Source organism: Cyprinodon tularosa, unplaced genomic scaffold, assembly GCF_016077235.1.
Source record: "Cyprinodon tularosa strain WSP-4 unplaced genomic scaffold, ASM1607723v1 ctg131, whole genome shotgun sequence".
NCBI lineage: Eukaryota > Metazoa > Chordata > Actinopteri > Cyprinodontiformes > Cyprinodontidae > Cyprinodon > Cyprinodon tularosa.
Genome location: NW_024038126.1, coordinates 379,686 through 523,864, shown reverse-complemented (window position 1 = coordinate 523,864; position 144,179 = coordinate 379,686). Strand labels below are relative to the sequence as shown.

At 38.3% G+C, this 144,179-nt stretch overlaps 2 protein-coding genes across 4 annotated transcripts in view; both read right to left on the bottom strand.

Moving 5' to 3' along the window:
* fscn2a (fascin actin-bundling protein 2a, retinal) overlaps positions 1-9,692 on the bottom strand; it is a 10,732-nt gene extending 1,040 nt beyond the window's left edge. Inside the window, exons 1-5 of the mRNA XM_038277427.1 lie at positions 8,595-9,692; positions 5,301-5,457; positions 4,936-5,057; positions 4,682-4,849; positions 1-1,052 (exon numbers count right to left, since the gene is read on the bottom strand). The exon at positions 1-1,052 is cut by the window's left edge and continues 1,040 nt beyond it. Coding sequence (XP_038133355.1) covers positions 847-1,052; positions 4,682-4,849; positions 4,936-5,057; positions 5,301-5,457; positions 8,595-9,417 — 1,476 coding nt within the window. The 5' untranslated portion in view covers positions 9,418-9,692 and the 3' untranslated portion in view covers positions 1-846. The remainder of the gene's footprint in view (positions 1,053-4,681; positions 4,850-4,935; positions 5,058-5,300; positions 5,458-8,594) is intronic.
* Positions 9,693-36,927: 27,235 nt separating this feature from the next.
* On the bottom strand, positions 36,928-126,062 carry LOC119778269 (BAH and coiled-coil domain-containing protein 1). 3 transcript variants are annotated; one of them, XM_038277425.1, is made up of 29 exons: positions 125,788-126,062; positions 122,897-123,224; positions 81,145-81,327; positions 68,567-68,689; positions 66,193-68,466; positions 64,043-64,154; positions 63,721-63,920; positions 63,361-63,522; positions 61,619-61,872; positions 61,189-61,534; positions 59,311-60,249; positions 56,980-57,149; positions 56,561-56,697; positions 56,262-56,375; positions 52,811-52,925; positions 52,273-52,504; positions 51,971-52,159; positions 50,384-50,557; positions 48,613-48,893; positions 48,299-48,367; positions 47,975-48,101; positions 46,738-46,852; positions 46,179-46,254; positions 43,633-43,741; positions 43,441-43,569; positions 42,050-42,211; positions 40,243-41,477; positions 39,900-40,136; positions 36,928-39,718 (listed from the first exon to the last, which is right to left on the bottom strand). In XM_038277425.1, the coding sequence occupies exons 2-29, from the start codon at positions 123,066-123,068 to the stop codon at positions 39,509-39,511; spliced, it is 8,646 nt and encodes a 2,881-aa protein (XP_038133353.1). In that variant the 5' UTR covers positions 123,069-123,224; positions 125,788-126,062; the 3' UTR covers positions 36,928-39,508. The 3 variants fall into 3 exon arrangements, with proteins under 3 accessions (XP_038133353.1, XP_038133352.1, XP_038133354.1); XM_038277424.1 differs by having other exon boundaries at positions 51,971-52,162; positions 125,788-126,061; XM_038277426.1 differs by having other exon boundaries at positions 43,441-43,554; positions 51,971-52,162; positions 125,788-126,061.
* Positions 126,063-144,179: the final 18,117 nt, after the last annotated feature.

The window sequence follows — 144,179 nt, the reverse complement described above, 5'->3', positions numbered from 1 at the left end:
TTTTAATTGTCTTTTACGTAAGCTGAAAATGATCCATTTGGATTAATCCAAGCAGCATTTATGCATCCATTTCCTCTTTCACTAAAACAGGGCTTCAGCTCAGGAAAATACAAGAGTAAAACTTATTTAAATGCTTAAATGGCAAATAAAACAGCAAAAAAACATTAATATACCCACCTAAAAGTACTAATCTTATCATAAATTGAAAACTTGCATTTTATATTTTGTTTATCAAACAGGTTTTTGGTAAAGAGAAGAGTTCCTTCTCTGCTTTAGGTTTGGTCTGCATTCTTTACACTATGAAATATATTTTGCTTTTGGCTAGTGGAAAGTAGCAGCAGTGCAAACAGACATGCTTTTTTTGCATTCATGCCCCTATTTTTTGTAAAGCTTAAGAAAAAAAACAATATGAAATTAGTTGTACAGAAACACATTGTCTCTAAAATCAATGAACAAATGTTGTTACTCATCAGTACATTAAATAAATATGGATGTGATAGATTTGGGATTTTCACTAATCTATTGTTGGTTATCAATGTACATATTTCAACAAAGCATGTTTCATGTGATGTTGGCATTTTACTTTTCAGTTCAAAGACAAAACATCTAAAATTCACAAGAAAATGATCCACACAGCTTTTCTAGAGTATCATATTCTTTCAAATTAAGAAAAAACAAAAAACAAAACAAAAGAACAAACAGAAACAAAGAAACATAAAATGCATGGAATAGGATACCTAGTATAAAAATAGGCAAGTTATGATGTCAGTCCATGTCATTTGACTTGATAAAAGTGGGTCTTGCACCTGAAAAAGAGGTCCTCATTTTGGACCTGGTGTGAATGGATTAGTATTCCCAAAGAGAAGATGCATCAACAGATGCACCATCACACATAAGAGTGCCTCCTTGGTCTCCACGAAGGTACTTGCCATTGGAGCCTTTAATGGCGACACGTCCGTGTTCTGGAAACTCAAGAAAAAAGTCCTCTGCCTTTTCACCATCTGAGCATACGAGGCCACTGCTTGAGACATACCAGAACTTCCCATTCACACCTGCATAGAGATAAAAATCCCAAAATCAGACGGTTTTTGAGAACATGAAACATACCGTAATAATCTTTATTGACACGGGGATGAAATGCACCACAAATTCCTCCCAGATCTTCCAGCAGAGTTTTCTGCAATTAAGTTCAGGCTTTCTTCTGTTTTTAGTGAAAGTCTATGTAGAGATAACCAAACAGAAATAAAACCATTTATTTGGACATTGAAATAACCAACAGAAAAAAGGACCTGCTCTAAGGCTTGAAGACTCTAAGAATCAAATGGTCACAGGTCCTAACAGTGTGTTTATATGACCATCCGTCAATTGGATTAATTGTAAACTGGGATTGTGGGATTTGTGTGTATGAGCTTGTGTTTTGGCATCAGAGTGAGGAACAATTATTCTGAAATCACCAACAAATGTTAATATATTCTTAAGCTTTCAGGGGTCCATGCATAACTTGGAACGGACAGGTTATGGCCCCAGGCATTTTCAAAGGGCACCCCATCCCAACCCACCTCCTGCTCTTCCCCATTGCCTCAGGACAGACTAGACCTGGAGTCAAGGACACCAGCACCATGCCTTCATATTTTGACCTGTGCCTGGCCAGGCACTACCTGTACCATGTTCAGCACAAAGTTCTGCCTTAGTCTCTGCTCAATCATTCTCCTCTACTGGTATCATTCTCCTCTAATTGTATCGGCTCCTGCATATTCCTCTTCCTTCTGCATAAGACGACAAGCAGTCCTTTTGCTCATTTTCTGGAGGGTCAAGCTGATTCCTCCGTTCCCTTTCCAGATGTCTGACAGACACTTCCATGTGTAGTCGATGGCTTCAGTCCTGCCTGCAGTTAACAGCACAGAGCAGCCCCCTTTTTTCTCCTGCTGTACTGGATTCTATTTTATCATCACCAGATGAATCAGCCTTGTAATCCAAAGTGTCTAGCTGAAATTGCATCATCTTCCTGATCCTGTGTTACCCTTCTTCTTTCCATTTCTTCTTCTAATAAGCCTCTCCATGGTTACTCCAGACCTGACGGTCAGCCTCTTTTCAAAGCACTCAATGAGTTCTCCACACCTCCTAGTGTGCATCTTCTTCTGTGGATTCTTCCATCTGCTGATGAGCCCTAGGACAAGGCTCTGCATAGGTTATTTCAGTCCCTTAATTTGTGCCTTCTCCAGTCAACCTCAAACCTAATCTCTGTTCGCCCCCCCCAAGGACCCCTTCACCCACCTTCCTCCAAGGCCTCTATGACACTCTGTTTCTCAGTATATTCCATAATGTTTTTAATTTAACGATAACTTAATTATGGTCTATTGCTGGTGTATTATAGTTCTCCTTCCTTAAGGTCATAGTTAATTTTTCTCATTGCTTAAGTCCTTGAGTCTTTGTCCAGCCGCTGTGTCAATTAGTCCCTTACCTTCTGCCTCAGCTGCTCCTCATTATCTTCTGATTATCAAACTGGCTTCCAATGTCATTCTCAACTATTCCCTAATTATTAAATTTCATAGTTTGCCATTGTTAACATTGTTGGTCTGGATCCTCTCGCTATGATTATTGAAATCAAATTTCCTTTGGTTGCATTTGTAAAGTTTTCCTTTTTTTATTATTAAATCTAGATTAAGCTATTTCCACAATCATGTCTGGATTTTGGATCCTAAAACAACCTTCACAGTATGATACACTAGGCATTGTGTAACATAAAGTGTGAATGTTAAAGCAGTTTTTTAACGAAATTATCATCAACCCTTCAAATGGTGAATTATCAAGGTATGTGTTCTATTAGGAGATGAAATAGAATAAAAATGAAATAGAATACAATTTAGAAACTAAAGAAATAATGTAAATATTAGGGGGGGGAATGTCACTGTGTCTGACATTCACTAATATTGTTAAAAACATCTCAGGAAATGTTTAAATGCATACTTCTTAATGTAACCTTAAGATTGTTGTTGTTCAGTTTTAATATCTGCCAAGGTTCCCTTAAGTTGTGGCCGTGTGTATGTGTAAACCACTACTTGGAGTTAGGATTTATGTTTATTATTAATAAAAAAGGATTTTATAATGCTGGAAATAACTAGATTATTCTCAAGGTTGATCTTAAGGTTAGGGGAAGATTATAGAGACATACCACCTAAATATATATATAACAGCCTATATTGTTAATATATATATAGATGACTCTTTTAAAGGATCTGGCTTGATCAAGTTACCGGTAACTCATGTCCAACTTAATTATATTAAACTTGTCTTGATTAAGAGTTCTTTACAATAGGATTATTTTTTATTAAATGTTATTTAAAGAGTGATCGCTCAATAAAGTAATTGGAATAATAAAGGTCTTCAGAGGGCAAAAGCCTACATTAAAGTGGCAAATAAGATTCATTCTGATTCTGTTTAAGACCTCTGGACCGATCCTCTTTGAAACAATGAGCTGTAAGCTTAGAAGAAGACCAAACTCAGCAAATAAACATAAAGCACATTCAAGCATTATACCGCCGGTCTTGATCAAGTGTTTCTTAAAAAATTATTTTTAATCATAGTGAGATCTTCCTGAATAAATAAAGGTTACATACATACACTGAGGTAGAAAGTGATTTTTTTTGGGTTGTTTTTTTTCCCTTCAAAATCTGGGGAGGATGTATTTAAAAAAAGTATAATAAACTACTCTAGTATAGGTATTTTCAACTAAAACATAGCCCAATTTATTAAAGAACTTAAATTTTGGCTTAAACTGGGTCAAACAGCAGGGAAATGATCCAAAGTATAGCAACACATTTGAAACAGATGGGTCAAAAATCAAGGGGATTAATGACCCATGAAAGATCCAGACCTCAGCCCAAATGTTAGATTGTGGTTGGGGTTTTAAAATATAAAAAGACGCCAACAAACCATGAAACTCCAAAGTTTGATGTGAAATAAGTATTCCATTAATGTAACTATATGTTTAGCACATAAAACAATTTAATCATGCTCTGCAAGTAACTGGCTTATAAGGTTAATCATTCCATTTACTACAGTAACATTCCTCTATATATTACTATTGACAAAATAATTAACAATATCAACAAAGAGATTTTGATTTAAGCCTGAAACTGTTCTTACATTTTGCCATCAAAATGTTTACATAGAGGTCACTGGATATTCTAAAATCTGATATCTGTTCTCCAGAGAAAAGCCAGATTTGTGTCAGAATGCAAATATTTTGATTTTTAAGTATATATTTAAATCTTACATATTAAATGCCCATCAGATCAGAAACTTATTGAAAAGCTCAGCACTATAGTGTAATGCCATTATCCTGCCACGTCCGTCAGGCAAGCTACATCTAGCTTACCTAAGTACTGATCTCGGACAAAAGCTTATAAAAAAATTTGAAGATGCTTCTCTCACTTATATGATCCTGCATGGATCATACCACTTGAAAGATGGTCAGGTGTGTGATCAGTTTGCTCTGAATTTGTTGACATATTTTTAAACATTCTAAATTCTACATCCTAACTACTGCTCTGCTCCTGAGTGTACCCCTGAAAGTTAATCTATTTTGCTAAGCTGGCATATTAACAGAATTGTTAATTAATGGTTCTGTCTATGCATTTTTTAAACAAACAAATAATATATCTATAATCGAAATACTAACTTTTAATGTGATAGGCTCCATTATTGAAGAGCAAATTGAAGATATCGTAGACCGATCGATTGGCATCCAGGGTGTTGGAGTTCTTGTGGTGACACACAAAGCCGTTCTCTCCACGAAGGATCAACATTGGGCGATTGATGAGTTTCATCAGAAGTAATTCATCATCGCCTGTAATAAATGACACATTTTGTTCATGTTGTGCGTCTTGGCCGTTTGTGGGGGGGCATTTCTGTAAGTAGTGCGAAAGCACTTACCTGCTGTATCGCTGACCGCAGAGAGCTGCCCGTTTTTCTTTGTGCACACGTATTTTCTATTACTTGCCTTGAGTGCTACCCTGTGTCCTCGCCATTCAATGTCAAACATTGTGTTGACCTCCCTGTAAGGAAAAAATGTGGAAGGGTGAGTGGAAAAGCAAAACTAAGACTTATGAAAAATGTGTAAAAAAAAAAAAGATTAAATTAAACAGCTTAATAGGTAAAAAAAAATAATCTTTTTTTGTTTTTTTTTAGTTGTCATTTACTTGCCCTACAGTTGGTAACTGGTGCAGAACCATTGTCAAGTAGTTAAAAGCCTATAAGGAAGCATTATTTTCAATGCTTTAATGACTACCGGTACTTACACCTCTGTGGCAGTGGACTGTATCTCTCCATGTGTCACTAAAGTCCAGTAAGACCCTCCATTGGTCCTAAACATTGGCTTTTTGCTCTCCTTATCTATCTCCATCTGGAAAGTCTCCATGTCAGTCTCCACATCCTGATTGGCTGACACGCTCACTCCTGTCGACAATAGAGAAGAAGACACCTCTGTTAACGGAATGTTTGTAGGATAATTTAAGACAGATATTCCTGCTGAATGCCATTTGAATTTCATCCTAATTAACAGTATATTTACACTTATACTTACGACAGTTTCCAAAATTATCATGTACTTCCATAAAGATGTATATTAAATGCTGAACTGTTAAATGCTTTAGGAGGATGGGCTCAAATTATAATCTTTCTGAAATATTATCGAAAAAATATTATTTTGTTGCCACCATTTAGTACAACCGGATCTAATTAAATTGGTAAATTATATAAATCTTTTAAGAAGAGCCACTAAACTAGACTAGAGTACATATTGCAAAATCATCAAAACGTTTTGTTCTGAATTACTTTAAAATATTACAACTCTACAGACAGGAATGAAAATATTAAAATAAAAAATAGTTTGTCACTTTGGACAACATTTTTTATTTTTTTTTTGCAAAATGAATTTTATTTTTATTTTTTTTACTTTTTTGTAAAGTTGTTTTAAAAGAAGAAAGGGCCGTAAAAAAAACGCTTGGATTTATGGTACTTAATTTGGAGGTCATTAGATAAGTCATAAGCCCAGACAATAATGTGAAAACCATGGTGCCTGACAAAATCATGCTTTGAGGATTTTTTTCCCCAACATGGGGAGCAAACAGGTCAACCTAACTGAAAAAAACAGCACTTTATAAGTATATATATATATATATATATATATATAGATTAACAGATCTATTGATATGAATTGATAGATAGATAGATAGATAGATAGATAGATAGATAGATAGATAGATAGATAGATAGATAGATAGATAGATAGATAGATAGATAGATAGATAGATAGATAGATAGATAGATAGATAGATAGATAGATAGATAGATAGATAGATAGATAGATAGATTCAATTGTGAAACAATTCTGGGGAAAAGGAAATATCTAAGGCACTCATACGCATTCATCTTCTGTCTTTTATCCTACATTTCCCCCTCAATTAATCTTTTATTCTACCGTAAATGAGCAAAGTCCTCTTTTAAAGCGTTTTGCTTTTAAAAAAGAATCTTAAAGAACAGTTTGGTGACATCTAGTGGTTTAAATAGATAATTTGGCGGTTCACTTGGAACATTTGGAAATAAGATAAGCATTCTTTTGGGAGGTAAATAATGTAAATGTACAGAGTCTAAATTTCCAACACAATGCTACACAATATTAATATGAAATGTTGATGTTTGATGAAGGAGCTCAGTCGCAGGAATTGCGTATGTGTTACAAAGAGAAAAGATGCAGGGGACAGTATTTTCTCATGGCTCTTTTGAACTTTGGATGTTTTGCCTTATATTTCCAACAATAAAAACATGAAATCATAGGAATCTAATTCTCATTTGAAATTGTAGACAAATAATTATTTGGAGGGAATAAGCCATGCATTATCTTTGATCTTCTTTTCTGAACCATAGCCCATAAGCAAAATTTTATGTCATCAGCTCACGAATTTCCATGTATGCTAAAGCAGTGATGCAAGAAAGCTAGATCAAATTTGCACCCGTCTTTCCTTTCAGTAGCTCCCATGTTTATTTTTACACAAATGCTTCACTTGCACCCAGCATAGTGTTGCCTACCTAATCTGCATGTATAAACTCTGGTTTCTGGGGTGTGTCAGGTCTTGTGAATGCACAGACACATAGCCTGTAATTGAACTGTGTCTGCTGGAGAATAAATTAGGTGCCAAAGAAATATCCTTCAACCTTTCTCTTAATCCTGTTACAAAGCTAATCCCCCTCAGTCTTCCCCTCCACCTCCTCCTGTTTAGTCGCATGCTGTAATTCCCTCAGTGGCGAAATGCAAATCTGCGCTGCAGGCCCCACTAAGCAGCTTTCAATGCCTTGTTCCCTACAAAACCAAGAGCTTCTACAAGGCCAAATACGTCAGTTTAAATTTTTGCTTTTTGTCCGGTTTAATGAAGATTGAGTGGCAGTTTGTTGAACTGCTCCTGCTAGCTTTTTTGTTTTATAATGTCTTCAAAAAAAGGATTGCCAACAACTTAACTTTGAGGCATATGCGTTAAAACTTTACAAATAGCAACAAAAAGCAAAATGTTCTATTTAAATTCAATGAGGTTTATGTCGTAATTGAATCTCAGAAGTTTGGAAACTGCAACAGACAAAATTACATTACAACCTTTTTTTCACTTCTTAAAAGCAATGAGAAGAACACATCACCTTGAGTATAAATTCCACCACTTTTTTGATCATATTAGTTGTCTTGGGATTCATTTAGTCAAGGAAGAATCATGCAGTGCCTTAGGAAGGCTTGTGTTGTGAACTGGTGATGTTTAAGTAAACTCATTTTGATTTATTAATGGCAAATAAATGACTGGCAACAGGACTTTTAGCCATTGCTAGTAACTGACACCCCTGTTGCTTAGATCCCTCAAAGAGTCATTTGCAAACCACTTAATCTTCATGGGACACACAGTGAAAATGACAAAGCCCATTACCACAGTGACCTCCACAATATGGCTGCCAAAACTCTGGATCCAACATTTACTAAACACCACATTAGCTTCCCACTAATAAGTGAAACTGCTTTGCTGTTTGTTTGCCACAACTATAAATAATACTTTACTAAACAAATAATACATCTGTAAACAAAACCAGCTATAAAGTTGCTTTATGAGGGTTTCAGCAAGCAAGTAACATTTGTAGAACGCAATGGTTCTTTTTGTAATACAAGGGTCTTAGCTACTTTACACACTCTTGAGATTTAGTTAAAAAGTTAAATCAAGAGAAAAGCATGGTACTAACCCAGAACATATCAACACAGTGAAAACATTTATGCAGTTTTCAAAAGCTTTTGTACAAAAAGTCACTCAACCATTAAAGCAATAGTAATAATTGATGTTAAAATCATCGCCGATGTTATTTTTAATTTTCGAAATTCTGCCATTATTATTATCTCAAAACTTAATTTTACCCAAATCATTTCAAATAAAAGCATTCTTTGTCAAACCCAGGTTTTTTTGTGGTTCTACCAGCAACAAGAATGACAAAAAGTGGCATTTAAGCACTTTCTCTAGATGTAAATGTTGAAAATATTTGACTTGGATGTATCAATGGTTGTTTACCTTGCTTCACTGAAACATATCGCTTATTGGCAGCTTGAAAGACTACTTGTGGATGACTCTCCTCCAAATCAAAGAGCTCATCTTTTCCAGGTTTGGAGCATCTGCCAGAACGTAGCGTGCCAGTGGGGCCCACTGGAGCAAGATATTTCCCGTCGCAATCCTTAAAGGCAAGCTTTCCAGACTTCAGTTCGAGCGTGAAGCTTGTTGCGTTGGAGTTCTCCTTCACAAGTTTGCCGTCATTACTGAGAAAGCGACTGTCGCAGGTCTTCAGACTGTATTTTCCGTCCTGGTATACCAAGGTGACCAGAGAGTCCACCCCCCAGGGAATATTGCTGTCAACTGAGATCTCTCCATCGGAAGCAGACAGATGGGCATAACGCTTTCGTGCCACACTGAGTAGGCTGGCCTGTGGGTGTAAAGCCAGATGAACAGCCCATAGCTCTTGTTCGCCAATAGCTTGAGCAAAGCAGGACAAATAGTCTGCTGACCCTCCAAAGTAACGTTGGTAAGGTTCTGATTGCAGTGCCCAGCGACCATCAGACTGCGGTACAATAAGGAAACGACATTCTGGGTCAGGCTTTTCTGCCCCACATATAATCTTTCCCGCTTTGTCGGAAGCAAGGTAGCGTCCTAAGTGGCTTCGGAGGAAGACAACTTGACCATCTTGCTCATCTTGTTCTAAAGTCCAGATTTGTTTTTTCTTCAGGCTGATTCCTGAGGCATTCACTTTGAAGCCAAAGGCCTCAGCAGTCAGGTAGCGGTTCTCATAATTAATCAGACCAAACTGCAGCTTGAGAGCCTTGTTAATCCCGTTGGTGGGCATGCTTGAACAGGCCACACGTTAACGCTGTGAGCAGAGAGGTTTAGGACAAGCAAGGAAAAAGTCGGATGAAATCAGTCATGAGACTAAAAATCAAAATGCTCGTTATCTTCTTTCTTCTGTTTCTCTCACTTCTGTTTCTCTCACAGTAACTCCACTTTCTTTCTTGATGACCTATTGTAAAATTCCTTCCTTCTCAAGTCACTTTCTATGTTTTCCCCAGAGAGCTTGCTCGGGTACTTGTTCTCAGTTCCTTAATGAGTTAGGATTAAAATCAGCAGGACACAGCACCTCAATCCAACAAGCTGCTGACGTCACATACCAGTGCACCAACCAAAGACTCCCCGCCTTTCTCTCCTTCACTATGGACACTCCGTCGATACTTTTTAAAGTCTTTCTCTTTTTTCCAGCTCTTCTGTTTTCCTTCCACTCCCTGCCCCTATTTTACCTATTTGACACATTCATTGTTCAACAGGCCATTAGCTGAGTGTTACCTACATTGAGGTTGACATCTTAATGGCAAGGCTAACCGGAGTAAGGATAATCCTTGTTTTGATCTACTGGTGCACCACAGTCTTAATGGAGAATGTCTCCAGAGTAAAGGTGCTGTTTCTTGCACCCTGCATGTTTTTTTTATTTTTAAGTGATTCCAATGTTATATCCTGTTTATTTGAAGGAAATAATGATGGTATAAACACATTTAGAGACACATGCTGCAAATGCTTTCACCTGTATTTAAGAACTGGTGACCCAAGTGAATCTCTTTTAAAGAGAACTGAATCTCAATTACATTTAACTGAATGGCTGGCTCAAAAGCATCTAAGAAGCTTGATCAAAGTTATGACAGAAAGGATTTTTCAAGTTTACTGGATTGCACGAGCTCCTGGGCGGGAGCCTAACATTTGCTTAAAGTTTCTTGAAATATTTAAATTAAATGTGGAGCCAAGAAGAATTTGAATAGAGCAAATTTGAATGCCGAAACACTTTTTTTTCCCTTCACTCTCACCTTCTCAGATTCCCACTCTTGTTCTTTCTGATTTTTCTAAACCGTCCACTTTTATACTGGTCGGTACGTAATAAAGTAAGATGCAGCTCTAATGTCCCACTATGACCTTTGTCACACTGCATGCCATGATCAAGCCTCGTAAGAGCATTACAGTCTTCTTTTACAGCTTCCTAAATATGGTGAAGCTAAAGCCCAGGAGAACTGTACACTTTAAATACAAGGTGGATATAAGTGGGAAGATCCAATAAGCTGGAATTCACCATGTACAATCTGTATTTTTCAAAGCATTTAGGAAAGTGATTGCAGTTCAGTTCCACATTAAGGTTTAAGACAATCTTTATCTAAGGAGAAAAGTTGATCTGTTGCAGATCAGGAAGCAGAGTCATAGTTTAACACACCTCTCTGCAGCTTCTCTGCGGTTACCCACCCATTACTTATCCAGACAGTGTCTTCCCAAAAGCGAATAAATATATAAAAAAATCTTGATAGAGCAAACCATTATATTCAAATTAAGATTAAAATGACTGTAATTGAGTTGCCCTGCGATGGACTGGCGACATGTCCAAGGTGTACCCTCCCTCTCGCCCATAGACAGCTGGAGATAGTTAATGGTTTGATCTGTGATAATCAAATTGATTTACTGTATGTGGTCTCACAGAAACCTAGATGCAGTAAGAAGATTAATTTAGCCTAAATGAGGCAACTCTCTTCAGCTTTTCAAATTTGCATATGCGTAGAAATTCTGGACAAGGAAGAGGAGTAGCAACAATCTTTCAGTCAGACTTATTCATTAGCCCAAAGTCAGTCCATAGTTTTCTTTATGAAAATTGTAAAGTAACAAAACATCTGTTGTTTGTAAATTTGTATCCTCCAACACATCCTTACTCTAATTTTAGTGATCTATCTAATTTTAGCGTCCATCTGATTTAGTGTTAAATACTGATGAAGTCATTATAGTGGAGAATGTTAACATTCATGCCTAGGTGACAGCTTACAGTAACTGCAGGATAATGCTATCTTGGAATCAATTGGCTTTATTCAAAATGTGTATAGTCCCATGCATTCTCATCTTCATATTCTGCACCTTGTGAACTGGCCGTGAAAAAATAACAGGATTTCCTGACACTCTGACCACTTTTTAGTAACCTTCAAACTTACTTTAACAGAGTTCTTCTCATCCAAAAAGGAAGTTTCACTTTAGCAACGCATTGTCAGGTTGTGCTGTAAAGTATTTTGAAGAATCTGTTCTATCTATGTCTTCTGTAACCATTTAATTTATTTATCTTCCCAAATTGATGACTTTATGTATGGGGTTACCTCATCTCTGTGCACTGTGCAACAACCTAGTCCTATTTTAAAAAGAAAAAAACTTTAATAATACTGGGAATTAAGAATAATCCTAGATTTTCTTTTTTATACAGTTGCTAAACTCACAAAGAACAACAGCTCTTTTGAACTGCCCCTTCCCCCTGCTCTTAACAGTAATGATTTCATGGGATTATTTATACATAAAATTGATTCAATATCAATTCAATATATGGTACCCATCTAACTGGTTCATCTCTAGTGGTGAGGTAGCATCTTGGGTAGCTGTTCAATCTAAGCTATGTTATAAATGTTTTGATCCAGTTGAGCTTACTGTACATGTTAACAAAATTATCTAAACCTTCTTGGTCTAACTTATATGTTAGTCCCAGTTCCACCCAAGTTATTAACGGAAGTATTCCCTCTGACTTCCGCCTCCATTTTAGATATGATTAATATACCCCTGTTACAGTATCACATGTACTACATGTACCATAGGCTTTCAAGGTAGCTGTAATTAAACCATAACTTAAGAAACATTCCACATACAACATTTATTTTCATTTTTTATACACAGAGTGTATACAAAACAAAATTTTGTTTTGTACAGCTCAAAGTGCAGCAGTGATCAAATGTAAACATTGTGGGAGAAATAACACGGTGCAAAAAACGCATTGATATGGTCAGTTTGATGCAGAATCTGTGACATGATTTAGAGTTTTTTCAACAGTTGTAAGCTGTCTGATGGCGATGTGGAAGAAGCTGTTTCGGAATCTGCTGGGCCTGCTTTGAATGCTGCGAAGCCTCTTCTCAGAGGGCCGCAGGAAGAACAGTCCATGGTGGGGTTGTGAGTGTTCATTGATAATGTTGTGGGCTTGGGACACACAGCTCTGGGATAAAATGTCTTTTATGGATGGAAGTTCTCAGTTCTCTGCAGTTCTCTCTATTCTTCTCACCTTCTTCCAACGTGCGGCACTGCAGCCCCCACAACACACAAAGAAAAAGCTGGTCAGAACACTCTCTATGTTGCTTATATACATGTTCCTTAAGATGGGTGGGGGCAGGTCGGTTCTCCTCATCCTCCGCAGGAAATATGCATTTGTGCCCTTTTGACCAGTGAGATGGTGATTTCAATATCCTGTCCAGGATGATGGTGAGAAACTAGTTGATGCATTTGTTACTTTAAGGCTGGAGTATTGTACTTCTTTAATATCAGGAAGTCCACAAACTTTAATCAAATGCCTTCAGCTGGTCCAAAATGCTGCAGCCAGAGTTCTGATGCAATTGAAAAAGAGAGATATTTCTTCTTTCTTAGTTTCTCTTCATTAGCTTGTTGAATCCAGAGTTTAAATTAAAATCCTCCTTATGTATAAATCCTAGCTCCATCTTATATCAGGGATCTGATTGTTCCTTATGGTCCTAACATATCACTAATTCTGCATGTTTACTTGTGGTTCCTAGAATTTCTAAATGAGAGTATAATGTGAGGTGGACCATAACTCTGTGCTTTTTCCCATCTTAGAGAAAAATATAATCTGGGATGATATCAGTAATTTTCGTTTTTAGATAAAAGAGTTGGGTCTGCTTTTCATTGTAGTCATGTTTTACTTCTAGACACAGATATTGACTTAACTTCCACTGTGACTACCGGTATGTGCTTTCTCTCATCCCTTGCCATAAAAACTGGCTTAGAGCTCATCTCCTTAACTGTTTCTGAAGGATGCTCACACTGAGCTGCTTCTGCTAGATGTATTTTTCCTGGCAAAAGGTATTTTTTTTACTTCCACCATCCCTTCATGGATGCTCAGTGTGAGGGATTGCTGGAGATTTAACAACAAAATGCAAGCAAATATCATCACTCCAAACATATCCAATGTCCAGGAAGTCAGTGCACTCAGCTGGTTTTTCTTCGACATAAACTTTTTACTGATCTGACTACATGATTTGATCAAATTGTGTCTGTAAAGTGCCTTAAGACGAAATGTGTTGTGAATCAGTACTATATAGATAAATGTAATTGGGCTGATGGTTTTCTTTAATATAGATCTATAGGAAATTAGTGTTGACATTCGAATAATGAAATGTACAAAAGCATAACATTTATATTTTATTTGTGAAAATAATGTCACATAATGGAAGGGGGCATATTTAGGACATTTAAGTATATACGTTTACGTATATATCTTTCAAAATCACATTGTTTAATATTTCAAGGCTGCCTTTTAAACTTCAAGACTTTTGTCAAATATTTTTTATGCTATTCTAAAGCATAGAATATTGTAAAATTAATTGTTTGTTTGCACAAACTTGGCAAATAAAGCTGATTCAATGTGACATTTTCCGTAGAATTCCTACTGCCTGAACTGGTGTCACCTCTTCAATTCTGCCCACAGACTGTTTATAAGACTGATCAGGACTTTTTGATGGCAGCCAAAAGAATTACATCCTGCCACTCATTTAGCTGTTCACTATAAGTACTCAGTATTAGCCAATATGAAGACACTTTTTTGGCTAAGTATCAAGTTTTGGGATTAAATCTTAGGATGTTGCTTTAATACTTTGACATATTTATTTTCCTTATGATATCATATAATAAAAGGTATTGTGCCTCAAAGTGCAGGGAATGTTCATTGGCATTTAAGCTCCAAAGGAACTAATATTCATTACCAACAAACATTTTGAATTTAAGATCACAGGGCAAGAGTGACCTCTGGCTTTTATTCTTTTGCTTTTGGATTAAGGAAGTAATGGCTCCCTCCTCACTGAGGGACCTCAGCTCATAAACATAGAGGACTAATTTCACTGTTGATCAGGACACTCTCCTAACTAGCTTTAACCTTCACAAGACATTTCCTTTGTGTTCAGTGGTTTATTTAATTCAGTTTTAAAATACTTTATTGATCCAAAGACGACATTAAATATTGTCTTCTTCCTGTTTTTCCTGAAATTTAAAAGCATACACAGATCATGCACTCCAAGAAAGCGAAACCCGGGGACACAGGCGTTCGTTTTGCTTGTTAATGTTTTGTAATCCTAGCTGATCTAAAATTGGAGTAATGTGGTTTTATTACAGTAAACAAAAAAAGTTAAATAAAATGATAATGCAAAATAAAGCAAACTGGATCACAAAATAACTCAACCAGTTCAGCATTTTAGAAATTCAAGGTATTCTATACTCTAATCAAGTCAGCCTTTTTGTTTTGTTCTCAGTCAGCAAAACCATGTTTTCTCTGCAGCAGTAAAAGATATTTGACATTCCCAATATGCATTAACTAATGAGTTCCACAGCTCTGCAAATCCAATGATCAGCTTTTGCTCCTTTGTGCACATTTCTGTGATAATAGTGTTAACAGCAAAGGGCTGGGCACGCAACTTTGGTGTGACCTATTGCACAGAATTATAAATGTCTTAAATTGGAGTTAGCTGTTTTATCTAAGTGCAGAGGTTCCAGAGCTTAGTGACAGTTTCCAGACTAGACAGGACAGCAGGATTCTATATGGAGCAAGATTTTAAGATTGTTAAATCAATATACAAGATGTTGATGTAAGTGTATTTATTTTTCCAGATGTGGGTGCCATACTTTATGGATTGTTTGGGTAAACTGGTGCAAAAAGAAATGCCAATAGACATGACTTACCTGACCTACCTCTAATTCATAGTAATGCTTAACAGTAGAGTGTTTCATTTAGGTACAATAGCATAAGGAATTATTTCAATAATGATAAAATAAAGAATTAGTGACCAAATACAGTTTAAATAGGTCAACAAATGCAAGTTTGTATGCATGTTAAGGTGAGATTTAAAAATGCATTCATCAGTTAACCCTAACATCTGACCTAAATATAATTATTTTTTTTTATAGTTGTGTTAATTTCCTAAAATGGGTGAGAACATCTACTTGTTTGATGTTTTTCCGGCTACTGAAAATAATTTGGGAGAAGGCAAAAACACTAGGATCATTGTGGTGGATTTGCTAATTACATTACTGATTGAGACCTTAAAAATGTCCGGCTTAGAGCACAGGACCCAGAGTCATCAGGATGTCCTAAGAATTTTCTCAGGTAAGGTTTACACTATGACTTTTTGAAAGACTAAAGACCAATGCCTTTAAAATAAACACATATGATTTTACAAAATGTCAGTGCAGACTTTCCTGAGTTTTACATTGAAGCATCCACAAATCAACAGATTTGGAGGAAGTAATAAAAAATCCTACCCAGCACATCTCTCAGTGTTGGTGTGATACTTGTTGTAAGTTAAAAAAAAAACAGAACTGCTAGACACAGCAGATTGATTCCACAGCTGGAAAGCTGCTGCTCATCCATAAAGCAAGCACCTTTCTGAAAGCATACTGACAGGTTTCCTCAAGAGACTTCAAATCCCTCAGTAATAACTAGACACCTACAGTTCCACACGCAGTCTTCAAAGCACCAACAAATGGAAAACTTAAAAAAGCCTTACAATTAGACTTACGCAGTAGACTCTTTACATTTTATTGTCTAACATTTAGCTTTAGTTATTTTCTTACAGTTAACAAGCAATAACAGAGACTTAATTCTATTTGCTATTACTTGTCATCTGAAAACGTGTGTATTTTTTTAAACTTTATGATGCCAAACTGAAGCACGTTTTTCATATTTTCTCTGTCATGCAGCCCTTTATTAAATTCACAACTAGCGGTGTGTCAATCGGTATAGTGTTTTTCATGCGACTTCAGCATCTGCTCACTAGGTGGTAGCATTGGTTTATACAGTGACTTTTGGTGGTGCATGCCAGAATGAATTTTTATATATATATATATATATATATATATATATATATATATATATATATATATATATATATATATATATATATATATATATATATATATATATATGATATATGTCATTAATTTTTGTTTAGAAATTATCTCAAATTCATAGTAATGTCTAACAGTAGAGTCTTTCATTTAGGTAAGATAATCTAAGAAATCATTTAGGGACCAAAGACAGTTTGAATAGCTTAACAAGTGTAAGTTTGTATGCATGTTAAGGTGAGATTTAAAAATGCATATCAAAAGTTTACCATAACATCTGACTTAAGTATAACTATTTTGTTTTGATTGTTGTGTTAATTTCCTAAAATGGGTGAGAAAATCTACTTGTTTGATTTTTTCCAACTACTGATTAATTAATCAGTAGCCGGACTAATTTGGGAGAAGGAAAAAAACATAAAAAGTAGAAACATTAAGCCTTCTCATTTAGGGACTTAGTGAAAATGCATCGTGAGAGTTTTAGATTTAATATAGTTGCTCTAATTAACAATTAATAAGTATTTTTTTTGTATCTGTCTTCTATCAATTGTCTTTAAGTCTAAACGGGCTATCTGACTAACTAACACACTAAGAAAAAGTTAATGTTTTTTTTTTTTTTTTGCTTTCTTAACAATTTACAACAAAGGAAATTTTATTAAGACATCATTTGCTCAATTTTAAAACCTTCCTCTCAATTGACATAACATAGGCCAATCCAAAGAGCATGTTTATCAGATTTATTCATTTAAACAAATTGAAAAAATATGTTATAGCAAAATCACACTGCAATTTTAAAATGCAATTAAAACCAGCCTGATTGATAGGATTATTGAATATTATGAGGCAACACTTTAAATGTGACAATTTACTGCATGATTTTCATTTTATTTTTCATAAACTTCCAATTAAGACACATAAAAGGTTTTGTGTTTGTTGCAATTTATTCCAAGCCAATAGAGGACAGCATTGTCTGCTAGCTGGAACTAAACATGACTTCTTTAAAGATGTGTGTGTGTTTAATTTTGTTGGAATTTGTAATAGAAGCAGCTTAGAAAAGGAACAGACAGGAAATAAAATAAAATAACACTTAACCCCATTCCAGTTAATCTGTACTGCTATAAATTACATGAGACATGTTTAAAGGTGTTTTTTTTAAATCAATGTTATTCATACGCAAGGTTATGAAATCTAATCTACTATGAAGCCTGTTTACTCTGTAATTTAACTTAGTGATAACTTAACAATAACAGTTACAATAAGAAAATATAGACAAAGACTAAAAAAAATTATTTAATTTAAAAGAATTATTTGTGGACAAATAGAGAAGAAATTAAGAAAATAAGAGTCCACCTTTCCTTTACATAGTTTTATTTTAATTTAAATCTGAAATTTCTGTCTTTGCCTAAATCCAATGACCAATAACTGATGAAATGTAGGTTGTTCAACATTCATATCAGAATCAACCTGTCCGTATAAAATACATTTCTCTTTCTTGTTTTCAAATGTAAGCAATGATTTCCCCTTTTTTGTTTTTATTTACAAGAATGCTAAACGTCCAAATTTACAGGGATGAGTCTGGGAATCCGGCTCCAAAAACTCATTAGAAGATGTGTTTTCAGACATATTCAAACAAACTCTTATAAACAAATCAAAAAGTGAGCACAGATCTACTGTTACAGGACATAAACATGAATGAAAATTCCTATCATTATTCCTATTATTATTTAATTAAATAATGTCCCAGACCTTTTAAGATGAGACCATTTTTCAGTTTTCCATCCATTGATACCTAGCCTCAATTTCTCTGCCTGTGTTCCATTTTAGGGGCCAGCAGTCGCTCTGTTTAGGTTTTATCATAAAGCATTTTCCTTGTGCAGTTGTGTTGGGGTAGATTGAGAAGAGCCATCGTGAGGAATTTTAAAGTGATTTTATTCAAATTGTCACAGGAGTTATGTAAATTTTCCTCTCTATCTGAAGACAGAGGAATTATGCAGAAGAATGAAGTGTTCAAGCCTTTTGGCAAAGCTGATTCTATGATGTTTCTTCTCTCAGAATATATTTAGCATAAACCGGTCACTTCGGCCCTATTTTGTCCTTGAAGCAGATGAGTGTTAAAAAAAATCGGAACAGTATAACAAACAGTCAAAGTGAACATGTCCTAAATAAGACCCAGGGATCCAAAAATGTAACTTATTTGCTCTCCTGCTCCCATTGGACCCTCTAAAACCAGCAGAGGATAACAGATGAACTATGAGACAAACCGGTTAAAGTAAAATGTAGAACGGCTTGCTTGACTGAGATTCTCCTTCCTCAGCAGACTGGCGCTCACTGACCCCATCAAACCAGCTGTTCATTCATCTACAGTGCGAACAAACCAAAGGCAGCTAGAGACAAACCTCCAGCCAAGTCTCTGCCTAGGGATTCCTGGTTTTACACTGTCTGCAAAAATATAAATTCTATTTAAATTTGTTGTTTTTTTTGCCCCCTTTTATTGACATCTAACATTAGTGAGAAAACAGCATAGTTAAGGCTAAGGAAAACATTAAGCAGGTCATAAAAAAAACAATAAAAAAACAATAAAAGAGAAAATAAAGCTATCAACCTCAAACAATCCATATTTTGGAAATGGAAACTGTTCTGCTACACTAAAATTTCAAAAAGTAGTCATCTACCTAATTTTAACAAACTAGGGAAGGAGATAATTAAATCAAAATAAAATCCGAGAGGCCCAGGGTAACCAGAGGAGCTGCAGAAATCCAAAACCTTACTAGTTCTGCATGGCACAATGCTGGCATTAATGAAAGAGGTTGCAAAACCAATGTAATTATTTAAATAGAATCATTTAAATTGAGCATTTTGCTACAACACATCTTATGAGATGAGACAATAAGTAACTTTTTGGCTTCCTATGCTGTGGTGGTAATGTGAAAAAATGGTGTGAAGATTTTTTGGAAGGCAATATGTATTTTCATAATAGGGACTTTAAATCAGTCCTTGATTGCCTGGTAAATTTCAGACTTTTAAAGGGCTGGATGTATTTTCTTGTTTGCTATTAGAGTGACCCAAACTTGTCTCAGAGGAGCAGATACAGAAGGCTGCTCATGCAGCAAGAGACAGGGGTGTAGCTCAACACGAGGTTATTGCTGTCAGTGTAATACATTATCGAAAAAGACACGCTATCTCTCAGGTGAAGCATCCTGTAAATAGGTAAGCAGTAAAAATGGCTGAGTTTCTTATTGATGAAGCTACAGTCTTGCGGATGGAACTCAGCTGCTCAGGCCTGGCTCTTGCCTCGACGTAGACAGGGTGGGCTTTGAGGGACAAGAGTTCTCACATTAGTGTCATTCTTGGTTCACTGACTCTGACATCAGGTCTAATATTTGGCCTCAGCTGCTGCCATTGCAACTATTCAATGTGTCTTTCATTTACAGACAGCGATCATGTGATCTAAAATGGCGCATGTGCTTGCTCTATGAGAGGGAGGCATTCAAAAACTCAGTTTTTTTGTTTATTCCTCGAAGTGCAAGCATATACATACATGGCCATTTTTGCACAAAAACTTGCGCTTTAGCATGCCCACATGCAGGTCTGTTCAGTCAGACATTTATATACAAGCAAAGCCTTTCAAAAGAGCCAGACAAGCATCAAACTCCTAATTTCTCCTTTCTGAATTTTTACTGCATTCCCACACAGAGAGACAGTAAATATGGAGTTCTCAATACGAGAGAAAAAATACTTTGAGCTTGAAATAAAGCTTCTTTGGTACACAGCGCTGACTCAAATGCTTTAAATTGCCTGAGGTTCTTTAGAGGGTCAAATGAGCATGTTTGTTTAGTGTCCCAGCCTTTTCTGTAAAGGGGGTTGTTTCTGTGCCACAGCCAAAGGGATAAGAGAAGGCAGCCAAAAACTATCTCAATTCAGAACAATGGAGATTCTCCTTGTTTTGTTGACCTAAATGATAAATCAGAATGTTGAGTAAAAAATATGGTTATGGTCACAAGCAACTGAGGAAAGCTTTAGAGATGATAATTCTAGAGAAAAGTGGACGGCCATATTAGCCTATTGATTGAAAATTAGTCAAATGAAAATGTACAACATCCTAAAGACGTTGGGTCTTGTCATACTTTGTGGCATCATGACAACATATTTAATTGTGCTCTCTTAGCAAAATTAGCTAGTAGATAATCTGCTTGTTGTCTTTATTATTGGGAAGTCTTTAGTTTTTACACCTTTAAACTGTTTCCTTTCTTTTCCTTCTAACATTAAACATGCTGCTCAAACCGCTAGAGAATGCTGTTCCAGCAGAATGATGCTGCCACCACTATGTTCTGACTCTTGAGCCCTATTTACACTATCCCTCTGAAAACGGTCCTTCCGAGTTCGGACCGAGCTTGGATCAGTTAACTGAGGCTTGGGACAAACTGAACAGGATCAACCTTTTTATTCAACTATTACTGTCTTTTTCCATAAACTTCCATAAAGACGGGTCAGATTTGGTCCTATTTACACCAAAAGTTTTCTTTTCACTTACTTTTACTTTTGAATCATATTTCTATCCTCAAAGCAATTTGAAATGCATGCAATTCACAAGTACACACTACTTTGCGTTCAATGCTCAGATACAATCAAAAAGAAATTCAGTTAAATTTGTGGCTGTAGGCTGAAAATTGAGAAGGTCAAAGGGAAAAATTACTTTTACCAGGCACTGTGTATTGAGCTCTTGTTTTTTAGTGCTCCAAGCGCTGGCTTTGGGTTCATCTTCAGTACACAGAGAAATGCCATTTGTCCCGACACACACACACTTACACACAAACACAGTTTCCTCAAACAGACTTTTGTAGCTTGTCTGACAAATTGAGCACATTTGTTCACGAGAGAAATTTTCATTGAGCAACTGGGTCTTTTCTGTGTCTCCGGTTGTTTCTCATTGAGAGGTTCCCTCCCCTCCTTCTCGGTCGGTGGGTAGATTGTTTACAGCAGGAAGTGTCTGGCATCCTCTTTCTTGGCATTGGGAGACGATGACTTGGCTGCCGCTGGTAGCCCGACATCATTCACAGTTCCCAGCGCCCGCTTCAGTGTAATTCATGTGCTTTTGGGAGGCATCCTTACCGGAATAGAAAGCGCTTCTGCTGATTATTCCGTCTGTTTTTGATTATGTCCTGGACGGCCACTGAGGACTAGTGGACAATTTAGCCATCATTCCTAGATAGGTAAATGGGGCCCAGGCTGTAAGGTTTATTCTAGGGTTCATAACAGTTGATTGGCTCAAATTTGCAGTTGTTGAGGCAATAATTACTGTTCAGAAATATTTGTTCCTTTTCCGTCATGTGTGAATATGATACTTTGGTGACAGTGCATATTTTTAGGGCTTGGTACTGAATCAGCATTAGGGAGGTAAATGTCAGTTGATTTGATCAAAGCAAAACTACAGATATCTAATAGATTTTCTGACTCAACCTTCTCAAGGTGGTGACTATTTGGGATATTTAAAGACATTGGACCACAATGAAGATCTGTAAATTCATTAGCCTCAACCATGAATAAAATGCCATCAATATCCATCAAGAAAATAATGTGTTAGCATTTATATAATAGATTTGCACATTTAAAGCAGTAACTCACGCTCAACGCTAAAAGTTTTCTCAGTTTTTATTGCAAACTAGTAAAAACCAATAACCAAACATATTTCAGTGATAGCCAATGCTATTTCAACCATTGCAATCATTCGGAAATACATAAATTCTATAGGGTTTTGTTTAAGTTAAGAAAAATGTTCTATTCTAATGTTTTTTTCTATACCATAATCGATTAATGCAACAAACAGCTGCTCACCTCCTTGCTGAGAAGGTATTTGTTGTGCAGATGGAATGAAGAAGGGGGAGCTGGCAGTCGGCTGCTCCTCTTTACTGGAACATGCATTCTCTTTTTCAACAGAGCATTTTGCTCAAGCTTGCCTTTATTGATCGAAGTCATTGAGTCATTCAGGGAGGTCATTGAGAAATGTTTCCAAAACAAATAAAATTATCATACAAATAAAATATTTTTTGGGTCCTGTCAATCATGGACTCCTAGAATTCTTCCCCTTTTCAGCACCCTTCACTGTAGCACAATTACAGCACCTTAATTTCAAGGTATTAATTTGTCCATTTTTAAAAACGTATTTGTTAATAAAGTGCAGACTTCATACATCCTTTCAGCTCACTTCAGTACAGTGATATATTTGCAATTGGTGCAAGAATTAAAACAATTTAAAACTTACAAAAAAAGTTTTAACGTTTTATCCTTGAAGTCTCTCACTTTGCCCCTATTTAACATAATGATTGATTTCCAAGGTTAAAAATAAAAAGGAAATAGATTTACTAATGCGTAACTTGGATATCTATCTATCTGACATAGAATTTTCTGCTGTTTGAAGATTAGGAGAATATCGTTGGCTTATGTGCTACTAGGCAGCCAGAACCATCTCTATTTGAATTGTCTTATAAAGTATCTCAATGGTGGAGGCAAAGTTGTCTCATAGCATGTTCACCAGAGCCGTGTTTTTTTTTTTATTGATAATGGAAATGAGGCTTGGGTTACACCATTAAATTCTACTCTGAATTCAAAGCATTTATGTAGAGAGATGAATTGCATTTAAGAATTTAATCGAGTGCACCCTGCGACAATGATGCTTCTTTTATGACTCACATTTTGCAGAATTGGTTCTCTGATTATTGTTGAGATAAAACTGTCTTAGGTTGGGTCATGTCCTTGAATCACAGGAGCATTCATAACATCAGAATGGTATAGCAAGGTAATATCAGTCTTGTAGTCTTCTTTCAGCAAGGAGATGCTTTTCCAACTTTAATTCGATTCAATTCAATCCATTTTAATTATATCACACCAATTCAAAATACATGTCATGTCAAGGCTCTTTACAGAGGCAGTTCAATCAAATCATACATAAAGCTTCCATCTAAGGAGAACCAGCCAATTGCATCAAACCATTGACTTTCAGGATACACTCCTTAATTGTGGCGACAATATTCTCTCATGTTTTGACTATAAAACAATCTGCCACACTGAGAATGCTTTCAGTGAAAGTGGAGAGGACAAACATCCTTATTGAAACACCTACACCTGCTAAGCTTATGTTAATTACACCAGGAAACTAGTAAAACGGAAGTGGTGCACGCAAAAACATAAGTTTATTTTCCCATTAAAAAATAAGGTGAATATAAACCAGAGAAGGCCTAAATTCATTTTTACATAAAGGGAAACATTTAACTTAACTGTCTTTATGTAGTATCTTAAATGGACACAGACGTAAGACCATAAAAACCATGAATGGAACCATATGTTAATATGTGAAATACATCATATTGCACTGTATCAAATTAAGACAAAAGTGGCCACTTTTAAGGTTTAAATAATATTTAATGTGCAATATTTAAAACATAGACTCTGGATGGTTGAATGCTTCTTTTTTATCCCAGCAAAGTGGGATGTTATCACAGCATGGTGAAAGGACTTCTGTAGTCAATTAGTTTCTAAACTTTGGAGATGCTGTTTTTATTCAGCTATACATTACAATTCATAGACTTCCTGTATGCATATGCCTTTTTGTACTTTCTGCCATTTTTCGCATAACTACCTCAAATTTTAGTATATATATTTCTAGATCACATTCTATTAGTATGGCTTTTAGCTGGACTTTATCTCTATTCCCTTGGCATGGCCTTTAGAGGTGTCACATCCAAAAAGTTATATTTTAACTGAGTAACTCTTTAGTTCTAATGCCATTATACCAAATAATGTAGTGTACAGTGAGTTATGTCTGTTTAGTGAAAGATACCACAGCAAATGCAGCTTTACTTACTCATAAAATACATCTATTTCAACATGTTCTAAAGTTCAATTCTTTTCAGATTCTTTACTTTGCCTTTTAAAGCAATATATTATAGCCATCTTTTTCTGTGAAATGAAATGATATAAGCCGATAGCTGAGTATAATTTTCATGTACTCTGTTGTGCCAGGACACAGAGGATGGAGCTATTAGATGACATAGGAAAGAAATGTTTCATCAGCATTCTCATTGATTTGGTTTAGAAGCTTCTTAGGTAGTGTATTACTGTAGAGGCTTTTAGATGTATGGAACCAATGTTTAAAGTTTGAAAAGCATAACAAAGCATAAAAGGAATCTCTGATGGCTGCTTGCATATCTTAGGATTATTTGTCTTACTTTGGCTGAGTACTTCGTCGTTGGATGTTTATTCCATCTCTATGGCCAGGTTGACAGTGCTCACATGTTGTTCCCTTGCAATGTCAAACACTCTCTAGAAAATAGGAAAACAATCACCTTCAAGCTGCAAACATAATTTGTTCTCTTTAACCCTTGAGATTGATACTGCATTGTCTCAGTGGTGCAAGACCAAGAAAACTCCAACTTGAGGCTTAAGTCTGCTGTAGCTTTTAGGCGAAGGGTGAAGACAATGGAGAAGTTATACCTCAACCATTGTCACAAGTTCCCCCATGTGTTGTTTGAAGTCTACGACAAAAATAGAGTGTGTGATCCATGATCAAAGATATCTTAGATGATGTAGTTTTAATCTCAAAGAATTGTATATTCTTATGTTAGTCCATTAGTGTGCATGTAACTTTCCCCGAGGGCAGCTACCTGATCCGGTTACGTCATCTTCCACACATCAATGGGTTAAAAGCTGTCTGGCTTTGTAGTCATTAAGCTTTCTCTTCACCACAGTAAATCACAGTCTGTCGACAACAGCTGCCCTGATCATCTATTAAAACTTCTATAATGTTCTGAGTGAAGACAGTGGGGCCTGTAAGCTGACACTGTCCTAGACCCTTAGTTTAAACCAGTGAGTCTCTGATCTGGTTCATATACAATCAGCATAAGTAGAACTAATGAAGGCAAGAGATGACAAAATAGCCTTGTAATGAAAGACAACTGCCTAAAAGCTTATAATGAGCCAGATGAGACGGTTATGACCATACCATAAATGAATTTATGTCTTAAAGCAATATAAGAAGTAAAGCTTTCACGACTGAAACTAATTTAGTGAAAGTCTTTAGTAAAATTACAGTGGAAGATTTTTGCAGGCTGATTATTATTACTCTGAAATCTTAGAAAATAGATTTAACAAGAGTGAATCTAAAAGAAAAATATGGATTTTTAAAGTAATAGTCCAGGGTTTCTAAAATAAACATATAATGGCTGCAACTTCTTATGGGGAAGTTTATAGATTCAGCTCCTAGGTTTAATAACAGTTAGCTGTTAGCGCTGCTGTCATGCAGCAAGAAGGACAGAGTCTTGCCAAGCCTCGGCTGCATGACCTTGCATTTTATATCACTGCATGCATAGGTTTTCTCTTGGCCCCCCCACCACCATTCCCAACAGCCCAAAAATCAGTATTTTAGTTGACCAGTTCTTACTGTCAGCATCTAAATGCAGGTTTTGTTTCTCTGCTATGTGCCTCTATTATACTATATGGATAACCTGAGCAGGATGTACTCCACCACTCATTAACCACAGGAGATAAGCTATAGTCCCCCTGAGACTAAGCAAGCATAGAAGATGAATGGATGGTTAAATTGGCTCATAACTTGTTTTTTTTATAGTTCTAATACATTACAAGCAGTTGTTCTCCTTACTGAAACCTGGAGACTTTACTTTGAACATTGCAATTCTTTAAGTCTAGTGTTTTATCCACATCCAGCATTCTGCTCAGGTCTCTCACATGAGGCTTCTAGATGAGTTGTCTTATAGTCCTATAAAAACAGGGAGTTAACTTGTTTTCAACAGCCTTTTTGTCCAGATCCAGTGCAGAGTTCAGGTTTTAACAGATCCCACCTTTAAACTCGAGTCATGTGACATTTACTGGTTGTTTAAAAACTCAGTAATTTTGCTACAAGAAGGGGAAGGAGTTGTATCATCAATGATTGAAATGGGGCAGTATTTAATGTTCTAACGGTTGACTACTTACTCCATGCTGCTTTTTGTGATGCCAGCATCTTAGATTTGTTATTTGATTTTTTATTAATTAAAGCAGTGATTGAATGAAATTTCAATATTCTTTGAGTGTCGTGGAAAAGCTTTGTGCCAACCTAACTTACCTGGAAGTAGGATTAAATTGCAGGTCTAATTCCAAATACTGCTGAAACAAAAGACAGATAGTGAAAAAGGAAATTAATGGGATTAATAAAGTGCTTTTAAAATACTATATCCTGATCATATTTTAAAAAGAACGCCACCACTTAAATCTGAAACTATCAAATCATTTTTGCAAATACAAAGCCAAGCATCAATTTGAAATAATCCCATTCATTTCTTGTTGCAGCAGGAGACTTTACCGCTCTTGCACTGATCTTGACTTAAAAACGGTGGAAATCAATAGGAGCACTAGCACACAGGAGTACTGTTAGTCTGTACCGTGACACACACTCATGACACTTTTCTCCAAGGAGACACAAACCGGACACAAGACCACCTTCGGGTGAATTCTCTGTGGGATTCCACCAGCTGAATTGGTCCTTTTTTAGTTTTCATTTTCTCCTCTGTCCACATCCTTATTTCTTCTTTTTCATTCACTTTCTCTCCCACTGTTCAGCTGCTGAACACTGGGTTCGACCTTCCTATCTCTTTCTTTGGTCTGCTCACTCTTTGCGTCTCACCCACTGTCAGGTTCCACAGTGAACATTCAACAGCAAATATAAGGTAAAATAGGGTCTCTATAACATCTGTCACATGCAATTCAAGGTGCAGACAGTGATTTGTCCCTGCTAACGCCGAAGAGCAGTTTGTCAGCTGATCTCATAGTGCTACCCATCCATGCTGTTCTTCTTTTCCTGTCTCTGGTAGCATGATATTTTCCTTTCTTCCGCATTTAAAGATGCTGATTGTATTTCCTCTCTAAATTACAGAGACTATATATGGAGATGTTTCTGTTTCTCACATCACAGGGTACATTTTGTGCTTTGAGTCTTAAAATAAGCACAGCAACCCCCACTGGATTTATTTGAAGGAAAATGAGACATGTCTCAAAAACATTCAATCAAAGCCTTGTTTTGTTGCCCAAGGCCTTCAACTTATGTTGATAAGATGTCCACGTGCCAGTCATGTAGTGTATGACTACCTAGTATCTAAGCCGAGTGCAAGACATAACTGAAGAGGAAAGCAAAGCAGAGCCATCCTGTGAGGAATTAGGATGTGTTTACCTGACGCTGGCAGCTGGGCAAAAATTCTTTTATCCTTCCTGTACTATAATTTCCTTACAAGTCATGGACAGGTTCACGCTCTGTTTCCTCACTACATCTGATACAAACTCTCCATCAGTTGAAGTGAGGAAACAGAGCAAGAATCTTCCTCTCTGTCTCTCATATATATATATATATATATATATATATATATATATATATATATATATATATATATATATATATATATATATATATATATATATGTGTGTGTGTATGTATGTATAAATGTTGGTGTATATAGCAGTACAACATGTGCTTGCACCAGCTTAAAAAGATGCACATATATGTCTTTGTGATCCAAAAAGGTCACACGGAAGCAGTGTATCATTTGCTTGGAGCATGCATATTCTGGGATAGAGACAAATTTCTCCTTTCCTTTTGTTTCATGCAGTTTTACCTTGTAGCTTATTCATTATATCAATATCAGGATGAAATTTTAAATGCATTACTATCTCAAGTGATATCCTGATTTCATTTAAATCCTCCATCTTTAATAAATAGGTTCTTATTTCAACCAAAACATGGACATATACAGGGTATGACATATAGAGTTCACATCATTCAAATCTGTAAAAAATGTTTTAATTGCTCTTTTAAATGGAAAAACAAATACATAAAAAATTAACTGCTACAAATAATGGAACCAGTATTGGAACACAAGCAATAATTTATTTCTTGCACTTATACTTTCTGTTGATGTATTATATAATGTAGATTTAGATTGACTAAATAAAAAGTGAAAGAAAGGGAATAACGTTTGACGTTTTTATCTCTAAGATATGATTGTTTCACAGCCAGATATCAGGCAGTTTTTTTACATAAAATTTAGCTCTTCTTAATCTTAATCTAAAAAATATTCAAAAATCTTCATATGTATTGGGAGTTGGTACAGTATGATTATATATTCAGATATCGTGTGTTTTCTGTAAATCCTTTAAACAGACACATACTGTTTGTTGTGGATGTGATGTTCTTTAGATCATACTGAATTGTTAACTGTTTGGGTATCTTGTGTAAATTATGTGTCTTATTGGGTTTCGTTCTTCTTATTGTCTTTCTGTTTATTATTGAACTGCCTTGGAAGTAGACATGGAAAATTAGCCCTTATGGTTAAATGTGGCATATTCACATTATAGCCTAATGTGATCATGTTAATTAATATGCATTGTCCAATTGCTAAACAAATAATGGTTTTCATTCATGGCATAATAAATTATACAAGATTTAATTGTGCAGTACATCTGTTCAGTAAAATCTGTAAAGCATTACTGTAGCCATACACAGTAACTGATTTCTATTGGTTTACTTTTAGTAGGTTGTTTAAACCAATTTCATTTTATCTTGAATAAACATTTCAACTATTTTGGCAGTGTTTTTATTTTGGTAAATTGGAAAATGTTTATTTGGTCTATTTAGGTTGATCCAATACACACACACACAACCTATTCCCGCTTATGTTTTACCACTCAGACACACATGAATAATGCTGGATTCACCATGATACGTTTGTATTTCACAAGCTGAAGACATCAGCCATTGTGTTGTGATAAATGGACTGTCTCCTGTCCCTGTAGCCAGAGGGCTTCACAGTGCTCCGAAGGGAGATTGCAGATGCTTGGTGGCCTCTGTCCTAGGTTTCCTGTCTCCTGATTCAGCACCAGCTGTGTAAAAGAGTAGGAAAAAAAAAATATATAAGTCTCAAGAGGTTTCATAGGGTAGGGTGACCTTAGATAGACATTAGTGTTCACTTTGCCTGCTGGCATCCAGGAAAAGGATGGGAGAGGAAGGAAAACCAAAGATTATATAATTTTGGAGGAGGACAGCATTTTCTTGATCTTCTATGGCTGTTGCTTATTTAGACTTGAATGGATCCCATAGTCGGTTGATCAAAATCTGAACTTGGCAAATTTGCCTTGTGGTTTGAGGACAGTCCCTGACAGTTTCCATGGCTGACTCTACCCAGAAGCCACTCTGGCACTGAAAGAGGCTGGGCTGTATGGCAACAATGGCAGGCGTTCCAGGGGAACCACAGCAGCGACCGTGGTGGGCTGTCAAAGAGTTGTGTGGCAGCACTGCTCGGCTGAAGCGCCCGCTCTCCCCATAATGGAACAGCTGTTTGGAGCATGGTGCGCCAGGGCAGTGGAGCACAGAGTAAACAGAGGAGAAGAGTAGTGTAAACAGAATGAGACGGGGGGGATGTCTGGATATCTGCTACAGTGAACGGGGTAAACACCCCAGAGAACTAAATGGAGGGGTTGTCAACATAGGAATGCACAAACACCACTACATAGGCAGCTTTGGGAAGAAAGCAGTGGGATGCATTGTGAAAGAAGCATCACTCCAACCACAGTTCACAAACAAACACACATGTTTTTTAGACACCAATTACAAGCTTATATCTCACTAAGCTGTAATTATTTATACATAACTTATTTTTATTTTGCATTCAACTGATTAGTTAAGCTTGTAGCTCCTCTAATGATTTAGAAAGGCAAAATTATATAATTATTAATATTAATGCTGTTAATGAGACAGAGTTCTGCCGGTCCTGCAATCACAAATAGATACTCCACATTTATGATAGGCTGGATTTTGGGTCTTTTAAGTTCTGAAGATATCTGGCAGTTAGAACAGTACTTGTATTGTTACAAATGAGGAAGGTGTAGACCCTCTTTGGGAGAGACAAGTAACAACCAGGCGCAATGAATTAACAAAATTACTGTTTCTGCAATTGCTTAAAAAAATGAAGAAAAAAATTCCACAATGTAACAATTCTAGTTTTAAGGTTTAAAACATTGTAACATATTCATATTTCCAATACTAAATACTTGATTATTTTAGGTCAAGCCTTGACTTTCCATAATGTTAATGTTTTTCATTCATTCATCTCTCATTATTTAGGTTTTAGTTATTTGTAGTTGTCTCTCTTTATGCAACATTAAGTGTCCCCCACCCTAACACCTACACAACACTGTTGTCAACTGCAACCATGTGTGGACTGAAGAAAGACATCTAAGTCTTTCTGTTCTGGCATAAAGGACATTTATGTCTGTTTGGAAATGACAAAAATACAGAAGGCCGTGATGAGAAAAGTAAAGCATTAGCTAATCTGAGTCTGTATAATGTCATTATCATTGACGTGTTATTTATTTATTTATTTTTGGTTAGTACGCTTAAAGCTATAATTGTCATAATCATGGCTCTAAGGTCTGGCTTAATTGCTCATTCCTTTCACCTGCCTAACTCTGCCCAGTTTCCAATTTCCACTCTTCTAACCCACCTGCTCCTGCTTCTTTATATAAAGCTCAGTCCCAGCTATAGGGGCCAGATTATTGTTGTTGATGCCCTTGTTCTAGTTCTCGCTTTCTGGGGCCAGTGGTGAGAGAGGTTTTTAGTGTTTCATAGTGTTCCTGATTTCCCTATTATTTTCTGCCTCTCAAGCACTGAGCTTACCTGTTCCTGTCACAATGTTTCAGCAAGAACTCTCTGATGGACTGTGGAACCCTGACACATCCTATTCCTGTTCGGATTGGAATCTCTTACTGGGCTACAGACTCCTGGATCTCTGAGCCTTGCAGTTCGGATCTGTTTCCCTGACCTGGCTCAGCTTCCATGATTGCCCTCCGGAAACTGCAGCATCGTGGACACTCTGGGCTGCGCTCGCCACATCTAGTTGGCAGCCCTCTGGCTGGATCCTACCTTGTTCTATGGAGATGGACTGAACTGATAAACCCTGTGCTTTTCTCCAACCATATTTTCCAGTGATGGGCGGGGCCCAGCCGTAGCCGCTGCAGATCCGCATGTGATTCTTAAATAAACGCTTTGAATAATCCCACTGTCTGTCTCGCCTTGACTAATGGGTCCTTCTGTCCTGCTTCATGACAATAATGGATAATAGTTTACTTATCTGTGTTAGACAAATGTCATTCCATCATGAACATGTTGGAAAGGAATTAAGTAATAATGGTTGTGGGAGCTACTCAGACAAATACCATCTAGATCAACTGACTTTAGGTGTTAAAGCTAAAAAAAAAATGTCATATTGGCGCCCAGTTGAACATCATCTATGTTGCTGTATAACTGATAGAACCTTCCATCTGTAATTATCTACCTGATACAAGAAAGTGATTAATCTACATCAACTTTACCAAGTATTTACAAAGTCCTTTAAAAACTCTCAAAGAAAACAAAGTACTGCAGAGTTCTAAAAAAAATCAGCCAATAAACCCTGATAAAGACAATGATAAAAACAACAACAAAATGAACAATTTGAAAAGGAAATGCATATAAAAGCAAATGTGTAACGGGATATCATTCGGCATTTGCTGCACCTAAAAACAAGCAAAGGCAGATTTGATATAACTTACAAAATGGGCATCAAATTAATCCAGCAAAGTAGAAACAAAAGTATGGAATACTGTTCAAAGAAATGTCCAAGAATAATGAGCCTTATTTAAGAAGAAATCACTTCATTTATTATCAAATTTAAGGTCATTATGAATTCAGATTCCTAAATTTGGAATAGTTGGCTTAAAAAAGTAATGAAGCAAATCTATATCCAGGCAAGTAATTTTATTACCAAAGTTTTATTTTCACCAGAGCCTCATTGCATAAGTCAATTAGTCTAATGAGGTCACGTCTTGTGGTGCTTTCAAATTTAAGGTCTCAAACTCCAACCATAAGGCTACTGTCTGCCATTTCAAAAGTTTTAAATGGCATGCTAAATCTTTGTAAGGCTTTAAGAACAGCAGCTGATTTAATTTATCCTTTCTTCTAAGCATTTCGAAATCGTTTTGGAAATTTTGCTTGTGGGTTAACAGGTTAAGTGATGAACTGAAGGAGTACCCTTACTGCTAACTAGGAATGTAAATCTGTCATCTGCAAAACAGTGGAAGTGTATATATTCTTCCAAAGAGGTAGGCAGGGGAGGATGAGGATCTACAAATGCTGAGATAAAATTGACACCCTGACAAAAAGACCTTGACCAAACCAGAGCCATGCCCCTGACACCCGCTGCTCCAAAGAGCTTCAGAAATCACTGTCCAATTTGTGAAATGTAGCAAAGGCAAGACAGAAAAAAATTATTTGTATCACACAATTCAATACAAAGACAATGCAAAGTGCTTTACATGATTAAAATATGGGAAAATAAAACAGAATCAAAGCAAGTACAAAAAATAAATAAATAAATAAATAACAAACAGCTGCTAAATCTAACAACACATGAATGACTCAGTGACCAGAATCAGTAGCTATGTACTATGAACTAGGTTAGATTTATCAAAGATATCATAGGGACACACTCAGAGCAAGAGGCCATACACTAGGCTTTATAGACGGTATGATAGAGGCCTTTATAACAGTTACTGTATTGATTACCAATAAAAACTTTTCAGATTCTCACTTCAACAAAATCTTAGCTGACCCTTTAAGGAGAAATAGAATGGCTCCTTTGTTAAGGCTGTAATTTAGAAATTCATAATGCAAAATATATTTTTTACACTGCAGATGCTGAATAAAAGTTGTAAAATAACAAACATTTAACCTACCTAAGCTGGCACGTAATAAGTAATTATAAGTAATTGATGTCCATTCATCATTAGGGAGAGTGCAAGTCTTAGAAAGGCCGTAAAAATCTGGAATTTTACTTGCTGAAATTAAAACTAAAAAGAAAATAATTAAATACTGAATAATCTCTTCTTTTACAGACCCATGCACATGATCTAAACTATTACTGGGAAAGTTATAATCTTAAAAACAAACTTCATTTTTGAAAACTGCAACTATATCATAATGCATTTTTTTTTACTAGTCTTTTTATGTTTATCTTGTTTACATTAGGAATTTGCTGATTCTTCTTCTCTGGACCCGACTTTGTTGAATTATTCATGGAAACATCAGACTTGTACCGCGGCAGAAGGAAAAAAAAACCCTAAAGACTTAAACCCTCTAGAAAAAGTTTGACTTGTTTAAAAGTGAGTCATAGTGTTATATTATGTTGTTGCAATTTCCACAAGCTAACAAAATTACATCAGAGTTTATATTTGACATATGTAGATAATTTACAGAATCTATACAAGCTAGTTAAAACAGAAATGGATCAGGTTGGGCATGTCTGTACAGTGGACACTACAACCATGTGCCTAGAGCAGCATGAAAGTTTGAGTCCGCCCCTAACATCTGTATACTTTACTTTCAATAAACCAGCAAGTCGAGTACATATATCTGAAGTACCTCTGATATTTTGTCTAAAAGCTTTCTTTGGGTTTCTCCATGTTTTTCTTTTCACGAATGCCTTGTACTTGTACTTGACCTTTGAAACAAGCTTCACATTGTTTAAAAGTTGCAAACATTTAAATTAAAAGAAGAAGAAAGTATCAGAACTAAAGGGTTTATCTATTCAATTCAATTCAATTCAGTTTATTTATATAGCGCCAAATTCACAACACATGTCATCTCAAGGCACTTTACAGTTCAACCAGATCATACAGTCAAATTGATACAAAGTTTTCTATCTAAGGAAAACCAGTTGATTGCATTGACTCATTGACTCAAATACAATCCCCCACACTAAGCATGCTTGTAGCGACAGTGGAGAGGAAAAACTCCCTTTTAACAGGAAGAAACCTCCAGCAGAACCAGGCTCAGTGTGAGCGGCCATCTGCCGAGGCCGACTGGGGTTCAAGGAGACAGAAGCAGAGATACAAAAAGCAGCTGTAAAAGTCGGCCCCGTCCAGGAAACACACAGCCAGGCAGACGAGCTCCAAGGCAGCTCCCATGCCAGAGGACGAAGAGAGCACATCCACTCAGTCACGGTCAGAGAAACAGGACCACACTGGAAAACAGGCCGATCTCCAACATCTATTAACAAGGGTGTTGATAGAAGCAGCACAGCTGATGTTTTTTTCAGGATGACGTCACAGCCAAACAGGAACAGACGAGGCAAAGCTACTCTGAGGAAAAGCAGAGAGAGCAGAAGGTTAGAGATTGAACTAACAGATTCTATCTAACAGATTTATCTCTAGGGCATAAGCAGTAGTTGAAAGTCAAGTCTTTATAAGAGGAAAAATGTATCATACTTTGTATTCAGCTGAGTCAAAGCTTTAAAAATCTATTTTAAAGGTAACGGTAAATGGACAAAAAGAGTTGATTTTCCACAGAATCCATGTTGTGACATGTATCCACCCTAAAAATGATGTATTCAGTAAATTAAATTCGGATGTCAAAGATTCTTCCTACTATAAATAAGGTTGCACTTTACATCACGCAAGAATAACGACATATCTGCTTCATTCAAAGATAAGTTTTGAGTAAACCATTACTACAAAACATATACTTATAATAAATTATAAAAGCATAACTTTAAAAAGAAGCAGTGTATTCCTTAGCAGTCTATTTCACTCTTTTCTCACAGCACCTTAAGAATTTAGAGCATACCTCAAACCTTCTGCTTCCCACTCAGACACACTCACAGGAAAAAATACATACACACTAGGCTGTCAGTCCCCTCCTCAACCCACTCACATTCAAAAGGCCAGACAGGGTCAACCAAAGGGTGAGACATTTATGAGGTGTAGATATTTGTGCAGGAAGGCATCCCTCCTGTTGACTCTGAGAAACAAAATCTCAATGCTGACCAAGCGGATGGTGAAAAGTTGAGGCAGGCAGACACGTCTGTCGAGTGATATGTAACGGATCCTGCATTAAATATTTTTCTAAAAGGTACTTCAAATGAATAAGGTCTGAATGCATTTCCTTGATTAACTTATCCTCCTCAATGCTTGTATTATGTGCCAGAATTACCTGATTAGACCCCTGATGAATATTATGCTTACCATGTAAAAGGTAATGAACCAGGACTATTTCAAAACACATTAACCTTAACGCTCAGACACTTTAACCTTTTCCTCAACTCAAACACTGTGAGGAGTGCCTCTTACCCTCATGCTGCTGATGCAGGAAAGGCCGAGGATCGGACACGGGGCAGCGACCACAGTCAATGCAAAATGTTGTAGTGGTAAACAGAACTGTTTGTGTTCACTGAGCCGCTGCTGGAGATGACTGATGTGCCCATTAGCCCCTGTTTGGGCATGTGGGGGATGGGTGGTTGTGATGCTCTAGTTGCATGCAGGACAAAAAAGACCCCTGGGTTTGGAGAGAAAGGTCAGTGACCCATATTGTCTCCTCAACTCCAGGCATAGCCAGTGGTTATTTTACTGATTCAGGTTAGGGAAATTTTCTTTGTCAAAGCTGATGAGCATGTACACAAGCGGACAGATGCTGTAGGTTATGGCCTTTGTGTGTGGATAGAGGAATATACCTGCTGCTCCAGGCCATAAAAGAGAGAAGGGCACATGTTGCCAAAAGCATTTTGTGCTCTGGTGAAAAAAAATGCAAGGAAGCCAAAAAAGTATTTTAATTTGGGTAAAAAGCTATTTCCAATAATCTAGAAAGCTTTATTTTGCACAGGAGAGTACTTCACTTTACCTTAGTAATTTGCATTTACAGTACCTGGAATTTCTCCATCTATTTTACATTAGATTATTGAATCAGTATTAGTTCGAAAAAGAGATTTTGTTGTATTTGTAAATGATAGGAGGAAGTAAAACAAAACAAAAAAGATTTTAATGTTACATTCAACCAAAAAATGCAGCTATTATTATTCATATCTAAACATGAAAAATAATTAGTCTTGCAAATATTTTTTATTTTATTTTATTCTACATCTTTCCCTGATACATCAGTCAAAATGAGAAAACAAGGATATTTATTTGATGTAAGTGACTTACCAAGGAAGCTTTATGCGTTGCTGCAACAAATATCTCTTTTTACAGCAGAGCATTAAGTTCATATTTAGCGTCTAGTGTAAATAATCCAACCGCTTGCAGTTTTTTTTCCAAAAATTTGCCATATTCAATCTAAATTTTTATTGTATATTATCGGAATTTCCTGTGAGAGATCAACACAAAGTATTTCTTAAGAATAAAGTAGAAAGGATAAATGGCTATAATGCGTATAAGTGTGCCATTTCTTGTCCCTTTACACCAATACCTACCAGAAAGATAAATAGAATCAGTAAATTCAGTTCAGTTGTTTTTATTAAAATAAAAAAAAGTCCAAAAAAATCCCAAAAAGGTCTTCAGCCATAACTAAAGAAAAAGATCTTTATTGACTTACAATGACCTGCAACACAATTGAGTTTCACACGCTCACACACGCACGTAGAGACATTTTGGAAATGCTCATTCATAAACCCTTTTTTCTTGGACCAGTAATAAATTAATTACTTCCTATATTATTTTCGTAGATATAAAACAATATATCCAGTAACAGCAAAAGGGGACATTTAATAGAAAAGGTTTGAACAGGGCTTCTTAAAAGCCCCAGTATTTTATTTTATATTGAAGGTACACCTCGGGTACAACAACAGCAACATATCTATCAGATAAAACTAAAAATATTGGATATTTTGCTGAAAAATGGTATTTGAATTATGGTATTTCTTTTACCTTTCAAATGCTAATCAATATAAAGAAGAATTACCAAATTACCTTCCACAAACCAAATATGATACGCTTCTCTTTAACCAAAAGGAAATTCCCCGTTCATCACAAGAGAAACAGCAATAATAATGCTTTATTACTGTCCAGTTAATTTTCCTTGTTTGTGCTGAAATTTTTTATTACTCATTAAAAAAAGTTTAAAACTAGCAAAGGCAAATTTAGGAGAACAAAACTGGGTTTGACCTCAATGTGGTGATATGAAAGGAAAATGGTGATTGTTAGATGAGAGATTTACTGCCAAAAAAAATAAATAAAAAAATAAAAATAAACAGAGATTTAAAAAAAGCCACAAACAATTAGTAAAGACTGTTTTGTGGATTAGAAGAATCCAGTGTTGCTTTATTTCTTTTCACTAGATGGCCTCCATAGGACCAGAATGCAAATGCGACAGCACGGCAAAAAAACAGAAACAACAAAAAACAAAAACAAAAAAACATTACATTCTCATAAAACTCTCTTGGCATAAACAAACAGCAAATTTGACAATAAATAAAATGTTGGCAAACAAAATAAAACTTTAAACAACAAGGAATACTTAAGCTTGCATATCAGACAAAAAAAAAAAACAGAAAAGAAAATGTACTTGGCACAGATCAAATAAAATTCTCAGACTGAGTGAACCTACTTCATCCATTGTTTTGTGAATCTGATTGTCCTTCACAGTTAGCACTGAGATTCTGTATGGGCTGTACAAAACAGACACAGATGGCAAAATAACGTAAAATAATTAATTTCAAACATACTTTCAATATTTACCTTTGCCAGTACTTTGACTTTTAATTGTCACATCCCTAGAGATGGCATTTATTGTGCATATATTTGCACAGAACAAATCTGCAGGTACGAGTGCAACAAACCATTGTCACATTGCAGAGCAAATATACTTTATATGCACACAGTGGAGGACAAGCCTACTTAAAAGTTACCAGTGATTTCTTATCTGAATTTTGCACAGGTGCTTCAGCAATAATTTACATAAAGGAAATAAATTCTCGAAAGACACTTTGGTATTCTGTAGGCCATAATGTGCTAAACTATGCTCTGATGAGTGCAACACCCATTAAACACATTTTCACCCATTTTTTTATTTATTCGTGTGGACATGATTATAGTGATGCCAGGACACTCATCTCACACAAATATACTCAGAACGGTACACTCATTTTTGACCAGTGATACCTGTCCAATGGAATTCGTCGTGGGATGATGATAGATTATACATAAACTTAAAAAAAGAAGCTGCAAAAACAAAGTAACACTTAAAAGTAAAACACTTTTTTTTCTAACAGGATGATTACTTTCTTTGAGAAAGTGAGTCTTCTCCTGTTACAGATTAAATCCTTCTGTCTCTGTCTGTGCTCTCTCCGTCTCGGTCTGTCTCAGCAGGGTTTATGCAGTGCAACACTAACCTCTTTAATCTTGACTCCCCAAAAGCAGAAGAAAAAAAATAAAAACACAATACAATGTAGTCTACACCCATATAAAAATAAATCAATTGCAAACATGGAAAGATACATCTCATATATACAATAAACTCCAATATAAAATAGCTTTTATATACATATAGACAAAAGACAACAAAACGATAACTGAACTGTACAATGTATACCTGAACAGTTAAGACAGGTGAGAGGTACTGAAGTGTATGGCTTGGTTGGGGAAGATTTCAAAATATTTACAGACATTTTCAATTTTACAGTCTTTTACCATGACATGTTTTCAGTTCTCCTGGAATGAAAAAGGCATGAAGAAGCTCCACATGCCATAAGGTTTCCTTCCAATCACTCAGACAAGGCCAGCCTTTAGTAACTAAACAGTGAACATTTGGGCCTCGTGTTAATTTGCACCATCCAGTGCAATCTCAGCTCGCATCCTGTAACAATGGATAAGAGCCAATAGAAGAAGTCTTAAACCAGTTTTTAGTCTAGAAATCTTTTTTCTAGAAAAAAAATAACGGTTCATTATGGAATTGTCACACCACTTGTTCAAGTTTGTGATCCCCAGGAAGACCCGGACTTTTATAGATGCCAGCATACTCCAGTGTAATCGCAGAAAGCCCTGCTTTGGCAATCAACATTTAGTTAGCGGACCTTTCAGGCTCACCCGTACTGTTTTCAATTTGAAAACCTTCCTCCTAAGAAGTTCTTCAGTAGTGTTCCTATCGCAGCTCAGCACATGATGGAAACCCCTTCTGCAGTGACCAGCTGACCGGTGGTGGGGTCATATGTCCCAGCCAGGTAATAGAGGTCTGGATAAATACTGTTCGGTTTCTGATTTTGAGTCAGACACTCGTACTCCTCCCTGCTCACAACCCGGCACTTATGAGAGATTGTCTGGACATCGTTCTCATCCTCGTGACACGACTGGTAAAGGGCGTACTGTGTAGGAATAAAACAGACAACGTATTAATATAAATCAATAAATTTATAACTGTTAAATATATATATATATATATATATATATATATATATATATATATATATATATATATATATATATATATATATATATATATATATATATACACTTAAAACTACAGCTTCTAAGATGATAACATACCTTGCCATCGCGATGCCTCTTGCCTAGTTTGGTCTCCTCAGGGTGGTAGAACCATTTAACTTTGACAACCATTTTTGAGGTCCAGGATTCCCAGAAATTCTCGATTTGGCCCACATATGGGAGGTTAGGACGTCCAGCGGAGAGGAAAACTGCACAATCACCAACTCTTACGGTATCTCTTCCTCGTACAATTGCCTTGTAGAAAAGCTTTCTGGCCTTGCCCTTTAAGCCACGTCTCTGCAAAAATTAGAAAAACGATTGATGGTGCATTCTACTGTGAATCACATATTTGCAATCAAGGAAACTTGGTCAGTGTAGTAGAAATTTGTATTATCCTTCCCACCTGTGTAGGATTTCCTGACCACCTCCACATCTGCCTGCCAGCCAGGAATGCAGATACCTTGGGTCTTGGAATAAATGATGGGTCGTCAGGAAGCATCCGTGGTTTCTTCATGCATTCCTTTGTTGGTTTAGAGATTCCAGTTATGCATTCTTTTTTCTTTAAGGACTTGCTGTTGGACAGTTGTTCAGATGAGCCTCCTTTGGCACTAGAAACAGCCACGGCTTTGGCGACAAAGGAGTGCTGTTGAGGCCTTGAAGAAGTAGAAGGTTCAGACGACGGCAGCATCCCCTGGTGAGAGGACAGGCAACTCTGCAGCATCAGTGCTGAACTTTCCTCATCATCTGAACTGTAAGATGAATCGTTGTCAGATGAACACACACTGGAACTGGAGAGCGAGCCTGAAGAAGAAGAACTTGAAGAACCAGAAGAGGAGGAGGAGACAGAAAGGCGTGAAAGAAAACGGCCAGGCATCCTGAGTCTTCCTGTAGCTGCAGCCATTGCAGTCCGCCTCCTCTCTTCCTCTTCCTCCTCATCATCCAGGTCAGAGTATGAAGGGTGACTATCTCTGTGAGAACTGAAACCCAACTCGCCGTATTTCTCTTGTCGTAGAGAAGGAGAGGGCTTTCTTTGTGAATTTGCTCCTTTTAAGAGAAGTTCCACTCTGGAGGAACCACCTTTCTTGTTATCTTTAACTAACAGGACTGGATGAGAGTATGCCTCTGTTTTAGGCATACTACCCCCGCTAGAATGTTCGCTTCTCAACAGCAATGCCTTGCTGTTCTTTGTTTTGGGAGATGTCACTCCTTCATGATCCAATTTGATGAGAAACTCCTGCCCAGACTTTCTGCTTCTTGGTGCACCCAAATCATCTTGCCTTCGCTTCTCATTGTATATGCCTGTCCTTGGAACCAAAGATAAACCAGGGCCAGAAGACTGATTACAGAAGGAGGAATACCCATTTGCAATACTTCTAAAAGAATCCACTTCAAAGGAGCTGCTACTGAAAAGACCTTTGGTTGGTTGGGAGGCCATTGGCTGCATCTGAGAAATAGGAAACAAGGCATCCTCCTTCCCTCTTAACGCTTTCCTGGGAGCACCATTGAACTGAAAGGGACTGTCAGCAGGTCTCTTCCGGGAGTTAGCCAGCGAACCCCAACCCAGGAATGATGGAGGATATTTGTTGGCATTTTCTGCCTGCTGCTGCTTTTGTTTCTTCCCTGAGCCTTTTGGTCTCCCTAAAATAATCAAGAAAAAGTTAATACCTTACTTTTAGGTAACAAGTTACAAATTATGACACAGTCACAATCACCTCTTGTTGGGTCTAACTGATAATAACCTACAGATTTACTTAGGCGTATAACCATGCTAGTGAATAGGCTCATCACTTTTCAGTAATATCATACTGCTAACTACAATGCTGGAAATTAATCAGCTGATAAAGCAGTTACAGTAATATTCCTTCTGTCAGTCTTTCTGTAAGGGCAGGTGTTTTATAAGCCAAAGCAACAATACACTGCAATTCTGCGTGCATATTTGCTGATACTATTTAATTTTAAGCAATATTATTCAGAATCTGCCTGAAGCCCCTCATTAAAAAAACTAAATACTTTTTCTTATTTTTTTGAGTTTGTGTTGAAATAGTGTAATCTATACTTACTCATCACTAGAGTACAAAGTAGTTTACAGGTATTTTGCTTAAAGAGTTACTGAATAAAAGATAAATGCAGCCTGATTTCTGAGTCCGTCAACAATAAGAGGGATTACAACGGTTGCAAGATATATTATGCTGCTCAGAATTATATCTTACCAGGTCTTCTTTTGATAACAGTGAGGCTTGGGGTGTTTGGTACATAACCGGATGAGCCGAGTCTGTCAGAAGGCCTATCACTGATCGGGGCTTGCTCCAGACTGGAACTTCTCTTGGTTGATGTGCCACTCGGTACCAGCAGGGCAGGAGATGATTCCTCACCTTAAAAAAGGATTATAAAGAATTATGAGCTTTTCCTACAAAAATAAATACATCCATTGCAGGTATAATGAATGTAACACTTTTAAAATGTTTGTGTTTTATATATAATTTATATAATCCCTGTTTAGGGGTGTGATTTATTTTTTATTCTCCATTATGGTATTATCTTTCATGAGTAATCACATAGCAGCGTCTAGGGTAGGGATTCATACACGTGAGGTTCCAACTTAACAAAAATATCAAAAGGGTCTATAGGCACAGAAAATAATCACAGTTTCCGCCATGCTGCATACAAAGCTGCAGATAAATATCAACGAAAGATAACCATGCACTGGAACATAACTGCAGACACAGATACAAAATACCATCACACAATGATTTTGTTTGTTTAAAAAAGTTTTGGCTTAGTTTTTTTAATATACAAGTTATATCTGATGGGGAAATGTAATTATAGCCTGCGTTATTCTAAACATTATTGCAAGTTCCAGTAAGTGACATGCAATTTATAGTGGTTAACATACAGATTTGAAATGTTTAGAATAGCCATCAAGCTATATTTATAATGTCTAATTCATGTAAAGCACTCTGAATTGTCCATGTAGTACTGAATTGTGCTATACAAACAAACTTGCCATGCTTTGCCTTACATTTGAAGCCTGATTTGACTTCTTATGAAGCCCATGACTTCTGAAGACGCTTTACTCAATATTTCAAAGAACGAATAATCTATAAACCTGAATACCACATAGTGAGGATGTTAAAATCTCAGCTTGATAGTCAAATAAGCACAGATTCTTACCAAATTCTAGTAGTGAGATATCATGGGTGGATTAATATAAGACTTTTTGAAAAACAATAATTTCCTGTGAACACAAACTTTTGAAAAATCAGAGTGATGGACTTAGGCGAGTGTCCAAGTTTGCATATAAATTAAACCACTTGTTAAATGTAGGAGCCTCGAAAAAAGTATTGAATTTGCACTCTGGGAAGAGTCACTTCTTTTTGCGTATGATCATGCAGAGAAAATCACATGTAAAGGTATGTGTCCTATCCTACACTGATTAGGATCTTTAACTGTCTGCCTCTCTTTAGAGCGAAGATCATTTATGTAGGAAGTCTACACAAATCTTTTAACATGAAGCCATTGTTCATTTCATGTTAAAATAGTACAAATATTTACTTTCTTTTTGCAAAGATTATAAAAACTTTATTCAAAAATGTCCACCAACATTGAATCTGATATCCTGGAGGAAGAAGTCGGATGTTTGGGAGGGAAATCTTTCCTCGATCTCCATCATCAAATTCGACCATCACTCCCGGTTTCCCCTCATCAAATGAACCACCTGCAAGAGACAAAGCTGGTATTTTATTGCTAAGTAATAACTGCATGAATGCAGTTTAATGTGTATTGGATGTCTTACCTCTTCGAACGTAGCCTGGGTACAAACAGCGCGATCGTTCACTCCAATAAGCACACACTCTGGTTCCATCAGTCAGCACTGCCTCAGACTCTGGACGTATATCTAAGACCTGAAAAACAGACCAAAAGCATAATTAAGATTCATTACAGATTGCAGACAATGTCCTCTAACAAAGATGTGAATGCATACACACTCACACATACAAACAGTGTAAGAATAAAGGAGCATTGTGAATGGACAGCCACTGTGCCACGTTTCCAAGCCATCCTTATCTCATGCCAACGTGCCAGTCAGAGCTGAAAAGAGCGGAAGCCATGATGCAGTAAATCCTGACTTGCTGAGTAATACTAAAGAGGTTCTGAATAGAGGGCCTGTGATTGCAGGTTGCCAGATCCTCCCTCCAACAATGCAGCCAGTCTCAGCATCCGCCGCTCACTGGGGGCCTTTTCAGGTTGCTTTCATTTACTGTTGCCATGGCAAGGGACCTTTTGACTGATGAGGTGTGGATGTTGGAGCGTGTATAGGAGGGAGGGGAGGTGCTGGTGAGGAGGGATCAGTGAAAATTACAGCATTGGTGTCAGAGTCAAATAAATGGCTTTTGGACACCATTTAAAATTGAAGTATGACATAATTAGAAACAGCTGCTGTGTGTTGAGTGCTTAGATTTGAGAATGGTTGCCAGACATGGTGCTAAAATGGCGGGAGAGTTAAAAGCAAAAGAAAAAAAAAAGTACTTTGATCATGCAAGCAAGTTGAATTTGGCAAGTAAATTTGTGGTAAAACTAAAAGTGAATTACTGTCCAGTTAGGAGGCGTCATTCTCAACAAAATTTGGAAATTTTTGGTCTTTCAAGACAGTAACAAAAAACAGAAAAAAATACAAAGCCAAAAAAAGAATAAGTTTTAACATGTGCAGAACATCATAACTACATGTTTACAACTTAAATAGGAATTAATCTAAATTACTGTGACCAAACTACATAGATAAGATAATGAAACTAAGCATTTGTATTGTTATTTTATTAACTTCAAGAGGATGACTATATTTTGATTTAATTTGAAGATATAAGATGCCTTGTTTCAGTAATGTAATTATTACCAAACATATGCATGTAAGTTAATATAGGACAGTCTCTGATCATGAACTTTTGTTAATCCTACAATTTTTCGAAAAATACATTGAAGATGAGAAGAAAACAATCTCTCAAAGCAACATATCTTCCAACTTTTAACTTTCAGAGAAATTGTATTCTGTTTTTATTATTACAGTAGCATTTTACGACTATCTACTTTAATACTGGGCATAAATTATTTGAAAACAGTTGTAGTCAATCTTTATTCATAAGGCACTTTTCATTCAAAGCAAGGACAACACAAAGTGTTTTGCATAAGTATAAAGCGAAAGGCATCAAAAAACATTCAATTACAAAATATTATCTGTAAAAGTTCACAGAGGAAATCCTAGTTTGACCAAAGTGTTTTCATGATAGTGACTAGACATAAAACTGCTACAGAAAAAGTGTATTGAAGCAAAGATTATACAGAAAAGGGACAGGGAAAGAGTAAAAAAAAAAACTAGGTAAAAAAATGAAATAACACATTCTACATTTCATGTAAATTACTTTTATAATGCATTAGCAAAAAATAAAACAGATTAGAGAAATGAATCATATACAGGTCAAATTACCCAGTAAAATTTTGTGTTATTTCAATAAATAAGAACAAATAATATTAGTACCTAAAGTGGTAAAAACTAACACTTTTAAAATATCACTGAAATATAATAATTGGCACAATAATTAACCCTGATTAAAATGGTAACATGATTAAAATAGAAAAAACAATATTTTGCTATTTAATCTCCTCTAGGGCTGAACTATCTTTAGATATTTGTATTACTGGAAGCAGATTTAGATAACAGGCAGGATCACCCTTGTACAGCTAGCGTGACCTTTGAGCAGTTTCCTCTATTCGGATTACAGAAAAAACAAGTGACTACAATGCAAACAAGCAGCTTAAACTCTGCCTTAACTTATAGGTCACTCAAGTTAGGACACTATATTGTAGACACACCTAACGCCCCCATCCTGTTTGGCAATGTTGAAATCATCACCAGTAAGAGGAGATGTGGCCATTGATTTTGTTGACCAAGTGCAAAGAGACCATTGTCTAATTAAACATTAGCTAAATATTTATTTGTGTTGTAAAATGCATTTGTAATTTAAACTGGTCAAAAAGGCGAGCTCATGTATTTAAAACGATGTAATGTTAACATTTCAGCTAGAAAACAAGAATATACCCAGGTGTTGTGGGGGATTATCCCACCCACAGCTTAGTTTAACGGACATTCACAGTCACTCACATGCATAAAACTATAAACCCTGGCCATCTGTCTGTGCTGTTATACTGATTCAGTGACTCACAGAAAGAGAAAAGGGGAAAGAAAGAGTTGTACTGCTGCGAAAAGACTAGGCTTTGTTAAGAGAAATGAATCTGAAATGACTAAACAAGAGATGCTCTTTTTTTTGTGCTGTGTGGTAAACTTACGGCTTCCTTCAGCAGCTGCTCCAGTGAATAGATTCTTGGTCGGTTTCCCCTTTCACCATCGATAGCAATGCTGAAACTAAATGACAAACAGCACAGTACAGAGAGAAAAATAGATATAGTTATTTTCATAGGCTTGTATTATGTTTGCCTGGCTCCCATGTCATATGTTACTCCCACTCCGCCTTTGTTATAGCATCTCTTTGCTGCCTGAGCTAAAGGAGTGATATTGATATTCAGAGCTTGGTAAGAGATAATGTTTTTTGTAAGGAGAAAAAACACAGAAGGGGATAAAAAAATTCTAATGCTTGTCTTCTCTAGCTAATTTTTTGTTTTGTGTAACTGGCCTTTAGAAACGTTGGCCTTAAGAACATGCTTAGTGAACAAATATATATATATATATATATATATATATATATATATATATATATATATATATATATATATATATATATATATATATATATATATATATATACTATATATATGCTTAAGTGTCAACTTAGATGACTTTGCCTTCATGAATTTTTAAAAAGCTGGTAGGATGCTCTGATCTACTTACATGTCTGGGATCTCTAGGGTGTGGACCCTGGCAGCATATAGAAGCTCATCCTCCTTGGAGATCAGGACCTTCAGTCCATCACATAGGTGTTCTTTGGTCAGGATGCAGCTAGGTACTGTAGATGTAAACATTACATATTTATTATCAACAAAACGCAGCTTCAAATTCTCTTAAGTTTAACTGAAACCAGACATATGTTGTATGCAAAATTACATAATTTTTTGGGGGGTTTTCTAAATACCTGAGATTAAATTAGATGAGAATTTACCTGGCACATTTATTCCTTATGTTCATAACAGAGTACTTCGCTTTCAAATTGCAGGTTTACTTATAGTTAAATAAATTTCTAAAATTTCTAAAATGACAGACAGATATTTTATATATCGGGCTCCTCTCCCGTGGAACCAGTTTTAGTTTGTGAGGCAGTTATCTCTATAGTTATGCTGCTATAGGCTTGTGCTGCTGGAGGACATGGGCACCACTTTTCATCATTCTGCTTGATGTATCTCAAACCTCAAACTCTGGAGTGTTAGTTAGTTTAACCCCTAGCATTATGATCTATATGCTTTTTCTTTTCATATTAGCTTAATCTGGTGTGGTTCTGTTTGGTTTTTATTTCATCCTGGATAGAAACATCAGCTTGGCTGCTATCATCTGCTGTCTTCATTTATAGATGATAGAGTTAGTCATACTTTTTGTGCGTGGCTCTGTATTAATGGGACTAACTCAATGTGCTCTCTTTCACCCCTTTTGGCATAAAAAAATGCTCACAGTGCATCTGCTTGATTGCTTCTCTCCTAAACATCCCTACCTATGGATGTAGTTTACAGTTACCTTATCTAACAAAACTGTACTTATGGATCAGTGCTTCTATGTTTCTTTGTATGTCTACTTCTGTCTCCTTGACACACAAATCAGCCTTAGCAGAAGGGCCCCTCGCACTGACTCTGTTTCTGCTGGATGCTCCATCCTGTTAAAACTGAGTTTTTCTCTCCGCTGTTACATTGTGCATGCTCAGTGTGAGGGATTGCTCCAGACTCAATAATACAGTCTAACCAAACTGTCATCAAATGCTCATCCAGGAAGAGAGAATCTTAAATATGAGTCATAATGGACAAAATAAGAGATCTACAAGACTGTGGTACAATTTAATTTAAACTGACCTAAAGATGTAATATAAAACTTTATTTTGTATGCAAAAATATATTGTTTCATCTATCAAATCTACGGTACTAACTTTTCAGGTTTCTCTTGTTTGGAACACTGCGGTCCTCCTCCTCCTCCGAGAAGCTGCTGCCATCTATCTGAAAGCCCTCATCAGCAACAAAGCTCTCCAGAAGACGACTTACAGCTCGTCCTTTCGACTGCAAATAAAAAAATGTAAAGATCAAAAATCAGCATAAGTTAAAGAATGGAAATACGTTTGAAATGTTCAAAAAAGTTGAACCTCTTTTGGTTAGTACTCATTATGCTTAGATACTTTAAATAAACTATAGGCAGACTGTTGGTATTAAGTTTACATGTTCTTTTTTCAATTTAGTGAATTATACATGGTTGTTACCTGTTGGTCCATGCTTTTTCCATCATCACCCTGTGTGGACAATGTTCCGACTGACCAGCAGCATCTCCTCTGATAAAATCAAATGAGATCTGATATTAAGATTTGTTCATGATGTCTGACATCGTTTTTTGCGTTGAAAAGGTAATTTTATAGGTGCACTTAAAATCTTTGTTAGGAGTTACGTTACTTCAAGGTTGGCTAAATATTGTGCATGCAAAAGAAGTGTCCATTTTTATCTATGTGTTTGCTTTTGACATGCCATTCCAATAACACAAGTTATACTGATAATGAAATAATAAAGGTAGCTATAATACCTTACTGATTGTTCCTCTCAACATTGTGCTCTTGCGTGTTGCCCTCTTCAGCCTTTCACTAGTTGTCGGGAATGTGGCCATTCCAAAAGCCTTCCTATAACGGCTGCCCCTGGTCCCTAGGCTCCCCCACCTGGATTCCTTCGATTTGGTTCCACATTGTTTCCTTCCTCCCTCAGGCCGCTGATGCTGGTGGTTTTTCACAGCAGGGACGATGCCCTGCCTATTTTTGGGTTTCTTCTTTACTTTGACTTCACCCTCTGCAATTGATAGAATCTGGGAGCCTATGTGGTTCAATAAGAGACTCAGATTCAGACAAAATTGACAAGAGATTCATAGGACACCAAAAGAATGATTGCAACAAGGACCTGGGGAATCTTTGTGAACTTAGTGCCTTGCAAAAAAAAGCATACCCCTAGAAATTTTTTATATATTGTAAAGGTACAGCCACACACTTGCTAAACTTGATGTTTATGCCAAAATGATTAGTCTTTTAAAGGTATTGCTTGTATCTGCCCACAGTTCCATCAACACTTAGCAGCTTCTATTGCTTAAGAGAAAGGATCCCCACACACTGAACTGGACAATTGGTTGATGTGTTCAAATGATGTGCACCACAACCTCTTAGGGGCCCCATCACTGACACCTGGTAGGCCCCCTACTTAATTGTAGACTAGGATGTCTCTTTGCAGATGTAATGGTGTGAAAAATTCCTCTTAAACCCACCTGATACTGAAGTGACTGACTGCAATGGACCGTATTTATACCGCAGTACATGCCAGATTTCAACAATATGGTGAGCCATTTAAAAACGGCACCAATAGCAAATCAAACAGTGGTACTTTTAATTACTATGTTAGTAACTGTGTATAGCTCATTATTGTATAATTAATTGTATCTTCTTGGCTGATTTATGGAACTGTCTCCGTATCCTGAACCTTTATCACGTGTTGTGCTTCATATGGGGCCCACCCAGATAATGTTGCTTACGGGCCTATTGTTGTGACGTTACGCCATTGGTTTTAATCCATTTATAGGTGTCAAAAAAAAAAAATCCAGGTATTAGTGATATACCCTAAATTGTATGACTCATAGCTGTCTTTTAACAAATTCCTCCACCTGGGGCATGAATGTTAACCTGACAACAGCCAGATGCATGTCTAGCTCCGCCTAGCTCCACTGACATACATCTGGGACACCGCTCATTGAAAGTGATTTCCCCAAACAAATTTATGGTCTGGCCAATCAGGACGCAGGGCGGGTGTTTCCTGAATGTGACGTAGTGGAGAAGCGAGCGTGAGATTCCAATAACAATGGCAGCTCGCATCGAGGAAGCAAGCGTTAGCATTGATGCTGCTATTTCTTCTGTGTTCTCCAATCTATCTGATATTGTTTCATTAAAAGAACATCAGAGAACGGCTTTGAAGGCTCTTCTCACAGCGTCACGGGTTAGCTTCGGTGTGAGTGGTTGAAATAGCACGTCGATAAAGATGACAGAGAAGTGGCTTATCCAATCATATGCAAGGAGTTTTGATAGGGCCCAGCCTTCAGTAAAGGCAATTCCTATGGCGGTGTCCCAGATGTATGTGAGTGGAGCTAGGCGGAGCTAGACATGCATCTGGCTGTTGTCAGGTTACATGAATGTATGCTGTTCCTTCAGTGTTTCTCTGATTTAAACTCTTTATATGTTCAAATTTGTGGTTGACAAAATTGTAAACAATCCAAGGTGAGTCATTTCTGTTGAAAGCTTGATAGATTCACAAGGAAAACTCACCATACATTTCCTGCCTCTGTTTTTTGTTCCTGGCTTTCTGATTTGCTTCCAGTTTCACAATAGATGAAGGACTGGGGCCCATCATGGAGGAGCTTGAAGTGATTTCTCTTGAAGGTTGGCTTCGGAAATCATGACCTTCATCTGTTTCATAACTGCCCTCTTCATCTTCGTCTTCTAATAATTAAAGCAAGGATTGTGTCACTTCCTTATAAACAAATTTATCATGCTCATTTATACCAAAATATGTAGTTTCCTTGCAGCTCTATAAAGCAAAGTCGGTCATTTCACACAGATACTCCATTTGTGTTTTGTACAAAGCTTATAAAGATGATGTATGAAGTGCTTGGCTTCAGTATTATTTCCTGGTGTGAACCAACACATTTGGCCTGTGTGTGTGTTATTGTCATGACAGCTCTTGACCCAGTCCGCGAGTCTCCAGGCCTGTCAAAGTCTCTCACAGCCAAGTGTCCACAGCTGTGGCAGCACGTCTAACCCAAAGCAGCCAACAAGGCCAATCAGAGAGGTGTTGGATATCCATAAACACTCCAGCCTGTTGCAATAGTCATCAACACCCTTTCTTACACTCATCCATTATTGGGTTTGAAGGGATTTAGGTATGTAGAAAATTGAGGCTCATTGTTCAGAAAATACTTAATCCTCCAATTGATGGGTATATAAGTTGGGATTTGATTATTTTTTTTTGCTTCTTTGATAGAAAAGTGCCGTTTATTCACAGCAGTGTTTATCCTTTCATGACTTTCTAGGGCTTTAAAGGTCACATTAATGCTAGTTCATCTCTAACTTAAATTGTAAAGTTAATACCAATAAAAACACAAAGACACTTTTGAGTATGGTCAAGTTTTTTTTACATCTTTAAAGGTAAAATCACAAAATAAGATGAGTAAAGATTATAACAAAACTGTGGCCAATTTGGATTTTCTGATCCGATCCAGGGTATGGTTTCAGATTCCCCAAGAAGGCATTTTATTTGATCAGTATTAGAACTCCTGTCCGGATATTGATGGTAAACTTCATTTCAAAAGCTGACCATTTACCCTTTAAACCCTGAGTTGAAAGGCCAGTTTCTAAAAAATCATACCCATTTTTGCTATTTTTTCAAAGCTGTATCATCGGTCATAAAATAAAATTTCCCAAAACTTTAAGTTATTTTCACGATGACATCAAACACTATAACATGGTACCAGGCTGTTACAAGCTGTCAAAACTGGGAGCAAACATATTGACTGAGCACCTCTGCAAATTGCACACAAACATGTTAGCAGAAGATGTAGCAGTCAAAACAAGGGCTGCTGTGTCCCAAAAATATTTGGAAAGTAAGTTTGATACTATTCCCTTACGAGTGTAAGTCATTGAAATGAAATGTAAAATTGTTTTCCACTGTACGCTGTTCCACTGTAAGCATGACCACTTATAAAGAACAGTCCTTGCATGGATTCTAATTAGGCTTGAAATCAGAAAAATACTGTATTCAAATAATTCTGCTAATAATCATAGAAAATACTTTCTTAACGGACAAACCTTGTTAAAAGGAATGATGTGCAATTAATACAATGTAATTATTCTCACCTTGGTCAGAGGAGTCACTTTCTGCTGAGGAGCTTTCTTCCTCCTTTCCTGCTTCCTGCCTCTGACCACGTGGAACCTTTGATCGGTTCTGGCTAAAATAGGAGGAACCCTGTGTCTGCATGGATGCTTTCTTACTTCCAAGCCTCCCCTGTCCTGACCAGCTTTCTTGGGTAGTACTGTCCATGCTGGCTGCTGTGCAGTACCAAAAAAAACAAAACAAAAAGGAATTTTGACATTATTGGCAAAATAAAGGTTATCCCAGCATGTAAAAGGACTATAAGTACATTAAACTAAACTAATACCTGTGTCACTTTGTCCTCCAGACTCTCGCCTGGATTCACTTTTGATTCCACCCTGACTTCTTTGTGCATGCTTGAGGTTTGAGCTGGAAGGTGAGCCTTCTTTGTCCCTTGAGCCTGTTCCTGAGAGACTCCTCTTAGCTGGGCCCTTCTGTTTGAGAGGAGCTACATCACCAGCCAGCTTGGAGCTGAGCACGCTGTGAACACTGCTTTTTCTGCAGCTCTGCACTTTTATCTGTTACAAAAGAGAGACATGAGAGAGACAGAGAAAGCCAGTTACACTCTCAGTTATAGAAGCCACAAAAGCTTCTGAATGTCAGACCCCTCATTTGCACATTTACAGAGAACAAAACAGCAGCAGAAGCCTTAAATGAAATAGACATTAATATGGAGAAGAGTGTGTTTGACTCCCGAGGGTAGCACCTAATTAGAAATAGTGTGCAACAAAGGAATATATCAAATGTAAAGTAACAAAGAGAGCAGCCTTTTTCATTTCTGGTTGGACACAGGACAAAAGGGAACAGGACAAGAGGACCCTGACCTGTGCACTGCTGAGCCGCTCAAAGCCTTGACCAGACAGCCTCTTCTTCTTTCTCTGGGTCTCTCCGCCCCCTCCTAGGTCATCAGGCGATGAGCTGAGCCCCACCCCCGCCGACCTGCCAGTCAAAACATAAGAAAGACATTTATCAGAGAGAGAGAGAATGGTGTTGGTTTGACAAAAAAAAAAATAGGATAAAATTCAATACAGATAAAAACACAGTTTGAATCACCTCTCTGTGGGATCTAATAACAGTCCCTGTCTATGTCTGGTTTAGAGAGGGACAAAAAAGGACAAGGAGGGCTCAGTGTCTGAGACACAGTTGACAAACTGTGCTCTGTTAGAGATTGTTGGAGGGTAGCAAGGAATACGAGGGAATAATGCTCATCAAGGGAAGGACTTGTATGACTTTTAGAAACAGCATCTCTTTAAAAGCTACAGTTTTTTTATCTTTTTTCTTTTAAATATCGATTAGGTACAAACTAAGGAGCATCACAGGTGAACCACTAATCGACTAATTACCAGTATCATGGTATTCTAGTGGTTTAAATAGTAATCACACTAAAAAAATCTTAAAAGATGTTATTCTGCCTTAAAATGAAAGAAATATCCAATTAATTAAATCTTCAGTAAGGAAAATTAGAGTCACCACGTTTATATGGACACAGGTCATCAGAATAAACGCCTGCTCAAAAAATATGTCAGGTAAACACAACTGTCGTAATATTCTGATTAGACTCGGGTGGAATGATGGATGATTATTGGAATGGAATTGCAATCTGACTGATAGAGTTGATTTATGCCCATGGACAATCTGAATGGCGTCCAAGTAAGACTTGTCAGAATCAACCTATTCTGAATGAAGCAAACTGACCTGAGTGTGCTGTCTCTCTGACAGTGTCAAAAGACACTGTCAAAAGATGCTTTTCATGTTACATTTTTTGTACGATCTACGGATCTATTCCAATTACTTCAGCCCAGGAGTCTCAGGTCTAGTTCTCAACATCTACTGTCCAATAGGATTTAGATGCATCCCTGCTCCAAAATAGCTGAATCAAAATGACTGGCTTGGTATCAGGTCTTTGTCAAACATGATGGTGCCAGTATGCATCTAAAACCTGCAGGATAGTAGATCTTAATGACCAGGATATGAGACCCCTTCTGTAGTCCATATAAATTGTACAATGCAATTGTTTTTTTGTTTTTTAATCCAAACAGATTTCCCCCAAAACTAATCTTTGCATGTAAACATACATATTAAAAGAAATAAGGTAGATGAGAAAGAAACTGTGGTCCCTTCATCTTAACGTAGTTTTGGAAACAGGGGGTGCAAAGAGAGCTGCAGATAAAATTAAAAAATTCATAGCGCTTTACTTTCAAGATATCCAAAATTTTATGTAAGAAAAGAAACACCCAACAGATCTTCTGTCCACACATTATTAAGATATTATTATCCGAATTATCAATGGGTAGCACATACAACGTCTTTGTAGAAAAATATAGAAAGCTACAACATATTCTTACGGTGGAGTTAATTATTTTTAAATACACTGAACTATAAATTCGAAGCTAAAAGTTCTGACTGTTATAGCAACTTTTTTTAAATTCTAAATCTTTCTAAAGCCTTTTTACCGAAATCAAAACAACAAAAATGAGTTACCATTACAGAAAGAAAAGAGATTCCCCCCTGAATGCTCAAAGACTATATCGTTACAAACAAGAGCACAAACAATTGATGCTTAGTTTCAGTTAGGTTTATAAAATTTACTACATTCAGCAAATTTGATTTGGTCTTGGTTTGCATATCCCTCCACATAAAACACATATTAAAATGTCTGTGTGAGCATTGCCTGTAAAAATCCCATAATTAGCTCGTATGAAAATGCACCTGCAATCCAAGAAAAAGAAAAAAAATGTGTGTGTGCCTGTTTTGTGGAAGTGGGTATTGTGGCAGTTGGACTGTCTTCTCTTCCTACTGACAGACTGAGTGACAGAGGAACCAGTGATGTGCGAGCTGTCCCTATGAGGCAGATCCTGGCTCTCCGTCGCTGACAAACACAATGAGACACAGTGACTCCTATCTTTGGGGGGGGGGCTTCGGGGCTGAGCATACAGTGGCTAATTAACAGAATTGATTAGTGCCAGCAAGTGGTAACATAACTCAACCCCTTAAAAAAATAATAACGAAAGAAGAAAATATATCAAAGCTTTACAACAAAGCACCCGCAGTGCTCACAGGAAGAGGGGATGTGTGGAAAAAAAGCTAACAATTCTGGCATAAATCCTCATACAGCTGTAACTACATATAATTGCACAGATCTCCATTCGGTGGAAGGGATGCTTCAGTGCAGCAAACAAAAGTGAACACAGCCTTCAGGGTTGCCTTGAAAAGAAAAAAAATGTGTTGTACACGTGAGCGACGATGAGGGGTTTACTGTATCCTGACCTGTACAAATAAGACTCCTGTCCTCTGTACTTCCCTACAGGGAAATGCTTCGTTACCTTTTCATCTTGGTGTCATTGTCACCCATCATCACTGTCCCCTATCTGATTACTGCTTGCATGGTGAGGGGCCAAAGGTGCACAGGTGGATGCAAAATGGAAGTGACATTCCGTAGGGACAGCTGGGAACGATGTGGACTGTTGCCCAGGAACAGACAAAAGATGGGGTGTAGATAGAGAAAAGGAAATGCCATAAGGTGGCATGTTGTGTCTGAATCCCATGACAAGGCTCATCAGAGCCTATTTGGAAATCTTTAGACTCTCAGCATCTTGGTTTAGCAGTTCCCTGGCAACTGCTGCCAAACATATATCTATTACAGAAAAAAAATGCTTTAGAGAATCTATCTCCTTTTTGCTCGGACATTAACAAATTTCTTCAAATAAGCATTCAAATATTAACTTGACTTTTGAACCCTGTGATGTCATGATAAAAATTATGTCTCACAAACCTGCAGCCACATACAAGTAAAAAGAAAGTTTATATAAACAGGCTGGTTGGTTAAAGATCAAATCATAAATTTTCTGTTTTATTACAGTTTACTTTCATAACAGTTGGTGCTCCTCCATATATTTACCATTTCTCACATTTGTCAAAGTTTATTAGTCACATAAGTTCGGTTAAGTTGTAAGTATGTTTAGCAAACTCTGAATATTTATGTTTGTGTTGACAGGACAGAAAGTATCACTGCTAAGGAACCATTCTTTGCTGCAGGTCTCCAAATGTTAAAATTAAAGCCTCCTGCTGTCAGGGCAGAAAACACATACAACATGCAATGCAAAGCACCCTTACGGTGCCATTGTTTATTTGATTAAAAAGGTTCAAGTAACGAAGGAAGGATCCTAAAGTTTTCCATATCCTGTTTATGCCAATGAGGGACTTCCCTGTTTGCTGCTGATTTCATTAAAGCTTTGATTACAGTTGGACAGTAGAGATGCACTGATTTACACCTACTTGACTTTTCTCTGGCCCTCATTTGAGGACACAGGACATGTGTTTGAGGTGGGTTTCCTCTTCCTTGGACGCCCAGGTCCTCGTCTTGCAGGGCTACGAGGTGTTTCCTCCTTCCTGTATACACCACAGATGTAAACACTCAAGAAAAAGAAAGAACATTCATGCATTCAATGCATACTTTTATTAGCTAAAGAGAATTGTGGAACCTTCTTTAACAGTGCAAGCATGTTAGTTTTAGTTAAAAACTGATTTAGATGTTTCTACTTGAAAGCTTTTGAAACTTGAGGGAAAGAACTCACTGATGATCGTGCTTCCTCTGAAGTTTGGCCAGCTCCTTTTGTTTCTCTTTGTAGCGCCGCTGTATCTCAGCCAATTTTACACGCATTGCAAGCTCAGGGCCATCCATTGTTTCCATGCTAACTTTAGCTGGGCATACCTTAAACATTAAGAGGGAATAAGCAAATATTTCAGGTAAAGCTTAACACAGACTTTGCAGCTGATTTATTAGTAGGACAAAAACATTCAGTGCAGATCTGATTGTGACAATCTGCAGGGTTGAATTATTTAGAAAACATCTCAAATTTATGACTAACGTTAACCTGAATTTATTGATTGATAATAAAATCAAATAGGAGAAGATTTGGACATTTGTTGTGAATGAATGCTTGAAAAATAACCGAATTGAAAGATCCAACTTCTTAATCAGTTTAAGTCTTACTGGTTCATTGCGAGGTGCCCAGCTGAACTTTCTCCGTAAATTGAAGATCCTACGAGCTGGAAAGTTTTGTTCTGGATCAGTTTTACTGCTTTTCTGGGATCCCGCCTCCAAGGCACGGGCTGTGGCCAGGGTGGCAAGGCTTTGAAGATCAAACATGAGCAGATCCTCCTCTGAGGAAAAAAAATATTAAAAATTAAAACTGCATATAAATCCGTGAAATACAGCTTAAAAAGCAGACAAGCGGCCATCAGAACTTCTCATACATAATTGTTGCCTTGGATCCCAAAATGAATAAATAAAAATCTTTTTTGCTTTCCTTTTTTTTTTTTGGTGAAGACCGTTTTTGTGTCTCTAAACTGATTTGAGCTGTCAACAGTATGGCATCATGAGAATGACGTTTATTGTAGTAGGGTCATATGATGTGTGTTTTAGAATCCTCATGAGGGAGCAGTTAAATGCATTATGACACTGTGGTGAAAACAAAACATTCTTTTGCATGAATAAAAAAATGCATGGTTCGTTGAACAGTGAGAACGTCTTTAAAGGCACTTTAGACAATAGGGTCTAAGTAGCGAGGCAGTGTTGTGTCTGAGAGAAATGGAAACAAACTGATGTGCCTCCTTTTTAATTAAACTGCGTGTGTGCGTGTGGATCAAACAACTGCCGAATGGTGAGACTGTGAGCTTCCTAGGCTGGACATGAGAGAGACTAGCAAGAAAGGGAGGTATACACCCTTTCCTCAGGGATCTGCAGTGCACTATGTTTTCTCCTTCCTCTCTTGAGGCTTTTTCATCTTTAAAACTAGCTTTTAGGACATAAAAAGTGCCTTTAACATGCAATAGAGAAGCAACACGGAGCAAGCATTAAATGAGCCTCTCTGGGGACATGTTAAAGTCCATCAAATGCTCATCAGACCAGCATGAATAGATGAATATCTGTGAGGAAGCTTGTAGGCCTGAAAGCCTGTCTCAGTGGAAAGAGAAAAAGAAAGAAGGGAAAGAGTGTGTTTTTCTGTGTATGTCAATGCCTGTCAATACAGCCCTTAGATTTTTGTATTTTTCAGTCGTCCATGTTTTACCCAAAAAAGTCTGTACTCTGTAAGAGTTTAGTAAAAAACACAGTTCTTGTAAGTATTTATATTCAGTCCCTCCGAACCTTTTCTGTGTGGTTCTAGCAGTGTTTTTCTAAACATCTCAAACTTACATACATTTGGATGGAGAGCATCTTTGTACCTCAGCTTTTAAATCTTGGCCCAGATTAACAACTGGACTTTGACTGGACCATCAAAACTCATGACTACTTTGCACTGCAGGTTATACCTGCCGGTATGCTTAGAGCTAACATCTAACTTGTGAACAGTATGCAGCCATAAAAATAACTCCATCTCTCTAACAGCTCTGACCAGCTTTATGCACATCAAAGAAAAACAACCCCACAGCACAATACTGCACACACCATGTTTCAACCTGGTGACAGTCTGCTAACATTTATGTGCAGTGTTAAGGCTGATTTATACTTCCAAAATAGGTCGGCTGCGTAGGTGTCGCTGCGCCTCTCCCAAAATGTAGACAGTGCCGCAGACAGTAGGCCGGCTTGTTTGGTTTTTATGACCGCAATTGCAGAAATTGACTCGTGAAGATGGACAAGCTAGACGGGTGAGGTGTGCAGGAACGCTAGGGCCCTTTTTCCACCTGGATCCCTGCTCTTTTTCGCCCTCATGTCCGTTTTCAGACAAACTTGCCCCCACTTCCTCACTGCCTCGGCCATATCTAGACCCACAACGAATTGAGCATAAATAAAAAATGTCTGCATCAAACTCACTGCGACACACTGCTGCGGGGAGTATAACCAGCCTTTTAGAGTTACATTTTACTCTTATCTGACCCGACAACCTTCTCCTTCATGTTTACTGTGCCCCATACATGGTTTATGGCACACAGCAAATTAATCAATTAATGAATGCCTAGCAGTGTAATTTAGTCAGATGAAAATCTCTTAACAAGATATAAAAATAACACTCATATTCAAACTCAGGTGTGCTATGTATGTGTGTATGTGTCTTTTGAAGGCCATTGGGTACACTTCATTCAAGCGTATCACAATAGATGGAGCTGAATCCAAATGCAATATTAAACCCTATTCGACTTTTGTAAAAATGAACAAATATATAAAATAAACAAGAAAAAGTATAATTTTCCTACCACTTTAAAGCCCAATAAAAAACAGTAAAGTTTGTGGTTCTAAAAGAATAAAAAAAAAGTACTTCAAGAGAGATAGCTGCATTTGCAAGGCAGAGTAGGTGTGAGTTATGGAGGACCTGCTTCTGCTCACCTGCGGTTTTCCCACAGACATGCTTCATCTGCTGAAGCTCCAGATCTGCCAGCTCACTTAGAAGCTCCATACCCTGGTTGGGAATGCTCTTTGACGGCACAGTTGATGGTGTGCTATGGGAATACAAGGGAAATGGGGGTACATCTGTGCAAAAAGCAGCAGCAATCAGTAGCTCCAGACTCCAGTAGCAGGGCACATAAGGTTTCTGGGGCACAGTAACAGTTTCTTCACTACAGGCAGAACCTGAGGCAGGTGAAGGACACAGACATTCCACTGATGCATCCTCTGGGGTCATCTTGTTCTCGTGCTCAATCTCCTTTGCTACCGCTGGCTCTGTGCATGACGACTCAATGGCAGCAGGGGACGCAGGGTCAAGCTCTATGATAGCAGGCAACACTGTTTCCTGCTCTGCTTTCAAGTTGACCTTTTGATCATGTACCACCTGACTCTCCTCACCCACTGGCTCATCATCATCTTCCTCCACTAAAGTAATGACAGCCTCTGGCCCAGTGGGTTGCTCTGTCGTGAGTGGACAGGGACAGGAAGCCATCTCAGACTCTGAACTCACAGCAGGGGGGGCAGTCACCACATCTGCCTCAGCTGAATCCGCTACATTTGCCCCCTCTTCTTCAGGCATATAGTTGGCTGATGTCATCACTGTGACATCCACCTCCTCCCTCAGTTCAAGAGTTCTTTCATTCACACTTTCCTCCTCTCCTGGCTCTACTTCCTTGAGTGGGAGTGGTTCTGCAAGGGACATAACTGGCACTTGACAGTCTAACTCCTCTCCTAGACTAGAAAGAGTCTGGGGACCATTTGCATCAGGTTCTGTCTGGACCGCTTCCAAATGGGCTGCCTCAGCCAGGCGAACGTTCTGTGGGGATGCTCCGTTCCTGTAGCCCAGGGTAATAGCTGGGTAAGTATATCCAGGAGGCAAATCTGAAAATTAAAAGAATGGTGAATGATAATTAAGCAAATTAGAAAAAGTTGTATGTTTTTGCACATATTTTGAAAAGTGTAAACAACTTGATGAAGATATTATACATTTGATGGATTAAAACCAATATCAACTTTATGTAAACAAGTATATTTATGGGGAGCAGAAGGTTATGGTGCTGATGAAGCCCAGATAGCTTTAATATACATTCCTAAGATGATCTATTATGTTATAGAGAATTAAAAATCCCTTAGAGACTCAGACCAAATAACTGGCCAGCCAATGATGGTGAGGTCTTGGCTGCTATAGTAAGCACTGGTACTATTGGCAGTGTGGACGAGGCTAGACTGACCCCCACAGAGGATATGGCTCGTCAAGTCTTTACTAACTGGAAAGTTCACTCTGGACCTCAGGCATTTTGGATTTTGTGTCTTCACTGTCTTACCCCAAAGTAGATATAGTCTGGGTAAGACAGATCTTTGGATAAATGGTGTAAAAGTCCAATCATCTTATCAATTCACTTTTGTGGAATCTAACAACAATCCCATTAGTCTTCCCAGTGATTAAAGCGCAATTACTTTTAGTTTGTGCAATAAGTGGGTGTGTTGCCGGTGGTTTTCAAGATTGTTGCTCAAAGTTGAGACATGCAAATCAGGATTTCATTCCTTCCATTACAAATGAGCAGATTGGATGTTCTAGTGGAATAAAATAAAGATAAGTCAAAGCCATGTAGTTGGAACTATTGAAAAAATATTAATGATAATAGGAAATATTTACAGTGCAGCTCACATCGGTAGTCTATCTCATAGTGCTACAAACAAAATAGGAAAAAAAAATACAACAACCAAAATTATAACCATAATTCATCTATGGAAAAAAATCCCTGATGTGCCCACTCACTTTCACCCCCCCATACATAAATTAATTTTTCCATTGCTTACCAGGTTCCAGAGACTCTGGGTAATCTTGAGGGGCCTGTCCCTCGATTCTCTTGTCTTGGGATTCAGGATCCTTGAGCATCTGAGGAGGTGCAGGACTAATTGCAGGGGAGTGAGGTGTCGCTGCCATCGGGCTGGGTGCTGGGCAGGGTGTAGAAGGAGTACTCCTGGGATGTTGGCGGAGTGAGGGGGACTGGTAACAAGGGGACAAGTGAGTGGCACAGGCCCCAGGGGGTGAGGTGCTTCTCTGTGGGGGGTTATAAGAGTAGCTCTTTGCAGGTTTGGATGATCTTGGCTCTGTTATCAGTTCTTCTAATTCATTTGATGGTTCTTCCGGTCTCTTGTGTATCTGACATATCAAAATGCTTAGTTTTATGTACATTTCACATGGTTTCGATATAATTATGTAAACTTATTCAGACTCAATACCCACCTGTTCATTGTGTGTGGCTTGATGCTGCATGTTGTGTGTAGCTCTGTGTTGCTGCTGAGGCTGAGACGGTAGTTGCAACTGCTGCGACTGGTGACTCTGGTGCTGATGCTGGAGCTGTTGGTGCTGCTGGAAGGCATATAGCTCCTGTTGCCGTAGAAACTGAGATCGGGAATACACAGCAGGATGTTGGATATGGGAGGTTGGTCCCCGTGCGCCATAGACAGGGGGCCACAGCCCTTGCTGCTCAATCACATCTAATGAGAGAAAGGGAGGAATGCAATGACTAGAAGCTTCAGTATGACAAAAACCTATACATGCAAATTTTTTCATCTCTATGTATGAAATTCTGTGATACACTGCAAATAACAATTAATTCATTTCTATCATTTTATACCTGTCAGAAAATTAACTTTTATATTCTTATTTTTAATTTAAAATTGATCCTTTCACAAAATTATTTTTTGACTTCCCTGTGTAACATCTCCCCAGGCAGCTGAAATCCCACACTCTTCCTCCTCTGTTTTAAAACAAAAAGCCCTTTCTTACAACATGCTCTGAGAATTTTGGCATGTAGGAGGAAGATCTCGACAATGAGACCAGGGGATTATTGTTGTAGGTTGATTAGAGGTCAACCTCCAGGCTAAAAAGCTGATATATATCCTTTGGTAGTATCCAGAGAGATCCGACCCGCTTAGCCAAACCATAATGAAAGGGGGATTTCAGAAATCCAAACTTAATTTTTTGGGGGGGTGTATTTTCTCTTATATTGCAAATGTCATATCATCAAATAAAAAAACAACAACATTAATTTTGAGTGACTGTCTTGCTTTTCCCTTTAAGAGATTTATACATTTTATTTATTTTTTGTAATATGCCAACAATTGAAAGATAACTTCTATGCAAATGCTTCCCCGCAGGGTAGTTACTGTAGATCCATTTCCTTCCCAGGTGTTAGTCTGTGTGTTCTGGTTGATATACAGTATTAGTTTTCCCAGCAAGAACTTTGGGGTTCCACTTTTAGCACACTTGTTTCCCCCGCTTGCTAGTAGCATTCCCTACAGGACTTACAACAATGTGCAGTTATTATATATTTCTTGAAGTTTGTTTGCTATACTTGAGCCCTGTCATGCACAACTTTGTGCTGATTTAGCACAAAAAATTGATTAAAATACATTAAGGCTTTAGTTGTAAATGGAAAATATGTGAAAACTATTTGAGAATGGAAGCTTTCAGTACATAAAGGATGGGCTGACAAAGTTTCCTCCAATGACAGATTATGGTAAATTGCCTGTACGTATATAGTGTTTTTTCAAGTCAGGAGACTTGACCAAAGTCCTTTACGCTACATTTAGTCATTCACGCACACACTCACTGTGGAAAACTACATTTTAGCCACAGCTGGCCTGACGCTCACTGACAGAAGTGAGGCATACACTGGTGCCACCGGGCCCTCTTACCACCATCAGTAGACAATATGGGTGAAGCGTCTTGCCCAAGGACACAACAACACCGAAAGCCGTAGCCAGGGCTTGAACCATCAACCTTTCGATTTCAGGGTTAAATTCCTACCTCCGACCCCACTGTTGCCCTTTTATTACCTCTAAGTCATTTAATTTCCTATGGTCACTTCTGAATACATTGAAGTTAATTTTGAAATATGGTGTTAAATAGCTTGCAGGATTAATATTCTTAAACTTGTTAAAACTCTTATTTGCTTTTAATTAAATCTTGTTTGGGCATACCCAGGTGATGTGGGGCCGGATGAGCTGTAGGCTCGGAGGGCAGGACCACTAACTGGGCTGAGGGGTCCTGTGGCAGAGGAAGGACTGGCTGCAGAGGACCTGGCATTGCTGAAGAAAAACCTGGAGGAAGGTTCTGATGCAAGGGAGCATGACCTATACCCGCTGTAGAGAAAGGATTACAATAGAGATTACACTCATTTTACAATATATGTTATCAATTTTAAAGTAAACCACAAGGATAAAAGAGCGAAAATGACCAATTTAAAGACGGAAAGTACAATTTGTGGAGGCAAGATAAGAAGGAAAATAGATTAAACTTCTTTGAACTTTGCAAATTTAAAGTGAGTTTGTTTTTTTTACCATAGGAGTGCCCGGACATCCAGAGGGATGAACTTCCAGTTCTTGGCATCCAATGATGGTGAGCAGAATGAGCAGCAGGGTCTCCTAACTGGCCAGACTGAAGGGGAGTCCCACCAGGGACCATGAGATGAGAGGTGAGGTCTCCATGACAGCTGCTGGACGGATGGATCCTCGCAAACTCCACACGTTCTTTATTATCCCTATGATAAAAAAACAAAAAAAACACAGGGGATTTATTTGATAAATCACCATATAAGTACAAGTAATTTACAATTTTTTTAAATCAGTTTTTGGTGCGGTTATGAGATTTACATTAACATACCTGATGTACGCATCTCTTTCTCTATCCAGGCAAGTGAGACCCATTTGCTCTTCATTAATCCTCTTCCTTTCTTCCTCATTGGGATCCAAGGGATACATGGAGCGGGGCAGCCCTATGAGACAAATATGAAATACTCCTAATTCTCATCTTGTTGAAAATTCATCCATTTTATATACTAATTTATTTGAAGTGTAATGTTTTTAAAAGCTCTACACAGAGATAAGCAAACTGAAATAATCAACTTTGAACTTAATGACATATACTAATGCTTATTTTTGCAATAATTCAGCATGTGAATAAAATGTTGCTTTCTTCTAAATGTACTTTTTTTTTTCGTAAATCGCATGCTAAAATTTAAAAATTAAAATTCTCAACAAATAATTTTCAAGTAAACAACAGAAAGTTGTGAAAAGAGAAAAGTGGAGTTGACTTTTAAAAAGCCAGCCATTTTAAAACTAAAATATGATATTTTGTAGGGTAGTGTGTTCTTGTGATTATATTCAGCATCAAAATAAATGTTTTTACCCTTTTTTGAGTAGCTAAATAAGATAATCTGCTGGTGGAATTAGTATTTTTACCCTTAAAATAGGATAACTACATATCATTCACCTAAAATAAGGAACTAGAAAATTGTCTTATTTGATTGGCAAAGTGCCTCACTTACCTGCTCAATTCAAGAAAAAGTGCACTTCTTTTCAGGAAACTGACTTACTTAATTTCAATGTTATGCAGTTAAGATTTTGTTATGCCATTAAGTAATTGTAAAGCATGAAAAGCTGCACCCTCATTTTTTTCCTACATTAGAAATGTTGGTAAAAAGGAAAAAAAAAACAACCAATACAATTAATGAGTATTAAGGGTTCAATTAAGAATTTTCTGTCTTTGCAAGACTCAACTTTTGATACAGGGTATAGCATTGAAAAAGTACTAGAATAAATAATCCCATTGGAATTTAACAATAAAAGACAATGTATTTATCAATTTGGGTTTCATTTGTGTTTCAATATATAATATATATATATATATTAGTGCTGTCAATCGATTAAATTTTTATAATCGCGATTAATCGCATCAATGCCTGAGTTAACTCGCGATTAATCGCATTTTAATCGCACATTTTTTTCCTGATTGAAAATAATTTAAATACTCTCGATGACATACAAAAAAATACATACAGGCTAGGTTTGTGCCAATGTTCTTTTTTTAAAATGAAAACAGGTCACAGATACTGATTTATGCCAAAAATAACAAATATGTAGCCAAAAAAAGGCCCTGAAAACAGGCTGATGTAAAAGACAGTCTTTACAGTTAATACAGTCTTTTGAACAAAGACAAGCATTTTACCCTACTGCTATAAAATGCAGTAGTTAACATTAGATGTTAATTAACCAAGGTAATAATGAACAATTTTCAATCAATACATCAAAATCAATAGACCGACATCACTAGATGGAGGTAGTCTTTTCAGCCTCTTAACAAAAATGAGAACACACACACACACACGATACTGACCTGTGGCGTACACAGACGGCAAGAGTGCCGTAGCAGATTCCATTTCACCTCAGTAATCTGTTTTCTCAGCGTATTTCAGGTTGCTACTAGTTACCAGACACTCAACTTGTTTGTTGGTGGTGGGGCTTAAAGAAAAGGCACTAGCGCTACCCAGTGTATGAGCGTCTTTTTCCCTTGAGGAGGTCCGCTCTCGGAGCCTATGAGAAATGCATAGACTGGGGGAAAATAGCCCCGCCTTCCCGCAGGCTGCAGCGGGATGTACTTGGAAAATTGTACCATAAAACCACAAAGCGTTAATCTCACGTTAAAAAAATTATCGCCGTTAAAATGGCCTCGCGTTAACGCGATAATAACGCGATAATTTTGACAGCACTAATATATATATATATATATATATATATATATATATATATATATATATATATATATATATATATATATATATATATATATATATATATATATATATACAATACAGTTTCTTTGGTTTTTAAAATCCGTATGACTATATTGTTTAAGAATATATGCATTCACTACAAAACATCCTTGTTTCAACAATGTTCAAATATGTACCTATACTACTTGATTTATGCTTCATCTCTTTTTTATTCAATATGTTTTGCATCACTCTATTTTACCTTTCACAGAGTTATGTACTCGTGCCTGACGGCTGTTGGGGTGACTGTCTCCTGAACGGCATGGAGGCTCCCTTTGTCGGGCCACTGCCACTGCAATTCCCACCGGTGGCTGGCGCACTTCATTTTCACCATGACCAGCCTCACCCATTTCTCGGCTCCGTCCACTGTAATCAGCACGCTCGCCATCAGCCTGGACCTTCCTGGAAGGGAGAGTCTGCTTGTTGCCCTGGAGGGCACAACTTCCTCCTGCTGGACCTGATTTGAGACTTCCCAGGCCTCCAAATGGGCTCTTCTGAGAGAGAAGTAATGGCTGTTGCTGGTTGCTGTATTTCAGCAGGCTCTTCATGGCACTGCTCTCACCCTGAGTTGGACCCTGGGGGTCCACCTGCTGTTGCGGCTGTTGCTGAGCATGAGTGGGTGCATTTGGGGGCTGTGGAGGAGGGAGGCCTAATCCTTGCTGCTGCTGCAATTGTTGGTGCTGCCCACCTGGGCCTCCTAACTCCATGTAGGACCTCCTCTGTTCCTCCTCAGGTTGTGATATATGATGGGGAGGCCTCATGCCCCAAGGAGGTACTGGAGGTTGTTGCTGATGGTGGTGTTGCCCACTACTGTTGTTATAACCATAAGGAGACATGTCCATCTTTCTTTTAAGCTCCTGACTGTTATTCTGATTCATCTCAGCTGGAGAGGGGGCGTCTGGGCCAGATCTCCCATGCTGCTGGTGACGAATCCTCGCTACCTTTTGGCCTTCTCTCTGTAAGGAGCAGCTGCCTCCAGAAGCATGAGCTGCTCCACCCCCTGCATGTTGTCCCATGTTTTTGTTTCCAAGTGGGGAAGAATTAGGTGGAGGTCCCTGATGGGAACAGTCTCTGTAAGGAGAGGAGTTGACAGAATGAGGGACAGAGTGCCCTGCTTTTGGTCCCTGGGAAAGTGTAGGTCTAAACACATCCATGTCCACCGAACTGTTAATACACTCTGCACTCCGGGATCGGACCACTTGGTGCTGTTGTTGAGACTGGGGTGTTTTTTGTTGTTGTTGCTGCTGCTGGGGTTGGAGAGAAATCTGTGAGGACTGAACATGTTGATGGTGAGACTGCATCCAATCTACAGGCTTCTCTGTCTTTCTGTATGGATGTTGTTGCTGTTTTCTCTGCCAGTTACTATGATGCCCACTACCATTCTTTTCTATTGTTTTGTCCTTGGAATTGGTACCTCCTCCGTTTCCAATTCCATGGCAGTCAGGGGTACCAAGCTGAAATGGTCCATTTGATTTGTCCCCTAGATCTGCCACAGGTGAAACAAACGTTGGCCCTGTAACCTTAGGCTCCCGTCCTATATTGATTGACCCCCTATCTTGAGAGGCAGAGTTGGCCAAAGGACCAGGTGGGGGTGGACAGAAAAAATCTGGATGGTGGTGCGTATGGTGGGAATGATGCGGATGGTGTGGATGGCTGGGGTGGAGTTGAAGGCAATGGAATCCCCCTGGATGAGGGTGTGAATGGGGGTGAGCGTGAGGGTGGGTATGACTGTGTGCTCCTCCAGTTGCAGAACCCATGTGCAAGGGTGGGGGTACCGAATAGGGCAGAGAGTGGTGAAGTGATGCCTGACCCCTTTCCAGACAATCAGAAGGCTGTTCACTAATCCTCATCTCACCACTTACTCCTTCTTTGGTGCAGCGCCCATTGCCATTGGACCCTATATGCCTCCCCTGGCTGTTACCCCCATCCCCCATTGATCGAAGGGTTGTGCCCTCTCCACCACAGCTTGGCAAGGAGACTTTTGACCCTGTTGTGGCTCCTGCATCTCCATTTGGCATCTTGCCATTATGTAAGCAAGCACTAAGGGGCTTGCTCATATTCTGATTGTGATCTTTAGTGTACTCCATTGTGAGCGATGCTTTGTGTCTCTCCAGGGCTCTACTATTGACCTCCTCTAAAGGCAGTGGATGCTGTGAATAGTGAGGCTGCTGCTGATGGGTGTGAGAATGATGGAGATGTGTGGTCTGGGGTGTCTGGTGGTTCTGGTGCTGCTGTTGTTGCTGTCGCTCTTTAGCATCTTGTTTACTGCTCGACCTTTCCTTGTCTTTGACAGGTACTACTCTCTCCATTGATCCCTCTTTAAGACCTTTAGGAATACCTGTCCCTATGCCTTGATCTCTGTCCCTGTTGCAGGACCCCTGAGAGTGTCCCGAACCTGTCCTAGACATTGATGGCAGGCTGTGGTTGGCTGAGATGAGAGATGGCTGGGATGGGAGACCCCGCAGGTAAAAGTTTTCTGGAAATGGATAAAAGAAAGATTAGCAAGAAAAACAGCATTATATGAATAATCTGTATTCTTTAAAATCACTGTATTAGCACTCTATTTTGTATCTTACCTTTTTGTGTATCATAAAAACGATGCTGCCCATAGAGAACACCACCATTGGCATGGTGATCTAAGTGGCTCATTGGAAGGAAAGTGTGGGCCAGACTCCCTGAAAACCGAGGATATCCTGGACCTAAGGGAGAAACGGAAAGAGACCGTTGATAACAAATGACAGCAGCTACCGTGATGGAGTTATATGCAGTAATCCTTTGGGCCCAGTGCAGCTGCTGGTGTTCATACGCAAATAAGTACTGGCTATGCTTCTAATGTTTGCTTTTCCTGCTTGAGTTAAGCAATTAGATAATGAAAGAAAAGCTCTGGGATTGTCGTAGTATGACATTTTTCTTTGAGACATATGGCTCATTCAGTGTTCTGCCGTGAGAACCAACAGGAGCATGTACACACATCTTAGTGTAGTGATAAGGGTGGATTTTAGGCTTGTGTTATCAGAGAGCTGGTTCTCTATAATTCTTAATAACCTAGTTTAGAGGTAAAATGGTGTCAGGATCTTGATTCTATAAGCCAGTACACCTGCACTCTTTAAATCAAGGCCATCTGGGGGATGATTAAACCAGCACCACAGAAAAACAATTATTTTCTAAATAAGACACTGGAGGGCACAAAGGACTTTGAGGGTGGAGAAGAGCGAGAATATGGACTGAGATGAAAGCTCATTCGCAATATTAAGACAGGCATCACTATGACAACACTGCTGTAACTGGGTAACTACGGCCTCTGAACACATCAATGCAAATTAAATTACCCTATTTACATGAGTGTATAAATAGGGATTTAAAAATAGATTTAAAAATATAATCTACAAACTGCTACAATAACAACGTGGGATCTGTTTAAAGTTTTGTTAACGTTTGATGGCAGATTTAAATAAAAACAAAAAAAATACCAATGAAGTTTTCAGGCGCTTTTGAAATGACAGTTAGTAAAACATTCACTCATCATTGGCATTAATGCACTACAATTTGGGGGCCTTTAATTATGCATTCAGCCATTCATCTTTGCATTGCAAACAACAAAGAACCTCAATCAATTCATCTAACATGAAGCTTGCACAAGTCTTTAATTACCATAGATTTTCTCTAACCCAAACTATCTATACAGGCTCAAATGTATGACTACACCCCGACTAATATTTAGATAAATTAAATAAAACACACAAAGTTGCACCTGAACCACTTCTAGCATAATTCTCTCTAAATATCTGCACTCTCATCTCAGCAATATTGGAAGAGCTGAATCTCAACCAATGTGTTTGCACAGAAAATATTTGTAAGCGTTTTCAAACATTTGCATTGAAGTCCTGAAGAGGACATAAGCTAAATGCTATTCAAAAAGAAGTTGAGATTAATATCAACGTTGTCTGAAAGGAATTTAGCCACCAATGATGCCAGTGTGAAAACAATCAATACTTCAAAGTAAATTAAAATATATATATGGACATTTTGACAAGTCGAAGCCATCTTTAAAATATTTCATGTTCATTTGGAGAAGATTAACAGAAGTCTGCAGCTAAATCTTGAGATGTTTGATGGAGACCAGGCAAAGTTTTCAAACACGAAAACACAATTCCAGCTTTTAAGCTTGGTGGTGGTAGTATCATGATGAGGTTCAGGTGCATTGCCAATAGTAGTGGTTAACTCCACCAGGTCAATGTAATGATGAAAGACTACCAACAAATGATTTACCTTTCACTTAACTCAAAATGTAGAGATTTGATTCACTTTGTCTTCCAAAGGACCAGTAATGCCAGTGTTGAGAGCTGGAGAAGTTCCACCTTTCTCCAGCAGAGTCCGCCGTGGATCCTTCTGAGTGAGCCTCCTGCACAGCTGCAGCCCATCAAGATCATCAGAGGATCCACTATATAAGCTGTCTTCAGACCTTGCCTCAACGCCGCAGTGTTGATCCAGTTGGTCAGCGCCTAAGCCTAGACTCTCAGTGAATCTTTGTTACTTTGAATCCAGCCTGGATTCTAACCGTTGTCTCTATCTTCCAGGAAACCAGTGTCTCCTCTGTGAAGCTCTGGAAGAGCTAACCTGCCGAGCCGACCCTCAGAGCCAAACCCGAAGAACCACAGTGAACTTCCATGCAGCTCAGGACTAAGAGCTGGAAAACCATAAGTCAAGGTCTGCTCAGTACTAGATGTAAGACGCTGAAGCAGCAAGCGGACTCTGCTGATCAACTCCTCTCCAGATCCAACAGTGACCCTCCCAAAGCTAACCTCAAGAACCCTCAAGGTACAATCAGTAATAATCAAGAAAGCAAGCTCCATCGTACAACGCTAACTGAACTGTCTCTCACGCAGACTCCGGTGAACCAGTATCCAGGCCCGAACCAGAACCAGTATTATCAGTGTGCTTGTGTTCAAATAAACTTGTTGAACTTTTATTCCTGTGTCCGTCAGTGGTGTTCTGCATAATTGGGTCACTCTTAGAGTACCCATCATGACAGCCAGACCACATTCAGAAAAAATTTTTATGCATAAAACCAGAGTCAAATTAGGCTTCTGGAATTAAAGGTTGCTGATAAACAATATGGTCAAATATCTTGGCAAAAGTATGCCAGAGGGTCACTAGTGGCAGCAAAAAGCATATATCTGTAGTCTGAGTTGCTGAGCGACATTAATTTAGATATAAGTTTTTGCATGCATTTTAATGTCTGCGTCAGAAGATTCTTTTTAATCTTCAAATTGTGCAATTAAAACCTGATCCTTGAACTGACAGCATTTACTTGTTTTATTATAAAACTAACCTAACAAAAGCTTTGCTCAAATGCATCAGTAACAACTAGACATGAATATCACATTCATATCCGTGATGACGGAGTGTAAACTTCAGACTTCAAGAGACCCACATAAGATATCACTTTTTCTGGCCTCTTTTTTATAAGGCAGAGTGAATGTACAGCGAGGAACAGAAACAGAATTAAATCTTTGTCAGTTAAATTAAGGACAGATCTCTTTCTTAACCTGCATGCAACCTCATTTAGAGAAGCAGTAATACAGTTCATGTGGCCTTGTCCCTAGCTGGGCAAAGCCTTTTTTCTCCTTAAATCCAGTCCTGGGTGTTGATTATCTTCCTATTTGACATAGGAACAATGCAGCTGGAGCTAAGAGCTGGCTCAGGAGAGGGAGGAGTGTTGTGGTCGGCTTAATGACCTTGCCTCATTGCAGCCCCTTGCTTCCTCCAATCTTAATTAATGAAATTCACAGAGAGTGCAAACAGCAGGACAATAACACAGGAGGTGCAGTTTTCTGTAGGGCTGGGTATTGTTAAAAAAATTTCGGTTCCGGTACCAATACCGATACCTTCACTTCGATACCGGTTCCTGAACGATACTTTTTTCGATACCAGTTTTATAATATCAATTCGAAAAAAAAGAAAATTACACAACATAAAAAAGTACAAATCTTGAGTTTTATTTTAAGCTCTGTTTTTCCATTTACATTTTTCCTCTACATTTTTCGATACTCTGTAGAACCGAAGCATTTCGGTCGGTACCATAAAAGTACCGAAGTTCGGTACCCAGCCCTAGTTTTCTGTGTAGGGTGATGGCCATAATTGTATACCGTCATCCTTTCTTTAATTCTTCCATTGCTTCAATGCCTTTTTTTCTACTACATACACTCTTTACCATCTTCCTTTGTGTTTTTTTTGGCTGTCATGATTAATAAGCATCCACATTTATCCCAATTCATCAACTGAGGTGGGGGAGGAAGGATCCTTTGTTTATGCAAGACATTTTCCTCTGATTTTCAAGGTAGGGAAAAGCAGAGCGCTGTTCGCCAGCCTTTATCCAAGCTAGGAGAGCGCCTTTTTTCTCCAGCCGCATGTTGTTTGTGAGCGTAACGATTGACAGCATAATCCCTTTTCACAGTGTGGTCTGGCTTTGCCCGATAATGCCAGCCTGCTCGGTTTCAACGTACCCTCCAATGGGACAGCAAGGGGGAGACTGTTGGGCATGGTGGAGCCCATTCAGCCCATTAATCTCCCTAGAACAAGAGAAGCTGCTGCTGCTGCTGCTGCAGGTGACTTGAGAAGGGTCTTAGTGCATTCTGCTGACTGCACAGCAGCCGGGAACTCTCCACATACACATGCGCAAACAGAAACATGTCAGCATCAGCAAGTAAATGACAGAGGGAGTTAACAGTGCATGCCTTTCATTCTGTGGAGGGAGCAGAGGCAAGAGAAGAGGCAAGCTGAATCCCTTTTAGTGAACATCTAAAAGATAAATCTTAAATTATGCTGGCAAAAAGGATAAAGAGAAAAGGTTAAGTTTAATTCAGTAATTTAATATGCATTTTTCCTATTTTTTTTTTTTATAAAATGTTTAAGATATACATAAACATTTCTAAACATATCTTAAAAGCATTGAGTCATTAGGTTCCGTTCAAAAATCTAATGGTTCCATCTCAGAAATCGGCTTCTAAAAACAAAGCATTATACTTTTTTATATAAAAGAGAAAAAGCACAGTTCACAAGTAAAAGAAAGAAAACTGCCCTAATTCTCTCAAGATAGACTTCAATGCATTGATTATTTAGTATCAGACATTTAGCAATTAATACCTATTAATTTCTAAAACACCAACAAAACATCTATGAAAAATTTGCATCTTGCTCTTTGTATATGGGAAGGAGTTTGCAGTGGCAGCAGGATAATTCAATATTTTTTTTTTTGTGCAATCTAATTTAATCGGTTATGGACAAAACTAACAAATAGAGATATTCTCATGTTTTATCTTAGCATTTTAATCTTCTGCTAAACTAGCCCATGATCAAGACTACGAGAGAGGTCCCCAATACAATTATAAGACAGACAAAATACTATGACAGTAATAAACTTAAAATCGCACCTATATATTCTAATTATATTATATTGGCACACCAAGTTATTTGTCATTTTTGGGTGCATTTTTCAATGCCCGCCCCCTCTCTATTGTCATGAAATGGTTTAGTCCACCTGCTTTGCCTCTGTTACAAAGCTGCAGACCACATTTTATAGACAACGAATGGGGGCAGAGATGACAAGATGCAGCAATCAGAGAACCAAAAGAAGGAGAGAGAAAATGCTCTGACAAGAGGAAAATGTAAAGGGTAGATGGTATGTCACCTAGTTCTATCACAGACAAGGTCAGTCTGTTAGTAGTTGATATAATAGGAAGTTCTGGAACATTAACCTGTTTTCTGTCCCTACCTTTGTCCGTAGTTTTTAAAATAGCTCACTTTTCTCTGCATACAGGCTCATATATGGAAAAAAAATAAATAAAAAAACCTCTGGATTTAAACATTTTACTCATTCTTTTGGCTAATTAATGTTGGACACATGTTCCAAACAGACACATCAACAGCAGGAACCACATCCTTCCCATACCCTACATTAATAGACTAAAGGAGGTGAGCAGCTTCATAGTGGAGGATGTTCTTTTTCAAGGTGGACCATCAAAATAAGTGGTCTCCTAATTGTCAATCATTCTAGTGATATGTTTACGTAAATTGCAAATCATCTTTTGGAAAGTAAGTTTGTGTGAATGATGCAAACAGAAACTTTTAAACAGAGCTAGCACAAGGAGAAATGGGCTTGTGCATGCTCTCACACACATTTAATTGGCGTTCCCTTTCGGCAGCAGGTACAGGATTGTGCTTGTGCATTTTTAATTTTTTTTTGTGTGGAGAGGGCAGATCTTTTCAAAAATTCACAAAAATCCACCATACCTTAAAATTAAGTGATTATATCGAAAAAAACAAATATTGTAATACTAAAAATGATCCTGAAATAATAAAAAAATTAGTATACCCTATATACTCATATATACAATATTTATTCGAAACTATTTTAAAGTTTCAAAAAAAAAAAAAAAATAGCTATCACTGAAATATTATGTTTGGTCAATAGTTTTGGACTCTTCCCTCTCCTTAAGATGAGAATTGGAGAATATTTCCAGTGTGTGCAGCGTGAGTGACGGCAATATATAAATATATACTACCCATTACCTGTGAGTCTATAGTTTGGAGAGAAATTCTTACTTTTGATGAGAAAGGCTGACCAAGGATTGTAAATGGGGTTGCAAGAGAAAGCAAAACATTTCTTATACGATATTGATATATTATTAAACAAGTTCTACCTTTAAAATGTGTTTATCTATATGATTTCCAGCTATGGTTTGGATATAAATTTCCACAGAGGTTCACTTGTGCCACTATTACATTCTGTTCTTACAGTTTAATATACAATCTGAAATCATGTATTTTTTTCAGTATTCCTTCTTATATGAAAGCCTGCTTAATTCTATTTATCATCTGCTGATGATGTTATCGATTATTACTGTTGTTAAGTTTATTTGTTATATTGTAAGCTTGTTGCCTGTTGGTAAATAGACAATAACATTATAATTACAATTTACTTTTTGCTGAGATGTTATGAATTTGTCCACACATTATCAAAAAAATTAATAGAAATGGTCGAATTGTATTTGTTTTGTATTTTCAGGTAAGTAATCTTGAGAGAATTTTATATTTAACTAAGTAAAATAATAGATGGTTTTTGGAGTATAGTGTATTGTTCTTGCAGCAATTTAAATGAATTTCATTGTACTTTCAGTGTTTTTCCTACCAGGTGAATGCCATTTTTGTCTTTCCACAAATATGGGAATCATAACCAAAAATAAGGATTAAAATGCATAGTTTTATGTAAACCGTATCAAAGTTTTCAGCCAGCCTAATGGCCAGCTAAGTGTTGTCCCAGTAAGACATATTTTCATGGCTTCCAAAATGAGGATTAACTAAATAAGACTACATACCAAAAACCAAGCAAAAGACCAAATGAAAACTGGTGTAACCAGCAGAGATGAAATGCAGAAATTAGACAGTCCCACCATTTCTCTGCTTTCAAAGGTCTTTAACATTTTTCAAACAATCTAATGTCATATATTGCTAACTGAAAGGCAGATTGCTGCAAAAATTAATTGATAGACAGTCCTCTTCTTCATCTAATTGATAGACAGTCCTCCTCTTCTCTTGGTCTGTGCCAGTGCAGACCAAGAGAAGAGGAGGAACAACCTGAGCTGCCTGTCAGAACTGCTAATTGAGAAAAAAATGACAGAACTATCAAGACAGAAAAAGGGAGGAGAAGAGGAAAGAAGAGAGGAAAGGAGACGAGAGATACTTGGTGGAGGAGGGGCAGTATAGTGATGTATCTCTTCAGGTTTGACTAATTGAAAGGAAGGGATGCAGGCTTGCAAAAGAGAGAGAGAAGAAAAGATGAAGACGTATGGTCGAGTGAGTTGCATAGTTAGTGTGTGTTGGGATGGTGGGAGTGTGGGTAGTGCTGCTTAAATCCTTCAAAAGAAAAACCAACAGGAAGGGCTCACAGAATGAAAAGATGGACAAGTGAAGATAGGCTTGGGAAGGCATATCAAACAGGAGTGGATTAGACAGGAGGCAGTGTGCAGGGGATCAATGCATTCATGTATGTCTATATGTGTAGAATGAGTTATGAGAGGGATTTCTTTGGGCACAAGGTAAGTCATTTGAACCAGAGCCAGCTGGCCCTAAGCCGGCCGCAGGTTCTGTTCAAACACTTTCTATTTTTAACTCAAGTTTCTAAAAGCCTGAGTGAAAAGGTTACAGTATGTACATTAGCTTAGCATTTAACATAAAGACCTTATCTAAACCTAAATAATCTGCTTATTAAACTAGCCTCTATATGATCTACCGTACACTATACGCCACCTCCCAAAACAGAACACAAGGCACAAGTCAGAAAACAAAAAATTTAATTTGAGTGAAAATCCAGGATGTAACCAATCAAATTTTAAGACTGTCTTTTACAAAAATATAAAGCTGAAAAAAGTAATTGTGAAAATGTTTTGCAAAGTACCTAAATAGTAAGGATTTCTAATGAGAAATATATTTGGCCACATATTTCGATTTGAAATGACAAGATAAACTTAAACATAAAAAAGCACACACACAAAACATCATCAGTATATGATTTGAGCACTTTCCTTAAGCATTTTACAAAACTTAGCTTGGAAATACATTTAGTTTGTTGGGCTCTTGACTGATTGCAAACTCCAAAATAGAGAAAAAACCTATCTAAGCCTTTTGTTAGAAATCAGAGTCAGCTTTAAAGGACAACTTTTTCTGAGGCATACAAGGAGTTTGGGTATGGTCGGATATTCCCAATTACCAACCATTCTACAGATCTAACTGTGCCTTGCAGTTTGAACCTCTCTTGTTTTGTATAAGCAAAATCTCATGATGTGCAGAAGACGACTAGCAGCTCCTGTGGAATTTCTGCAGGACATAGAGTCTCTGCTGGGCCGTTTTCTGAAGAGAGTTTATGCATGAGAACCACCATCCCCTCTAACACATTTAGCGAGTTTCACTCAAGGTGGTTCTGGGGACACCTATGGACTAGCTGGTCCACTTTATGTCTGTATGCCGAACCGTCATTGTCTTGGATCCTATCTATGCTACTGATTTCCTCTGCAAACTTAAAGAGATTCAAAGACAGCTGAGCTGAGTTGCAGTCATTTTTGCAAAAAGGGAAGAGGAATGGAGAGACAACACAACCCTGAGAAGAACATATTTTATAATATAATTGAACTTATTTTGAGCTCACATTAGAGAAATTTACCTCTGCATTTAACCCATCCCCTTGGGGAGCAGTGGGCTGCCATCGGGCAGCACCAGGGGAACAGTGTGGGGTTAAGAGTCTTGCTCAGAGACCCACAGTGGCAGTTTGTAGGAGTGGGGCTCGAACCCAGAACATCAGGATTCCAAGCCCTATGCCCTAACTAATAGACCACCATAGGTGTATGGCTGTTCTTCAAGAGAAGAAAAGACAAAGTCTACATCTGTAGAACTTTTAGAGCATTTTGCACGGCATGTGAATTCGCCCAGCGGGTATGATGGTCACTTTCTTCAGTACTTCAGCCAATCTGTGATCAGGTTCGGGGGCCCTGCTGTCCCACATTCGCGGATGAATTACCGGAAAACAGAGGTTTAGGTGCGACATCAGCTGAGCTGTTGGAAGAAGCTATTGGCTGATCATCTGCGCTGGAGGTAGAACAACAACACAGTCCTTCTTGGGCTAAATCAAAACCTTTTTTTTAAAGAAACCTTAAATCTTCTTAAGAGCATTCCCACTTTATCCTTTGTCAACATTATTTCTCTATCTTCCAATTTTGATAAAAAAAAAAAGCTTGTCTCTGTGTGCTCCTTCACTGTTGCCCATGGCCACATCTAGTCCCTGGCTGGATTTAGCGACACAAATGTAAACAAAAGTTGAGATCTTTCAACTGTAAATTTTGCTTAGCCTAATGATCGAGCTTTGCCAAATTCGCCAAACTTATGCCATTTCCCTCTTTCTCCTTGCTTTGCTCCAGATCCACCCTCTACGTAGAGAGAACATGGGAATACTTTGCTCCAGCTGCAACATTTAGTGTAAACATTCTTTTATACTGTTTGCAATGAGTTCCATACAGTCTTTTCTGACTGGTTCGAAATGAGAACCAGTCAGAAAAGAAGAGGAGGAACAATATTCACGTCAAAAATAAATATCAAATTCTAGACCACAGTTTGAAAATACATTCAGGGGATAAAAAAATATAGTATTTAAAATAAAGGTCTATTACAATTTGAGGGAAAAGGGGAAAGCTGGGTACAGTTCTTTCTGTAGAAGGAACTGGTATAATTCCCAGATGGCTTGGCATTATGAGGGAAAAGGCATCATGTAAAAATATTATCCAAGTAGTTTACCTTAAACATATTAGAAAACTAATTAAAAAGTGGCTTTAAAACAACAACATCGATGTTTTAGAGTGAAGTTTTTAAACCCCTGAGTTCTATTAAAGGTTTGTGGGCAGTGGGCAAATCTATTGGGAGGATTCCCAAAATGTTTGACAGAAATCAAATATTTTCAAATTCAATTCTACCAACAACCTAAATAACATAATTCTAAATAAAAAAAGGCAAACTGTTTGTCTTTTTTTATTTACCATATAGAAATATTTATTTCATCCCAAACTGACCTGAATCAAAAATAGTTATTCTGATTTACTTTCAGATAGTGAAAAAACATTGAAGTTCTTTATACATCAAATGAACCTAAAATATCTGAATCAGAGACTAGCTACTGACTATGAATTTGAACTGCTATTCTTCAATTAGCATGTTAGCAACCTGTTTAAAAACACACTCAGGGAGCAGATAAGAAAAAATATCTGTGCATATAAGGAAGACACTAATGCTGCAACACATGCAGAAGTCAGAGCCTGCTCTTCTGCCGGCGGGGGGCTGCTGACACCCAGAGAGAGGAGGCGAGAGTCTGGGGAATTGTGCCGCTCATTTTGATGACTTGCTTTTTATGCAAAACAGGAAAAAGACAATGTTTAATTATGTCGAGAAGGGAACAGCTGAATGTGGTTGATGAACAGTCTGGATTCAATCATGCTCTTAGTGCGTTATATGCAATTAAACTGCAATAGAGATAATGGCCTCCATTGCCAACTGAGTAATAATCCCAGTCATAATCACCTCCATTACTTTTATTAGGCTTGGCATTGCCATCATCATTTCTAATATTATTTTTCTTTTCCACAAAAGAAAATGTTTGACGATGAAATCTTAAGAGCGTAAGGTAAGACAAACAGGGATGCTTCAGGAAATGAGCCTGGAGAGAGAATGTTTCTGGGTGAGCTGATGTTGAAGTTGATATCTCAGTTGAGATCCTCTCTGTGAACTGTAGAAACTGTTAACTCACTCAGGCAATAAAGCTCCAGATTGAAGAAGCATTTGTCTGTTCAACATGCTCATAAGATCCTGGAAACATGACGCCACACAGAATCTGTGGCGGTAAGGCGCCTCAGTCTAAAGCTTTGAAGGCACCATAGCCTTTTCTAGTTGTAACTTAAGTATTTTATCGATGGTGGTACACCAGTTTAAAGACTTCTTGTTGTTGCTCCTGTTGTTCATCTACTTCTAACACACTTTCATGTCTTTGAAGACTTGTTTGCATCGGTGCGTGAAACATCTGCTCACACAGCTATTGTTTGTCAGCAGGATTACACAGAAGGTTTTTATTAATGAACCCTTGTTGATGTAAAAAAGGCAAAAAGTCCATCTCCTTACCAGATGTACACAGCTATGCATACAGATCTTCTCTTTAAACATTCATCAGCCAGAATGTTACCCCTACCTTTGACCACATTGACAACTGTTTTCAAAGCAACTAAATAAAAAAATAAGAATTTAACAGTAAATCACATATGTCATGTATATATTTTCTTAACTACGTCTTCATCTAACATCTTAGATCCATCTTTTATATATGATAAATGGTCTGTACTTATGTAGTGCTCAAGTCAGGAGACTTGACCAAGCACTTTACACTCTATTCAGTCATTCACACACACACTCAAAGACTGATGGTGGCAAACTACATTTTAGCCACAGCTGCCCTGGGAGTCACTGGCAGAAGCGAGGCTGCCGTACACTGGCGCCACCAGTCCCTCTGACCACCATCAGTAGGCATTGCGGTCCAAGTGTCTTCCCCAAGGACACAACGACACCGAAAGCCTTAGCCGGGGTTAGAACTATCAACCCTTCCATTTCAGGGCAAACTCCTACATCCGACGCCAGTAGATATTTTCTTTGGGTTAGCTATGATATAGTTTTTCAATGCTATCTAATGGCTTCTTCATCTAATGATACAGGTCTTTGAAAAAGGCCTTTTTAGCTCTTAAATCGTTTCTAAATACTGCCATATTACACCAAATTAGGATAATTGGGATCTAGTATTGGTATCGGATAGAAAGTAAAAATGTGGATGGATGCATTTCTACTCAAGACTGACCTTGAGCTAAGAAGAACAACTAAACACTTTCATTATCAAATGTTCAAAGCAGGTTATGAGATACTCCTTAAAACCTGTAGCTCTAATTAAATTAAAAAGTAGTTGTAAAAAATATTGTCTCATTGGTGCTATAAGTCTTTGATATGGTGTCCTCTGTTACTTTAAGCATAGATATTCAAAAGATATGAAAAAAAAACATCACTATTTACTTGTTCTTTGATTTCCTGATGAAAAAACCTCAAGATTGTGTTTAATTTTTGGGCACATGTTTGTGTAGTATGGATGTTGTAATGCTGACTGTTAGGCAGGAACCCCCCCATCTATCAAGCAGCGATGCAGGCGGAGGCTAAATGCTTTGCAATCACTGCAACCTTTTATTGGCGCATGTTTGCATGAGCTGATTCGCACAGTCTGTGGCAGCATTCCTGCTGACATGAGTTGAATACCGCAAGATTCCTTAACTGAACTATTGACTCTGTGTCCTTACCCAGAAAAGTGAAGTTTTGTCTATATTTTTGGGTGCAGAACTATTACTGGACTATTACAAGCTGTACTAAGCAAAAACTTTAAACAACCTATCAAAATAAACACTCTCTGGATAAACAAGTTATAGCTGGGTCTCTTCCTAAAAGTACCTATTTCCTTATACTGAAGATATGATGAAGTGGTGACATAACTAGTAAATGAATGTGTATATACTCATCATATGTGACATACCTTCATGGGAATGAGGAAACCAGATCTGCGAGGCGCTGGAGTGGGGTCCGCCTCGGAAGGAGGGCGAAGAAGGGGAGGAGGGCGGCCTGGAAGGGTGAGGCGGGTGAGACGGCGGGGAACCCAAACTACTGGCCAGGAAGGTCCCCATGAAAGAGGCCGATGAGTTTCCCATCAATCCACTGCCTGGATCACCAATGGGGCATAGGGGAAGATGGAAAACAATAATCAGGGGAGTAGACATTTGCCATGTTTTTACCAAACTTAAGAAGAAGCATCATATCGTGATGTAAGGTTGCATTTTACTTCATAAGGCCTCAGAGAGGACGGGTGAGTGAGAGAGTATGTGTATCTGTGGGGTGGGGGGGTTCTCCACCCCTTCGCTGTCAGCAAAGTCCTCTCCCCTCGTCTCCCTTCACAGCATCTCTCCCCATGGGCAGACAGAGGTCTCATCTCACAGCTGAGTACACACTTTCTCAGGCTCTCTCCCTCTCGCTCTCACACACTTTTGCTCCTGCTCCCCAGTGTCCCTTTCTCAATTTCTCTCCCTCTCTCCATTATCTTGCTCTCTCTATCTCTCACTTTCATGCCCTCAATCTCTTTTATTGCTTTGCTCCATTTCACCTCTGCTCTCTCTTTTCTGTCTTTCATTCTTGCATTTCTCAGCATGACTATAACGGTCCTTTTCCCCTCTCTTTTTCCTCTTTTTTGGTTCCATTTTTGGATTTCCCTTTTCCTTCCTCTTCTTTTTTACAACAGCCATTTCCGGTTGTCTCTTTCCTATTTTGATGAGCAGAAATACACTTTGTGCTTCTTCCAATTCCTATTGTCTCTTCTTTCCCTTCCTCTCTTTCTGACTCACAATGTTGCTTTGCTTTGTTCTTACCAATAATAATGGCACCAGCGGAGCAATCTGTCCCTGGCTGGATGAACCTTGTGTTTAACAAGACTATGATGAGTAATTGACCATTTGTAGGAACGCCCATGTGACTGGGGGCTGATTGTCTATTATGCATTGCTGGGCAAGCTGGTGAAAACACACTGATTAACCACTGCTTAAATTGCATTCCCATTACGCGCCCGCCAGTGCACTTGAGTGAGGGGCCCGGCTGCCCAGCTCTTTGCACATTTATTTCCCCCCCAAGTGACACAACCATGAGGTTTCATGCATATGTATGAACTTTCCCGTATGAGAGCTCACTTGCCCACTCATTTAGGTCTATCAAATATCATACATGCAGAGCTTATACACACACATACGGCTATGATTAAATGTTAAAAGAGTTATCTTTGTGTAAGGACGGCTGATCTTAAAAGGTATGTGATGTGACCGGATTTTCTTCCAGATCAATCCAGACGTGAGTCATGACCATTCAATGAGTGTGAGAACAAAAGTCTGAATGTTTGAATCTGGTAAGCAGGGAACAAGCACCTCCTCAAGGATCTCAGAGGGCTTGGGCCAACCAGTGTGCTTTATTCACCTATAGCAAAGAGCTCTTGGCTTTTATGTTCCTGCCCTCTTGGTGGAGGAAACACATATCTACTGTTTAGATGTACATTTTTTGTACGTACACCATATTTTGCACCATACCAGAAGACAGATGAAAATTCTTCGGGACATCCTGGTCTCCTTAGTTCAACTTTTTAAAATCAATCTTTCCTGCCAGTACTCAAATTTAGTTAGTAGATACAAAGTGGGCTAGTACACAATATCATGTATTTTATGTATTTTTTTTTCAGAAAGCCACACCAAAAATGTATCTGCCCTTTTTTAATGATTTTTGTAAAAGATCAGTGTTCCAGTATAAAGAAGTGCTTAACTTTTAAAGGGAAGGAAGTGCATTCAAGATAAAGAAAATCAAACTTCAAATCTATAGTGGATTTCAAAGTGTCATGAACTTCAAGCCTCATGGTAAACTGGAAACATGTTAACATGGAGATATAAAATAAAACAAAACCTAATATACAAATCTATAAAAGTTATTTTACAAATAAATGGCAACTCTATCTTAAGATTTCATTCAGCTCACTACGATTTCCTTCTGTGATTTTTTTTTTTATTTCTCAGTATTAGGACTGACCACTTTAGTAATATTGTTTTATCCTGCACTTGTGTTCTGCCCACACATGTCATGCATTGTGCCTAGGGCTGCAAGTTCCAAGGGAGGCACCAATAAATATTGGCTTATGAAAATTCATAGATATAGTAGCTCATCATAATTATGGCATATTCAAAATAAAATGTGCAAAGCATGTTATTTGATGTACGCAATGCACAAATATTTGTTCAAGAAATATATGGGCCTCACTCCAACTCTCATCCTGACCCTCTTCATGAGCCCAGTATGTAATTAAGTAGTAAAAAAAGATACACTGCTGGTGATACCTTAGTAAAGTCATGAATTAATTAATCCTAAACAGCTTGGCAACAGGAAAGCTAAAAAAAAAACTAAACTGAAGCAATCAGGGCTGGAAAAGCTAACATGTAAATACACATAAATGCAACTTTTTTTGTTGACATAATTTTTTTTTTTTAATGGCAATTAAAACACAAGCTTCTGGATATTTTAGACCTTATCTACACTGTACTTTGAATATTATTTTGTTTCATTTAACTTTACTTAAAATGTCGTGAGACAGTTTTTTTTAGCGATATAAAAAAAAATCAAAGAAAGCCATTAAAAAGAACAACAAAGCATGATACATTATTCCATGTTTAGCCTTCCAAAAAGGCTGAGAAGATTCATTATCAGAGATAAATGGTAGATCACATCATGCATCGCACTTTGCTGTAAGATTCAATACACATCCGTTAACATCATCTTCTGGAGATGTCTGTTAATATCCGCTAAATCTAGAGCTTTGTTTATCGCATGTGAATGCACCGCATAAAAAGTAGAGGTAAGAGGGTGATATTTATTGGGGTCCTAGATGATGTTTATACTGTGCAATTAGAGCTGTATTCTGACAGCACTCAGGATGTGTCATACCTCTATTTCACACTTCCCTTTGTTGTATTTTATTCATTATACTGTATCTGTTTCTTCATGATAGGTAAAACACAGTTAGCTTATGTGAAAATATATGGACAATTGTTGGTGCAGAATTAATTCAAGATTTTTTCAAGAGTTTGATTTTTCATTTTATTGATTTTTGCTACTTTCAAAACATTAACATTGAGGCCATTTTTGGAAATAGATGGGGGAACCACACAATATTGAGGAAGGCATTGCCTTAAATGGGTAGCATCTTCCCTGATCTTCCTTTTATCAGATAATATACAACAGGAGTTTTTGTAGCATTAGCTTCACAGCTGGATGTGCTAATTCTAGCTTACTAGTGTAGTGGAGGACTGTTCAGAGAGCTGCTTTTATCATTTAACTAACAAGATAATTTTTTCCTCCACTTCCCTTTTCATGCATCAGCATCATGGATACACGGTCAGTGTTTTGCATCAAAGCCACATGATTTTCCTGGTTTTTAAAAGCAAAATAAATTCTACAATAGAGTTAGTGGATGCAGGGGAATGCAGGTATAGATGTCCTAGTATGCAGTGCTAGTAATGCATACTGTTGCATACCAGCCCACTTACAGAACTGAATTAAATAGTCAGACTACATACAACAAGATAAAATGATTTTAAAAAGTGCAAAGTATGTGAATACCTTTACAAGGCACCGTACATGATGGTGTGTTTGCATAATTGATTAACTGAATATAAAGGAAGCACAATTTAGCTGTTAAAAAGATGAACACAATAAAACAGAAGAAATCACAGGATTCCTTTAAAAGAGTCTAAGAACTCCAATTGTAGGAGCATTGTCAGGGTTGATGGGAACCATTAGAAAATACCACAAAAGTCACTCTGATTCCCCTGTGGAGCACTCCTGGCACAGCCCCCCGAGCTACAGGGCAAAGAGGGTCAGGGGTGGCTGGGAGGGTGGGACAGATTACGGCTAGGATGCTCACCAGGAACCCATCCAGCTTCCATCATCCAAGCACCTTGGACTCCCGTGTGCCATCGCCTTTCACACTGCACACACTCGTCCCCTCAGCCTATAGCCCCCGGGAACCCCAGCTTTCCTGATCGCCTCCAGCTCACATAAATCAGCTAATCCTCCTGCATTATTAACAGCCTTCCCTCAGAGATGTGGAGGGTGGGAGAGAGGGAGAGAAGGAGAGAGAAAAGGGGAAGAGAGAGATGCCGAGAGTGACAGAGAGAGCCCATGAAGCCTCCCTAAACAACCTGAGAAAGGAGAGTTTCTACCAGAGAGACAAATGAACGAGAAAGAGGGTAAAAGAAAAGAGGATTTCTAAAGGGAAGGAGATTTTTAAGGTTTAAGATAGTTTCAGGGCTAATTTTAAATTAGAGCCCTTCCCACAACAATTAGCAGTCCATTCCAGAGCAGAAACCTTCTCCAATATTAGTTCTAAAAGGAAAAAAAAAGACTTAAAAATGTACTTATCTTTACCAAACATAACTGTTAATGAACCTAATTACCAGTTGTCCTTATACACTATATTGCCAAAAGTATTTGCTCACCTGCCTTGACTCACATATGAGCTTAAGTGACATCCCGTTCCTAATCCATAGGGTTCAATATGACGTCGGTCCACCCTTTGCAGCTAGAACAGCTTCAACTCTTCTGGGAAGGCTGTCCACAAGGTTTAGGAGTGTGTTTATGGGAATTTTTGACCATTCTTCCAGAAGCGCATTTGTGAGGTCGCACACTGATGTTGGACGAGAAGGCCTGGCTCTCAGTCTCCGCTCTAATTCATCCCAAAGGTTTTCTATCGGGTTGAGGTCAGGACTCTGTGCAGGCCAGTCAAGTTCATCCACACCAGACTCTGTCATCCATGTCTTTATGGACCTTGCTTTGTGCACTGGTGCACAGTCATGTTGGAAGAGGAAGGGGCCAGCTCCAAACTGTTCCCACAAAGTTGGGAGCATGGAATTGTCCAAAATGTCTTGGTATGCTGAAGCATTCAGAGTTCCTTTCACTGGAACTAAGGGGCCAAGCCCAGCTCCTGAAAAACAACCTCACACCATAATCCCCCCTCCACCAAACTTTACACTTGGCACAATGCAGTCAGACAAGTACCGTTCTCCTGGCAACCGCCAAACCCAGACCCGTCCATCAGATTGCCAGATGGAGAAGCGCGATTCGTCACTCCAGAGAACGCGTCTCCACTGCTCTAGAGTCCAGTGGCGGCGTGCTTTACACCACCGCATCCGACGCTTTGCATTGCACTTGGTGATGTATGGCTTGGATGCAGCTGCTCGACCATGGAAACCCATTCCATGAAGCTCTCTGCGCACTGTTCTTGAGCTAATCTGAAGGCCACATGAAGTTTGGAGGTCTGTAGTGATTGACTCTGCAGAAAGTTGGCGACCTCTTCGCACTATGCGCGTCAGCATCCGCTGACCCCGCTCCGTCAGTTTACGTGGCCTACCTCTTCGTGGCTGAGTTGCTGTCGTTCCCAAACACTTCCATTTTCTTATAATACAGCTGACAGTTGACTGTGGAATATTTAGGAGCGAGGAAATTTCACGACTGGATTTGTTGCACAGGTGGCATCCTATCACAGTTCCACGCTGGAATTCACTGAGCTCCTGAGAGCGACCCATTCTTTCACAAATGTTTGTAAAAACAGTCTGCATGCCTAGGTGCTTGAATTTATACACCTGTGGCCATGGAAGTGATTGGAACACCTGATTCCAATAATTTGGATGGGTGAGCAAATACTTTTGGCAATATAGTGTATTACTCTATTAACGGATATCATTTCCTTTCATAACATGTATGATACTTTCTTACGAAACTGGTAGTGCTGGTTATAAAGTAAATACATGAAGAACTTCTTGGGAAGTTTAATGCTGCATACCACCCTTAGTGGGGACAGACAAAGCAAAGTAATTAGAAGCACTGGATTCACCCAATTTATATAAAACTCTATCAATACTACTTAAGGGTATGAGTTATTTAATCTTAAATATTTTTTATATCACTGGACATAGTTAAACTAATCTTGAATATTTGAATTGAACTGCTTTGAGATCATGTGCTGCGAATTGGTGCTACATAAATAATTTGAATTGAATTGAATTATTTAGAGCTAACACTGGTGTAGTCGTATTGGTTCTTAGAAAATCGTGCCATGTGGATCCTAATTGCCACCAATCTTTAACAGCAGAAGTCATTAATCCTATTATGGAATTAAAGTAGAGGGGGAACCCAGAACTGGGGAGTCCAGTATTGTTCATTTCATACTTAAACAAATATTTAACACATCCACTAAAAGATCTGTTCTACACAAGTATTGATTTTTTACCTCATGAAGTTGAGGTACTAACTAGTTTCATCACAGCTGTGTAGGTTGATGGAGAAAACAACTACACAAGCTTGTGCGTGAGCTAACGTGGGCCCAGGCAGAGGCCCCTGAGGATGGAAGCAGCCAACAGCAGGCTGGGAGGCAAAGCAAAAGCATGGAGGCCCAGTTGTCATGGGAACAAATGAGAAACGGTGCTCAAGGCAAGTAGGCTTTACAACAAACGATGGGCAAATGCATACGGTCAGCATGCTGCTCGGCAACAGCAGCCATTACAGCCTACCTGAAGCCTATATAAAGCCGGGCTCCTATTCACACACACTAAGACACACCTTGCCAAGAAATTCTATCTGGTTTCAATTGTTTGGCTGCTAAAAGGGAGGCGCAACCTCTTTGTACTCTTCAGGTAACTAATCTAGTCCATTAGCCACCATGTTGATTAATATAACTCCAGAGTGAGATGTTGTTTGGTTTCCTAACAACAAAATTGTACAATAATAGGATGTGGACAGGCTCTTATGCGCCAAGAAGTGATCTTGGGTTTAAAAATAGAAGACAATCAGCAACTCCCAAACCATGTTGTCCCTTTGAATGCTTGGAATCCCACCAATATTTTCTCCTTAGGAAATGGACACTCATTCAAACTCTGCCCATGATTATTTCCCAGTGCATCACATTTCCTTATTCCTTCTTTTGATAAATGAGCCCAGGAAGTCTTTGGCCCTCTGTCTTGTTTTCAGACAGCTGCCTAAAGGGACGGATGGACGTGTCGTCTAGACAAGGACACTCGACAGACAATGAGCGGTGAGAGTGACAGTGAGAAGAGAAGAGAGATAAAGAGAAAATTGCAGGTGTGACTGCATCAACCTGCTCTCCACAGCTCAGCGATCAGGGAGCGCTGCAGAAAATGGGCCACAAGAAGCACGAATGCAAGGGAATAAACACACAACTCAAAAATCTTTGAAAAAGTCCGGACACACAACATGGTTGAGTTTTGGAAGCAGGGAGATATTTATGGGCAGAATTTGTGCCATCTGAAACTGAATTTGAATCGCTCTAACTTTGTCGCCATTTGAGTAACTAGAAATTAAATGCATTAGTTTAAAAATACATTTTGTTAAACTGATACTGAATTTTTGTGAAACTTAATCAGCTGCCTTTGAACAATGTATTTGGTTGTACTGGAAACCCAATTTTTCATTTGTTTTTTTTTACTTTCAGTCAAAAATTTTGCTGCATATTTCTTATTGTAGCAAATAATTTTACCTGTTTGACCCGAAGTGTACTAATCCCAGTTGGAATGTCAGCTTTTGGAGATGTAAAATATACTAGGTATTAGAACAGGGTTCAAATCTGAGAATGGAAATAATATCAAAAACAGAATACACACAACTTCCCAAAGGCAATGTTGACTTAACTTCGGATTCATTCTTCCATAGGTGAGTTCATTTGAATAATTTTAAACTTATATTTACTCACTTTATCCTACACGCATTTTCAAAAATCTCGGATTCTGAGGTTTTCTTTTGCTTACAGCCTTCCGCAATTATTAATGCAGATTGGAAGTTGAATTTAGAGAGTTTTAAATATTGGCTTCTGTCCTCTTGAAGACATGCTGATGCAGATTTTAAAACATGCTTAAACCTACTCTCTAGCTTCAAAACTGATTACTATTTTGAACCTTTGCTAAAAAAAATTTGCATGATGATGACTCAGTAATTCCTTGTGGAAATTCTGATCTGTTATTTTGTGTCCCAATATACCTTTTAAAAGTTTAGCCTAAGCTGTGTTATGAATATACCCCTTCTATCAAATTTGTTTGAAAGAAAGTGGTTCCTTTCTCACCTAGTAGGTAGTTGCCACATATAGATAACATAAACAAATACATGCAATTTTGAGAATTCCCAGTGCTCACTATTGTCTGATATTTTCAGTAATTTAATTTTGATCCATGGTAACCTCCCTAGAACCTATGGCTCCAAAGGTGTGGACACATTTAAGAGCCACTCAATATGTAAAAAAAATAAAGTCAACCAAATAATCCCTATTCAGTCACTTAGTGGCGGCATGTCTTTCTAGGAAAACTTAAATATGACCACACTGTGAAAACAAGTGAAAAGAATACAGACTTACCAAGTAAAAACATACTGAGCAAAATGCCTTTTGGTACAAAAGTTTCACCTCCACTTCAGATTTAGTTTTTTTTGTTTTACTCAAACTCTCCTACGAAGATTATATCCCAAGCTCTGTCCAGGAATTATGATGTCCACAAAAAAGCAAGGCAAAATTTCCACAATCGTATTCACTTCTAAATATGACTGGGTTTTTTAAACATAGAAAAAGTGGCCCTGACCGAGGGACTGTACACACTAGCAACTCCAGACAGACTGCATATGTTATCCCAAAGGGTTGCTGACTAACCAAGCCTTCTTCCTCACAATAAAACACACTAGGAATTTGAAATGGCTACTAAAGTGGGGGGGATTTCCTTCAAACAGTCAAAGCCATATTGAAAGCATTTGTGCAACTGGTAGCCAAATTCTTCCTTAGAAACAATTGTTGCATTTTTTTTTCCCTTTTCATTCTTGAGGGGGTTGATGGTAACATCTATCTGGTGGGTGGCTTGGCTGATCAAGAAGTGTACTCAAGCTAGAGTGAGAAAGAGAGAGCAATCAGGCAGTCCAGTGCTGGAGCTGTGCCCGATGCAGGGGTGGGGGAAAGTGCCAGCAATGCACGCCCCCGACACTCTCCACACTGCGTGCCTGTGGAGTGAGCTTAGTGGATGTGGTCAGTGCGGGGGTGGGAGAAGTGCAAAGCAAGAAACAGTTGGAAGCTTGGGCGGATGGATGGAGGAAGAGGGTGAGAAGGGACTCTTTTGATCCACGGCAACATCCAGTGGGGGGCAAGAGTGGAGAGTTTAGAGCAGATAAGTGTGAGAGCAACTGTGAGAAAGTTCCAATGAGGAAGAGCATGTGGGAGCTGCCGAGCATATGCAAGCATCTGTGTGTGCAATTGTGAGTCCATATGGTGACTGTCTTGACAAAGTTGACAGCCTGTGTTTGCAAAGTTAAGCTGGTGGTCAACTACTCATTCACTACCAGAATGATGACAGGGTAAAGACAGTGAAGGCAGGCTGGAGATCCTTCTACAGATGTACAGTGCAAATACTATTAACCTGGAGAGGTCAAATTATTCATCTCAACACTTTGCCCGGGGCGTAATACGAAATGCAAGATGACCTCATTGGGACTAGAGGTCCTTATTCTAAATAAATTAGCTGGATTAATCAGACTTGGCAATAACTGAATACATTACTTTGAGTGAGTTCAGGCCTTAAAGGAAACACAGTGAAACACAAAAGAAATGCTTCTGAGATGTATTTATTATGGTGAGTATCAACCAATTTATCAAAAAATTTGCCATGTCAAATAATGTCTAATACCATTTGACTGTTAATAACTCCATAAACACAACACTCATCTTGATATGTACAGCTGTTTAAACTTTTTTCAAAAAGTGCTAATACCCTTTCCCCTTTTTCTTATTTGGTCATTGTAAAAATGCCCATTACGACATATATAATTATGATGCAATGTTGTTGAACAGCACAGAAAGGTTAAAGGTTGAGGATAAAAAAAATTTATTTCAAAAACTGTACAAGTAAATATCTGAACAGCAAGATCTTCACTTCTATTCACAATATCTGAGTCAATACTTTACTGAAAACTATTTATATGAACTGTAAATGGCCTGTACTTATATATACTGCTTTTTCAAGTCAGAAGACTTGACCAAAGCACTTTTCACACTACATTCACTCATTCATCTGTTAGGTAGGGGGGATTGAGGAGGCCCATGGTTAGGGTTAGGAAAGGGGGAAGCACGTGACCACAGTTGTCTAGGCTACCATCACCGGGTCGGGTTCGGTCGCTCGTTCCCTGTTTCGACTATGTGCTGCACTGTAGTCGACCAAAATCCCGGACAATTATGAAATTCCCCCCATACATTTTATAAGGTATTAAAGTCTGACATGTCCGGGAAAAAGAGGACGTGTTGTCACCCTACCATATCAACAATTTTGATGTTTCAGTGAGTGAGTGTTTGTTGCTATGATGTGTCTTTGCTCAACAATTTCGCTCGTTGTAAACCAACCAATCAGCACACAGCTCATCTAAATATTCATGGGCATACCATAAAAAGAAAAAAAAAACTGTTGTTTCATTCTAGGCCTTTTAACCAGGCTTGCATTAGGGCTCATAGAACAGCAAATATGCCATTTTCAGCCCAGCCAATGTTACACACCCTATTCCAAGACCTTATGCACCAAATAACCTATATAATCATTCTATGACCCCTTTAAATCTTCATTTGATTCAAACTAGAGGTTCAAAACTTCAGTCCTAAATGGTTGTTGGCCTGTTTCTTTTAAATGCAAGGCATCTGAAACAAATGGTAGTGTGTAACCAAGTTGTGAAGAACCTTGTTCAATGATTACATTCTCTCCTGATTTAAGCCATTTCATTGTAGCTGGTAGTATGCTGATAAGTCTTAGCATTCGAAGGTTTAAATATCTGCCCAATCTTTCCATTTACTGAAAGCTTCCATCTCAGGGCTGTAGAAAGGACTACATATGCCACGATGCAGCCTCCACCATGAGTGACTGTGGTGTCTACAGGATCTATAATTTTTTAAGTTATTTTCTAGGTTCTAGTGGGATTTAGTTTCATCATTTTAGAAAGTAGGCAGACAGGAAAATGATTAGAGAGAAGAGAAAGAAATGTAGCAGAGGCCAGGACTCAAACCTGCAAGGTACGCATCAAGGACCAAAGCCTCTGAACATGGGCTGAACACTATACCCAGGCACCACTGCCCCGCACCCATATAGGATCCATCTTGGCCAAAATGTTAAGTTTTGGTCTCATCTGACAAAACAGCAAATTTTCCAACTTTTCTGTGTCCCCATGATGACCTTGTGGCAAACTGTTAAGAGAATGTCTGCAAGCCTTTCAATGGAAACGACTTTCTTCTTCCATAATAAGGCCTTTATTGCAAATATGGTTTTCCTGTCCATATATCCTAACACCTGAACTAAGAGATTCTGCGGCTCCTGCATAGTTACTATGGTTATCTGATGAACACTCTCAGACATTTTTTTCTATTTATGGACAATGGGTAAAACAGTCCCCATTGACATTGTGGGTTATGGTTTATTTGGGTAGATGTGCAGTGTTTTTTGTTTGTTTTTTTCATTTTGAGGATATTCATTTCAACAGTGATATAATAATAACAGTGATAAATAATGATCTATATATAAATTGTGATCGATTTCAATATAAAATATGTCTAATGAAATTGTTAATTATTCATCTGAACTCTGATCCAGAACCTCACTGATATGGTCTTGGCACTGATGGCTGGCTTAATTGCTCATTTCATTCAACTGTCTAACTGCCCTGTTTCTCATCACTGCTCATCTGATCCATCAGCTCCTGGTTCTATTTAAGCTGCTTGGTCCCAGCCATCAGTACCAGATTGTTCTTGGGCCTTTGCTGTGAGATTTTTCCAGCATTACTAATAGCCATTGATTCTGCCTGTCCCTGTTCTGATCTGTCTGCCTGACCTGTCTTCAGACTCTGTTGGATTCTACTGTAGACTGAACCTGGATCTGCGTCTTGACTTCACCCTCTGGATTATCCTGCCTTCCTCTGTCATCTGCTTGGATCTGATCTCCTGTCAGTTACCTGTCCTTTAAGTCTTCGGCGTCTGGAACTCTCTGTGCAGCAAGCGCTGCATCATGTCAGCCCTGGTCTGGGCGCGTTGAGTTACCTGCCTCCGGTGCCCTAGCCGCTGCTGCTGCAGATGCGCAAACCATCCGTTGTTGCTTTATTTAGCGCTTTTTAAGTTATCCCTTGCCTAAATACTGGGTGCCTCTGTTCTGAGTAATTACAGATATAGGCAGAAGAATGAATTTAGCTTATCCACCTCTCATTTTCAAATAAGCAATGATGGTAGCAGGGCTGACTATTTAAAGGTTAAGGGTTAGGTTTAATTAGGGTTAAAGTTATAGTTTAAAGTTTAGCTTTTTCCCCCGAAAGCAATATTTTAAATAGATAGAAAAATACTAATCATTAACACTGAGTGATAAGGACTGCTTTAATCATGAACTATGTTTTAGCTATATTGTCCAGGCCTAATATATGCTCTCAGCCCAACAGTCTTCTTCATTTGCAAAATAATATATATATATACTGTATATATATATATATATATATATATATATATATATATATATATATATATATATATATATATATATATATATATATATATATATATATATATATATATATATTGTTGTTCTATCATTACAGAGACATGCAAATGAAGGAGGAAGTAAATGATCAGGAATAGATGGGAGATTAATAGTTGAAGGGTGTGCATAGGTTTTGTCTCATTTAGGTGTGAATTGTCAAAATGCACAAGTTTACTGTCATCTAATTTCTCTTCGCCAGCAACATAAATTTAATAGCACATAGAATGAAAGAGGATATAATGAAAAGTTGGTCTACTATGCCTTATTCTTATTCTAAATACAATGTAGTAGGAGAAACATTATAGTGGCTCCCATTTTTAGCTTTTTACTTTCTATTGAAAGGTGGGTTTCTCTGTAAGGACCTTAATGTTACTTCCATCAGCATTTCATTACAACTGATATTTATTTAGGTCTTGTTCATAAGCCTTTCTTAAACACTGAGCATAAAAAAGGTGAGATTTTGCTGAAATCTTTTAGTGGTTTAACAAGTATAAATTTTAACCTTTGTTACATGAGTTTATTTTAGGGCAATGCAGTGGCTCCCAATTCTGTACTTCCAAGGCATTAAAAGGTGATCAACTTTAAACGTTTATCCACATGTGAATGTTATCCCCGTTTTATTTTGCTTCCCCTCATTCGCATCACATCTCTCGTTTTTCAATCCTTTCTCTTTTATGGTGTGCACGTTAAACTTATGAGCAAACACAGACGCGCGCACAAACAGAAAAAGAGCCGCCCACAGCTGCGTCAGGCCATCGCTTTAACAATCCAATCTGTTTTCTTTCCCATGATGTTTCCCATTGGCACAGGGAGGAGAAAATCAGATTTACTCCCCCACAGGGCCCATGCAGTTGCACTGATATGGAAAATGATTTCAGTGCTGCTTGAGCCATAAACATTATTTTGGGCTCCCCCCCCCCCCCCCCCGTTAATGACACATTTCTTCCCAGCATTGTAGAGCTCACAGAGGAAGGGGTGAGTGTAAGAAGGGGAGGAGGAGGAGGAAAAGGGAGATGAATCCTCCAGGGCCCCACATACAACAGGGGAGTCCTTCACCTCTCAGACTGCATCCTGACTGTTCTCACTCCCACCTCTTTCACACACATGAACACACAGGCAAGAACACAAACAGCTAATCAACCACTTTGGAGTTTAAGAGCCGGCTGTCAGGAAACAACTGAATCTAAAGAGATATTTCTCACCTCTCTATATGCAGTACCTTTTTCGTATGTTATCACATTGCAACCATAAGGTGTTGCATGTATTCGGTACCCAGGAGTTAATACTTTGTGAATCCACTTTTTGATAAAATCACAGCAGCTACTCTTTTGGGATATGTTGCTAGCAGCTTTGTAAATATTGGGTCTTAACTTTTTAACCCTTCATGTAAATATAGCTCCAACTCAAACATGTTAAGAGGCCTGTCAATCTTTACAAGCCAGAGATTTTTTATCGGTCTAGTTTTGAACTTTAACTGGGCCGTTTTAATTTACAACTTCTTTAATATAAACCCTTCCATTATAGCTATAACTGTTACATACATTTTGCTGTCCTGCAAATCCCACACTTGTTCTTCAACCATTGGCAGTTTATAAGGTATTCCTCTTTGCTGATGAAAACTATCCCCAAAGCAAAATGCTGACGCCACCATGTGGGACCTTATTTAAGTTTTTTTTCTGGGTTTCCAAGAATAAAAGCAAAAAGCTTAACTTTAATCTTATGTACCCAGAGCATGCTCTTGTACCTATGTTGTGGCTTGTGGCAAACTTTAAAACAGACTTCTTAAAGCTGCCATTTAACCATTGGTTTCCTATTATGAATCATCAATAAAAACTTGAATATTTTTAGGCTCTGTCACTCGTAGCCTCTACGGTCGACAAATCCTCAAATCATTTCCATTATCACGGATGTTCAGAGTTTATGATTTTGTTTTAGAAACAATTTCCATCTTAAACATGTCCGGAACTTTATTCTCAACCTGTCTTGTGTATTTTCTTTGTGTTCATCATGTGGTTTGTTCACTTTGTCTTTTTACTAACAAACCGCAGCTGCATTTAAACCGAGTTCCCGCTACATACTGGCAATTAGGTTGCCTCTGAAGACGATTGGTTACACCAGATTTAATTAAAGAGTTTCAGAGGACTAATTGCATATGCATGATGCATCTTGTATTTATGTGATATTCTGAGTTGGTTTCTAAGATGCATTTTCAGTCAAACCTGCATAACTAGAGCAACAAAATACATTAAAGCTACACCACCATAATATTGGGGTGTGCTTTACTGTTAATGCAAATGACAGTTTTTAGTTTTGTTACTCTTGTTGACTTACTTGCAACAAGAGTAACAAATTGAAAGTTTTCACCTGGGTTTATTATTTAGCCACTTGGACCTGGTCATCATGTGGTAGATGCTAATTTACACCCCAAATAATGTCAATAACATCCCCACTGATAGATGTTCTAATACAATACAGTCAAAAACTAAATCTGAAAACTGTTCAAAGGGAATGAATACTTTTGTGAGGCCCTGTTTCTGGATGTCACAATCAAACACATTTGGCTCAGAGCAGCCTAACCACACTTCTGTCATCCAGCCTTCATTCATTTCATCATTGTAAGCGCACAGTCCCTGTTTTTACCCCTTTAACGAAAATATAACATTTATAAGTTCCACACACTTTCTGCTGGAGGCATATTGTCAAGGATGGGATCCCAATCCAGCCTTGAGCTTTAAGAGCAAGTCATTGTTCTGAATATGATGAGATAAAACAGGGCAATAAAAAGGCTCTAAACCTCTCATTTGGCTTCTAACAAAACCCATCTGCAGAGCTAAAAGCAAGGCAAACACAACACTGCCGATGTGTACATGATTAAAAAGGTCATTTTTTTGATGATTCCCTCTAAAAACCGTAAAACCGTTTTTTCCCGGTCAGCTAGTTTCACTGGAAACATGCAGTGGAATGACATGGATCTGGTTTGTTTTACACGGTATGACTGAGGTTTATGTGGAATGTTCCGACAATAGATGGGTGACTAACCGTCAGCTGCGTGCCAAGCAGGTCACGGACAGACTTGTCTGGTGGACAGGGGAAAAAGGCAGATTAAAAGAAGTACTCAGCATTATACTCTCTAATTAGTCCCCTGTTAACTTTTGAACTTAATTGCTTAATTGAGATGTGGTCAGACCAGGCAGGTTTTCCCTCCCTCGGGGTGACCATACGGCACCAGTTTTCACTGCCTGGCACAGTAGGTGGCTGTTTCTCCCTCTTGTTATGCGTCTTTGTCTTCTGCAGCATCCCACTACTCCGGCAACGAGGTGCGGCGATGCAGCACAGGAGGCAGTAAAACTGTTTTGTGAGTGTGTTTTGGCTGTGATTGTGCCACATATGCTGGTGCCACATCAAAGCAGAGTTTTGACTACCCAGTCCTGGGTGGTCTAACCCTCTCCTCTTTCTACTCGCACAAACCTTGCTAGGTAGGTACTCTTTGGAAAAGTAGCGTTTGGATGTGGGTGGATGTTGCCTCACCACAGGCGAGTGTTTTCTGCAAAACTTGGAAGTCAGTTTGCTTTGGAGGACATCATGTAGGGGGAGAATAAAAGCCTGCTGCAATACATACACAGATAAACACACACACACACACAACCTCACAGGCGTCACATTAGTTGAGTCTCCACATCCACTTGGGTTGATATATAATGATACGCAGAACACCACATAAATCTGCAAGCAGCTCGAGTCACTGGAGCAGATTTTGCCTGCTGTCTTTCGCTTTTTCACTTTGATCCTCGCGTCTCCTTCTGCTCCTTTGAGCCCCATCACTCATTCCCCTTCTCAGTTTTCCCTTTCCGTCCTCACACCCTCTCCATCACTCTGCCTCCTTCTCATGGTGCTCAGCTCCATATTTCTGTCCTCCCTCATCACCTCAATCTCTTCTCTCTGTTGGCGTCACTCAAATACTAAAGAGTGAAAACACTTCATATATTTGAGGGCCTTTTTTTTAAACCCACCCTCCTTTCCTTTCACTTGTCCCAATTGCACTGTGTTTCCTTGCTTTTCTTTATTTGGGAGTGTAGTGAATGTCTTATTTGATGGGTAGTCATAGGTTCTTCCTCCCTCCTTTAGGTAAATCAACCCGCTTTCATTCAAAAGACAAACAGTGACTTGTCAGAATGTCATGTTCCCCGTCTGTCCTCCCATCCTCTGCCTCAGTCTTTAATCTGCAGCCCGGCGCCTCCTTTAGGTCACACAGGGCAGTGCTGGACACCAAGGCCTTGCTTCACTGCTGTTCTCTACTTTCTCTTGAATCGTCTTGTAATATGATAAACTCCTGGAGTTGCATGCTTGAGAAACAGAAGGCAGCTCCCTGCTCTGGCTTTTTTCTGTCTGATGTAGCCTGTCAGAGGAACAGAGGCAGAAAAGCAAAGATAACAAGTTGGGAACCAACCCGCTATCGTTCAAGGTCTTTCCACAACCATGAGTGTAATTTGCTATATGTTCAGAAGGAGAACAAAGGAGAAATGTTTAATTCTTGTGGCTCACGCCAAGATGAATGCAAGGCATTTTTGCTCTCATAACCTGAACCAATGAGGCACCTGGGAAGCCAAGGCCAAACATTATACATTACCTTGTGAAGAACACAGAGTACAATGCAACTGTTAACCTTAAACTTTGTGGATTTTAATTAAGCTTTTATGTAATAAACCACCACAAAGTGATGGCAACTTAGAACATGATAAAGGTTTATGGAATTCATTATCAAGTATAATCTAAAAGTGTGACCTGCATTGGTTTTCAGGTCCCTTTGCTCCAAGACCATTAAATAAAATCCAACACATTAGTCTGCTTTGAAATTCCCCAACATAGAAAATAATCTCCCTCCAAAGGTAATTGAAACAAAGAAAAAACAAAGCTGTCCTGTGAACGCCTTTGTTAGACAACACTAAAGAACAAACAGTATCATGAAGACCCAGAAACACATCAGACTAATTTCTCAGTCCAGGCGTTGGCTTTTTTCAATGCTGCTCAGGAGTAGGCATGATCAGAGATCAGGCCAAGTGGGGTCAGTGCAAAAGAGGCCATAAATGTCTATATGTACTGACAGGTTAGGAAATAAGAGTTTTGATCAAATAAGCTGCCAAGAGGTCCATGGCAACTCTGGAGGAGTTGCAGCAATGCTTAAAGAGAGAAAATCTTATGCAAGAGACACATTTAGTCAAGTGATCCACAAATGAGGCAGAATAAAAAAAACGTGTTAAAAAGCCTAAAATCTCTATCATAATCCCTGTAGAGAAAAAATGCATGTGCAAGACTTTAGTCCAGTTAGAAGAGATTAAAAAATAATACTTAAGACCTGTATGTAAGCCAACTATATGCTAAGAACTGTCACTGTACCTGGTGCACAGCAAACCACCCTCACAGGGAAGCATGGTGGTGGCAGAATCATGCAGTGGGGATTCTTTCATTAACAGGGGCAGGGGGTTTGGTTGGAATAAAATCTTTAAACCTTTTTCAGAATTCTATTTTTTTTAAAGAGTAGAAAAGAACATTTAGTTTTGCATCCTATTCACAAAATCCAAAAAGAAGATATAATGAAATATGTAGCTGTAACATGATAACATGTGAAGGAAAAAAATCCTGAGCAGAGATGAACATTTTTACAAAGAACTTTATAAAAATATATTGCTTCTCCAATTCTTTTTTCAGGGCAAAGGCTCCAGTTCCAACTAATCTGCTTCTAGGCTCATATAGATATTTTCCTTCCTCCCGTGGTAACTTGTCTTCTTAAACGTATACAAGTTCAGTCCAGTTGTGCATTGAACAGATTAATAGATCCCTTCTGACAAAATAGGATTTAAAGCTGAGGAATGTCTTCCGACCACTGATAATTGTTGTCTGTGGAATTCTGTCTTATGGAGTCATACATTTAGGGAAGGTCAAACAAATAGGAGAACTTCCTGCAGTCTATACAGATGACAGCTGGTTATCTTTATCTAAACATAAAAATTTTTAAATAAAACAGAGAAGCTAAGGTTATCTAGACAGGCTTTAACAGCTGTGTGTATGAGTATGTGTGTGTGGTGTTTAAAAAACATCTACTGCTCATTAAACTCCAAGATAAGTTGCTCTACTAAAATAGACTACTAACTTTCTAAAACAAATCTAATTAGGTCTCCTGAATATCCCCCCTTTCAATGTTAAACTTTGTCTAAATCTAAGACATTTAGTTATATGAGTACATTTTTAAAATGAGCAGCACATTTTTTACCATCATATTACATTTTATGCCTAATTTGCAAACCAATTAGTAAAGTATGCAATATAAAAACAGCAGTTTTAAGAATCAGATTATTAAAGACAAACATTTTTACTGAAATAAATACTACATTTTTGAATTTTATTCACATGGCCATTATAGAGCACATTTAAAAAAAAGATATTTCAAATTTAAATCATGGCTGCACAATATCACTAAACCTGTTGATTTTCCATACTGTTTTCCTTTTCCCCATCCTTATGATGGAGTCATCAGAAGTTTTAGCCTAAAGATTAAATCATGATGCTGTAAGCATCATGGCCAGTTACTCCATTGCAAAAGCCATATTATTAGCAATGGGAATTACAAATAAGAATGCAATTAAAATAAAAGCTAATTAGTCCGATATAATTACGATTGGTACATCCTATACCATGACTTCCTCAAAATGTAACTAATCCCTGACTTCAGGATTTTTTTTACTTTGATTTTATGACAGCAATTATTGAATGAAGAATAATTTGTCATTGTTTGGAATGTAAAATTAGTTTACAGTTTTTAATAGACAACCTTTTAACCATTGTTTTTCTCCAAGCGGCTAAAAGATGGCAGGTAAATGAAGTTTAGAAGCTTGACCTACTGTGTGGAGGCTGGTACGTATTAAAGTTAGCTTAAACTACTACCAGTAAAGCTTATTATTGTCTTCCACCTCTATAGGAGTATTTACAGTATAACAGATCATGTCAAAAATATGAGGTTGTTTTTGTTTGTTTTATTTGAGAGGCAATGATCATATTAACTAAATCATTAAATAGGTCAACTGATGATGATGAATTACAGGGGAAAAAATACTGTCCTTAAATGAGAAGATTGATTTTCGGATAAAGAAATATAATTTATATAATTATTTCATTCCAGTTCAGGTGTGATGATGGAGAGGGAGAGAAAGAGGGGAAGAAGAGTGATAAAAAGTGATAAATAAAAGGCAACAGGTTGGTCTACTACTAGGAGGAAGAGTAGGAACAGCCATTTAATACCAGGTGATTCCGTAATATTGGTTATATTGAAAACATTAGCAAGATGTGTATTCTAATCAAAACTATTAAATAATGCATGTTTGACAATATTAGGTAGAGGCGAAGAGAACAGACAGAAAGACACAAGTTCAAGGATTAATATATTTTTGGATAAATTGCACTTTTAAGACTAATGCAAAATATCTTTTATTAATACTTAAGTTGTATTGTCCCGAAGTAGCATCACTCTTACATGAAACTGACACTGCATTGTAAACACTGTTAGAATTATAGTTTTTTATCTATTTATTTTTTTATATGTTACTTGGCACCGGTGGGGTGGGGGTGGGGGGTAGTTCCAAATGGGCTAGGGCCACCCTTGGGTGGGAAGGTAATCACTGCTTACGTAGGACAGAAATGGCCCCTTGTTTTCCAGGACAATTAGGACTGCTGGTCAGAAACCAAAACTCTCAGGGGTTACTCAGAGGTCCACGAATTAAGCGAAGTGCCAATTGATGCATGATTTTAATAATTGAACGGGATTATAACATAGTTAAAAAGTAAAAAAAAGTTGATTTAGCATGGAATTGGCCCTTTAAGGGTGAATCTGCATGTTATATGTAATAGTCCTTTCCACTAACTGCTAACTTTGTTGTATAGGGAAATGTATGTTAATGGAAAACTTGCAGGATTATATGAGGGCTGTAACATTTGATCAAACTTAACAGATGTGCTGCAGCTGCCGATTTGATCTCCCTTTGCATATTCTCAAAAAAAAAAAAAATAAAAACACAGGCCTATCATTTGAAAAGACTAAAGTAGACCACACACATTCTAGAAATAAAACAATGTATTTTCTTAACTGCAAAGCTCTACAACATTGTTAAACAAAAACTACAAATCCCAGAGTAACTATTTAACTGTCTTTAAGCTTTATCCTATACTTATTTCTTATTGTTGAAGGTTTAAGGTTGCTCAAAGTGGTGGAGCTATACTTTATGTTCTGTAGATAGACGATAGTAATATACGTTAAGCAATTTAGAGACCCTGTTAAATGAAATGGTCAGTTTGATTTAAAAGGAGCCATGCAGAGGCAGTGCAGATGAACCTCTGTTGGGACTTAGCATATTCACGGGAGAGCAAGAGCTTTCAACAGGTTATCACACGTCAAAGACAGAGCCAAGCTCCTTCTTAGAGTTGGCAGAGGCCATAATAGAGAGAAAATAAGGGGAGGCGGAGGGGACGGGCAGGGAGGGAGACTAAAGAAGAGTTATTAAAGTGATGTGAGGCAATGAGGGGAACAAGCTCCAATGAAATGTTTTGACACAGAAAAAAGCAAATGTGACACAGACACTTAAACACGTGTTCAAAAGCAGGCCAGTGACATTTCTCTCTTTCCGTCTTGTGTCTCTTTCTGCTTGCTTCGGCACACATTGCACAAGTGGTAATTGATGCTCCAACCTAAACTGCTCATCCATTACGGCTTTGATGGAATAACATGCCTTCAGACGGTAAGGCTGGCTACTTTTTTTTTTACTTGATTGTCCCGCTGCTGCATGGATCTACAACCATCATTTAAGCATTGTCCTCAGCCACACCGCATTAGTACCAGCATTTTTAACTCTGATCGCCAATGTGATGTGTTCCCTATCAGCTGCAGTGTACAAGAATTGGTCTGTGTGTGGGTTTTGAAACTCTTACTGTATTTGCTCTGACACAGCGCTCTATTGTGGTGCTAGGCCTAGATAAGAGAGCAGTTATGTCAACATTGGGTGCTGTGAAGGAGCCGCCTGGTCTTGTTGACATTCTCCAACACTGCTTATTTACTCTGACCACAGAGTTTGGCCATCATCGAGGCCTTAATGCACTGATGACCAGAAGACTCTTGGAGTGGGGTCTCCTACTGTATCTGACCAGTAATGGGTCTCTTATTCTCAGACAGGAAATCAAAAAAACATTCATTCAAATAATTCTAAGTTTATAGCTGAATGTTATTTTCTTTTTTCAAGGGACAAACATACACAGACACATTGAATCAAGCATCATGAGTCTGCATATTGACTTTGTGCTGAGCAGTGCTATCAGTACAGTAAAGAGGCAGTGAAGCAATCTAGTTATAATTAGGATAGGGGAGGAGACTAAAGATCTTGATTTCAATCATCAGATCTCATAAAAATAGTACCGGTAACTGGAACTTCTGCTAAGCTGCTTTGTTTCCTCACCTTGCAAAAGTATTTTACCTTTTTTTTTCTATTATAACCACAAACAAGTAAAAAAAAATTTCAACAACACTTGGTTGTAGTTTTGCCAGTGATTACTTCACACTACCTGACTGCCTTCAGGTCTGTTTGAGATTCAAACATATATTATATGTATTTTATATAAAAAAATATAACTAATTTGCAGTCATTTGTCCACCTCGCCCTGCTGACTGACTGCAACTACAGCTGGCTGAAACAGACATCAGGGGTAAATTTGTGAGAAAATCATCAAATACACCCCTGGTTTAACCCAATTAGAATGGCTTCCATGGATATAGAACCAAATACCTTTTTATTGTCTTTGATTATTTTATCTTTTATTTCACTTTTTATTTCTCATGCTCTCCATGTATTTTTATTTAGCGCTTACTTGTTTTACAATGTAGCACTTTTGATTTGTTTAAATATAAAGTACATTACAAGTCCAAAGTATTATTATTATTATTATTAACAATACATTCTATAGCTCAAGATCACTTTTTCTAGTGGAACATTGATTTCACCTTTATATCCATTTACAATGCTATAATTTTGTTGTTGATCGCATGAAAATAAAATATGAAGAAAGTTGGTGTTTGCAGCTGAACACTTTTTTTTAAATGTTCTGTGAATACAGTATATATATACTTCTGCAAGATACTGTATTTCAACCTGGGGGGACTCACACAGAGGAAGGTTGCAATAAGTAATTATTAAATTTATTCATACAGGTAACACAATCATATTCTTCAAAATATTTCTATCTAAGGAAAACCAGCTGATTGCATCGACTCATTGACTCTCTGGAATCCTTCGCACTGAGCATGCATGTAGCAACAGTGGAGAGGAAAACTCCCTTTAAACAGGAAGAAACCTTCAGTAGAACTAGTCTCTGTGTGAGCGGCCATCTGCTGTGGCCTACTGGGGTTCAAGGTAACAGAAGCAGATAAAGACATAAACAAAATAAGTTATTTGACGCTCAGGCCCTGGCAGAAGACTTTGATGCTGTGAATCAACATAGACCTGGATGAGTAACCTAGAAAGGGATTAGAGTAGTCTTCCCCCAGGGCTTGTACACTGGTAGTGGAATAAGCCAGAGTAGGAGTAGGACTGAGAATGAGGGAGGAGATGGGGTGGAAAGTTTGCTTGCATACAGGAGAAAGAAGCTGGACCAAGAGCTTAATGAGCTGATTGGCTGGAGCTGAACGAGGTTTATCGCAGGTGGTTCAGGTGAAGCTGAGTCTTTCAGATTGAATGTACTCTTAAGCTGTCTTTTCATTTGTTTTTGCATTTTTCTTCAACCCCTTTCCTCCCCTTCTTCAGCATAAGGGTGAAACTTCTATGACCACAGCTTTATCCTCAACAAACAAAAAGAGATAAGATTTATAGCTTCCAAGAAGCTATAGAAGGTGCATCAAGAAACTTAAACACTCAACCACTAAAATATAATATGCATAGACTGAAATTCTGACTTCAGTGTGACCTCAGCACTGAAATATGAAGCGGACCTGATTAGCAGGTTTTCTTCTAGCCAGAACTTTTTTGTCACACAAAATCAGGCCATTTATGCAAAATTGGTAAAAATAATGTGATTAGAACTGGTTTGAAATATTTGTCAACTACTGGCACACATTCTTATTTCAAACAAAATGATGTGTGAATATCAACTAAAACATACTCACTACGATGAAGCATTTTCTTCACAACATCTGGAAACACTTGTTCATTTCAGCTGGTTTATATATTTCTTTCTACCTTTCTGTTTGGAATTATCTTAACATTAAATATAAAAGCAACAAGCAGAAAGAAAAAAAAATGAAGGATAAGAAAGAAAAAGAAATGAAAAGCGACAAATGGGAAATTTCCTGAGAAAACCCATAAATCAAGTAAAGCAGGCAGGGGCAGTCTGAGGCCTCACCGAAAAGCCAAACTCTTGCTTTTTCTAACAGCCAAAGCTAACCACCCTCTTCCTATTACATGAACACAAATACCAACACGGACATGTGTTTTCTGCCTTTGTATTTGAAAAGCACAGTACCCCCAGACGTTGTTAACAGCATATGAACAAACAAGCATAAGTTTTAAATGCTTTCTACATCTTAGCCATAGACAGTTATATTTTTAGCATTAAAATTAACTATTTAAAACACAAACTCACAGGTAAAATGGAATATTATGAAATATGAAATAAATCTCAATATTTAGCCCTTGACATATCTTAATTGGTGAAGTTTAAATCTGTTTTCCATATCAAATGTGTTTAAAGTTTAAATACCACTATATCATGCAGGTCCAGTACAGTCTAGGGAAACTGAAGGAAGAATTAAATATTAATATTTTCGGTTATTTAATTTCACTTTCATGTTTTGGATATATAGAACTTACGGTATTTGAACAGTGTTGATATTGATACTGTTGAAAATGACATGTTATAAAGTACAGTGTTGGGAATTTGCACTAATGTTTGAATAAATATGCATTATGAAGCAATGTTAATGTATACTGTATTAGAAGTATTTTGGAAAAATACACTGAATTAAGTGGGAATGTCTAAGGCAAACACTGGGATCCATCAAACGCAGGGATGCCAGGATGCTCTGACACTCGGACACCCAGACGTCCCCGATGCTCAGACGCGCCCCAGGACCTCTCAACACTGCTTGACCCCGTCCCCCATAGACTTTGTATGTAAAGCAGATGCTTTGACACCCAGAAACTGTTCGGTGTTAACGCACCTTAAGGCTCACTACTCGGCCTGGCTGCTGCACAGTAGCATGGTTTGATGGCAAATTAGCTGCTCTCATAAAATCCCTTTCAGTCTGGACTGCTCCGAGCTTCAAAAGCGAGCATGGAACAAACAGGCACCCAGAAGTAAATCCTGTTCCTTTTCCAACACAGAAGCACACACCTCTTGCAGAGGGCAGGGCGTACTGCTGCACAAACAGGTAAGGAAGTGGTCTATAAAGAATTTGCTACATTTTTAGTTTGACAAATCTGTCAAATGGGCTGTCAGCACTTAATGTTCTTAAATTTTTAACTAAAATGCACAGGACTCTATATGTGTCCTATGGAAGGCTGATCCCCTTTGCAGTAGGGTTGCAAAGCTGAAAAGGCTCCGTTGGAGCGGGAGAAACATGAGCCGCTGTGCAACACAGACCCAAAGACCAGTGGACTGACGGAGATCCAAAATGACTTAGGATCTGCTTTCATTCTGAATGTTCGCCATCTGCTTGGAGGGAAAGAGAGACTGTAGAGTAGTAAAAAACTCTGTCAAGTGACAGATGAGACAGTGCAAAAGTGTGTGCGTGCTTTCGGTGTGTACTGATGCATACAGTGTTTCAGTATTGATCCTCAAAGCATCTCCACTTTCTGAAAGAGGATCTGTCAAATGGGAATACACACATTTACTCATACACACTAAAATCTGAACACAAAAAACCTTAAAGACTAAAAATGACCTAAATTATAATCATTTACTTAATCTTGCAGGCATCAGCAGCCCCAGTTCTCTATCCCGTGCAGCTGCATAGTTTACCAGTGGGAAAATTTGATTAACCATCCAGTTTCAATTATTGCATAGCTCTACAGTTGCACTCCACTTAAGATCCAGAAACCTTTCAGTATCACTTCTTCATCGAAGCAGCTTAGTTTTATGTAAGTTATCCTGAAAAAGAAAGAAATATGCCAATTTTGCTTATTTTAATTGACTGTTATAAAAAAAAGCTCTATATAGGAATGTAGGGTGGTGATATAGATGACATTACATAATGTACTTAATAGGGCTAGCTGAAGTAGTATTGGTCAATAGGGTGTGGTGATAGTACAGTTTTAAAGTATCCCAGAAAAAGAAACAGTATTACTTTAAATAGAATCATTAAAAGTGGCCTCTAATGTGGTGTCAGTCACAACACAACAACACATATTTTTCAACAGGCATACCTTGAATTTGATTTGATTAATTGAGATATGAAATTATATAATTTCATATATACATATATAATTTTGTTCCATCTACTGATATTTAATTATATTTACCTTAACCCATTATTTTGTAAGTCAAATTAAGGCCTCATGGTGTTATTTACAGCCCTTTTGTAAATTATGTAAGCTAAATGTATCAAAAAAGAATCTAAAGCTCCTGAAATCTTCAGAGACTCAAGAAAAGAATGAAGCAGCCAAAGTGGCACCCAAACAACATGAACACACATTTCTACATCTGGTCACAGATCAGTGAGGTTGGAATAAATGCCCGACCCAAGGACATGGTAGCCTCGTGAGACCATCCTGATCTCGCGAGCTTTCAAGATTTCACTCGCTAATCAGTCTGGAGACTCTCCGTTGAAGAAAATTTGGAGCCGTTCACCAAACGAACGTCCAATCAGCGTTGGCTTTGAGGCGGGTTGAGGTGTGACGCAACAAGAAGCGCGACAGTTCAGTCTAAAGAACATGGCGGCTTCAGCCGATGAAACTAGCGTTAGCGTGGGTATCGAGCAAGTTTTATCGGAATTACACTGTATTTCTTCCCTGAAAGAAGAGCAAAACACTGCTCTGGAGGCTTTTCTCAGAGGAAAATATGTTTTTGCTCTTCTCCCGACTGGTTTCGACAAGAGTTTGATCTATCAATTGGCTCCTCTTCGTCGTCGCTCTGTTACGTCATATGTTTCGTTGATCTGATTGGTTTATTTGGCCTGTCTATCACCAACATAGGCCAATCAGCTAACCAGTATTTTCGCCCCTTCCCAAAACTACTTCTACGGAAGGTTTCTAGATGGATATGCGGAGCAAATCCATCTGGCGGAGTCAGGTTAAGGACATGGTAGTTTAAAACAAACCTACAGCTTTTCAATTTTAAGACAACAATGTAAGTCATTAAGCCACAGTTGTGCATTAACTAACTTTGGCTGGATTTTTAGGGGAACCTTCAAAGCACTGTCCACTCACATCTTGGATTTGTACAACAGGGGTCTCAAACTCAAACCCTTGAGGGTCATCATCCTGCAACTTTTAAAGCTATGTTCACACTGCAGGCCTTACTGCTCAATTCCGATTTTTTAACTAAATATGATTCTCTTGCGTGGTTGTTCACATTTCCAAATATATGTGACTTGTATTTGGCACAAGTCAAGTGTCCCAATTGCACAGTAGAGACAGAATGATGTCACAAGCAAGGGTACTCTATATTTAAAGAAGTAAACATGGATGGTAGTGCCTTAACACATCTTGCAACCTTTCATTTCTTTCCCAACCTCAGCCAGTACATTAACAATACAATCTTTTCAAGAAGGATTGAAAATAAAGAGTGTTTTACACAAAAGTGTCCCCCATGGTTGTTGTTTTTTTTCCCTCTTCTGCATAGCAAGTCGCAGAATTAGATACCTTTGTTGAGTATTAATGGTGTTCAGGTCGGCTGTTTAGACATAGGATGCTTTTGAAAAGATCAGATACGTATCGGATTCAGGACCACATAGCCAAGTGGCCTGGGTCGCATTGGAAAAAATCGGATGTGTTGTTCAGACTGTCATAAAATGGACAGGTACAGGTCACAAGTGGGTAAAAAAGTGGATTTTAATCACTTCAGGCTTCTGTGTGAATGTAGTCTTAAATGTTCCTTTGCTCTAAACACCTTCATCAAATAGCTAAACTACATCAACAGCAGCAGTAAAGCTCTGCTAATGAGCACATATTGGAATCAGGTCACATCTACAAGTTGTAGGACACCACCCCACAAGGATTGGAGTTTTAGACCGCTGGTCTCCATAAACTTTGTAATATGAACAAAGTTAGTAAAGAAAACTTATATCAAAAAGGAGGGCATGTGTTTCTTACAATAATATTTGAGCCATGTTTTTATTAATTAATGTGAATTAAAAGATCATGAAAATAGGATGTTGAATTCACAACATGATGCTTAGATTGTTACAAATAACACAACAGCAAATCTTTGGGTCTTCAACTTGAAAGTGGGGACCCCCCTGCATCAATTGCTTACACCTGATGAGGCTGATATATTTGAGAGGATTGTTGAAAGAAACCTTGGGATGATTGTGAACTTTGACTTGGCAGTAAATTATTTGCACAATAATCATCAATATTTCAGAATATTCTACTCAATGATTTTAGTGATCTTTTGACCCCTGAGGAAAAAACAAGCATTTCTGTCCTGCATTCTAAACAAAAACAAGAAATTAAATAGGAGCACTTTTCAAATATTGCCATTTTAAAAAGTCATATTAAAAAAAACACACAGTTATATCTTAATAATTCTGCAACACTTTGTAACTCACCTTATAGAAGAATGTCAACATTAGAACACTGTTAATTTAGAGTTTTTAAGAATATCCTTTCTTAGTTACAAACAATCTGTGCACAACATTATATTTGAAAATTATCATTACAACTGAAATATATTTTCTTGTATAATTAATAATTTTTCTTTGTTAATTAAAGCTTAGCTTTTATTTCAAGTAAGTAAGCAGGCATACATAATCTTTTGCAGCACCCTGAGCCTTTTAGTCACATTGTTGTTTATGTAGATCCAACGTAACTTTGTTTTTAAGTGTCTAAATAAACTTAAACTTAACTAAAGTATTTTTCTAATTACGATTAAAGACTTACCAGTACAGTTTTAATTGAAGGAGGTGGATCTATAATACCAGAAGGTCTTTACAACAGTGGAGACGAGATGGATGGAATGCAAAACGCCAAGGGATGAGGTAGAATTAGGCACCTGCATCACCCACTCCTACCACCCCTACCCCACCCCCACATGTTGCCCTCTCAGCTGCATGCCACTCTGTTTCCTCTTTCGTTTCTTTCATGCAATCTCTCCATCACATAGCTCCTTTGATTACTGTTTCCCGTGGGCATTCATGCTCACACACAAACAGTTAGATACAAAGAAAATGCAACACATACATGCAAAAAAAAAAAAGAAAACTCAAACGCAGCCCTTTCCCCACAATGTTGCACCAGCTGAGTTTTGATTTGGGGAAGAAAAGTTGCCGCTACAACAAATAATGACAGGCACTCGAGTAACAGGCGGCACACCATTATCACACAAAAACACAAACACGTACAGTATAAGAAAAATGCAAAACTTCTAAAAAGAAGACATGCAAAAAAAATAACTTTTTTAAGCAAGTTTAATCACATATATATACACACAGGCAGCCACCCACACACAGCCAACACGAGCGCACAAGTGTGTTCACACACCCTCCCATTATGCTGTATAACCAAAAGGCATTCAGCCATTTCAGCAGCGTTCTGAGAGGCAGCCAAGTAAGAGGTCTGTCAGTGCATTAGCCAGCATGTAATCATAGCCCAACCTCACTGCAATTAGAACTGGTTCTAATTCTTCACTGGAAGTACTGCCTTGTCCCACTGCTAATAGTTTACTTTACTCCAACAGCTGACAGACCCATCCCTGCCTCTCCTGGCGTAGCTTTTTAAACTCTCACACACGCACGCACCCACTGACACGCTTGCTCGCAAACGCAAACACATCCACAGCTGCAACTCATCTGTCACCACGGCAGATCAAAATGGATCCTGGTAATAGTCCCCCAGCCCTGTCCTACTCTTGCCACATCAATTCTTTTAGCTGAACTACAAATCTTCACATAGAGTAAGGTGCCTCATACAGCTGTAACTTTTCCACATTTTGTCCTGTTGTAACTGTAATCTTGAATGGATTAACAATGCTTTGCATATTTTTTGAATTGGGAGGAAAATAACCTTTTGTATTCAATTGGTTGAGGAGCCACGGTAAATATATTTTTTTAGTAAGGATTTTCAATCAGAGTTAAATCTAAACTTTGTCTGAACTGGTGAAACATATGAAAATATTTTGAACCCTTGTATACCGCCATGCTTTTATCATATTCTGACCAGCATCCCTGCAATGTTGAAGAACTCCTTCTAGGATGATTATACCACAACCATGTTCTGTAAGAATAATGTGTTTATTGTGTTTTCTGCTTTACACAGCATTTTCAGTAAAGTGAAAACAATCAAATTTTTGTCTGCTCCAAACAGAACCAATTCTGCTGCTGGATTGCTGCAGGTTTCTCTACAAAACTTTCCAGTTGACTTTATTTTTTGCCACGCTGCCATTAAGGGCCACAACTGATAGCTTTGTTGTGAATAGATTCCTCTACTGTTCCTGACCTCCAAATGTCTGCAGGTCCTAATTACCATTTCTCTACTGACTCCTCTGCCTTTCTCAGTTTTGGTTTGACAGCCATGTCTTGATAATTTCTTATAATAATATCAAACTATAGCATTCAAATTTCCCCTCACAGTGTTTTCATACTCTATATCTTCATATGACCGTTTAAACAGTCCATAGGGGTTTTAACATTAAAAACAAGTGGACTATATTTACTAATTTGATTATTTTTGAAGGTGACCACACACTGTGCTATTTATGGCTATAAAAGTAAATGGGGCTGAAAGCATACGGATTCGACACCTTTCTGATTTAGCAGTTACAAAATATTGCAAACCATGTCAGTGTAATCCCACTTCAAACTAGGCGTTAATTTGTTTTGGCACAAATTGCCAGTAGAACTTTACAAAGTTTGTCAGGAAAAGTGCCAAAATTAGAAATTAGAGAGAATTTTGCAGTATTTTTAAATGAAATAAAAACCTCAAAAACATGACAATGGAACAAGATGAAAAACTAAGTAAAAGCCTGAAATCAACCAATAGTTCTCAGCTAACAGGGGCAGGTGTATTGGGGCCAGGTGGTAAGCCGCATTGGGAAATTTTCTAGGAAATACTCCCTATACTGATGGTTTTGCTATTAGCCTGCAAGCTGGAGGACTTGGGTGTCACTTCAAAGCATTCCCCACTATTAATCAGAAGGTATCCAGCCCTCCAGAATAGGCCCTGCCGGGTCTATTGCTAAACACTCCTCTCAACATCAACACAATGGAGCTATCATCGTGGCCATTACGCCCCACCTTGACGAGACAGTGTACCTTTATCTCAGCATTTACATTACATCCTTGCAGCCAATTAATTTCCCTGCCACATCTCAGACTGAGACACATGGAGTCGGCTATATCACTGGAGCGCACACATGTGTATGTTTCCATTGAGTGGTGGTTTGCATCCTAAAAAAAAAAAAAAAAAAAAAAGAAAGAAAGGGGGTGGGGGGGGGGTCACCTGGCTCAGGTTGCACCAGACTACTACAGGCTTAGCCTTTGGGGATCTTAATGAAAACACCTGCAAGAAGCTGCAACCACAACACCAAGCAGCCCAACCCTAGGCTGGCTCTCACCTGCCTCCCCCAGGCACCGGCTTAACGCTCCCTCAACCTTCCCTCCCCCTTGTAGCGTCACCCTCCAGGCACCCTTGGCAAATAACAGCCACTCAGCCACTCAGCTGGATATCAGCAACCAAGATAGAGGATTAACTTCCATACTGGCATTGTCTCTTTAGTGCAAGATGCATTAGATACAATGCTAATCCCTAGATTCTACTCTTTTTCTCTTTTTGAAAGTTGTTGCAAGGGATGGCACTTTCGCTGGGAGCAATGCAAGAGCCCATAGGGTGAAAGGGAATTATCTGTTCTCTTTTAATCAGGGTAGCTGTTTAATGGCTGTCTAATAAAAAAAATGTCATCTTGTAAATATGCACATTCATGTCATACAAAGATGAGAGGGTTTACAACACAGGCTTCTCCCTCCCTCCTCCTGTCTTCTTGTACAGTACTGAGGGTCTGCAGACGTTAGCGGTGCTGAAGGGATGAGATAACCGTTCGCTGCTGTGAGAAAGGGCTGTCAGAGCTTTGGGGGGTTTTTTTCTCCTTTTTTTTTCTTATTCTCTCTAATGGATATAAAAAAGCTGGAGCAGCAGTTGCAGAAATAGTCCTGTTTCTATAATTAGATGTAAACAGATGAACCAGACTCTCAAGCTTTCTCTGTCCCACTGGCCCCATGGCCTCCTGGGAGGCGAGATGTGTGAGTCAGTTTGACATACTTGTGTGGACTGCAAGTGTGTATGTGAGTGTATATGTGTGTGCGTCTTTTCTGTATGAGATGCACAAGTTAGTCTATGACAGCATGTGCCAGTGTGCATCTAGTCTTGTTGTCGCTTTGTACTGTATGTCAGTCTGGTTACATGTCTGTGGTTTTTTCTCTCTGTCTTCACTACAAAAAAAGTCTGACCCAGCACCTCCCCCCACCCCCTCAGATACCTCCCATCCCCCGTAGGTCACTGGATGAGCACACCAAGAAAAGCTAATATGAGCTAATATGCATGAACCAACAGCAGACAAACACACATCTGTTGCAGCAGAGCCAGTCGTTTCTCCACATCTCAGAGAATGCTGTATTACAGATAGGACGCAGTGTAGCCTAGTGGCCACGGCAGGCAAAGGGGTCCGGAAAAAAAAAAAAAGAAATGCAAAATGATGTTCAAAGTCACCATCAAAGCAGTTTCCTAACATAGTTATGGTAAAATGAAGCATCATTCATGTCAATTATTCGAGTCAAGTGTGAATTAAGCTGATCTTTATCAGCTTTCAAAATATTTTGAATCCATTCTTTGAAGCAGAACTTAAAGGAGAATATATATATAAAAAAAATCTTTAAAAACTCTCTGTAAATATAAGAAAAAAGCTGAAGAACTCTGTAAGCACACCAAGATTCATTTGAATTTACAACCGTGCGTCTGGCTGCATGGTTTCAGGGGACTTATTAAATTGGAATTCCTGATTCTGATCATTGGTTTAAAAAGACAAAAACAAAAAAGAAAAGGTTTGCAAAAGTCTGATTTGGCATGCTGCATCTTGATTTGATGACAAGTCTTTGCATATATCCAACAGTACATCCCAATTTTCTAATGACAGTGTGTTTGAGTGTATCCTTAAATTTATGCTCTCTACACACGCTTTCTACATACTATTAGGGAAGTGGTGCCTCAAAGTAAATAACTCACAGTGAAAGTAAAGATGCACAGAGAAATTGGCTACTTTCAGTTTGACCGGCTCTAATTGATGCACAGCCAGGTCAACAATTTAATCTTTGCTGATGTATACTGGCAGTAGGACTGAGTGCTAAAAGGATGCACTGACACTCTTCAGTGAAGATGTTTTAACTGTGGGAGAAAGACTGAAATCTTTTTACACTTATACCAACCCCGATAATCTATAAGATGCTGGAGAAAGACAAGGTAAACGTTTTAATCATTTGACTTTATTTTCAATATAAACGTGATATCCTTTCACTTCTAGAAATATTAACTAACTACACCAAGAAAGATTAAAAGAAAAATATTTAGAATTCTCTTGCTTATAATATAGAGAAATTTGGGCTCGCATAAATCTCCAAAAAAGATGATACATGTTATTAAATAAGTAGAGGTATGAGGCTCTTCAGCAATGATGCAGTATCCAGAAAGTAAAAGAAAACCAATATTCAAACCATTAGAATGGCGTTTCTCATCCCAAAACTGATGCTTAAACTGTAACTTCAAGAAATGTTGTATGTTCATACAGAAGCATTTTTCAACTTCAGCTCCAGCAGGGACAGACTCAGCCGTTGGAGGGTTAACAATGCACCTGTCTCTGCCTCACAGCCAACCACAGGGTGCCTCAGCTGTGTAAGAGGAGGCTCCACGTCTGGAAAAACGTAGGACACACACCAGCATCCGATCCCACCCACCAACCCAAACACTGCCACACACATATTCACACACTAACATGCAGACAGTATTGTTGTCACTGACCGAGAATCTGAGAATCAACTGACAACAAAGAAGCTGGTTCTAACCCACCCCCCCTCCACCTTTTTTTTTTTTTTTTAACGAACATTCACATTGCTAAAACTGGAATTATAAAAAAGTAATCTCGATTTTCTGCTTGAGCCGATAATGATGTCTAACAGCTGTCACATGCAATACGGCCACGCGCTGAGGTGGGCCTGGGGCAGCTCAATGAGAAGCCGCCTGATGTTGGGAGCGGGTCAGCGAAAGGAAGAAAAAAAAACACGGGAAGAAAGACAAAGAAAAAGAAATCACAAACATGCCCTGGTTGAGTTGAGTTAAATGTATCAATAAGAACATTACTTATTATTTTATCAGAGGAAGTATATAAGATCTACTGAATTGCTAATATAACGCTTTGCTTCCTTATATTGATTTCAAACGAGTTGAAGGTTTTCCAGTAGAGAAAGGTATTTTCCTGCCCGTCATTCTCCTCCTCTGTGGTTCTTCTTTGTGTTGGTCCTTTGTGCACACCCCACGCCTGAAGCGAAGGTTGTGTTGTACTGTGTCACATGGGAAGTTTGGGAAAGTCTGTTTGAAGAAAAGTATCTGTTGCAACACGGCTACTAAAGCTATCCCTTAAAGACAGATCTAGAAAAGTTTCCCTGATAAGCTGATAAGCTAAGAAATTTCTGAATCAAAAACTGATTAAATCTTCAATCTGATTTAAAAATTTTAATTTAGATTATAAGAATAATACAAAAACATATGAATATGCAGTTTTAATAGTTTTCTGGTGAATAAATTGTACAGATTATAAAGTACACTGGAAACAGACGACTCTTTAAGGTAAAACTATTTGCAATTTTTGTCAGGTACAAACTGTCCTAATGACGCTTGATCATCTATACCAAACGTTTGAGTTTCCAGGAAAAGAGTACTATGGGGAAGGGGACAGATGGCAGGGGCAGCACCAGGTAAGGTGCTATTTGAGCCATGTGTAGTGTGCCAAGCAACACCTCCACTATTCAGGGGGACTCTATTGACAGCATTCTATGGGCAGCGTCATCCAAAGAAGATCCAGAAACGAGTAACAATAAGCCATGGAGGAGACTGAATGAAACATGTGACCTAAATCCAACACCTACCTTCTCTAGTTTGCCCCCTGTATACTAGCTCCTGTAATAATAATAATAATAATAATAATAATAATAATAATAATAATAATAATAATAATAATAATATAATAATAATAATAATAATAATAATAATAATAATAATAATAATAATAATAATAATAATAATAATAATACCAGATGGCTACAGATTCTCAACACTTCTATAAGCCCTAACAGTCTAAAATCCTTATGTTATGTCCTTCTGTCCGACTGGTGCGCCCACCAAAACCTAGGATGAGTGTTTTTCCATTTGGCAAAACAATGCTTTTGTGACTTATGTGGTTAAGGTTAGGATTAATAATAGGTGTTATGGTTTGTTTTCCTGGTTAGGATTAGGTTCAGGCATTAGGGAATGAGATCAAAGAACTTGTAAGAATGAACGAAAGTGGTGTAGCCTGAGAATAACTGCTTGCAAACCACTTTAAAGGTGGATACTTTCCCGTCTGTTCCAACTACGTTTTTAACCGACAGTGGCAACATCTGCATTCCTTAGAACCATTAAGGGTATAGTGGAAGATGTTATTTTTCTGGGTGGATCATCAAAATAAGTGGTTCTCCTAATTGTCAATCATTCTGTTGATATGTTTATGTAATGCCATCCTTCTTTTAAAGAGAGCGTGCATGAGCAGAAATGGGCTTGTGCAAACTCTTTAACGCTTTTAATAGGCGTTCCGTCTTGGGAGCAGGTACACGGTTGTGCATGTGCATTTTTATTTTTTTTAAAGTGGAGAGGGTGGGTCTTTTCAGAAATTTTCGGGAAATCCTCCACTATACCTTTAATAAAGAAAAGGTGTGTATTATTGAATTTAATAAACTTCCTATACACAAGTGGTATCCGTTAAAGCTAAGTTGCAGCTGTATTTTTGTTTTGTTTTTGATTTTCAGAAAAACAATGTCCATTATCTGCCAATAATGTGAGTTGGTTTAGGCTGTAAGGAAGGGATAGGCAACGTCAGTGAGTTCCACTGTCCTACAACTTTTGCATGCATCCCTTCTTCAACACACCTGAAACAAATGAAAGGCCAATGACCAGGCTTCTTACTGACATGCCAAAGAAGTAATTTGGCTTTTTTGTTTCAGGTGTGTTGGAGCAGGGATGTATCTGTTTTAAAATCTAAACTTAACTTTTAGAGAATTGTATGCAATCCCCTGGAATGCAAGCAGTTGTAGCTTAGACGACTAGTTGCCTAGCAATTGAAAATTGCCGTTTTTTTCCTCTGATACTTGTCAATGTTTCCCTGGGCATTACATACCAGCTAGAGTAACCTACCAGCACCATATCTGTGCTTTTATGTGTAAATATTTACGAGTGCACATGGGTGAATGAAACTTCACTTTGAGTTCTTTGCATTATAATCCCTTTACTGAAAAGACACACCTGCAAAGGCAAATTAAAGAAGCTGGTGGCTTCTACCATGGAAACTTGTAGTAAAACTCATGGGGCTTGGCAAAAAAAGGTAAGCAATTCCTTTTCTCATGTGATAGTAACTGTGCCATTTGGCAAACGTTTCAATTAAATTTGGCAAAACATAATCCTTAATGTGGAACAGGTATGCAAATGTGACATTGAAATTAAAGGGTGAAAGTGACACATTACTTTTGGTAATGTATCTGATCTGAACACTTTTAAGTATTGGCAATATTTTTATATTAGCAATAATTTCTCTCTTCCTGCATAACCATTCTAGGATGTCATACTTTCTTCCTCTTTGCCATTTTTATCTTTGCTGCAGCTTTTTTGTCTTACATACACAAAAACAAGACTAGATACATTGCTGGTTGGCATACACCTCATACTGGGCAACTTGTGACAGTGGTCCAAACCAGTAGTTGTCATAAGTTCATGGTGTTGTCCAAACAGCTAGGTCCAGTAATTGGTTTTAACATGAATCAAATAAAGGTGTGAATGTTTCAGCAGTTATCTCCCCTTTCTCTCCCAGATGGTCCTGGTGTGAAAGCACTCTTAATGTCCAATAATATAGTGGTGTATCCCAATGATATTAAAGTTTTCAGCTGGAGAAGCTGAAATCAGCATAGGCTAATTTTGGGTTCCAGTTCAGTTCTAGAACTGGAAAAACCGCCGCAAAGTCAGACATACCACTCCAAAGGCTTTTTAAGGTCAACCTCAGATCCAATATGTCAGCTTCTTGTATGAACTACAGTAAGCTGTGATACAAAATAAAGGCTTTTCTTAGCATTGTCATATTGGAATCCCAACCTTTTTTGACTTAGTTAACTGGAAGACTGTTAATTCAGTTCTGAAGTCCTTCTAAGCTTTAACTTCTGACTTCTGGGGTAACTGGAACACACCATAAGGCTCCTATCTAGCTCATAGCACCTCATCTCTCACAGAATTTCTTATCCTTTCTTAAAACTCACGCAGATGATGCCTGACTATTACAGTTCAGGAAATTACTACTGACAGTACTTTTTAGATCCTAAAAACGGAACTACTCCTTCAAACTGCAGCCCGGGGTCCTGAAAGCCATAAGTTGGATATAGCCGAACAGAGCTGTGGAACAATCTTTTAAGTGCTTTTAAAGCATGTGTGCCAAGGCCTTGAAGCAAAGACCTCCCTTTCTTTGAAACAACCGTTAACCACTCAATGACGTTTTATTCCTTTAAAGACCTTGGTTGTAACTAGCCCTTCGCTAACTCCCCCAGAGACACCTGTGTTTGTCTTTGAAGGGTCTTCTCAACAATCACTGGGTCATGGGACAGTCCTGCAATGAGACACATTCAATAAAACTCTCTGTAAAGTTATTTATTCCTCTTTGGGGGGGAAATTGGGTGAAGGTATACAGAACTGCAAACCTTTGAAGGGGGGTGCTCTTAGACATCCAGCTAGGACATAAAAACCAACAGAATGACAGGGACATCCTACCAGTAAACAATAAAGGGGGTGGAAGGGACTGTTTTTTATCTTTAACAGCAGCTGTAAAACACACACCAAGCTGGGGTCTGCAACAATGGCCCAGAGGCAGAGAGGGGTAGCTAAAACAGAAGCGGCAGGAAAACCACTGCTTACCAGACACAAGGGTCTTCCTGCAGGAAAGAAAGGAGACTGAAAAATTGGAGGGCAAGAGACAGGGAGGACAGCTTATGGAAAGGGAGAAGAGCAGATGTAAAGGAAGGGGAGGCCAAGCAAGGAAGATGACACAAATATGACCTTTGATTATATGGGGTGTTTAGGGCAGAGCCCTGAACCCCCACGCTGCTTTCACACAGCCACACCTCAGCTGGAGTGGCCTGATCAGAACAATATGGCTGAAAGATGAACCCTATGCAATAAATGCCAGAAGTAGAAGACAGCCCCACTGTGTCTATGTCCACTGACAGCTCAAAATCAGAATCTGAGCTTCACAGCCAAAGACCAGCCTGGCTCCAACTTTGCACTGGAGCCAACAGAAGATAAAATTACTATTTCAAAGTCCTTGTAAAGTAGCTGGCTGAATTAGGCAGCATTAGGTGCATTTAGAGGTCTTGCTGCTTCAGAGAGTGCACCAAGAGAGGAGTTGCTCCAATGTCACATTCCTAGAACACGGTACAAGTGCAAACTATAAATCGACCACCTGCCGTGCATTACAAATGAACGACTTGTAGTAGGTGAAGATGGACAGAAGCAAATGGGAACTGACAGAATCTCAACCAGTTCTAAGCAACATGGTTCAGAGAGTACGACGGTGGAACTGCTTGCTTGCACCAGCTGTAGCCTAATTACCGCCAAACTCACAAGTCTGTGCAACAGAAAGAAAGGAGAATATTTTCTCCCATACCATGCTAAAATTCTGCAACCCTGCTGGGAACTATGCCAAGGGAGAGTGTTGCAACTACCGTTATTGTTTTCAACAGCAAAAAGGTGTCGGAAGCGCTCACGATAAATACCGCTGCAAAGTCAGACGAGGCTTTTCAAGGAGCCACATCAGAAACCTGCCTCTCAGAGCATTTTTACATCAACCCTGAAATATTCATGGTCTTTGTAAAGTATTCATGTGAACTAGTGTGCAAGTTAGTCCCAAGGGGGGGAAATGCAGAGAAACTCAACACACTCTGCAAACACCACGCACAGTTTGTGCTATTATGTTGCTTGAACACAGGTCAGTCAAAAGAACGTTAATGACATGGCCAATCAAGATGGACAGCCTTCAACCAGTCTGGCTTCCTAAAACTTAAGAGTCGCTAATATTAATGAGGGAGAAATTAGTCAAAAATGCCATAAGATAGATGAGCTGGTAATGAAAATGGTAAGAGTTTTGTGCTTTGATGCAGAATTTTAGATAATTTATAGTTCCTTCACTTTTTTCACATTCTAAAGACTCTGGTCATTGATCAGCAAGTGAAATACCAAGAAAGCAGATATTTTTTTATTCATTAAACGTGCTACAACTAGGAACTTCCACAATTTTGTGGAACATGTACGCTCCTCAATTCCATCTTTTAAAAACTATGATTTCTATTAAAGAACTTGCAGCAATTTTTGACTTTTGTTTTGTCTTTTGCTGTTTTATATTATTCCTAAGAATTAAAAATGGCACATTGGTCAAAATTGGAACTGGCAGGTTAGTTATTAAAGAAAAGTTGATATCACCCAGGAAAGTCTAATTATGGTATATTTAATTACTCTTAGACAATTAAATAATTGCCTTGGAAAAAAAGGCAATTTGCAAAAAATAAAAAATAAATAAAAATTAGATACACTGCTTTTATTTCAAAAATGTTCAATTGAAGAAATGGTCAGTTTTACATTAAACATGTTTAGTTTGCTAAAATAAGACTTTGCAAAAAGGAACATTCTGTTTCAACAGGAGCCATCCATTTTTCCATTGCAGCACCACCTTAAAAATGAAAATCATGAATAATTTCAAATTAACCTTCATCTTTCATCCGCCCGTTTGCATTATGACATGCCTGACATTTCAAATAATATTAAAACAATAAATCAAATACTGCAAATCAGCTAACCGTAATAGCAAAATAATTTTCAGAGAACCTACAGGTTTTGAGATCATGCAAAATTATATCAGGCTGTTCTGTAAGTTAATTCAGTCAAAAGAAAACAAATGCAAAGAATTAAATCATATTTATCTGCAGGATATTAGGGCTTCCTCTCAGTACCTCCCATGCATTGCTGACGAGACAAGGAGAACAATAAAGCACCTCTGCTGCTCATTGAGCGGTGATGACATTTGGACGGTAGGTCTGCATGTTGACGTAGTTCAATAATAGGCAAACACCATCTGATCAGTGTAAGCACCTCCACCATGCAAAAAACCTCCTTCACGTTTCCAGAAAAGAGAAATTAAAAAAACAGCTGCACAGAGAAAAGAAAATGCACATACGCAGCAGGCTCTACATGTGAAGCAACCATGTGTAATGCAAGCTGAATGGTGATCAGCACCTGTATATTCTCCTCAACATTACATTAAATATATTGGAATTACCTCCAAACCTCATAACTCCTTATGGGGGAGCAAGCTTCAAAGAGTGTCAAATGAAGAATAAATAAACGGATGCCTAAAATATGTTGAAATATGAGACAAAATACATATAGGAGGTGCATGGATTTCTCAACAGAATTACCTGCATAAATATTTCATTTGGCAACAGTTACAAAATATATAGTTACTTTGGGCTAAATATATATTTGGTTTTGTTCCCCAGACCTGAGGACTCCTCAGATGTATCATAAGCATCCTTTCAGAATGTTCATTAGCATATTATCACAGAGCAGTATATTGAAGCAAAACTGTTTAATGCACTTAATGCTATTGCTTTGACTTAACACATATTCTACAAAATAAATCAATTACAACCTCTGTTAACACTGTTTTATATATTATATACAAGTTTTAATAAATTTGCTATATGTATTACTGATGTAATAAAATGTTTTTGAAACTTGAAAACATATGTATAATGTGTTTTTTTTTTTTTTTTTCAAGATATGCAGGAGTTGCCTTTCCTAGGTTTTCCCCGGATAAATTAGCAGTCCATAAGCTTAGAGGGTATTTTCTTATGCATCTTCTTTTTTTTTTTTTTGTAAACGTGCTCATTTGGGTTCAGATGATCCCTACGTCACTTGTTAAACCTGATGCATGCACTGAGAACACATTTGCACCCAGACACTTCAAAGCAAAATTCAGTATTGGATTTTTTTTTTTCTCCAGCATTGCTTGTATTTAACAACCCCATTAGATTGCGTTGCAGGTTATCCTTAGCTTTCTATCCAAGCTGTATACCTTCAATGTTTGACCTATGGAGGTTTTGGTTAAGTGGAGGCGCTGGTGTGACATATTTGATTATCCTTATGCATGCATAAAAGATAGGGAAACCAGTGCAATTTTGCTGCGTCTAAAAACCAGATCAGATCCTTAACGGATTTTTTTTTTCTATTGCATGACATTTAACGATTATTCAAATCATTATTTGTTTAACAAAGCTGCCATCATTGCCAATATAAAGGTTAAAGTGTAGATTCAGAGCAATCAAAAACGTCTAATCATTGCTGTATATTGTATTTAATATTGTATTTAATCCTTTATTAGTTTATGTTAAAGCATTGAATTTCTGTCAAAATTCAGCCCTGAGCTGCACCATCCATAGGCTACTGTTATGTTTCCACAACACATATCCCTGTTATTTGAAATAAAACACAAATCCCCAGCAAAAGCAGAGAAATAAATCAAAACTTCCGTGAATATTCCACTGACCTGAGTGGGGAGCCATCGGTATGTGCGACGGGTAGTACTTCCCCGGTGGGAAGTGACCGGCGTGCTGCACGGAGCTGTGGCCCGAGGGAGTGATCCGAGAAGCGGCTCGGTGCACCAGGGCGCCCCGCTCCGAAAGGAGGTGCGCCGGAGCAGCAAAATCCCGTCCTTCCATTCCGCGGAATTAGTTTTTAATCCGAAATCCGGACGGGGAAGGTCATGGAAATCGGATGCAAACCCATAAAATAATCCTTTCCTTTCGTTGTCTATGTGTTGCATTCAGTCGATCGCAGGCTTCTCCAGCCAAAAGCGCAGCTCCCGATCATCTTTTCTGTCAGAGAAATTCAAAGCTGCTGTCACAACCAGGGAAAATTTCAAAACTCAAGCACGATGCAACACCCTCACGCTGTGCATTTTATATTTGATAAATGCTTTACTTAGATGATAAAATAATGTATTTTTTAATTCAAACCCTTCAACGTATTGTTTGCATTACAATAAACAGTCTGTTCGGAAGAAAACTGCTTGGCAAATCGTCAGAGCGCACGCAGGCGGCCAGGGAAGCGTCACTGCAGGCTCAGCTTCAGCTCTATTGATCAGCCTAGGATGCACAGGCCGATATGGGGAAATACACACAGATACAGACACGCAAAACAAACAAACCATCTCATTTTAATATTTCTATCTATTCTGCTCCATCATTCTGAATGATTAATCCAAATTCCAATCATTTAAATATATCTTACCTCTCCAAAACAATGACCACATTAACATACAATATGTCTTTTTTATTATTAAAATATGCTTTACAACAAATTATCATAGAGCATTGTATTGTAAGAGGGGGGAAGTTATTGTTTATAAATTTGGGTTAAAATGATGTTGCTCGGTCTACATCCCGAGATAAACAACACTGCCTTCCTTCTGATCCTTCCATTGTCTCTTGATGCAGGAGATTTTTCCTGCTTCTGTTATCTCTAGACCCCAAAACTGTCTCCACATTTTACTGCAAACTGGTTTTAAACGATGTGAATAGCAAAAAATAAAATAAAACATGTTTAAATTAAAAGAATAAAACTGGATAATAAATCTGGTGGAATCGAATCTATTGATGCCTAAATGAGCACAAAAATTGTTAATAAGGTTTAAGGGACTGCCAGTGAATAAGAGGAGAAATATTTAGAATCAAAATGATCAATGGAAAAACGTTTGACAATGCAGATCCAGCAGCTTCTTAAAGGCATGCTCTGAATGTTTGCCTGCATGCAAACACACGTGCACACCCCTGCACGATTTACCCTGTGTATGTTGTGTGTGTGTGTGTGTGTGCATGTGAATAACTGCACTCTCACTGTCTTTATCTGACTTGACCTATTTCAGGTCAGGTAATAAAACTGAGTAATAAATACAGTAAAGTGGCACCATCTGACACAAAACAAAAAAAAAAGTATTATTGAGTCTAAATTAAAAAATAACAAATATTATCTGATGTTAAAAGTTGGAATCAGACTTTGATTCCCTCAGAGGAGCCTCCCATTAATTAAGAAATAAAGCGACAAAAGGCAGAAGGACTATATTATAAAATTATTGGGAATGTAAACAAATTATAGTATTTTGTCATATACTTTTTTATTGGAAAAACAAATCATGTTGCAATAAATTAAATTAATGAAAATAAATATAAATGGTGTAACATATGACTGTTATCAAAGGAGCTCTTTTTATTTATTTCAGCTCTATTATCAGTCAATGTCTCTAAGTGCAGCTTGCAATTCAGAGCAACAATGAAATCTCTCCCAATGTAAGGGTGAAACAAACCTCAGTTGAGAGGTTTTTAATGTTAATTTGGTGCATGCATGTGATTTGCAAGGTGAGAACTTAAAAAAAAGCTGCTGCAGCATTTAGGTCGTCGCTTTGTAGACTGAAAGGGGGATCCAAGGTGAATGGCCGCCCGTCAGGGAGGACTGCCTTTGTCTTCCCTCTGAGGAAGCGCTTTGCAGTCGGCCATTACCTTCCCCCCTTTTTTTCTCCATGCTGTTCCTTCCAGCATGGATCCCTCTGCAAAGAGTGAGGAATTAAATAAGTGACGCATTTACGAGAATAATGAGCGGCTGCAGCTTTGAGTACGATCAAAATATTTGAATTTACGGGGTTTTTGTGTTGCGGCCGCATCTTCAACCGAACGGTTTGAGACGCCTCGTTAAAAAATAAACAAATCAGACTTTTTATTTTCTTATTAATTTTATATTTTAAAATGTGAGCTTCAGCGAATATTATATGCATATAGAAGAAAGCCGCGTGTATAATCAGTTTATGACATAGAGATCCGATCGTAGGAGGAGAGGCCGACCTCCCCCGGGTCCCTGCCCGACTCTGAGTGGTTCACCGCCGGCCGCGTTTGGATCGGATCCCCCGGTAAACTCTCTCCTCCCGGAGCCTCTAACAAACTCCAGTAATTTAACATTAGCCTACATCAATTTAGCTAAATATAAAATTAGTTTTTTTTTTTTAGGAAAAATTCTTGCACGCGTATTTATAATCATATCTAAATAAAAAAATATATATAAAATAACCTAAAGATAAACAAGTAGGAAAATATTCAAAATTAAAATATGGAAGCTAATTAAAGACACTTCAACATGCAATAATAATAACAACAACAACAATAATATATATTAATAGATTTAATAAATATATATATTCCTGAGGATTTCCACATCCTGCTTTGTTATTTGGAAAATTGCAACAATGTGCTGTTTGATGCACAGCCTATCACAAATAGCAGTTTGGACAAAAACACAGCCTCAGTCATCTCGCAACGAGGAGCCAGGCCCTAAAAGGTTTTATTAAATTAAATAAAATATATATATTAAATATATAAAATTACTACTTACTGGTGTGTTAAATCCTTGCATAATAATAAATTCTATAATCACAAAACTCTGGGACAGAAGGTGCAAGTGCGACGCCCATTTAAAATCAGAATCTGAGATTAGTGTGGCTAGAGTGGAATATGTCCATCTGAGGCTGTGTAGTAGTCTGCTGCTTCAGTCAGTAAAAGCAGAGGCCAGTAGGACTGGGCTTCCGGCCTGGCTGGATTGCGGCTCGGATCTCCGAGCAGCGGTTTCTCTCCCGATGCAACTGCGCACCTCGGCGTCTCTGGGGCAGGGTAAACACGCCCTCCCATTGGTCGGATAAGTGCATGTTAATGGATTCGTGCCGCCCGCCCGCAGATTCGGCAGCTTCTGATTGGCCCGCAGCGAAAGCCAATGGTATCCTGACTGACAGCACTAAACAGAGGGAAAAGCGCCAGATTTAAAGCGCCTTTTTATGGCGAGATTGTTCACAATCGAAGCTTGTTGGATGAGAGCACAGCTTAAAATGCACATTGAGGTGCCACAAAGGTAGGGGGCGAAAGAGGCCAAAACACAAATACGTTTTTTTTTATTTTTATATCTACGTGTTCGTTAGATTTTATATTGATGGAATTTATTATAGGAATTCTTTAAAGGTAAAATAAATGAAACTGCTTTAAGACTGACCAATGTGTAAGAGGCACTGCTTAAAATATTAATCTTTAAAAAAATCCTTAGTATAGTTTTTTGGGAGAAATAATACTTTATGCATTCACTGGCTGATTGATTTATCTACAAATTCGTTTAAAAAATCTTGCCCTAGACATAAGCAAACTAAGCCTTTGAATTTAATTTTATTTTTTTTTTGCACCAAGAACAGTAGGGGCGCCCAAGCCCACTCAGAAATGCATGTAAATTCATATATATATATATATATATATATATATATATACATATACATTTTTTTTGTTTCACTTAGGATTTTAAAATTGTTTTAATACAACTGATAAATGCAATCACAGTATGGATGAAAATCAGCCCCTTGCAAATGCATTTTGATAAATAACTGACTATAACCTACAACTAAATAATAATAAACATGGCATCTCCTTTCTCCCTCAGAGGCGTAGCCAGAAAATTTTTGTAAGGGTGGCCAGGCAATAACCAATGTATACTGAGGGGTGGCTGAAAGTGGATAGGCGCCAGAGCCTCAGGGTCAAGCCAAAGTTAAGACTAACTATACTTTCCTTCAGCCTTTGCTAATGAATAGACATATATTATATAATATAACATATATTCAAACATCCAAGCTTTCTAAATAAAAGGTATAGTGGATAAAATACTTTCAGATTTGAGTTCTGCAGCAAATATCTTTTCCATTGTCATTACTTACCTACTTTTATCAATAATCATTCTGCATAAAATTGATTTTTGAATGCGTTTTTATTAAAATAGTTATTTATCTATGATTTCACTGAAGACTCCTAGATGACTTGAAGAGACACATCATTTTCTCTTTACCCCATATAACACAAAATCTAGTTCTGAAAAGAGCAGGAATTCTGTACTTATCATCTTTAATATTAGTAAATTGATGTGTACCGTATAATTAACTGCAGTGTTTTTGTTGTCAAGAAATTATGAATACATGAAAAATAGTAAGTAATATATGAAACATTAAAATTAATATTCCACTTGAGAGTATTACTATTGCCACCGTCTGTATTAGAGGGGAAAAAATGGTAGGGATGGCCACAGGGGTGGCCATTGATTGGCTAATGGTGGCCATGGCCACCCCTGGCCCCCCATCTAGCTCCACCTCTGTTCTCCCTAAGTATTAATGTCTCAAAGTTGTTCCTCCAACATGATTCCAAAACCAAATAAGTAATTCAGAGAAATAAAATATTTTTGCACAACTAACTTAGTTCAGGCAGTATAGTTCCATATAGGGAAAGTTTATTTAGATTTTAGGCTGGCTATTTGTTATTTTCTTGCTGGAATAAATCCAGGGAGGTCCTAGTAGACTCATTTCATATGAAATCTGGCAATAGCATCATCTGCAGGCCTGGCTTTACAGCCATATTTTCACACAGTGTGTACAGCTTGGACAACTAAGGAGAACATATTGGACAAGATGATAGAAAATTCTTTAGGAAATAAACCCTCTACTTTATTGGCAAAAAAAAAAAGGAAATTGTGATTTTTTTTTGTGTGTGTGTCCAAACACCTATTTTGGTTGCACAAACAGTACTAGACATTATCCCTTTGCTTTTACTTATTTGTCTTTTATTTCTCTTCCAACAAGAAACAGTTTCATGTAATTTTTGAAAGTTTATTGTTTAAACTTTAGAACCTTTTGCTGAAGTTTGATCTGGACTTTATTGGGTTCACTTAACATATATCCTATGGCATAACCCCCAATAACATATATGTAGTCTGGCAACGCTTAAAGGGCTATTCCAAGATTCCAAGATCCAAAAGCGACCTCTCTCAGGCCACTCCTGACTTGGATATTAAGCTTTACCTCTTTGCATGAAGATTGCATGAAGATTATGATAGTTAAACCATTTCAACCAACTTTACAGTAAAAATTCCTAACAGTAAACCAACTTTACAGTAAAAATTCCTAATATATATATATATATATATATATATATATATATATATATATATATATATATATATATATATATATATATATATATATATATATATATATATATATAAATAAATTCTTGCAAACCAAGGGTTAGGAATTTTTCTGTGTTATTTTTTTCCAAATGTTCAACCACTGGAGGACTTTTGACAAATACTTTCTAAACTAATCTGTTTAAACTCTACAATGAATCATTCAGACAAGACAGCAAACCCAATATCTCTTGATATGTTATTACCATGGACTTTGGTTATTGCTCCTAATGTTTACAAATGAATCGCCCCCAACCCCCCTTCTCCTCCACACACACACACTTTTGTATGTGATGATCTGATTGGATGGCACGGCGCCAGAGCATTGTCAGTCATGGATTGTAAACAAGACTGTGATTGGCTGTTAGCCAGTCCGCATTGGGCTGTCCGGGGAGGGGAAAAAAAGCAATAACTGGCCTCACCGTTTCAAGGCGTCCCGGGATAGATGATGAAAGGGGATAAAGTGGGACGGTTTCAAGGCACCCCTTAGGCGGACCCACATTGGCCCTGAAGCCATTTGAGTCAAGCGTGAATCAAATGCAACGCGGCATAGAAGGAGAATTTTTAGATAGTATTATTTTTTTAATAATCTACACTGTAATTTTATCTTATAGGTGGGACAGCGAAGCGTTTTCTCGGTTTATATTTGACTTAAAAAAGAAGTAAATCGAAACATTTAAAAGGAGGCTTTGCATGAGGGCTATGGGGGGAGAAAAACAAACCGCTCCGTCTGTGGATCGCACTGCTGGAGGAAATCTGCACGGAGGCTTTTCACCGTGTTAAAATGGGGCTGCTTGAGGTTTGGCGTTGTTTGGTCGGTGCGGTAAATATAAAAACCAGCGTAATTTGTTTAAAGTCAGCTTTTTTCTCTCTCTCTCATTCAGCTAATCAGCTAATGGCGTTTCTTGCTGTTTGTAATAATAGGAGCGGTTTGGCTGTTTTCGGCTATTTCTTGGCGTAAAGTATATATATATATATATATATATATATATATATATATATATATATATATATATATATATATATATATATATATATATATATATATATATATATATATATATAAGGAGGCAAGGCGTAAAATGACAATGTGCATATATACATACTATATATATATATATATATATATATATATATGTACTAAATAACCTTTCAAAATATTTTTGTTGTTGTTTTATTTTCGAATTGTAAGTCTTTTGTGTTGTTATTTTAACCGTTTAACTTGAATGTAACAATAAATAGGATAACACTGATGTACACTGTTTATATTTTTATCTTGATGCATAATTGTACAGCTAAGCATGGGTTGTACTTTTGTTTTAGTAAATCTCAAAATAAATAAAATTCCATGGTTCATACCATTTCACAAAAAAGGGCATTCTGTGTACCATTTTATTTATATATATATATATATATATATATATATATATATATATATATATATATATATATATATATATATATATATATATATATATAAACAATATGAGTATTTTGTGTGATGCACCGCAAAAGATAATAAATAAATGCAGAATGATCAAAGAGGTGGATGTGTGTAAAGACTACTTCAACATTACTAACATTTATTAATAGTATGAGCAACAAAAATGCAAATGATAATTATAGACAGAAAACAATGTTAGTAAGAAAATACAAACATATAATTTAGGTGTGGTATAAATGGAAATGGCTATCTTTAGAGAGGTCTAAATAAGAAAATGATTTTTCCCTTTCTGTTAAAGGACTTTACATAAAAGAGCATATATATATATTTATATATATGGGTGTGTGTGTTTAAGCAGACCTGAATGGTTTCTGCACTAAGGCTAGAATATTTATTAGCTGTTTTTTTATTTTATTTATTATTCTCATTATGCTTTAGATCTGCTCTAACTTTTCAGGTGTTGCCTGCATATCTTGCATTTAGAAGGTGGTGGAATTTAATCTGGCTATGAGCCCTTTTCAGGGGAGTGGATCCTGTGCAGAATATTGAAAGGGCTGGTTTGCTGCACATTTAAGAGCACAAAATGATCCATGCACTGGCATGCAAACCCACACACAGCAGATTTGGTGATAATTAATACGTGTGAGTGATTTCTTAAGAAAAAGACCAGTTTTATGACAAGGATTGTCCTTTATCAATGAAGTGTTGTTGTCTGACAGTCTCTTCCTCTCACCCACACCTATCTTCAGATGAAAGGGACTCTTGGAAATTAAGGTATAGACTAATGCATTGTCTGTGTTTCCTATATATACGGTAACCTATAAGCCCCAGCAGCATAAAAAATACTTTAAATTATCTGAAAAAATATATCACCAAGGGAGTCTCCTTGAAAATGTATATGAGAATTCAAAGCTGAAATTTGAACTGATTTTTGATAAACATGACAATTTAGCTACTATAAAAGAATAGAAACAATTATATTGTTTATTGTTTGAATAAATAATTGTCTTCTATCAAGTTACATCCCCTACCCACAAGAAACCTGAAAAAGAAAGCAGATAACCTTTGACCTGCATCATTTTTTTATACATTAATTAGTGCAGTGTAATTTGTTTAAGAAAGATAAATTTAGAGGTACTATAACACTAAGGATTTATGAGGTGCCTATTATGGATTGACATAATCTAAATCTATGCAATGGGAAGAGGCAAGTTCTTGGATACGTGTTAACAGAAAGGAAGGGAATCCTACTGAGTAAATACATGAATTGTATAGTGACATATGGTATAAGCAAGAGCCTAGTGAAGACTGGCAATGCTTTTAAAGCTGTGCCCTGCATGGATCTGGCTTCTCTTTAAACAAACAAAAAAACATGTTATATAAAATTATGCAGGTTTTATTTTTAGATAACCGTTGGATAACTACTCATTTCTGTGTTTTTACTGTACCAGAAAAAACTGGTAATTTATATGATACATCCTGTGAGTGGAAACAAAAGATCATTGGAAGCCAGCACAGGCAATGTACACAATGAAAATACATATTAGACCTTGAGTTTATTATTTGCCCATCTGCTGTCGGATCTCCTCTCCTATATTTGACCTTCATCTTTAAGTTGCCATTACCAAACATTTAACCCCTCAATTACCAAAGCATTATTTAGATGTTACATCTGCTATCATGGTGTGGGAATATCCATGCAAATTTCTGCACTTCTAATGTTCCAGGAAGTACTTTTTATATGTAAACAGTCTTTTATGATCATTTAAAGCCTGATTAATACAAGAGGTTATTTGTACCAATTTACCACTGCATTTAGATTAGTTAGTTTACAGCCTTTCAGTCTGATTATGATGTCATCTGGGCATTTTGTTAACACAATGGGCTTGTTTTACAGAAGACAAAAACCTTTTTATGTGAAGTAATTGATTTTTCACACATCTTGAAATTTGAGAACCATTGCAAAGGCATCACATAAGTGATCCAAACAGCAGCAATGAAAATAGGTTTGCCTGGTAAGACCCGAGCATGTCAACAGAAAGCAAGATTAATTTTTTGGGCTTCCTGTTTTTTAAATTATCCAAGCCTCTAAATTACAACACAATAGCATGCTTTGTTGGCTTAAAACAACACTAACATAAGTTTTTACCTTAATCTGAGATATATCGAAGGATTTTTCAGGCCAGTGTACAGCACTTGGCCCATATCTATGCATAGCGTGGACAACTCTTCTCAAAAACTTGCTAATGTATCCTGAAAGGATCTGAACCTTCTCTGAATGGGTCATGTGACCCAAAGTGGCAATTTACAAAAAGGCTTATTTCACCTTTAAAACAAAAGCCAACTAAGCTAAAATTGCTGTTAGGAAACCAAACAAGTATGGTACTAAGGTCTGGTTCTTTCATGGAGGATTTATTCTACAGATGTGATTGTGGCCTCATCCTTACAAGTTACTCAAAGACTTTCAATATGCTGGTATAAATCTAATCTATCTCTGTTACAGGGATATGTACCTAAAGCTTTTAAGGTTGCTGTAATTAAACCTCTGCTTAAGAAACCGTCTCTTGACCCAGATGACTTGGTCAATTATAGACCTATATCCAATCTTCCTTTCTTATCCAAAATTCTTGAGAAAGTAGTTGCCAAACAAGTGTGCGGTCACTTACACCATAATGAACTTTTTGAAGAGTTTCAGTCTGGCTTTAGAGCTCATCATAGCACTGAAACAGCTCTGGTGAAAGTCACTAATGATATTCTCATGGCCTCAGATAATGGACTTGTATCTGTGCTCGTCCTGTTGGATCTTAGTGCTGCATTTGATACAGTTGACCATAGTATTCTTTTAGAAAGACTTGAATATTTTGTTGGAATTAAAGGAACAGCACTAGACTGGTTTAAATCTTATCTATCTGATCGAATTCAGTTTGTTCATGTTAATGATAGATCTTCAACACGCTCAAAGGTTACCTGTGGAGTACCACAGGGATCAGTGCTAGGACCAATTCTCTTTACTTTATACATGCTCCCAATTTGTAGAATTATTAGACAGCATGGGATTAATTTCCACTGTTATGCTGATGATACCCAGTGTTACGGCCCGCACAGGGCACACAACATATGAAGTCCAGACCAAGTTACACAGACAAAGGTTTTATTTAGACTGTGGCTGGACATAGAGGTACTGGGGAACCGTGACAAATAAACAGAAGGATGGGAGCATTCGCGAACCAGCCAGCAGTTGACCGTCGGATTCGGGCCGCTCCCCTCACCCTGCCTTGCCGGATCAGTCGCCCTACAACCAAAAACCGGAAAAGCACAGTTCGGCCAACGGTCCCCAGACCTAACAACCTAAGATTAACAAACAAAAAAACACATCGAAGGAGCGGGAGCGAGGCTTGGAGACACGCCACCACACAGGAGTACTCCCAAACTTCCTCGCTCCCCTGGTGGGTTGGGCTTGATCCCTTTAAACTCTCCCCAGCCAATCAACTGCAAGAAGAAAACAGCAATTAGACAGGGATTCATTCACAAAAGTGACAGGAACCCGTCACACCTCCACCCTTAAATGCTGCGCGGGGACTTTGAGTCACCACGCAGCATCAGTAGTAGGAACGAGACAGTGCGTCAGCCAAGATGTTATCCTTACCCTTTATATGCTTTACCTCTAAACAGAAGGACTGAAGATAAAGGGCCCACCGCCTCAACCGTTGATTGGAGTTACACATTTGCTGAATAAAGACGAGCGGGTTATGATCGGTGTAAACCACAATTGGGGCACTAAAGGAGCCCACATAGACCTCGAAGTGTTTCAAAGCCATAATCAGCGCCAGTGCCTCCTTCTCTATTGTAGAGTACACCTTTTGGTGCCTATTAAATTTCTTTGAGAAATAGCACACAGGGTGTTCTATCCCGTCTGAGCCATCTTGCAAAAGAACCGCCCCAGCTCCTGTATCACTGGCATCCACCGCCAGTTTAAAGGGGATCGTGTACACTGGTGCGGCAAGCACCGGTGCATTACTCAGGAGCGCTTTGACGCATTCAAACGCATGTTGGCACTCAGGTGACCACTTAAATGGAACCTTTGGACTCATCAAGTCAGTGAGAGGAGAAGCGACGGCGGAAAAGTTCTTACAGAAGCTCCTGTAATACCCAGCCATACCAAGAAAGCGCTGTAGCTCACGTCGTGAGGAAGGAATAGGAAATGCTGAAATAGCCTCTATTTTTGAGCCCACCGGTCTCACTTGTCCATTACCCACCACTTTACCCAAATAAACCACAGTGGCACGACCAAACTCACATTTTGCGAGATTAACAGTTAGATGGGCTTCATTTAATTTTTGAAACACAGCTTTCACCTGTTCTAGATGTTCCTCCCAAGAATCTGAAGAAATGACAATGTCATCTAAATAGGCCTCACACCCCTTCACACCAGACAAAACTTTGTTTACCAGACGCTGAAAAGTTGCCGGCGCGTTACGCACGCCAAATGGCATCACGGTGTACTGCAAGAATGCATCTGGAGTCACAAATGCAGTGATTTCCTTGGCTCGCTTAGTCAGCGGGACCTGCCAATAGCCTTTCAGAAGATCTAACTTTGTCACAAACACTGCGGAGCCTACGCGATCAACACAATCCTCCATCCGAGGAAGTGGGTGGCAATCTGGTTTTGTGACTCCGTTAACCTTTCTAAAATCAGTGCAAAAGCGGTCAGACCCATCCGACTTAACTGCCAGCAAACACGGTGAACTCCACGCACTACAACTGGGCTCAGCAATGCCATTTAGCAACATGTATTCAGTTTGATTTTGTAGGCGTTTTCTTTTATCTGGATTCACCCTATAGTGATGCTGCTTAATAGGGAGAGAATCACCGACATTTATATCATATTCCAACACATTCGTTTGGGAGGGCACATCTGAAAACAAACCATGGTATGAATGAATAAGGTCCACCATGTCCTGTTGTTGATCAACAGACAAATGTGACAAACAAGCGCCCAAGTTAACAAGCATCTCAGAATTTTTTAATCGACCCCGCAGCACAGCCTCCTCCGGGTGGTCAGCATCGGATTCAGGACTGGACAGCTCCTCCGAGGAACTTGCCTCAGCTGACTGTGCTGCGGGTGGATCTGCAGGTAAAGGTTCACCACCAGAAGATAAACTCAAGGCAACAGAGTGGTTTTCACCTCGTTCATGATATTCTTTCAGCATATTGACGTGACACAAGCGGCTGCGGCGCACGCGGTCAGGAGTAGAAATTATGTAATCTGTGTCACTCACTTTACGTATAACCACGTATGGTCCGCTGTAGCGTGCTTGCAGACTAGCACCTTCAACAGGCAAAAACACCAAAACTTTATCTCCCGGTTGAAATTGCCTATTACTAGCCTTAATATCAAACCAGCCCTTCATTTTGCTCTGAGCGGCTTGAAGATTTTCTCTAGCCAACTCACATGCCCGATGAAGACGAAAGCGAAACGCACTAACGTAGTCAAGAAGGTTCTGTGAGTCAGTGCCCATCCACTTCTCTTTTAACAATTTCAACGGGCCACGGACAGAATGGGCAAAAACAAGATCAGCTGGGCTAAAACCGAGTGATTCCTGCACCACCTCACGTGCTGCAAAAAGCAGCAGATGAACTCCTTCATCCCAGTTCCTGTCAAACTCCAAGCAGTATGCACGGAGCATGCTTTTTAAGGTCTGGTGAAACCGCTCCAGCGCGCCCTGGCTCTCCGGGTGATAAGCGCTGGAACGGCAATGTGTGATGTCAAGCTGTTTTAAAACTTGCTTAAAGATGCGTGACATAAAGTTGGATCCCTGATCCGTCTGCACTACTCTTGGCAAACCAAACAAGGAAAAAAATTTCACCAAGGCAGACACCACCGACGGCGCAGTTATTTTGCGCAATGGTATAGCTTCTGGAAACCGGGTTGATGCACACATCAACGTTAGCAAAAACCTATGACCAGATTTGGTTCTTGGAAAAGGGCCAACACAATCCACCAAAACACGGTTAAAAGGTGCATCCACAGCAGGAATAGGATGTAAAGGGTAAGGTGCAATTGTTTGATTAGGCTTCCCGGAGATTTGGCACACCCCGCAGGTTTTACAATATTTCCTCACATCTTTTTTTAATCCCGGCCAAAAAAATTGCCGCAGAATGCGGTCATATGTTTTGGTCACCCCCATGTGACCAGCCATAGGATTATCATGAGCAAGGCTTAAGATGGCAAGACGAAATTTCTGTGGTACCACAATTTGATTAACTGTCCGCCAGTCATCCTCTGCAGTGGCCTGTGATGGTGTCCATTTACGCACCAGCAGGCCATCTATACAAAAATATCCCTCGTGCATTTTCTCAATTTCTTCATTTGAGACAACACGGTCGAACAAGGGAAAAAGAGAGGGATCACGACTTTGTTCTAGAATAAGATTTTCTCTCGACATGTTGTCGTGATGAGCCTCCCCCTGGCCCACATCACATGAAGGTGCCACAGGTGTGAAAGACACCGACGTACCCGCAGAATCCAAGTTGCTTTCGATCATATCACTGATGCTCGTTTCCATATTTTCCCGGGCCATAGCACGAGTAACCGCACACACGGGGAACACCTTTGGATATCCTTTCTGCAACTCGTCTGGTGCACCTGAAACCACTGGAACTGCCGTGACTTCCGGATTAATTAAAATTTTACCCCCGGCCAAATCATTTCCTAGGAGAAAATCAACCCCTTTAATTGGGAAAACTGGGCTCGCAGCCACCACCACCTCACCAGAAACCAAATTCGAATCCAAACAGATGCGATGAAGAGGGATGCGTAAAAAATCCATCCCAAGACCTTGCACCAGCTCATGTGAATTTAAAAAGGTCTCATCATTTAACGACAGAACACTATCAAGAATAATGGATCTAGAAGCTGCTGTGTCCCTCAAGATTGTTACAGGTACTCCTTCTCCACCCCCTATGGAGACACTCCCTGTCATGAGAAAAGGTGCATAAATTCCCAGCTCTACGTTCCCCGGCTCGCAGGAAACTAAGACTGGGGGTGACTTAGCTACCGCGGCCACTGTAGCTGACAAAAGGCTTCTTGTTAAGCAAAAAACAATTGGCCATAATATGACCACGCTTATTGCAGTGAGCACAAACTGGCCCCCTACCAACTCCACTTTCAAAGCGGCATTCCACCTCAACGTTAGGCTTTGCAGGAGGCGGGGCACTACGTAGCGGCACACAAGGCTGCCTATCAAATACATTTTTATGAGTCAAAACATACTCATCCGCTAATACAGCCGCCTTGGAAATCTCAACAACCTTCTGTTCATTTATATAGGTTACAATCTGCTTTGTTAAGCAGTTCTTAAATTCTTCCAGCAGAATCAGATCACGTAACTGACTGAGATTTTCCACGCCCAGTGCCAGACACCAACGATCAAAGAGGACCTCCTTATCATGGGCAAATTCTACATAACTCTGACCTTCAGCTTTAACAAGACCGCGGAACTTTTGCCTATAAGCCTCCGGCACTAGTTCATACGCTTTAAGAACAGCTGATTTCACTGAGTCATAATTCACACTGACATCAGACGGAAGTGCAGCATAAACCTCCTGAGCTTTTCCGGTAAATACGCACTGCAATAATAATGGCCAAAAATGTTTTGGCCATTGTAATGATGTAGCCACTCTCTCAAACAGGACAAAATACATGTCCACATCCTTTTCGGAAAAGGGTGGTATCAAACGAATGCACTTGCTCATATCAAAGATAGAAGAACCCCGCGGGGCAGACGAGCTGCCCACCTCAAGCACCTTCAAGCGAACTTCTTTATTTGCTTCAGTTTCCAATTTACGCAGCTGAAACTCATGATCCAATTCCCGTTGTCTGAGATCCAGACGGCGGAGTTCAAGCTGCAATTCCAATTCACGAAGATCAAAAGAAGATTTTTCAGTCCCAGCGCCCTGACAGGTTTGACAGCTAGGCTGAGCAAGAGGGCCAAGCAGAGGAACCGGGTCAGAGTTAGTTTTACTGTCAGCATCAGAGTTAACCCGTGGACCAGCATCAGAACCAACGTGAGGAAGAACGCCAGCGTCAATCAAAGCAGAAACAATCTCAGATTTCATATCCGCCTTTTTTAACTGTTTAGAAACGGAGAACGAAAACTCACCAGCAATTAACAAAAGCTGTTCCTTTGTACAACAGTCAATTTTCTCAATTGTAGGATTGTCCAAAAACTCCTCCAGTTTAAACTCCATTTCAGTCTAGAAAGTCGAAACAACGCTGAAAAAACAAAACAACAAAAGAAAACAAAAACAAGCACAAAAACCAAAGACGCTCCTTGCAACCCTCAAACATCAATAAGTGCCGGAAAAACCGGCGAGCGTCCCAAACCAACGCCCCAGCAAAAATGTAAGCGCATTTCCAGACCACCACAAGGATCCCACACAAAATCCTAACTGAATCAAGTCCTCCAAATATGACAAGCCCCCAATATGTTACGGCCCGCACAGGGCACACAACATATGAAGTCCAGACCAAGTTACACAGACAAAGGTTTTATTTAGACTGTGGCTGGACATAGAGGTACTGGGGAACCGTGACAAATAAACAGAAGGATGGGAGCATTCGCGAACCAGCCAGCAGTTGACCGTCGGATTCGGGCCGCTCCCCTCACCCCGCCTTGCCGGATCAGTCGCCCTACAACCAAAAACCGGAAAAGCACAGTTCGGCCAACGGTCCCCAGACCTAACAACCTAAGATTAACAAACAAAAAAACACATCGAAGGAGCGGGAGCGAGGCTTGGAGACACGCCACCACACAGGAGTACTCCCAAACTTCCTCGCTCCCCTGGTGGGTTGGGCTTGATCCCTTTAAACTCTCCCCAGCCAATCAACTGCAAGAAGAAAACAGCAATTAGACAGGGATTCATTCACAAAAGTGACAGGAACCCGTCACACCCAGCTATATCTGTCTATAAATCCAGATGAAGCTAACCCATTACATAGATTATAGGCATGTCTTGAAGACATAAAAACCTGGATGACTCTTAACTTTCTGCTTCTGAATGCAGACAAAACGGAAGTTATAGTCTTTGGACCAGAGTCTCTGAAAAAGAAACTGATTAGCCAGTCACTTCATTTGGATGGGATTAAACTGATTTCAGATAAAGTAAAAAATCTTGGTGTTATTTTTGATCAGGACCTGTCATTTAAATCCCATATCAAAGAGGTTTCTAGAATTTCCTTCTTTCATCTGAGGAACATTGCAAAAATTAGAAATATCCTGTCCAGCGGTGATGCTGAGAAACTAGTCCATGCATTTGCTACTTCAAGGCTGGACTATTGTAATTCTTTACTATCAGGAAGTCCACAAACTGTAGTTAAAAGCCTTCAGCTGATCCAAAATGCTGCAGCAAGAGTTCTAATGAAAATTAAAAAGAGAGATCATATCTCGCCTATCCTGGCTTCTCTTCATTGGCTTCCTGTTAAATCAAGAATAGAATTTAAAATCCTCCTTCTCACATATAAAGCCTTAAATGGCCAAGCTCCATCTTATATCAGAGATCTGATTGTTCCTTATGTTCCTAACAGAGTACTTCGCTCTCAATCTGCAGGTTTACTAGTGGTTCCTAGAATTTCTAAAAGTAGAATGGGAGGCAGATCTTTTAGTTATCAGGCTCCTCTCCTGTGGAACCAACTACCAGTTTTAGTCCGTGAGGCAGACACACTGTCTACTTTTAAGGCTAGGCTTAAAACTTTCCTTTTTGATAAAGCTTATAGTTAGGGTGGCTCAGGTTATCCTGAGCTATCTCTATAGTTATGCTGCTATAGGCTTAGACTTTTGGAGGACATAGGGACCCCCATTTCATCATTCTGCTTCATTCTCTCTCTGTTCTCCTATTCTGCAGAATCTGTTAGTTCAATCTCTAACCTTCTGCTCTCTCTGCTTTTCCTCAGAGTAGCTTTGCCTCGTCTGTTCCTGTTTGGCTGGGACGTGATCCTGGAAAGAAACATCAGCTGTGCTGCTTCTATCAACACCCTTGTTTATAGATGTTGGAGATCGGCCTGTTTTCCAGTGTAGTCCTGTTTCTCTGACCGTGACTGAGTGGATGTGCTCTCTTCGTCCTCTGGCATGGGAGCTGCCTTGGAGCTCGTCGGCCTGGCTGTGTTTCCTGGACGGGGCCGCCTTTTACAGCTGCTTTTTGTATCTCTGCTTCTGTCTCCTTGAACCCCAGTCGGCCTCGGCAGATGGCCGCTCACACTGAGCCTGGTTCTGCTGGAGGTTTCTTCCTGTTAGAAGGGAGTTTTTCCTCTCCACTGTCGCTACAAGCATGCTTAGTGTGGGGGATTGTATTTGAGTCAATGAGTCAATGCAATCAACTGGTTTTCCTTAGATAGAAAACTTTGTATCGATTTGACTGTATGATCTGGTTGAACTGTAAAGTGCCTTGAGATGACATGTGTTGTGAATTTGGCGCTATATAAATAAACTGAATTGAATTGAATTATAAAGTGGTCTGATATCAGATTCTAAAATGCAAAGGAAGACTAATCAATTTTGTGACAGGGCAGTGTTGCCAATTGCTTTCAGGGGGACTAAACTTTGAAGTTACAAGACTATGCCCCTAGTGGCTAAAGTTACACAGTGTCGTAGAGGTGCAAATGAAGAGCATGCTTTACACACAGAATCTCCTGAAACTTTTGCTCAACATGCAAATTGGTCAGTTTGTGAGATAAACCATATATATTTTTTGGTGATTTTACACATAGGCCTATCTATGATTTAAACTAATACAGTTTAAAGAACTTTGCATTGTCTTTGTACTGAATTGTGCTATACAAATAAATACATTTGCCTCGCCTTGCCTTACACGTGTCCTTATGTTAACCGAGAGTTCTTGCAAGTAAACATTTTAAGTGGCTACAACAGAAAAAGCACATTTATGCATATTCAGGATGACAAAATATATATAAAAGGTTAGATTAAAAAAGTATCAATTAAGATATATTTTTACACCAATTAAGGTGTTTTTATTTAAGAAATGCCGATTTATATCTCAAAGAGGGGCATATTTGATGTCAGGAAATCTAATTAGAGCTGAGTAGTGGCAACAGTGCAAAAATCCAACCTCACTGAAAACTGTTGCTGATTTGCAGCCTCCTGAAGAATGATCAATATGGATTCAGTTATTTACGCCTTTCTGCACACCAAGCTGTTGCTCTGATAACATGTAGCTTGGTTGAGAAGTAATTAAAAGGCTTACCATGCACTGAAGTCAGGACATGTTAACTTGTCATTGACTCTGAAAACAAGCAGAATAATCTGAATAAAATGAAGCATTCATGCAGCGCCATCCAATTTCCGAGGGTAATGGTTAAAATAATAAAAAATGAACAACATATCTTCCCTTCTGTGTCTTTCTCTTTGGGTCTTTGTTGCTATCTGCCATAAATCTAAAGCAATCATCAGTACAACAAATCAGTTTATGTGACATGTATATTATTTTGCGAATGACACATCCAATTAAAAATGTCCTCTGCAAAACCTAGATCAGTTTTCCTGTTGGCCATTGTGCTCCCCCTCTTTAGCAGATGGCCCCTCTGTCATATTAATTTCACATCCCAATGGCCAATTGCGGCTCCAACATAAAAGTGATGAGCCATATTTCAGTGACTCGGCTGATACCCAGAAGTCCCGCAGATATGGTGGCCTTTATTTTTATTTCTTGTTATAGATTTTCAGCAATCCACTCAGCATTGCCATTGCGCACATTTCATGGCTGCAAGGTCTGCCAAATTTAAAAGTGTAAATATGCCGAATTTTTTCCAGCAAGTCCTACGTGGGGGCAACAACAGAGCAGCAAATATTGTCACTTGGAAGAGAAAAATAAGCTCTAATTTCCTATTAACGCTTTAGATAGAAAAAAAGGGAAAGCCCCCACAAGAGCACCTAACATTCACTTATAATGTTTTATATTGATTAAAATAAGGTCATTTTCGATTCTGATGTAGCTGAGTAATACAGACATAAAAATACAAGGCATAAAGAATATTAAGCATAACAAAAAAACTAAAAAGGGCAATATATGACTAGATTAGAGCTTTACAACCTTTAAATACTAACAGTATAAAACATCAATAAATAATAGCTGACCCCTCTTTTGTTTAAAAAAAAAAGTTCTGGGACTTTTGGGGGTGAAAACTTCTTTACAACAAAAGGCCAATAAGTATTTGGTGATGTGGAATATGGATCCATGGTGTCGAATGAACTTGTTGGAAAACATGGAAGTTTTTTTTATATTTTTTATAGTAAGAAAAAAAATGATAAATTAAAAAATGTAAACATGTTAAAGGAATGTATAGCTGCTTATTTTTACAATTGAAAATTGATTTAGGCAGCATTTTTGTTGCCTAAATCCTCAGTGAACTGGAACAGAGAATAAATATCACTGCAGCAAACGTGGCTGTTTGCCTGCCTAAGATTTATCAGTAAAGAATATTGTCTCTGCATTGACAGTACCTTTTATGTGTCCATCAGTGATTTATAGCAGTTATCTCATAAAGAAACCTGATGTAGCTGAGTATTACAGACATAAAAATACAAGGCATAAAGAATATTAAGCATAACAAAAAAACTAAAAAGGGCAATATATGACTAGATTAGAGCTTTACAACCTTTAAATACTAACAGTATAAAACATCAATAAATAATAGCTGACCCCTCTTTTGTTTAAAAAAAAAAGTTCTGGGACTTTTGGGGGTGAAAACTTCTTTACAACAAAAGGCCAATAAGTATTTGGTGATGTGGAATATGGATCCATGGTGTCGAATGAACTTGTTGGAAAACATGGAAGTTTTTTTTATATTTTTTATAGTAAGAAAAAAAATGATAAATTAAAAAATGTAAACATGTTAAAGGAATGTATAGCTGCTTATTTTTACAATTGAAAATTGATTTAGGCAGCATTTTTGTTGCCTAAATCCTCAGTGAACTGGAACAGAGAATAAATATCACTGCAGCAAACGTGGCTGTTTGCCTGCCTAAGATTTATCAGTAAAGAATATTGTCTCTGCATTGACAGTACCTTTTATGTGTCCATCAGTGATTTATAGCAGTTATCTCATAAAGAAAACAACAATCAGGCTTAAAATCTGGGTGTAGTGATGAACTCAGACCTGAACCATCAGATGCACAGATAAACTAACAAATTCTGCCTCCTTTCACCCAAAGAACAACACCTGGATTAAAGCACTAAAATCTATGTAGGACTTTAACATGCGCTTATCTGGACTAGAATTAGTTTCTGCAACCATGTCTTTACAGGTCTCGCTAAAAAGTCAGACAGCTGCAGATGAACCAGAATGCTGCTGCCCGCATCCTCACTAAAACAGAATAAATTGGAGCATGTCATCCCAGTTCCAAAGCCCTTACACAGGCTCCCCGTGTCTCAGATAACATGTGTCTCAATATAGTAGTTAGTCTATAATTCACTCAATGACTTTACACCTAAATATATTACAGACTTCAGACAGTGTGTGAATCAACTGCCCACACCCCTGCTGAGCAAACCTGGAACAAACTCCCAGATATGCTATCCTAAAATTCTAAGTTTGCAGACAAGCTTTGATTCTATTATCAATCATTTTTATAATAATTTAATTGCCTTTTTGCTTCTACAATATACTCATGGATGCTCATTGATCATCTGAAACTGATAATGGTTCTTAAATTCTTAGCTTCATCTCCGTCTTCAACTTATGTTTTCAGTATTTGACCGAAAAAGGGAGAAGAGCATTAAGAACAGCAGAGAGGATCATCGGGGATCCTCTTCCCTTCATAAAAGACATTTCATGTACCGAGCCCGTAACATAATCAATGAACCCTCACACCCCCTACACTGTTCTCCCTGCTGCCCTTTGGGAAGAGGGCTTGCAGCATTCGATGCAGGTCCAGCAGATTCTGCAACAGTTTCTTCCCCACTGCCATCAGACTGTTGAAGTTATTTAGAAAAAAAAATCTAAGTCATTGCACAAACTCTGCATCAAACTCATAACACCAAACCAAAGATACTGCATATTTGCACAATATATATTAACGCTCTGAATTTCCATATCAGAGGTTTTTTTTGCAGCATGTTTTTCAAACATTTGATCACTGCAGCACTTCATGTAATTGAAATGTTCTTTTACTGTCATGAAAGCTTTACTAAACAAAATTTCATTTCAGATTTGGATAATAAAAGTAGTTTAAGGCTTAAAAAAAGTCTAAGTCTAAAAAAGTAGTGCTTGATGATGTCACATCCA

Coding starts and splice junctions, on each gene's coding strand:
- LOC119778269 (XM_038277424.1), bottom strand. CDS start 123,068: ATGGAAGGACGGGATTTTGCTGCTCCGGCGCACCTCCTTTCGGAGCGG. Junction 52,505..52,810: donor AGCGGCTCAGCAGTGCACAG/GTCAGGGTCCTC, acceptor CTTTTGTAACAG/ATAAAAGTGCAGAGCTGCAG. Junction 48,368..48,612: donor TGAGAGGAACAATCAGTAAG/GTATTATAGCTA, acceptor TGATTTTATCAG/AGGAGATGCTGCTGGTCAGT.